Source organism: Cupressus sempervirens, chromosome 2 (assembly GCF_028749045.1).
Source record: "Cupressus sempervirens isolate cs-2001-9-10 chromosome 2, ASM2874904v1, whole genome shotgun sequence".
Lineage (NCBI taxonomy): Eukaryota > Viridiplantae > Streptophyta > Pinopsida > Cupressales > Cupressaceae > Cupressus > Cupressus sempervirens.
The window spans coordinates 652,821,578-652,965,756 of record NC_143119.1 but is presented as its reverse complement, the minus strand read 5'-3'; the positions used below and the strand labels follow the sequence as shown (position 1 = coordinate 652,965,756).

At 34.3% G+C, this 144,179-nt stretch overlaps 1 protein-coding gene across 3 annotated transcripts; it reads left to right on the top strand.

The window, feature by feature from the left end:
- Positions 1 to 34,436: 34,436 nt before the first annotated feature.
- Positions 34,437 to 74,484, top strand: SIG2 (RNApolymerase sigma subunit 2). Of its 3 annotated transcripts, XM_089814946.1 has the most exons (8): positions 34,568 to 34,734; positions 34,846 to 34,927; positions 71,321 to 71,493; positions 71,661 to 72,275; positions 72,420 to 72,650; positions 72,809 to 72,949; positions 73,389 to 73,586; positions 73,831 to 74,484. In XM_089814946.1, the coding sequence occupies exons 4-8, from the start codon at positions 71,667 to 71,669 to the stop codon at positions 74,134 to 74,136; spliced, it is 1,485 nt and encodes a 494-aa protein (XP_089671072.1). In that variant the 5' UTR covers positions 34,568 to 34,734; positions 34,846 to 34,927; positions 71,321 to 71,493; positions 71,661 to 71,666; the 3' UTR covers positions 74,137 to 74,484. The 3 variants fall into 3 exon arrangements, with proteins under 3 accessions (XP_089671070.1, XP_089671071.1, XP_089671072.1); XM_089814944.1 differs by lacking the exon at positions 34,846 to 34,927 and having other exon boundaries at positions 34,437 to 34,734; XM_089814945.1 differs by lacking the exon at positions 34,846 to 34,927 and having other exon boundaries at positions 34,513 to 34,845.
- The last annotated feature ends 69,695 nt before the right edge of the window (positions 74,485 to 144,179 follow it).

The window sequence follows — 144,179 nt, the reverse complement described above, 5'->3', positions numbered from 1 at the left end:
CAAGGATGTGAGAAAACCAAGACAAATGATGAGTGTATCTTTTTGATACTCTCAAAGTTGAGGGGACAGTATCAAATCTTCTCTTCCACTTTTTACTCCACTATGGATGCCTTGGGTGATAGACATAGGATGCCTTCATTTGAGATATTTTGTGATCGATTTAGCTATGAACAGTCCAAGATTACTCAAATGGATTTACTTTTAGGTTCACAGTCATAGGCATTGCTTGCCAAGGATACATAGGAGTAGAAGTCGAAGCAGATATAAGATCCCTCTTCTACTGGTTCATCATCTTCTAAGAAGAAGGAGAAAAAGAAGACCAACACTCCTACCTGTTCCTATTGTGGGAAACGATCTCATGATGAGGCACATTATTTTCAGAAGAGTGATTTGATGGCTATGAGAAACAAATTGCAGATTTGCAAGCTCTTCTTTAGAAGAAAATCATTTTTTCTCCATCCTCTTCTACCTCACAAGGGTCTACCTTTTAGTCTTCTTCCACATCTTCACCATCTACATAAGATCTTGGAAAGGGTCATGCATTATAGGCTACCATTGCATCTCCTTCATAGGTTCCTTGGATACTGGATTTAGGTGCTTCTCACCATATGACATCTTCTCAAGGTGTCTTCTCTACTCTTGACGCTTCTCCTATTCCTCATATTCGCATGGGGAATAACACTACCCTACTATTCTGTGGGAAAGGTTCAGTTCACATCTATGTTCCATCTTTGTCTGTGAACCTTCTCTTGATTGTTCAGATTACATGTAGTGGATCAGGGAAGACAGTTGATTTCACTGCTGATTCAGTCTTCATTCAAGATCATGCTACAAGAGGTCTTATTGCTATAGGGGTAGTTGATCCTTCCACTCATCTCTACACCTTCTCGCACTTTGGTCCACCATCTCCATTGTTGGTACACAACTATTCTCTTTAACAGGAGCCTCATGTGGTGCAATCCAGATACTTGAACCTTTGTATTGTTCTAGAGATCCCTGTTTTGACTACCGCACCACATCTAGTTGAGGGATTTTCTCCTCTACAGGATTGTTCTTTCACTCTACCTGATCCTCTAGCTTCATTCATTAAGACTCCATGAGCACTTATTGTAGATACTACAGTGGACATTCATGGCAGTGTCATCACACCTGCCTTGGGGATTCCCTTTCCAATTCCTCATACATTCTCCTCTAGGCATCAGCTAGGCTTTCCAATTTTGCCTCTCATTTAGGGATTCCCTTGTTATGTACCCTTGTTTCTTCCACATTGGATTTGCATTGGTTTGATCCCTCCTTCAGTGAAAGTAAGAATGTAGTGACCATGGCTAACTAAAGTCACTACAAAAGGACCTGCTAAAACCATGTAAACCAACTGAAGAACAACTAGTGCTCTTGAAGACTTCCCTTTATCATACTTCTCCTTGAGATGCATAGCCACCAAACATGATGAACATTCACCTTAGAAAGTTGATGTTAGGTAGACCTTTGACCATATTTTTTGAGCAAAGTTGCTAAAGATAGCATAAGGCAAGCTAACCATACCACTCATGCCATAATTTAGTTTGTGGATGGGATTGAGTCAACAAGGGTTGAGAAGGAGACTTAGGCACAAAGTGGGAGAAGGAATAAAGACTCTTGTCATGATTAACTTTTCCCACTACAACCAATGAATCATCTTTAAGACTGTGCACCATCACTGAATCTAGAAGGAACTAAACTTTGTTGTCATCTTCAAGGTGAGTGATTTGGTAGATTGAGAGGAGATTAGAGTTGAGGTTTGGAACATAGAGAACATCTTTGAATTCCCCATTTTCTATCTCCACATGTTCTTTCCCTTCAACTTCCATTTTTGTATCATCTCCCACAAAGATGTGCGGTACCTATGATGGCTTCAATGAAGAAAAGTCTCCCTTTGAAGAACCCATATGATATGAGGCACCTAAGTTAAAAATCCATTTTGAGAAAGAACTTGTATTTTCCATAAGTGCTTGCCCATTTCCCTTTGAAGTGGTTGGAGTTAAATCCTTGGAAGCATTTGGCACTTGAATTTTTTTCTTCATGAGTAGGTTTTCCAACTCATCAATTCTCTTGGTCTTGAAATGATGGTCATCATGTTTCGGTTTCTTGCAATATGCACAAAATAGTTTGTCCTTCTTTTCATTGCTTCCCTTCTTGTTGGAAGAAGAATTGTCTTGCTATGAGGAGGATTGTTGTGTCTCAGATTGTGAGTTTTGCTTCCACTGCTTTTTCTTGTTGTTGTTAGAACTTCTTCCTCCTTGACTTGAGTGGTTATCATCACTAGACACCAATGCTTTGGTCTTTGATGACATGAGAAGTCCCATATCTATCAAGTAGGATTGTTCAAAAATCAACATTTCTGCAAATGAATCAAAAGTAGGCTTTTGGAAAGCACTTCCCATGGTTGACTTGTGAGTGTTATAACTCAAAACAAAGGAAGCATACTCTGAAGGTAGCCTCTTCAAGATATGATATATCAACTTATCATTCTTCATGGGATTTCCACAATCTTTAAGTAGTGCTCTAAACTCATTGGCTTTGTTGATATAATCCTAAATTGTGTCAAAGTTGTTCGGATCCAATAGAAGTAGATCGTCCTTAATTTGGAATTCATTTTCCTCATCCACCTTACCACACAATGCTTCAAGTTTGTCCCAAGCAGGTTTGGCTTCCTTAAAATTGGAAATGTGGAAGAAGAGATCTCTATGTACACAAGTCCTGATAATTCCTAAAGCCTGTTGGTCTTTAATTTTCCAATCATCAATTGTTGTGGCATCACTAGGTTTTGCAATTGAACCATCAACATAAAGAGTTAGACCTTTTTCCATTAATCTACTCCATACAATATCTTTCCATGCAGAATAATTGTGTGAAGTTAGAAGTGGACCTTTAGGTGAACCCATGATGTAGAAAAGTAAAAGAGCACAAAAGAGAGACACAAAAACACAATACACCCCCCCCTTTCACTCAATCAAAAGACACTCCCCCCCTAGAAAAAAAAATGCTTTTGGCACTTTATATTTAGTGCATGTATAATAGGCCACTTGTCAAAATGTACAAATTGAACTTCTAATTTTGTTGTTTACAACTGCCTTTTGAGGCCTAAATTTGCAACTAAGAACTATAGCTTGGATGTACAACAATTTTGAAAAGTAATCAAAGCAATACAATGTAGAAAATGCCCTAAGTCTGAAAGTGAGATTTTTGTACTTTCTAGATTGCAAATCTAGAAAGTAGACAAAAAATAACACAGTTTCAAAAAAAATGGAACCTAAAAATGTGGCTAGATGAGCCTGTATAGAGCATTTCAAGTTGCAAAATGTAGGATTGGACAGGTATAGTCACCAAAAAAATGCAATTTCTAACAAATCCTTGCACAAAACTAGGAAAAAACACCACCACTAAAATTTTTATAAATTCTACCCAAAATAAAAAAAATTGCACCTGATTTGGAATTTGAATGACTGAGTTATGGTCTCCCAAAGTCAGACTATCAAATCAAAACTACATATGGAGAGGGGTCTGGGTAGAAAACTATGAGCTTAAATTTGACGATCAAACAACCATCATAGTAGTTGAAAAATGGTAGGAGATGATGGTCAAATGACTATCAAATTTAATCCCGTGAAATGCTGACATCAGTGAAAAAAGGTCACCTGGGTGACGTGGCAGGCTGACGAGGCATACAGACTATACAAAAATGACACATGTCTATACAAAATAGATGTTGACATGTTGTATAGCCAAAAATGATGTGTCATACTTCTATACACACGGTAGAATGAGCACAAGCTGCACAGTGGCTTAGGTGGCAGTCTGATTGGCTGAGCTAGTGGGCTACGTCAAACTTGGATAGTGTTGACTGTACGCTAAGTTAGCTAGGACGTGGCAGTCACACGTGGATGACACATGGCTATGAAATGAAAAAATCTGCTAGGTGACAATCCTTACATGGCCCTATCAGCAAAGCGCCATGTGTTTGTGTTGCATGGAGCCTTCTATGGATCACCAGAGATGAGTTTCATGACTGCTAAAAGATTTACACGGTCGGTGGTTTGTTTTGGAAATAATCCCACATTGGTGGGGATGTTTGACTTTCCAGTGTTTAAAAAGAAGGCCCTACAAAGAGAAAACAAAGAGCTCTTCTAGAGAATAAGAAGTTGTCAATGTTGAGCTTGTTTGATCGTCGGGTTCTGTTTGGTGCAGTGTTATATTGGTCGCTACAGTGGGTTTAATTTGTTGAACCACAAGTAGCTAGAATTTTTTGCTGCTTGTTGAGCCAAACCAAATAAAATGGAATATGTAGCCTAATCAGAATATTCCTCGGGTGTAGGGTTGGGGTTTCACTGCCCAATGCCTGTACAAAAAAAAATTCCTTCATGCCCAAAGGGTTTTTTTTTTTTTTCGAAAATTGCAAAAATTGTAGAAAAATATAGAGAAAATTAAATAACATATCTGAATTAAATTAAATTGCAGATCTGGTAGATCATACCCAAACTTGGAAGTCGGGCCTTCAAGTGCTGATTTGCAAACAAATTGCCTCAAAATTGACTCTGTCCTAGGGTAGGCAAATTTATAGCCAATTTTTACCAATTCGACATTCTGGACGCAATGGTGAGGTTCGTTTTGGCTCTAGATGCTCCCAATGACTGCGATACTTCGGATCTAGGTTGAGGTGTTGAAACATCAATGGTCTCAAATGGCTATGTGAAGAGAAATTCTCCAAGAGCTTTGATACCATCTAAGAATTTGCCTTAGGGAAAAATTCACCCAAGATCAAAGAACTCAAGCACAAGCACAATAATAGACCAAAAAGAGTATGATTAGAATATTAATATGTATTTGATTCAATGTGAAAGTACACTAGGAGTGCATGTATATAAAGGCCTCTGGTATGCTTCTAGAATGCATAGGAATTAGCAACATGATAAGTCATACAACTAGGCACATGTCCACCAAGTGTGGGTTATCCTGCATTAAGTACATAAGTGCGATGATGAGAGGGTAAGCCTACAAAGGTGTAGTATGCAAAATAATGTTGTAGACACTATGTGCTAAATTAAGAGTGCAAATAATTGTGTTGTCTACATGACAACTCAGTTAATTATGCAAACTCCAGTATTGTAGACACCATGTGCTGAATTAGAGTTGCTTACTTCTGTGTTGTCAACATGACACTCATAAAAGTACACAAACTCCTAAGTGTCTCACCAAATAAATAATAAAATAATACATTAACCTAAGTAAACTTAAGTAAAGTGTAAATAGTAAATATGTATTTACACCAACACATACACATTATTAATGTGACATTGTTAGAGAATTTACACTAAATATCATCTAGACCTTATCACTCCTTAATATGAATGGCCTTCTCTAAAGGGCTTACAAACATCAAAAATGATGTCATCAAACAAATGGATTTAAAATAAGACGGTTATGTCTACTTGATTAAGATATTTTCCACTACAATGATTAGAGAGTAATAGTAAGATTATCTATACTAGATCAGATCTCCATTTTGCTTATTTTTGTACTTAGTTCATCCTCTTTCTACCTCTTTATTTATCCACTCACATACACAACAACTTTGCACTTCACTTGCTAGAACTCACAATGTTGCTCTGCTTGGTTTCTCCTTCTATCTTCTTATTCACACACAACTTGATCATCAACAATGAACATATCGTTCATCCCTTAAAAAGACATCTTATTACTGCTTCATCAGGTTCTTATTTTTTATGTTGCTAAATCATAATCATCTAATCTTCATCTAGCTTAGATTCATTAAATCTTGACACTTAGGTATCACACTTTCATTTTGAACTTGGTGCTTTATTTCAAATTATTAAATCTCCTCCATAAAATCTTCTTTGTAGATCTCATAAATAACTTTGTCATTAATCCATATTTTCATCAAATGTTGGCCTCAAATCAACTTAGCTCCAAATATTTCTTGCTTTTATTTCTCGATTATCGCTTCACTTGCTTAATCAATAATAATATTGATTAACATTTTGATTTCTCAATTAATACTACCCATCCTTCATAGACTTTAAATGCACTCATCAACAACTATAACATATCGGTAACCAATAGTCCTTCATTCACTAACAAAACTGAATAGCTTGGTGCAACTTACTATTTATTTGACTTCTCATTGGTTCATGACTTCATAACTTGCTTATACATGATCTGAACACTTAATCAAATCAAAATTATACTATCAAAGTATAACTCCTTAAGTGTCCATTGAAATCCATGCACTTATCAACACTTACTTCATCACTATACTTTCTTCAAATCCTCTTCATTAATCAAATGATATGGAACTCTATTGAATTAGCATAATGTCTTACCAATCAGGCTTGACATCAATGACAACATAACAACTAATATGACTCTATCACAAACATTATCAACATTATCAATTGGGGATAATAATCCTCCCCTTTGGTATTGATGGCAATACATTATTACATATCATTGCATTTTGAAACAAACCATTATGCCAACATAGACATCTGTAGCTTTGACTTCATCTTTCACTCACTTCTCTTTACCAAGTTCATTTCTCTACACCAAGGTCTCTTTTCTTCATTAGGTACTCTTGCTCAGTTTGCAACTTATAATTCAATATGCTCCCCCTTAAAATATAGTTTACTATTTAGCAACTTCTTCACATTCTTAGCAACTTCTTCATATTCCCCCCTTTGGGTATACATCATTTTGTAGCCCCCTTTGAAAATAGTAATCATCTTCATGCATCCTTTACCAATTCCTCAATTTATTTCATGTTAGTTTGTAGTGATTGATCAGGGAAGTACTGTACATACAATTTTGGGCCAACATGTTATAGTTAATTATAACCTTAAAGGAGCAAAAATACTTGTATAAAAGGGCTTAGGGTTAGGGATTTTTATATGGTGTGATGCAAAAATTGCTTCTTGCAATAGTATTGAGCTGTACGAGATTACAAACTGTAATTAGGTTGCAATCACTTGATCATAATAATATTGGACTTATTGTTTGGTGGGCGTAGCCCAGGGTTTGGGTGAACCACGTTAAAACTTGGTGTCTTGTGTTCTCTTGTGTACAATTTATTTGTTGATATTGGTTATATTTGCATGTAATTTTTATTTTTGTCTATGGTTAATCCTAACATTTCATACACACACATCACTCTTATATAATACTTCTTCCCCTTTACTAATTCTCTCCCCCTTTGACAAAAATTCCAAAGGTAACTACAAGCTTCAGTTAGAAACTTATAAAACCTTGTAGTTATACCTTGTATCTTTCATGTATTGATTACATTTTTTGCATTACATTCATTTTCACAACTCTAAGACTGACCCTATAGAGTGAACTCCTAAATCAACTCCATAAATATATGTTAATCATCCATGATTTGATGCAAAATGCATCTTCACTTAGTGAAAAATGGATAGGGGAAGGACATGTAATTTACCTCTTAGATACTCAAAAGCATCCTCAGGAAATGACTTTGTGAATGTATCTCCTATCTTGTCCTTGGACTTCACATACTCTAATCTAACTTGTTTTTCTTTAACTTTCTCTCTCAAGTAGTAATACTTGATAGATATGTGATTTGTTTTTGCATGCATTACCAAATTACTTGATATGTTTGCTTGGCCAAATAATGATATCAAAAACCTACAACAATGTACTTCCTATTCAGGATTGGACACCCTAATTGGTTTCTAAATGAACTATTCATTCTCATTTAATTATCAACTAGGGACATAAACTTGGAATGGTATTTGCAAAGTATATGCTTTAAACTTTCTCAATCTAAGTCTAACCTACAAAATTCAAATGCTTGAGCTTTAGGAAAACTAAATTAGAACTCGTAAATGAAATTACTCTAACAAAGAAGGTAATCATGGAGAGAGGCTACTTTAACCACCTATGTTGTAGGAATAGTTCACCAATTCTGTTATCAATGGCTGCAGAAGCAACAAAGTATACCTTACTTAGAAATAAACAAGGAAATAAAATCTACTCTAACAGAACAATTCACTCACCAAGTGGGCCCCCTTGGATGAGTGAATAGGAAATACAATCAAGATAAGAGATATGAACTTGAACAGTGTATTCTATTCATTCATGGAGAAATATTACACTTGATTGAAAAATAATATCACAATAGTGCTACTATGAAAATCAACTCATTCTACTTCTTTGACTTCCCTCAAAGTTAGAACAGTCATTATTTTAAAGGAAACTACAAGTACTTCCTAAATCTAAGATCACTCCATTAATGAGGATCAATTACAGACTCATAAAGTTTAAAACAAAAACAACATTAACCACAAATAAATCCTCCAAGAATATAGCAAGTTGTGGGAAGCTACATCTATGTGTTGTAACAACAGAAGGCAATAAATGATTTGCCTTGCTTGCGAAGGTGTAGCAATCCATGATTGGCTTTGACCACTCCAATGCTAAAATGTTGATCCTTGAATACCTGTAGCAAACACCTGCAAAATAATCAATGCACACACAACCTTCCATATTATATTATATATATATATATATATATATATATATATATATTCTCGTCATCAATATTAGAGAAAAGGTGTAAAGTTCTAATTAACACTCTTGCAAATCCTATGGCTATAGGAGGAAAACTACCCAAAACATAGCATGGATGGGGAAACATTTTTCAACATGTATAACTACTTCATTATACCATTTTTGTCCATGAATTCAAGAAAATATAACATCTTTAAACTATCCATATTTCAACTTCATGTCTTCAAAGTTTGTATTTTGGAAACCATAAAGTCATGACTGTTTGTACGATAACTGTTTGTAAGATAACTGTTTGAAAGTAAGATAAAAAGAACTCAAAAAGATGGTCTTTTGGAGGCCCATCAATGTTAATAACAATAGTATTGTCACAATAAACAATAACATGTTTTGTAACTTCCTCTTGCATACCTTCCAATAGTTGTTTGATCCACATAATATTTGAACAATTAAATGCAACAACTACATAGTCAACTTCAATAGTTGACTGAGAGATTCTACCATGTTTCTTTATTATCCATGTTACTAGTCTTCCTCCAAAAAAGAATGCTCCACCACTAGTACGCTTTCTATCATCAACATTTCCTACGAAATCAACATCAATATATACTCTTAGCTCAAAAATATGCTTCTTTCTTCAACCATAAATTGTTTTATTTTGTTCCCTTCAATTATATGAATATATTTTTTACTACAATCATATGTGTCTCCATAGGATTGGCTGAAAATCTTGCTACTATTACAACTGCATGTATAGTACCTAGCATGTTATGAACTACATATTGCAACTTTTCAATCATATATCTGTGAAAAGTCACATTCACTCCTGTCTAGTTTCCTTCTTAGATAATTTACATCTAGTGGCCATAGGGGTACCAACTGTCCTTGACTTATATCTCCTTGATGTATTTGGACTGAGTAACATATATTCCTCCTTTTGTTTGATGAACTTGTAAACCAATTGAGAACTTTAGCACACCAAACATTGACATCTCAAAATCTTTACTCATATGATCAATAAATGACTTGCATAACACTTCATTTCCTCCAAATATAATGTCATCCAAAAATATTTCTACTATTTATACTTTATTATCAACTTCACTTTTCAAGTACAACTTACTATTATCATTAGTTTTGATAACTCCAATTCTAATCAAATAGGAATCTAATCTTTCATACCATGCTCTCGGTGCTTGCTTTCACCCATACAAATATTTGTGTAGTTTATATACCATGTTCTTGTTTTCTTTCTCTAAAAATCCTTTTGGTTGATCAATGTAGACTTCTTCCTTTAGAAATGTAGATAAGAAATGTAGAATTGACATCCATTTGGTAGACCTTGGATCTTTTATATGAAGCATATGAAATTAGGGTTCTTATACCTTCCAATATTGCAATAGGGTAAACCACTTCTCCATAGTCAATTCCTTCTTCTTGTGTATAACCCTTACATACAGACATGGCCTTGTTTCTTACAATTTCTCCTTTCTCACTCAACATGTTTCTAAAAATCCACTTTGTTCTAATCACATGATTGTCTTTGGGTCTCAGTACCAATGTTCATTTGTTATTCTCCTCAATGTGATCTATCTCTTCATTCATTGCATTAATCTAGCCTTCATCTTCAAGATCATATTTTACACTTCCAACTCAAATTCATAAATCAAGCATGTATTCTCTCTAAACTTACTTCTTGTCATGAATCCAACACTTTTATCTCCAATTATTTGATTATATGAATGATGCATTTCGACATATTTTTCTAAAATAGGATTAGTTCTTCATTATTTAGTATTATTAGTACTTGATTGGGGCTTAACATTCTGCTCAGCGTGTTTTTATCTATAGCTTGAGTGCTACTAGATGCTTCTCAATTCCTCTTTGTTATGGCTTAATTTGGTGCTCAAGTAAGGTGTTAGGTAATCCTTCTTGTACATAGACAAATTTATTGTAACCTTTAGGTTCTTTCTTGCTTTCCTCATCATTCTTATCTGTAAACTCACCAATTCTTACATTTGCACTTTCAACCATAATATCATTCACTTTATTCAAAGAATTATATGATTTAATCCTAGTAGAGTAACCTAGGAATGTCCCTTCATCTTTTTTTGAATTTAACTTTCTATTTCTATCATCCTTATGAATATAAAACCTACTTCTAATGATTTTGAAATAACTTACATTCGGTGTGTGTTCACACTAGAGTTCATACAATGCCTTGTTTGTACCTTTCTTCAACTGAACTTGGTTGAGGGTGTAAACATCATGCTTATAGTTTCTTTCCAAAACATTTTTTCAACTCCTTTCTCAATAAATAGTGTTCTAGTACAATCAACAATGTATCTATTTCTTCTCTCTATAATACTATTTTACTGTGGTGTTCTAAGTGTGTATACTTTCCTTTTATTTCCATGCTTAATATAGAAGTTTGTAAATTCATCAAAAATGAACTCACCACCTCTATTAGATCTTTAAACATTTCAATTTATTACCAATTTCCTTCTCTATTCTTGCTTTGTACCATTTGAACATTTGAAATGCATTAGATTTCACTTTAAGATAAATCACAATCATTATCCTCGAATCATCATCAACAAATATAATAAAGTATCTATGACCATAGTAACTTTCAACTTACATAGGGCTACACAAATTAGTATGAAGAAATTCCAATATGTCATTAGATGAGTGTGACTTTCTTAAGAAACTTTACTTAATCATCTTACCAAGTCGACATTCTTTACACATAGCATTATCAGGTTTATGCAAGTTCAGTAAAACTCTCACTTTATTCTTCCTACTCGCTTTAATCATATTATCAAAATTCACATGACATAGTCTCTTATGCCATAACCACACATATTTAACTTTAGCATATAGACATGTACTTATAGTAGGATCTAGGTAAAATAGATTACCTCTTATTTGTTCACTAGTTCCAATCAATTCTCCATCACGATCAAGATTTTCACCTTTTATTCAGAAACTCTAGTCTATGACTTGTATTATTCAACTGTGAAAAACTCAACAAGTTGTATTTCAGATCTTGAACCAAATAAACATTGTCACATCTAATCTTTTCATTCAACATCAATGAACCTCTACCTTTCATAGGACATGGAACATCATTTCCAACCTTGCCAAATCCACCATCATACTCTTTTAACTTATCAAACTTATCAATATCACCAATCATATGATACGAAAAACCATTATCAATAATCAAAGTATCGTCTTTACTAACATGAGATATAATGGTTTTTTCTTCTTCATAAGTTTCCTCCTCTGAATCTTCTTTCACAAAAACATACACAATTTCCTTACCTCCATTTCCATCATCTGATCCTAACTTGGTGTGTTCTTCCTCGACAATAACACAACTTCTTTCCTTTATCTTTGTAATATTTTTTCCTTTAATACTTGTTCTCTTTTGTCAATCTTTTCATTCCTTCTCTTGCTAGGACATCTAGATGCAATATGACTTACTTCATTACATTTGAGACATATAAGGGGTAATTTACCTTTGAACTTTCCTTTCCTCTTGTTAGCCTCCTTTATAGTAGTGCTTCAAGCTCATCTCACTAATTTTCATCTACGTACGAATCACTCCAATCTCTACTACACTGATCTTTCCATGAACTTCCAATAGTTAGTGATGTCTTGAAATAATTTTCAACCTTAGATACAAACTTTAATCAAAGTTACTCAATTAAAAAGTAGCCAATCTACCAACCAAATCATCAAGGTAAGCACATTAGCAGAAATAGCTCTAAATTCTTGAATAGTTGATACTATAATAGTATAAATAGGCAATGAGGTTCTTGTAATTACCAAAAAATGGTCATCTAGACCATGAGTCCCCTTTCTAACAACTATTCATTACTTATTAATCACGCATCTTTGATCAAATCCTCAAAAATCTATTTATTCAATTACAACCTATGGTTTGACCACTATATCCTAAGTTCTTATTTAATTAAAAGAACACACTCCATTTCAATTAAATAAAAAGCCCCACTTCCCACTTATCATAAGTGTGCACACATAATGCATTATTCCTATTTTAAAAATAAAATAAAAGACACGAATGCACAATTTTCTATGTGAGAGGAATCTTCTATTTTTGAAATAACTTTAATTCTCCTCCACACATTTCTTTCCCTCTCAAAAGTCAATTGTTTATTGTGATTGATGGAGATTCTTGTGCACATGGATCACTCAAGATGCATTCTCTTCCCTTGATTATGCCTCTTTTGCTTGTTAATCCCTACCATCCATTTATCTTTAAAAGGAGAGCTCTCTCCTCATTCTCTAATCTTAGACTCTTGTACTAACATTATGCTACAAGTTTTCTTGGTGACTTTGGAGCTTTGAAAGACTTGGAGCACTCCTGCATTTTCATTTCATATTTGATTTCTCATTCTTGCACTAAGGCATTTTAGTTTAGATTTCCTTTTGACCTCTAGAATAACTCACCTAGTCTAAATAGGGGTTTTGTAATCTTTCATACTTGTTAGCTTGCATCTTGCATCTCATTTAGTTTATCTTTCATCTTGCATTTCATTTTCATGGTGATTCTTATATGCTATCTTCTTTCTCCCATCTTTGAAAATCTCTCATTCTATGTTGCACCTTGCGAGGGTTGCATAACTTGGTTCATTTGAGAGCCACCATACTTCTATTTGCACCTTTGCACATCATAGATAGAGAGCTATAAGACACCTCTTGAGATGCTCTCTTTCATGGGTATTCTCAAGTATAAGAGTTTATAGACATGTGCCACATTTTTGACACACATTTTTTGGCTGCAACCATGGGGCTCAAATCAAGTTTCTAGCTTCATTTTCTTGCATCTTTTTTGAGTTTAGTAGTTTAACTTGCTAGTAGTTTAGTTTCATTTCTCATTTCTAGTTTTTCCAAAAGCTTATTGGATTTGATCAAGTGGTTTTCTAGGGTTCTCACATTGGTTTTTAAGGCTAACCCTTGTGTAGATTGACTTGAAGGCAAAAACCCTTCATTTTCAAAGATTTGATCATATCTTCTAAACAACTTAGTATTTGGATTTGAAAGTTTTTAGTAGGTTGGTGATGGATCAAAGATGACTCAACCCAAAATTCAGATTTTTTGGAGTTGATTTGTGTGAGTTATAATTTTTTCTTTGTTTTTAATGAAAAATCATTTTTGGTCTCAAATCATTGATTTTTTTGGAAATATTTGAATTTTTGGAAAATTCTAATAATTATAAATGGGTTTTGTTCTTTTTTTTTGAATTTGGATGTCATATTAGGGCTTAATAACTTGATTTACAAAAATTGATTTGTTTTGGGAAAATAGGCCCCTAGGGCACAAATTAAGAGATACTACTGAAATTCTTGCATTTTTTGGAATGATATTTGAGTTTTACAATAGGTCTCTTCTTTGTACTTCTATTTTTAGGTTGAAATCATGGCATAAAGATCACTCATTTTTACTAGGTCAAAAACAAACAAACAAAAAAACATTTATGTGATTAGCCTGCACTTTATTTGCACATGGTTCAATGCATGATATGAGTTGTCATCTTGTATGGAATAAACTAGTTCAATGTATCTCATTTGAATTTTCCTATTTCTTCATGATTTCATGCACTGTGAAGGCAACTTGGAGGTAAAACGAGCAAAAAATGGAAAAAAAAATGGAAAGCATGAAATCAAGGTGCACATTGCAAACTTTCTTATTTGAATTTTGAAAAGTGATCACTTTTTATTTTTCATTGTAAATAATTTCTTTCTTTTTCTTAACTTTTTTGGTGTGTCTTCCCCAACATTGAAAAAATGGCTTAAAAATGAATCATTCACACTTGGATTTGGGCTTAAAATGAACTCCTTTGTCTTTTAATCCCCAAGCTTTTCTTATTGATGTTTTCTTCTTACATCCTTGGTAAGGAGTTTGAGGGAACATAATAAGGTATCTTTATTTTATTTTTAGGTGCTCTTCCTAGAGAAGTGATCACTCTAGGGGACAACCTAAACTCTCATGTTCCAACAGAGTATAAACAGTATGGTGTGAATCTAAAGACTTGCCTCTTGGAAGTAGAATATTGGCATTCCTGGCTTAGCCCCAAATAAATTTATATTCTTGGGAAGTGAAGGTGGAGATTGGGTTAATGTTTACTCTTGATTGTTTGGTAGTATTCTCTATCATATATGAATTTAAGCCTCACATACCTTGCATATATCAAGGACATCCCCTAGTTGAGCTTGTGCATCCTTGTAGAAACCCAAATAGGTTGTTGGTGTGTTTGATGTGCTTAAATGTTTAAAACCATCCCCACTTGGAACAAAAGGGGACACATCCATCAAATTGAGCGTTAGGATTTTCTTTCCTTTTTGCATGCTTCCATTATGTATTTTTATTTAGAAAATCCAAAAAAAATAAAATCACATTATCTCGAAAAACAAAACATCATAAAACATAGAAACACAAAAAAACTCAAAAAAAAAACTTCTAAAAAGTCCAAAATATTTTCCTCCAAGTTAAAACATTTTTCTTGTGTTACTTGCTAAGGGGAGTTTCATCATTTGATTTTGCTTTGTTATGTCTTCAGTGCTTAAACATGCTTAAAGTGGCTCTTTGGTGTTGTTGCTCTTGGTATTTTCCACATTTGTGGTCTATGTTAGCTTGCTAGGACCTTCTTTTTGCTAAAATGGTTACCTTGATCTCTTGACTGTACTACTTGATTGGAAGAGGTTGTTCACTTGTCATCTCACTTGCTCTATTTACTAGATTGATTGGTTATTGGGATTATTGCTTAGCTCTTGAATTTAATTGCTAGTGTAATAAGTTTCTTGGACACTTTTCTTGACAATTCATTCTCTCATTGCTACCTATCTTGGCAAGTGAACACTTTACTTCTCTAATTTGGACATAAACTTATCTTGTGTCACCTTATTAGCTTCTAGTCTCCTTCATGTTTGACTTTTCATATCTTACCATGGGCTTCAAACCTTATGCTACCAAGCATTAACCACCTCTAGATGATCCTAAGATGATTGATCTCTCTAGGAAATGGAAATGCATATACACTTAATACAAGAACTAGAAGAGAGTAATGACCCCACTTGCTTTAGCCTCAGTAAGGATATCATAGAATCATACTCTCGGTTTGCAAAAAAATGATAGAAGAAACAATGATATCATCACATGAATCTTCTTTAATATTTTTACATACACATTGGCCATCATCTTCTTAAAGGTCTACATATTCTACTCCAATAAATCAATTGCCTTCATCTTCTTGATCCAAAGGACTCTTTAGAGAGTAAGCAAGTGATACCTCCTTTAAGCCTATGACAAGATTTCATGATGGACCTATCTTTGATCACTATGATGAAGCCATGGATGCATGTTATGCACTTGACAAGCAAAAAATAGAGCCTATGCATACTTTTGAGGGAACTTTTAGCCCTTTGGAAGACTCATATGATATGGTGATTAAGACTTTAGTTGCAAACAAGATCATCACTTTACCATACAAATCTATACCTTATGAACCTAAGGTAAAAGATCCATGGTTGAATGATGATCACTATTGAAATTACCATAGAAGCAAAGGTCATAAAACTAAATATTGCATAGAGTTGAAAGATAAAATCCAAGATCTTATAAATTATGGGATTTTTGATGTTGGAACCTCTAATGACTCATGTGATAAGGATATTTCTCTTGAGTAAAGATCATATTGATGAACCTATGTCTAGTGATGGTCTTCTTGACATCTCTCCTTATTCCAACACTCGTGCATCTCCCAAAACTTCAAAGCTCTCCAACGTGCCTCCATGAAACAAAGAACCTAACGCTTTCCACACTAACTATGTGTACCCTCAAGGGATACCTCTAAAATAAACTCAAGCTAACCTTCACATTGGTTGAAAACCTTTTCCATGCTTTTGAGCCTAAAGATCCTCAACCTTCATGCGATGCTATACTTACTATGCTCACTTTAGCTAGTCCTTCACTATCTCTTCATGATCCTACCATGCAAAACCTAGATTCTCATTCGTCCTTAGAAGTGGCTCCATCCAATTCCACTACCAATACCTTTAATGAGCTTATTAAAAATCATGAGAAAGTCACTATGCCTATGTTATCCAAAGAAACTTGTCAAGATCAAAGTATTCCCTCATCCTCTTGTTCTACCATGCAAAACCTAGATTCTCATTCATCCTTAGAAGTGGCTCCATCCAATTCCACTACCAATACCTTTAATGAGCTTATTAAAAATCATGAGAAAGTCACTATGCCTATGTTATCCAAAGAAACTTGTCAAGATCAAAGTATTCCCTCATCCTCTTGTTCTACTTCTCTATATCCACTTCAAAACTATGTTCAAGCTTCAAATGATCCCATAAAAAATGTTGCTCATATCAAAGATACCCATGAGTCTATTGATGACCTTGGTCATGTTGCTCACTCTAAAGATGTTGAAGTCCCTATCCATTGTTGTAAGAATTTGGCTTAGGGCAGAATTCACCCAAGATCAAGGAGCACAAGCACAAGCATACAGTAGACCAAAGAGTATGATCAATATGAAAATGCTTACTATGATCAAAAGCATGTACATACACACTAGGAGAGCTTCTATACAAAGGCCTCTAAGATGCATCTAGAATGTGTCTTGAAAGAACTAGGAGATAAGCATGACAATTAAGCACATATCCTCCACAATAAGAGGATAAGCACGATGAGGTGTCTAGAATGTTGTAGACACCATGTGCTCAAATAATGTGCTAATTCCTAAGTGTAGACAAAATGTGAATAATTAGAGTGAAAACTCCTATATTGTCAAAATGACAACTCACAAGAGTACGCATACTCCTATGTGAGTAACAAATAAATAATAAAATATATGCATTAACCTAAGTAAACTTAAGTAAGTGTAAATAGTAAATACTTATTTATACCAACACCCCCCCTTAAGTGCAACTTAGGGGAATGCCCTTAAGCTTACATAATCTAGGATGAAATGCATGATGGGTTCTAGCTACTAGGCCATGTTAGGTACACATGTACATAATACAATACAAATTCAATCCCTCATAAAGTGAAGAAAGAGGGAAAACCTCATGGGAAAAACCTTCCCCCAAAAAGAGAGATGAAAAACACACACTATGTATGGATGGATGGAGTAATCAAGTCCCCCCCCCCATTACGACATACATCAAATATATACAATAGAGAATTAGGAGAAGGACAAAAACCTAAAGAGGAAAAAGTCCCCCCAAAAAAGAAGAAGAAGGAGACAAGGTAGTCCCCCCCCCCTAAAGGTAGTGTGTCGATCAGTGAAAAATGGGTCAATGTAGAAGTCAATCCATGACCATTGTATAATGTTCCTCCTCTTTGGAAGAAACAATGGCAAAGGTACAAGTGAGATGCTTCTCCTATGTGTAGAAAGAATCTCAATGATGAACGGTATCTCTAAACCCTGCTTAAGTGTCCTTGTGTCGATGTCGATGGTTGCTCCCTCCAAGACTACTAAAAAGAACATGTGCACATCAAGCAAGGATCCATGTAGAACCTGTCTCAAAGAACCAATAGTCTCCTCAACTGATAAAGAGACCTCTTGCAACTACTGTACATAAGTGTCCATAATCATGCCAACCTGTGAACATTGATCATGTAGAGAATGGACACGAGGGTCAGAGTAAGCCCTCATAACAACTGTAGAAGGATCTTTCTCATCATAGAGAAGATGCAAATCATCAATACTATCTCCCAAGGCTACGATGTGTGACTCTACGAACAAACATCTAATGTCTTCCAAGAAGTCATCATTTGAAGCTGGAGCTAGAAGACAACATGTACCCTATTGTGTTGGACCTTTCACTATGGCAATATATGAAGAATTCACCTCAGAGAGAAGATGAATATCATCAATAGTGTCTCCCACATCTTCAATGTGAGACTCAATGAATAGGCCTGCAAGGGCAGAAAGGAAGTCATTGCATGAAGGTAAAGTAGGAAGACATGAAGGGTCCTGCTGCACTAAATTCAAAGCATTTGTGGCTAGAACTGGATTAGTAGAATCAACAGGAGAATTAGGAGGTGAGATCTCAACTAGAGTTGAAGGTACCATAACTAGAGTGACTAGATTTAGAATGTCCTCTGGAAATGGAGGAACACATGGATCTCCATATGCTTCCCAAAGAGCCATCCAAACATCATGAGGAAAACTCGCCATAAGAAGAGGAGCAAAGGATTCCTTACTCATACTGTTATACATAAAGCCAAGAAGTTTAGAAAGATATTTGAACGAAGGTGGCATCTTTGAGCAGAGAGAAAGAATCACTTCCTGATGTTCTCTTAGATGATCAAGCATCAAAGCACTCCATATTTATTATTCTTCAATGTCAACTTTGGTCTTATACTAGACTGACATATGTGACAAGACTCCATGAGATCAATGTATGTATGCACCCCCCAAAAATATAGAAATAATTAATCAACCCCCCAATGTATGATTTGGCACTTAACGCAATAGCCACGTGCCAATTTAGGGCCTATATTTGAAAGAAATATTTCTATCCATAGAACCTATATTCTAATTGTAGATCTGGAAAGTAGACAAAAAAAAATGCACTTTCAAAAAAATGGAACCTAATTTGGAGTCTAGATGAGCTCGTACTAAGCATTTGAAGTGGCAAAAATTGGGATTTTCAAGTTGTAGAAAAATTCAAGAATAGAGATCTCAAACCACCTGCACCAATGTGTAGATCATGAAATTCTACCCCAAAACAAAAAAAAGATTGTTCGCAAAAAGGAGTCCATATGAGGGAGATATCGTTGTTTGAAAATCATTGCTGTTATTATTTTTCCTAAATCATCACCGCACCTCCAAAAATCAAATGCTCTAGATTTTGCCTTAGATGTCTGATTTGTATGAAACAAAATCTGATTTGGGGGTTTTTTGACCTTCTGAATGTGATGCAAATATCTGATTTGCACCAGCAAGCTTCAATCTTCACTTGCAAAATATCTCTCCTATAGGCCTGATGGTCAATTTTCTAGAAAAAATAATGCAAATCTGGATTTTTTTTGCAGGGAGGCAAATGAAAAAAATGTAGATCTAAAAATTAAATGTACATATCTAAAATGATCATACCAAATATGCAAATTGGGCCTTTAGGTGTCGGTTTGCAAAAAAAAATTGCCTCAATTTTGACTATTGCCCAACATAGGCGAATTTATAGTTAATTCACCAAATCGACGCACTAGACGCAGTGGTGAGCTCCACTTTGGCTCTAGATGCTCCTAATTTCTATGAATTCTCTAGATCTTTGGATTGAAGGTGTTGAAGCAACAATAGTCTCGAACGACTAGTGACAAGAATCTCCCCAAGCTCTAATACCATGTAAGAATTTGGCTTAGGGTAGAATTCACCCAAGATCAAGGAGCATAAGCACAAGCACATAGTAGACCAAAGAGTATGATAAATATGAAAATGCTTACTATTATCAGAAGCATGTACATACACACTAGGATAGTTTGTATATAAAGGCCTCTAAGATGCATCTAGAATATGTCTAGAAAGAACTAGGAGATAAGCATGACAACTAAGCACATATCCTCTACAATAAGAGGATAAGCATGATGAAGTGTCTAGAATTTTGTAGACACCATGTGCTCAAATAATGTGCTAACTCCTAAGTGTAGAAAACATGTGAATAATTAGAGTGCAAACTCCTATGTTGTCAACATGACAACTCACAAGAGTATGCATACTCCTAGGTGAGTAATAAATAAATAAATAATAAAATATATGCATTAACCTAAGTAAAATTAAGTAAGTGTAAATAGTAAATACTTATTTACAACAACAATTGTCCATTTGCATCTCCTAAGTCTATCCTTGGTCCTTATCCATCAAAGATAAAGCCTTAAAACTTTCCATCTATATTGGGACCTTATGTTTCTCCATCTCCTACTTCCACTCCTAGATCATCTCCTACCTCTCCTATCGTACCTCAAGGTCAACAAAAAAAATCATCCTTGATAAACCTTCATCCACATTTCCATCTAAACCAGTCATATCATCCTTCTTCATCCATAAGTCCCAAGTCTTTTGGAAGCAATTTGTATGATCAACTTAAAAATAAATGAATAATTCATTAAAAAATGAAGATTATTATGTCCTATCAAATCGACATGTGACTACAAATAAAGAAAAAATACTCAAGAGACCACAAAGGTCCACTAACCAAAGCTTAAAATTAAAGAATATACGGGTTCCCAAATCCATCATTGAATAACTAAATACTAAAGCATTCAAAGGAAATGAAAAATCAAAAGCTATATGGATTCCCAAGTTTCTATTAAAAGACTTGAAACTTGAAAATAAATCAAAGTTGACATTCAAGCTTCCAAAGGCTTCCATTCCACCTTCTTCCAAACATCTTCCTCAAAAGATTCCCAAGTCTTCCACTCCATCTTCCTCCAAAATTACTCTACTACCTCGTGCATCCAAACTTCAAACTATTTTCTCCATGATCCCTTCATCACTCCATCACCCTTCAAGGTGTGGGTTGGCATTGATCTTGCCCACTTTCTCACCTATGCTTATGCAATTCTTTCAAGCCTACATTTACTTCCTATCCACCCTCTTTCTATCATTCCAAAACATAAAACCTCATCCTCCATATACACTTTCTACCATCAGCTCCCTTCCATCACCCTATCAGCATCTTTGAGCATACCTTTCTATGGCCTTGGCTTATTATGACCTATTCTTCTAATATGAGAACTATTCATTCCATCTAAAATTTAAAAAAAGAAAAAGAAAAAGAAAAAGAAAAGAACAAAAAAGTGCCTTGGTGAAAACCTAATAAAACTGGCACCTTGGTAGCAAAAGTAAAGAGAAATAAATTTGTCCTATTATGAAAACCACTTCATGTGGCACCTTGGATAAGTACCATGATGAAAACCTAGCAAATAGGCATCGTGCATAATTCTTCTATAATCCATCCATTCCATTTTTCCTCTTTGATCTTGACAATGTTGAGTTGTTCATGCACATTGGCTATCTTATCCATTAACTTTCTATAATGTGTTGGCTTATTCATTCATAGCCTTCATATCTAGTTTCATTCTTATTGCTCCATCATATTGATATCATATCCAATTGACCCCTTGGCCTTGATCACAATAAAAAAAAAACTTGGTTCTCATAGGCCTCTTAATATGTCTAATCTTTTAGACTACATGCTTTCATGCTATCTTTCTTATTGGCTTCTGTTTATCCTATATACTATCTTGCTTATTGGCTTTCACTACTTATCCCATATGTTATCTCTCTTATTAGCTTCCACTACTTATCCCATATGCTATCTAATTGCTTCCATTGCTTATCCCATATGCTATCGCATTGCCTCATTGCTTATCGTATATGTTATCTCACTTATTGGCTTCTACTACTTATCCTATATGCTATCTTGCTTATTGGCTTCCACTACTTATCCTATATGCTATCTCACTATTTGGCTTTAACTTATTATCCTACCTTCTATCTCCTTTCTTCACTTTATTGGCTTGTCCAAAACATGCTTCATATAACTATTTCACCCTTTCACTAGCTTGGGTACTCTTAAGGAGTCAGTCCTTGAGGATCACTTTCACTTGGTTCATTCATCCTAGCTTATCCATCTTATCTATTAGCTTGCTACTCCATCAAATCATGTAATTGTTAGACATTGGGACAAAAAGATGTGATCTTTCTCAAAAGCTAGTCATTCTTACCAAGTGGTGAAAACCTAGAAATAGGTACTACTTGAGACCTTTGCATTTATGTCTATCAATATCTCACTATGCACTCATTAATCATATTTCTTTTGCCTTTCTTAGCTTGGAACTAACTCTTGTCTCGGTCTAGGGGGCACGATCTACATCGCTTATCAAGGTCTCTTTATTGTGTTGGTGTTTCTTTGGTAGCTCGCTAAATAATGTTTTTCAACACTTATCAAATACTTTAGCTACAATCTAGGATGTTGTGACACTTTTTGTTGGTAGACATGAGTCCTAAAGAGATAGTCGTGTGACTTTCACACATGCACTTAAACTAAACACTAGCTGAGGCATGTTGGCTTTATTTTCTTTGTGTGTTGTCTATGATGATTTATTTGCTAAGTGTCCCCTCCCTAATAATCTCTTGAGTATGTCATGAAATAGAGGACTCAGAGCATTGGGCATGTTTTCTTTGCTTTCTACCTATGGATATACCTTGTCAATCTTAGCTATCTCAAGCATTTTTATTGTCCCATTTGACACTTAGGGTCTACAATGTATCATCCTTGCATGTTCTACAAGTGGTTCGTATGGCCATCTCAACATTTTGTTTCTCGATGCAAGCATAATATTGCTACATTAAACTCAAGGAACCTAACTTCACTAGTCATTTTAGGATTTAGGGACAACTTTCAATTATAATAAGGAATAGAGTTATATTGGGGCCATGGTTTTGTTAAGGATTTAATTAAGTTTCCAGGGTTTTATTAGAATTAGGATATAGTATATGTTGGAATACTTTAGAATAACTGGGGGTGAATTAGTTATCCAATGTCCAGATGTATAAATAAAACTTTTCATAGCTTAGTGAATCCATAAAACATTCATACTCATGCATGCATCCATAAGATTATGTAATCACTAAAACTTTTAGGGTATTGTCAAATCAATTTGCAGAAATGTAAAGCATGAAACATAACAGATTCATCAACACACTTGACACAATGATTTACATGGAAACCCAATTTGGGAAAAACCACCAATAACATGCTACTCCTTTTCACTCTTTTAAAGTGATGCCTTGTGAAAGACCAACCCTATTAAAGGTTACAATACACACTATTAAATGTGACCTAGTTAAGAGATTTCAATCACCTTGTTAGAAGTGAGCCTTGTTAGAGGACTTTAGGCCATTCACTTGGAATGCCACTTGGTTGAAGGATTTACAAATGATTATTAGGTCAACCTTAATCCAAAAGATTTACCCTAAATTGATACAATTGTTAGAGAGTAACAATAGAGCTTTGATCTGATACAACTTACAACTTCTCTTGCAGATTACAGATCTCTATTTGGTCCTTAATTCTGCTTGGCCTTCATACTTTGTAGCTATGATAACTTGTTCACCCTTCACGTATTCATCTCCTTAAGCCTTCTTTCTTAACATGCCATTGTAGACTCTTCTCTTAAGTCACTTGATGAAGCAAAACCCTTGACTCCTTATCTCCCTTAGGTTCTCAAACATGACAACATTGCTTCATGACCAAACATTCCTATAAGTAGGAAATTAAGGTATTTTCCCGCTCATTTTCCATTCTCCAAATTTAGTGTTCAAATGGATTAGGCAGGATACAATGTATCTATGACATATTTCATATCTCTTCTAGAAACTTCTCCTAAAATCCATTTGAATTTGCCTAAAAATGGTTTACATCAAATTCTTTGCCACCAACTCATCAACCTTATCTCCACCTGGTTCACAAAATTCAAGGAAACAAACTTGTCAGCTTAAATTCATCAAATCTTTGATCTTTTAAATAATGGAGCAGCTCAACATTATTAATCTTTTGATGCTCGACACATACTACTTTGCTTGACATCTACTATGAAATTTCTTGGCACCTACTATAGTTTACTGATGCTCGACATCAACTAAACATTACTCGACATCAACTGTTTTGCTCAGCATACACTAGAATGAACTTTTACTTGGCTCCAACTAATTTTTTGCTTGACTTGCATTGACTTTTCTCGGCACCTTCTATCCACTTGGTCAAGCTTGGAAGACAAACTTTGTGTAACTTGTTCTTCTAAACTTTCTAAGTGTAACCATTCTTTGTAACCTTAAGTAGATTATCAATGCATCATGTCATCACTATCTTAATTGATCCTTGTACTTCATTACATAATCATAACTCAACCTTTTCTCTAGGTGCTATTGTTACCTCTCATTGATAAAATCCTCTTCATCAATCAACTAAGTATTAGTACTTGAATCTTATAAGCAATTGTCTTACTAGCAAATAGTAGGTTTGACATCAGTGACAAAACAATGATTGAAACACATAGTCTTCTTCACCAATATCCCTCTTTCAATAATCTCTCCCAACAATCTCCCTCTTAGATTAACTTCTTCAATCCATTCTCAACAATCTCCCTCTTTGGCATTGATGGCAAACCAAACTGATCAACTAAGTCAATCAAATGATGAAATCTTGTTCAACCAAACCGACTAGGTTAAAATAGTAAGACAATACTAGAAAGAAAACTTGCATCAAAATTTCTCCCTCTATCAACAACTTTCATCTTCTGACTAGGTTACAAAATTCACTCTTTCTTATAACTCCCTCTGACTAGGTAGATTAGGATTTCTCCCTCTTTCTTGAATTGTTCTCTGTCTCTCTAATCAACAATCTCTTGATATCTCTCTCTTTTTCATTCATCTGTTTGATACTAGCTTCATTTATCTCCCTCTTTGCTTAGTAGAGTATCACCCTATATGTTTTGGTTCTTGATCAGTACAATATCTCCCCCTTTGACAACAATGCCAATGACATATACCAAAAACTTGTCATCTTAAAACATGCAGATATAGGCTTTTGCAATTTCTTCAATGTCTCCCTCTGTCATCTTGCTTGTGACCAATTTGAAGTTTTTAGTTCTGTAATTACTTTAATTAGCTCCTAATGTAAGATCCTTTGCATCAATATGTAACATATGAATATCAACTTGTTTGATGCAAGGCACTCCTCTTGGTACTTGGATAGCTTTTGATAATTTACCTCTTAGATACTCATGAGCATCCTTAGGTAATAGTTTTGTGAAGATATCATCAATTTGCTCCTTTGTATTAACATATTCCATCTTCACCTCTTTATCTTGAACTAACTCTCTCAATTAATGATACCTGATTGCAATGTACTCTGTCTTTGTATGCATCATTGGATTCTTTGATATATTGATAGCACTTGTATTATCACAATAAAGTATTACTGGTTCTATGATCTCTTCCCTCATTCCTTCGAGTAGTTGTTTGATCCATACAATATTTGTGCAATTTACAGTAGTAGCAACATATTCAACTTCAATAGTAAATTGTGAAGTACAACTTTACTTTTTGCTAGTCCATGTAACTAGTCTCTTGCTTAAAAAAAATGCTCCTTCATTGGTGCTCTTTCTATCATCAATGTTTCCAGCCCAATCAACACAGTGTAGGCTCTTAATTTATTTTTTTCATTCTTCTTGTAGTACAGACCAAACTCTTCTATTTCTTTCAAATATCTCATTATTCTCTTCACAGACCTTAAATGATTTTCCTTGGGATTAGCAAAGAATCTTGCAACTATCCCTACAGATAATGCAATATTAGGTTTGCTATGTACTGCATATTGCAATTTTCCAATCATAGACCTACACATTGTTTGGTTCACCTCAGTAAAATCATCATTCCTTGACAAATTGTGTCCTATTACCATAGGTGTGCTTACTAGTTTGGAGTCTTCTAATCCAATTTTTTTAAATATTTCCTTGACATACTTTGACTAAGTAATGTATATACCATATTTCATTTGATATACTTGCAAACCCACAGAAAATTTGATCTCTCCAAACATATACATTTCAAATTCTTGCTTCATCAAATTTGCAAAATCCTTACATAAAGCATCTTGACCTCCAAATATGATGTCATCAACAAATATTTTAGATAACAAAATACCTTTGCCTTACTTTGTCTTTATGTACAAATTGTTGTCATCATCAGTCCTTTCAAATCCAATATTCACAAGATAAGTATGAAGTCTCATACCATGCTCTTGTTGCTTGTTTCAAACCATATAGAGCTTTGTGTAGTCTACATACCATGTTCTTATTGTTAACATCAACAAAATCTTCTGGCTATTCTATGTAAACTTCTTCCTCTAATATGCCATTCAGAAATGCAGATTTAACATCCATCTAATAAACTTTGAAATCTTTGTATGCAACATAAGCAAGTAGAGTTCTAACTCCTTCCAATCTAGCAACATGAGCAAAGGTCTCTCCATAGTCAATTCCTTCTTCTTGTGCATATCCCTTGCAAACTAATGTTGCTTTGTTTAGTGTAACATCACCATTTTCATCTAGCTTTTTTTTGAATATCCACTTGGTATCAATCACATTCTTGTCTTTTGGTCTATGAACTAGACTCCATGTTTTGTTCTTCTCTATTTGTTCAATCTCTTCTTCCATGGCTTTGTACTAGTCGACATCTTCTAGCGCATCTTTTACTATTTTGGGTTCCTTCATGCTCAACAAACATGTTTCACTTCTCAATCTATTTCTTGTCATTGTTCTAGCATATTTATCTCCAATGATTTGAGAAGCAGGATGATGTCTCTTGACATACTTAGACAATCTTGGCTCAACTCTTGTTTCTTCATTTTGCCTTTAAATTTTAGAATCATTGTGTATATCTCTGTTAGGTAATTCAACATCTCTTTCATGTGTACTAATCTCAGAATCAAAATATGCATCCACTTCATTCTGTAACTCGGCATCTAAATGCAACTTAGTTCCTAAATGCAACTTAGTTCCTAAATGCAACTTGACATTCATACGGTGTGACTCGACAGTCACTGTAACTTGCTGTTGATTTAAAACTTGATTTACAAAATCTTCTTCAATAAGCATTCCTTCATAAATGTATACAAATAATTTGTATTCTTCTAATTTTTTCATAGGTTTAGCCTCATGTACTTCTATATATTCATCAAAGTTCACATTTGCACTTTCCACAATTTTTTTAGTGTTAGTATTCAAACACTTATAAGCTTTACTTCTTGTGGAATATACCTTCTTCACTTTTTGCATCAAGCTTCCCTTTCCTAACATCTTTGAGAATGTAACATTTACTTCCAAATACCTTAAAGTATTTTGCGTTGGGTGGATATCCATACCATAGTTCAAAAGGTGTTGAATGAGTACCTTTCTTGATTTGCACATGGTCCAAGGTGTAGACAATTGTACTTACAACTTATCTCCAATATTTTAGAGCAACATTCTTCTCCATCATGAGTTTTCTAACACAATCCTTTGTAGATATGTTCCTTCTTTCAACTATTCCATTTTGTGGAGGGGTTCTAGGAGTAGATGTTTGTCTTTTGATTCCTCTGTCATTACGCAACATCTCAAATTCATCTAATGTGAATTCTCCTCCTCTGTCAGGTCTCGAACATTTTAGACTTTTATCTGTTTCCTTTTCAACTCTTGCTAAGTACCATTTAAACATCTGAAAAACATTAGATTTCTATTTAAAAAACATAACTATCATCATCCTAGAATAGTCATCAACAAATAACATTATGTACTTATCTCCCTTGTAGTTTTGCACTTCAATTGGTCCACGCAAGTCAGTATGAACACTTTAGAGGTATTCGTTTTACTTTTAAAACTTGACTTTGTCATTTTGCCTAGCTGACATTGTTTGCACATTGCATTATTAGGCTTCTTCAACTTAGGCAAACCTCTAACTTTCTTCATGTTATTGATACTAACCAAGTGATCAAAGTTAACATGACATAACCTCTTGTGCCATAACCATACATCATCAAATTTTACAACACGACCAGTAGCATCCTCTATATCAAGATAGAATATATTACTTCTAGTTTGATCACTTTTTCCAATCAATTTCCCATTTGTGTCATATATCTTAGCAATCTTATTTTCAAATTCAACGTTGCATCCAAAATTGTTTAGTTGTGACACACTCAACAAGTTATAGTTTAGTCCTTCAACATAGTAAGCATTGTCACATGAAATCTTATCTATGAGATTGATAGAACCTTTTCCTTTTATCAAACATGGTGCATCATTACCAAATTTTACACTATTTCCATCATAACAATTCAAGGTAATGAACTTACTTTTGTCTCTAGTCATGTGATGTGAACATCCACTAGCAATGATCCGTCTATCATTCTTGTTCATACAAGTCACAAGTGTAGTTGTCTCATCTTCATCAGATTCATCCTTTATTACAACATATACCACCTCATCATCATGCTCATCAAAATCATTCTCTTTAGCAATGTAGGAAAACTTCTTGCCTTTATCTTTGTAATCCTTGCTATCTTTGTCTCTTCTACTCTTGTATTTGTCACTAGCTCTTTAATTCTTCTTTTTTGGACATCTTGCAACAATATGACCAACCTCATTGTAGTTGAAACAAATGATGGGTAACTTACCTTTGAACTTGCTTTTACCTTTATGGAATCTTAGTGCTTCAAGCTATTCAACATCCTCCTCATCTGTATCACTATCACTGAACACATATTTCTTCTTTTTCTTCTTCTTCTTCTCATTAGGTTCCTTCAATGACACTTTAGCTTTGAAAGCAGATTCAATATTTTTAGGCTTGTAATTATCAAAGTTAGATAGCTCAAAAGCAGTGATTCTACCTACCAAACCTTCAAGTGATAGCTTATTCCTTGGAATACATCTTAGTTCTTAAATTGCAAAAACTCTAATAGCATATATAGGCAATATTGTTCTCAAAGCTTTGCTTAAACAATTTCATCATCTATATTACTAGTAGCTTCTCCTATTTCATTGACAACTTCTTTTATCCTTTCATTATATTAAGCAATATATTCCCACCTTCTTCCATTCTCATGTCATCAAACCGATCTCTAAGACTTTCAACTTTAGCTCTTAGAACATTTGCATCTCCTCCATAGATAGTGGCTAGGGCATCCCACGTCTTCTTTACACTGTCAAGTCCTTTGATATCATCAAACTCGACATAACTTAGGGTAGAGGCAATCTCCAGCATTCCTTGGTTGTGTTCTTTCTTCTTCCTCATATCTTTAGTAGTTGGGGGACCAATAGGATCAACATGTTCCACATATATGGTAGATTGTGCATGATCTCCAAGTCCTCCAATGTGTAGCTTCATAAAACTTTGCCATGCAAGAAAGTTATCTCTATTGAACTTGGGTACTTCTCTTTTCGGCATCTTGATCTTTGTGCTTCTAGTACCTTTAAACTAGTTTTGTTCAAGCAGATGGCTATGATACCAATTGTTGGAATACTTTAGAATAACTAAGAGGGGTAGGGTGAATTAGTTATCCAAGGTCTAGATGTATAAATGAAACTTTTCACAGCTTAGTGAACCCATAAGTCATTCATACTCATGCATGCATCCATAAGATTATGTAATCACTAAAACTTGTAGGTTATTGTCAAATTAATTTGCAAAAATTTAAAGTATGAAACATAACAGATTCATCAACACACTTGAAACAATGATTTATGTTGAAACCTAATTTGAAAAAAACCACCAGTAACATGCTACTCCTTTACACTCTTCTGAAGTGATGCCCTGTGAAAGGCCAACCCTATTAAAGGTTACAATACACACTATTAAATGTGACTTGGTTAAGGGATTTTAATCACCCTATTAGAAGTGAGCCTTGTTAGAGGACTTTAGGACATTCACTTGGAATGCCACCCAATTAAAAGATTTACAAATGATTGTTAGGTCAACCTTAATCTAAAGGATTTACCCTAAACCGATACAATTGTTAGAGAGTAACAACAGAGCTTTGATCTAATACAACTTACAACTTCTCTTGTAGATTGCAAATCTCTATACAGTCCTCAATTCTGCTTAGTCTTCATACTTTGTAGCTCTGATAGCTTGTTTACCCTTTAAGCATTCATCTCCTTAAGCCTTCTTGCTTAACATGCCATTGCAGACTCTTCTCTTAGGTCACTGAATGAAGCAAAACCCTTGACTCCTTATCTCCCTCAGGTTCTTGAACATGACAATATTGCTTCATGACCAAACATTCTTATAAGTAAAAAATTAAGGTATTTTCTTGCTCATTTTCCATTCTCAAATTTAGGGTTCGGATGGATTAGGTAGGATACAATGTATCTACCCCATATTTCATATCTCTTCTAGAAACTTCTCTTATAATCCATTTAAATTCCCCTCAAAATAGTTTACATCAAATTATGTGCCACCAACTCATCAACTTTATCTTCCACTTGGTTCACAAAATTCAAGAAAACAAACTTGTTAGCTTAAATTCATCAAATCTTTGATCTTTTAAATAATGCAGCAGCTTCGCATTATCAATGTTCTAATGCTCGACACATACTGCATTGCTTGGCATCTACTATGAAATTTCTCAGCACCCACTAAAGTTTACTAATGCTCGACATCAACTAAACTTTACTCAACATCAACTGTTTTGCTCAGCATACACTAGAATAAACTTTTACTGGACTCCAACTAATTTTTTGCTCGACTTGCACGGATTTTGCTCGACACCTTCTATCCACTCGGTCAAGCTTGACATACAAACTTTGTGTAACTTCTTGTAAACTTTCTAAGTGTAACTAGCCTTTGTAACCTTAAGTAGATTATCAATGTATCATGTCATCATTGTCTTAACTAATCCTTGTACTTCATTATATAATCATAACTCAACCTTTCCTCTAGGTGCTACTGTTACCTCTTATTGATCAAATCCTCTTCATCAATCAACTAAGTAATAGTACTTGAATCTTATAAGCAATTGTCTTACCAACAAATAATAGGTTTGACATCAGTGACAAAACAATGATTGAAACACATAGTCTTCTTCAACAATCTCCCTCTTTCAATAATCTCTCTCAACAATCTCCCTCTTTGATTAACTTCTTCAATCCATTCTCAATAGTATAATTAGGATAAATATTCACTCACAACAATAATAATCCAAACAAGATCAGTGTTAGAGTTTAATAGGTTAGTATTACGATGAAAATTTAGTTAAGATTAAGAGTTAATAATATATTTTTATTATATTTAGTGTCTTACATATTACCAAACAATAACTACTAACATATATATCTTTACTTCTAACCTATATAAAATACATTAAAATGAATTGAATCATTTAATTTTTTTATCATTTACCTTTAAAATGTAATGGGCACCCCTAAATGCCCAAAAAAAAAAATTAAACCAAATTGCTGAAAGGAATTATGTCAAACAGTTTGCATTCAACCTCTTATTTCTTCATTTAATATTTTAAACCCCTTATAACTCTGAAAATCAACGTTTATTTGTTTGTTGTGTTTTGTGCATGGAATTGGTATCATAGAACATAAACAAGAAAGAAACTACAATAATATGCAAAGTGGAAATGAACTGCTGCCAATAAAATGTTATTTTTAGAATTCATAAAACCAAATACATCATAGATTTATCAACTCATTGATTACTTCAGCATTATTGACATAATACTTTAGCCCATGCTTTCGAACTTGCTGCTACAGTGCTTTGTCCTTCAATCAGTCCACTACCTTCATAATATCATTCCCTCAAAGCAGCATAAGCATCGAACAAGTAGTGAAGAGGATATGAGCAAAATACCAAATCTGCCTGTAGCCGGAAATGCAACTAAACTGCTTGATAATGAAGCCGATAACAAAGAATTTCAAAGGCCAAACCCCAAGGGAATGACGTCTAGAATGTTATAAGAGAGGATAAACGTCCTCAAATGCCAAGAACGGAGCTGCAACTTACACACCAATTTCTTCTCATATTCAACCTGGCTAATGAAGCCACAAATGCTTCCTTTTTATTCTATTTCCAAGGGTCTGCTCAACTCATATGGGTAATGTGGGATAAAAGATGTGTAATATATAAAACATATATTAAAATACCCCTGATGTCTCCCTTGGGTACACATCCCCATAAAATAAATATTAAAGTAACACTTTAATATTTTACAATTAAATTAGACATTACTTTAATAAAACTTCAGGCATTAAAATGTATTAGCAATCGAACTCTGAATAATGCGAGTGATAGCTCATCGAAAAGCTCTCACTGAGGAGTATCAAATCCAATCAGCAAAATTGACCTACATTGTGTCCTGCCAACTTACTAAAAATAGTAAGTATGCTTGAAACTGAGTAAATCAACTTCGTTTTAGCCCAAACTGGAAATGACTAGGCCAAAACACTCCAGGATCCCATTAAACTCTTCGTTAGCCCTCGGGACCATGTAGAACAAGGCTAACACACACACACTTGGTCAACTGCTAAAATGGGGACATTACATAAAATATATATTCGATTTTAAATAATACATATATAATTATATAAAATATTTAAATTATCATTCAATTTATTTATTTACATTATAAAATACTATAAATATTATAAGGATTAGTTTCTATATGTTTGAGATATTAAATTCAAACTACAAAATAAAAATAATAGAAAAAACTAAATTAAAACAATTAAAGTTAAATATAAATTTAATAGTTTAATGCTTCTTGTGTGCTAAAAAATATGACCTATTAAGAGCATGGGTTAACAAACAAACATTAGTTAAAAACCTTGAAAGTATAGCAAAGATTCATCAACATGAAAAGAACAAACATTAACTAATGCTTGCTTGGGTTTTGCAACCCTAAGCAGCTAACAAACTCAATCTTCCAGCCACCTCTACAGCTCAACAAAGACACCCATAAGAAGCCTTGTTGGTGTGTTAAGATGCGAGGGTATGTTTGGTGTGCTCTCCCAAACACAACAAAAGTATGAATCTCTTGAATGATTATGCAAATGTGAGTGCAAATGCAATATGAACCTAGGCTAAATGAGATGAGGAATACCTCAAGAAATGGCTATGGAAAAAGCCATACTTGAGGGTATTCAATGATGAAATGTGAAATGCAACCAAGAAACTAATGAAATGTGCAAGCTAAACTAAGATGGAGATGCTAATGCATGAAGAAACTAGATTAAAAATGCATGAAGCAAACTAAATCAGCTACCAAATTGTTAGTATGATTCTAAGAATCTCCATAAAAATCAAACTACAATGCAAACTCTTAGCATGAGAACTCAAAACTCAAAACTCAAAACTCAAAATGGCATGGTAACAATACAAAAATGGGAGATGCAAATGCTTGAGACAAACCCTCTATTTATAGGCTTGAGGGAGGGCTTGGTGAGGTGGCATCCATGTAGATGCCACATAAGGTGACATGCAAGCCATACAAATGGTCAAGAATTCAAAGTTTGCTCACACATGTGTGAGCAAACTTGAGAAGAAGAGTGGGAGACAAGAGTGTGTAGGCATGCCATCTCACACATGTGTGAGCACACTCTTAGGCTAATGAGGGGGATTAAGGAGATGATTATGAATGATTAAGTGGGATTAGAGAAGAAATAGGCTTAAGAGGATGAAAATGATGGGTATAGGCTAGGCTCTAGGTTAGGCTTAAGATTAAATTAAATGAAATTTAATTTAATCATGGATTTAGAGAAATTAATGGGATGTGAAGGTTTAAATAAATAAAATTTATTTAAAAAGAGGAATATGGAGGGTCATGTGTTAAATTAATTTAACACATTAAGGCTAGGAGTATTTAAATTAGATTTAAATACTTAAGAGAATGAACTCATTTAATTAAAATAATTTAATTAAATAAGTAGAGGAATGTGACCAATATAATTAATTAATAAATAATTAATTACAATGTCATGGGCAATATTAAAATTAATTAATATATTGTTTAGGGACGATTTTAAGGGTCTACACTTCCATTATTAGTCTAAGATATAATAGTAGGAGCAAATTGTTTTAACCAATCAAATAATCATAAACTATTTTCATTATTTCAAAATTCAAAATATACATCTACAATTAAAAAAATAAAATTAATAATCATAATAATAAAATAATAAATTTCTAAAACAATTTTTCTTTTCTTTTTAATCCTTCCTCCAAACGACACATTGTCCAAACCCCTTGAAAACCCATTACATATTAGACTAGCTTTCGTTTATTTTCTTATCCCAAACGTGTATGGTTTTCCTTCAACCAATGACATTTTTTTAACTCAATGTTTAAACGTTAGTTCTCCCTTCCGCCTTATACCCTATCCTCTCCAAAGCCTTCGGATTGCCCAACCGTTTGTTTGAGGCTTCGTTTATGGTTCATCCTGCTGTTAACCATGGCCTGGATGTTGCCTCAGACAGGAGCACCGGCATTTCGATTGATATCTACTTCCGAGGCCAATTTAACGTGCATTGGATTGAAATCGATATATAGAAACCATCATTACCCTTGTTAGTATCCTCTTCTCATCAATTTGACTTCCAATTTATTTAGTACATTCAGTTATGTTATTCGTGTTATGGACATTCTGCCCCCTGTTGCTTAGCTCTCATTTTCACCAGGTGGGAACTGTCTCGAAGTTCAGAGTCTCTTCGCTTATTAATTCAGATTTTCTTAGCTCTCATTTTCAATGCGTGTTGTCATGTACTTCCGATTTCCTTAGCTCCTTTGTTTTGGCCATGATGATTTTGTTTGAAAGCTAGATTTATTATTTTAGCATGGTGATATTACTATCGATTCAACTGTGTTGGTTTTTTATGAGATAAATGTTTTATAACGCACAACACTTTCTGAAGGTTTTTGCAAATGGAGTAGCGAGCTAGGTGAACTTAACCTTAGAGGAAGCTCTATAGTTAAGTAAGTTTGAGTTGGAGAAATACTGAGTCGGTGACCTGCAGGGAAGGTCTAATGTTTTATTCTATGAAAATCACCTAGATGCAATGAGTGCTAAGTTTTTATTTATTTTCATGAGGAAATGAGTTCTTTTGAACCACCACTCATGAAATATGGATCAATAAGTTTGACTCAAAAGACTACATAGTTGAATGCAATTTGACTGACTTGAAGTATAACTATCTCCTACTTATATATTAGCACCATTCCTATTTTAGGTCATTCTCATAAGTTCCATCTGTTCAAAGTTCAAACTTTTGATTATATACATCTGTATGCAGGGCCTATAAATGGCCCTACCCTAGCCCAGAAGCCTGTTTCCCATTCTAGGCTTCTTGCTTTCTGTATGTATCAACCCAAGCTCTGTTCTTGCTACTTAGGGCTTTTCACTATATATCTCCTCACACTACATGAATCTTATAATTCATTTGCAAAGTTTTTTGCTATTAGCAAGGAATTAAAATGCATTACTTACTTAAGCCTAAAAGTTTGTGTTCTTTATTTACCTCTTTTTTTTCTGACTAAATCTACCTAAACTTGGTACTTCAGTATAGAGTTTATTATTATATTTCTAATCAAGAGCCCAGTTTTAGTTTGCACAACTGTCAAGTACTTAGCTAGTTTCTGAAATTGACAATGACACTAAAGTTGTGTTCCCAAGCTCTTCTGAGTGGGTTGATGTTGGAGATTCTGTGCTTCAATTAGGGAGGGGAAGGTTTGAATCCAGATTGGGGTAAGTTTTGTCTGAGTGCAGTCAGGTGCATGGGGTGGTCTCGTATGCTGTGAAAGTCATTCTATATTGAAACATAGTTAAGTGTATGGATTCATGAACTTTAAAGAACTTTTACTCTACTTTCTAATTAGCTCGGAAACTTTAGGAATACACCTAGTAAATTTTTGCGGCAGCATGCTACAATTCTTAGTCGAAGCAAGATCAGCTTCCTTTGACCTGGGATTTTTGTTCGCTGCATTAAACAGTATATGACGCCCGATTATAATGCATCCGTACCTAGTATAGCAGATTATCAAGTTCAAAGTCAAGGAAAACTATTAAAGGAATTTCAATCTGGTGCATAGGCTAACAGCACTCCAGGATGAACAATTTTTATATCTGATTCTGATTTTATATTGAAATTCTAATGCATGCCCTATTTAAAAGCTCTGGTATGAAAACTTCCTCCAGTAGGAGTATGCAGCACTTGGCTGGAAAGCAGGCAATGCTGGTTATCTGTGATTACACTTAGTTTTGGGAGGAATGACCCCGAGTCCTGCAATGATAGAATCTCAAAAGTATTAACTGTGCATACCTGACAAGAGAGCTTGCTTTCACCTACTATGCTAGTATAATTTATAAACAGTACTTCCTTCCATAAGACATTTACCTCTCTTTTTTTGCTCTTTTTAAAGCTGATTATGGATAGATGCAGAAATGAGCAAACCCTTAGGTCGTGGCGATCCTTTACATTATCATGCATCAGGACTTTCATTGTTCTTGAATCTGATACAATAGAAAGCTACTTTTCAATCTATGTCTACATATGTGTTTGCATTATGACGTGGTATATGTTTTTAAAATTTTTATTTCATGATTGCTGGTTGGAATTTACTTGCAGGTAGACATTAGTTATATCCAACAATTTGATAGATCCTAACAATAAAGGTTACTTTGTGTAAGAACCCTGTTTGTTCTACCCCTGAAGACTCAGTTTTGACATTTTGACATTTCGTCAAATGGCTGGCATGCAATGCCTAAGTTATGTTTTCTGAGTGTATATATGTTTGCTTTGTTTGTATTAGAATGATTTTGCAATTCCAAAACATATGCCAATGCATGAAATTCAAATTGTCTAGCAGGCTATTTACAAATATGTCGTCTTATTTCAATTCAAGAAGGTCAATGTTATACAATGATAAAAGTACCCCAAAATAAAACTTTATTTGCAATGCATAAAAATCTAGAGCTGATCGCATGTATTGCTGATCATCAAATATGAAATGCAGTCCACTGAAGATGCATATATACTCTACGTCAATGGCTGCAACTTAGAATGGAGGCACCGTCTAGCCAAACGCTGCCCTTTTATTGAATGCTGTGGCCTCTAGAAGACCTGTGGCTACCTAGAAACACCGAAAGAAAAACCCTTTTGTATCTGCAATTTTCATTTAACAAAGTCTTCAGCCATCTGCAAACAATTCTGAGATGGAATTGGAGCTGCTAGACATCAATCTCTGCAACAATGAAATCAATTTTGGCCTCAGGATGAAGCCAATGCATGGCACAATTTAATGGACGTTTAACCCCCTCAAGGTGCTGATGAAATTAAGTTGAACTGACAATTCTCTAAGCTTGAAACTCAAAACCTTGACCCAATCTCCTTCAATTTTTTTAATAAAGGGAAATGCATAAGAAGAATAGGTTGATTTCCTCTCATGATGGCTTTTATAATTCCTAAGTAGAGATTGACCATGTAGCTTCACTCTTGCATTTTTCATAACTTAAAACATTACTTAGCTTTTGTTTATATTTTCTTTTTGATGTTTTGAAATATAGTATTTAATTATATTTCCCTCCAAGACTTAGGTGCCAAAGTATCACTTTATTAAATAATCATACAATGAACTTGATACTATATAATAAACTTAACTTAATTAATAATCATTTATAAAATCAATAGCTTATTAATTCCCCTGAATGAACAACTCAAAATCCAGATACTCACTGCCCGAGTTTGATGCTCAAGTGTCCTGCCAAAAATAGCAACTGGCTAAAAATGACTTGCAATAAATAGTAAGCCCCTCAGACTGAGCCAAAGGACGAAAGAGTCAATCATTGTGCACACCATGAGTACGGGTGCCCCTGCTAGATATAGAAATTCCCTCAACAAAGATTTATTGTAAATTATAAGTCTCTAAATAACTGCTCCAGTCAACTATACTGAATCTCAACACTACTACCAAGCTGTTCAGCTGCCCTGCTAAGATAGAAACCCTGACTTTCCTAAAATGGATACTTACCATTTGCCAAACTGATCCAAACAAAGAGCAATCCTGAACATTGACCTCTCAAGTGGGTATTGGCCCCTGGCTCTGCCAACTGAGACTCTCCATCCATCTGATTTAGCCTATGAGGGAACCAATAGGCTAATCCACACTACAACCTAAGGTGAACTAAAAAGGTAACATCACAGTAATGCAGTTAAATGAGGATTTCATGAATACCTTACACTCTTAGGGAGATTTCTGCAACTTACATCCTTCACTTGTACGTTGCATCGTTGAAGGGCAGGAATTGAATGACACATTTTGGAGCTTTTCTGATAATTAACAATTATTATATTTTCTTTCCTGGTGCTTACTAGATCTAGTCAAATTGGTTTTCTAGAGAAAAAAATAAATTAAATTTGAAGTTATAACTTATGACATGGTTTGAATATTCTAACCTAATTACCATACAAATCTTTAAAATTTCATATACATAATGTTGCCCTCAGCATATATCACCACATGCCTTTTAAATGCATTGTTCTAAAAGGACAATCTGTGATCTAATCATAGAAGCCCGTTCAGGATACAACTTTTTGTCAACTAAATAATGGTCACGTTGTCAGCCCAGAAGTTTAGTGCAATTGTGTTTGAACTTTAAGTAATTTCTCTGTAACCATTCAAGAAATTTAATTAGATTGGATTGGTTGTATTAGTATCCATGTTGCCTTCTGAAGTAGTGGCAATATTTTCAGTCCTGAAGTCTTTGAGGTGAAATCTTCTTAGCTATTTTGACATGGAATGTGTAATGTGTTGAAGCTTTCATATGAAAAAGAATACAACAGGGTTAAAAATGTGACAAATGCGATTACATATATTGACATCCAATAGACATCCAAATGTGACAAATAAAAATACATATATGTATATGTATGTATTTGATGATAAATGTCAGCTATTTTCAAACCAAAATACATAGAAATGAACTGAAACTCACAATACTAAAAAATATAGGACACAATAACTTATCCTAGCAAAACCCTCCACTCGACAATGAAAAACCTTACCCCATAAAAGATAATTTCTTTAATGACTTCTCAAAACAAAATATAATGTTCTCAAGTTTATGACTATAACCTCGTAATAGTTAAATTGTTGTTTTTCTAGGGTTGCTTGATTATTCATGGGCAATAACTCTTATTTGAATTTCCCTTCAGCCCTAGACGATATATTCATCTCCCTTGAGCACTATGTCATATCAATGTGCATGTTTATTTAATTGGTGTATATATATACATATAAGGGCAATAGTCTTCCAACTGGCACCAATTAATATATTATTATTATTATTTTTTTTAAAAAATGCGCCTGGTAAACTTTTTAATGTGACCGGTAGCGCTGGCGCGACACACCCACCGGTACCACGGGGACAGGGGAGACTAGAACCCGTGACCAACCCCGTGCAACAGGGAAACCAATTAATATATTATTAATATAATATAATATAATAATTATTATATCATATAATATAATTATATTATCATAGAATATAATAATATTATCTCACCGTAATAGTAGTAAATATAATCGCAACCTTTGTGATATTTATGTTGGCTTGTGGATTCCGACCACAACTACAATAAAATCAACACTCCCTCTTAGCAAGAGAGGACTCTTGCTTATCATTTATAGGTTACATCCTATGCTCCATGGAGTTTTCAGGATGGGGACGTTTTAGGGGACAGGGATGTGTTTCTGGTATGGGGATGGGTCAAAGCCAAAATTTAGGGGATGAGACCTTAGGGGACGACGATTAAAAATATAGGGGATTTTTTTATATAGAGAGACAAAATTCAAGTATGCATATCATAACATTGATAAACCATTCACCATAGACATTTTAGAAGATCAATTCATGGAAAATTATCAAATGACAAATATTAAGTACCTCCATTATAACATATCACATACATATGTAGTAAAGTCAAAATGCCTAAAGTCTCCAAGTATTATGCATGCAATCAGAATAGAATAAAGAGAAGTGCAACTAAAATAGTAAGTAGTACATAGAAATGCTAAATGCAATCTTTCCTCACTGCTGCTACTGCTGTTGCTCTATGTTTTTTTTCCCTCTTAGCAAGTACATCATATCTTAAAATGATAAGAAGAGTTAGTGTTTTAGTGTTTTAATGGACAAATATGGTTTGCACATTTTTATTATGTCTTTACGACAACTACGGACCCGCACAAAAAGTAAAATTTACTGTTTTGCCTTTACTCGACTAGCTGGAAAAAAGGGGACAACTAGAAGTTTCGGGGATGGCTAGGGGACGGCAAAGCTGTCCCTGGTATTGCTGGCCGTCCCCAAGTTTCTTGCCCAAATTTTTTTGCCGTTTCGGGGACGTTTCTGAATTTGGCAAAAGAGGGACAAAAAAAATCCATTCCCGCATCCTCGTTTCGTCCCCAGGATGGGTACGAGCCAAAAAGCATAGGGGACACGTCCCCGTGGAAAACTGGTTACATCACCTTATTGCTATGTTTGATCACAATGGCTACATCTATATGTGAAAGATATCATCGCTTGTGATATCAACCATTATGACTTATCTATAAATATCACTTCACGTGATATTCACCATTATGCCCTATAGATATCTACATACATAATATCCACCATTATAGCTATCCATAAATATTACTCCATGAGATGTCAACCATCATTTTGAGATTGTCACCTTACAATGATATTAACCATGGCTCATGTAGAGGGTGAACACACAAATACAAGAAGTCACCATGAATTCTCTCATGTGGTGTTGTAATGGTGTCAGAACCATATTAGAGGGTGGTAATAAGGGCTTACACCTCAATTTCTTCATCTCAGAGAAATTCACCAAGAGGGTTGACACCTCAATTTCTTTGTCTCAGAGAAATGCAACATGAGGGCTGACTCCTCAATCTCTCTGTCTCAGAGAAAATGCACTATGAGGAATGGCACCTCAATTTCTCCGTCTTAGAGAAATGTACTACAAGGGTTGACACCTCAATTTCTCCGTCCCTGAGAAATGCACTACGAGGGTTGACATCTCAATTTGTTTGTCCTAAAAGAAATGCAATACGATGGTTGATGCCTCAATTTCTCTGTGTTAGAGAAATGCACTACAAGGGCTGATATCTCATTTTTTTGTCTCAAAAAATGCACTACGAGGGTTGATACCTCAATTTCTCCATTTCAAAAAAATGCATTAATGAGATCTTCATGATGACGTGGCTCCCTTTGAAATAGGTATCAAGCTTCTGATGTCCTCGTCCAAGGTTGCTTGAGATGAAATATCAGACTCCCACTGAGTCTGATATCAACTTTTTGATCTCCTCGTCCAAGGTTGCCTCTGTTGGATTGTCACTCCTTTGCATGTGAATTCCTTATTTTCGAAGAAACATCTTCAACCAGTCTCATAGTAGCAATGATCAATTTCTTCCTTCCTTGAATGTAGTCTCTTATGCTTTTGTTGTTGTTTTGAGTCCATACAAATTGCAACTATGCTTGACATGCCCAACAATATCTAGCAGCTTTTTAATCCAATATTCCCTTTTTGAGCAAATATTTCACATATTGCAATCTTTTAAACAAATGCATAACATCCCTCTATAGAGTGCTTCTTTCTTTAGGGATGCTAGCTTATCCAATAAGGTGAAGTCACATTAATACCTTATAGGAATAATCAGAATTATCATCTTTTGCAAATCATTATCAAAGATTGAGATCATTGGCAAATTTCAAGATCAGATCCCAACGATTCATCATCAACCCTCAAATTCATACATGTGGCTATATACTGTAAGATCATACTAGATGTCCATGATAGCATCATCGTCGATGTAGATTTCATACAGAGCAGCGACTTTTGTATCACAAATTCTCCAATAGCATTGAGCCGATCCTTCAATTCTATAACCTTCATGAAGAAAGATACAACAGATTCTCTTCTAGCCATTTTAATATGTAGGAGTTGACGTCTCAAGGCTAGAGCTCTACTAGTGTCATTGAATTTGTACGGACTTTGAAGACAATCAAACGTCACTTTGGCTGAATTCAACTTTGATATAACTGGTACCAAATGATCCTTGACATAATCAATTGGTATCTTTCTTGCCATGATATTGTTCTTTCTCCATTGAACTTTCTCAGTGTCATCAAAAGGTTCAGGTTCATTAGACTTCACGTAGTTGAGTAGATCACCTCTTCAAGAGCAATGAAGACCCTGAATATCCATGACGTAAAGTTGGATGGACCATCCAGCCAGTCTTTAACTTTGAGTCCATTCACCATTGTTGGAAGCTGAAACAAGCAAACTGAAAGTAGAGCAAGGAATAATTCAAACTTAAGAATTCTGGATCTGGACTGTTTCCTTAGTCCTGCTTTGATGTCATGTTAAATTTTTGAATTAGAATACATAGAAATGCAATAAACTGAAACTCACAATACAAAAGAACCGAGGACACAATAACTTATTTTTGGGACAAGTCTTCACTTGAGGGCGAAAAACCCAGCCCCACAAAAGATAGTTTCTTTATTGTCTTCTCAAAACAAAATACAATGTTCTCGAGTTTATGATTGTTAACTCTTAACAGTTAAACAACCATCCTTATTCACAGTTGGATAATTTTTATGCAATTATAGAATATAAATTACTCCAACTATCTCCTAGATACTTTCAACAGATAGAATGTCTTATACACACAAAATGATCATGCATTGATCAATAGAAAAATGATCCTGTAGCATAAAAAGAACGCCCTCGTACATAAGATCAAAACATGTTAGATACACATATTAGAACTTTTTATTTGCTGAGATCTCTCCTTTTAATTCTCTGAATGGACACTGTACAATAATCAATTCATCACATATACATGCCATCAATGCTCCAACATACATGAAAAGGCTTTCCCGTGAAATGCAAAGAGACAACTGTTACTTTCAATGAAACGTCGACAATTATCACCACTGAACATGAGCACAATCCACACAGAATAGGAAGTATTACGATGCTAGGTCATCCTATACCCGATTTTAAGAAGCAACAATTAATATGAACAATAAATGATAATAAGGCAAAGTTCACAAAGACAAATAGACAATACTAACAATTAGGGTTTCCAGCTTGATAACTATTATACACCGTGTTGTGCAGTTTTCAGATCATCGCCCCATTGCAAATTGGGACCCCCTCTTTTTGCTTTAGCAAGTAGGAGTTGTTGTCTTAGGTGGTTTTAGTAGGCAACATTTTCAAGTGTCTAAGTTTGAGGATGAGCTTGAGCAATCTTGGCTTGCTGGGAAGTAATTTTTTGTTTGGGGGTATCCGGGATTTGGTGTCCTTTCGTGGTGTTTTCTTAGCCTAAGTCCTAGTGTGGGGTAGAATTAGTAGTCCAAATGGTAAAGGTTTATATGCTTGGGAGAAGAATTGTGAGCAAAATTGATATTGGTGGAAATCCTTTAGGTTTAGGATTTCCCTCAGTGAAAATCCTTAATGCTAAGGATTCCCACTAGCTATCATTTCTCCCCAAAATCTTATGATTTCCCCTTTGGGCATGGTGATGTGCGAGTGTTGCAAAGGGTTCTTATTACGATGGCAAATTGATCAATGCAATGTTAAAATGATGAAGAGAGGGAAAACAATAATTTTCTTAAGGATAACTGTCATAGTTAGGTTCAGTGGCTTAGCACTAAGGATTTCCACCAGTGAAAATCCTTAAAGTTTAGGATTTGCACCCTTCTTCTCATCAACCCAAAAGATATGCAAGGTCATGCTAAGGCATAAAAAATCAAAATTTAGTAAATAATTTGCATAAGGGTGTGGAATGGCAATTTTTGGGAGTCTAAGTGACAAAAGGGGATTTGGTAGAAATCCTTAACGCTAAAGATTCCAACCGGTGGAAATCCTTAACGCTAAGAATTTCCACCACATGAATCCTCCCAAATCCCACCACCCTCTAAGGCATTTAAATCCAATTTATGGCATGAAGGCAACATCATGAGCAAAAATAGAATAGGCAATGTCGAAATGGGGTAAATTTTGAGAAAACCATACTTGGTGGAAATCTTTAATGCTAAGGATTTCGACCACATTTTCCCCTTTTCGCTTTGCACCAAATTGCATTTCAAGCTAATGTTAGAGGTAAGGAGATGTTGAGCAAGAATAAAGTTGGTTGGCAAAGACGAAGTTTGGAAGATTTTAAGGTAAAGGAGGGCTACACCACATTTGGTGGAAATCCTTAGCTGTAAGAATTTCCACCGATGGAAATCGTTAACGCTAAGGATTTCCACCAGCCAACTCTTTTCCTCTATAATCACCAAAATTGCCTGCCACGAATTATTTCCGAAGCCCAAGGATGGAAGGAAATGAAGTGCCAAGTGAATTTGGTGGAAATCCTTAGCACTAAGGATTTCCACCATGTTAATCCTCTTGACATGGAATTTCCCCCTTTCCCTTTAGCCTTAATTTCCTCATGTAAAATGAAAGACAAATCAAATGAGCAGATTGGAGAGTTGTGAGAGAAATGAATTTTAATGCTAAGTGGGATGAATTATGTTCATTATTAATTTGAATTTGTTCTCAGATTTTCTTTTGCAAACGTAATGCTTTTGTCCTTTGTTTTGCAAGTTGAATTCAACAGTGAGGGCTGAATTGAAATTCATTCTTGAAAAATCTTAGAAAATCAGAGCGTTGTTTGTGCACATACTCTCCATCATCACATCAACTGAAATTGGTGCAAGAAGGAGAAGCTAGAGGGAAGGTGATGATCAAGGCCTCAAAACTTAAAGTGGATACTGCAAGAAGATGGCTCAAGCCCAAGGACTCAAGTAAGAAGGAAAGATTCATGTTTAAGCTACTACCCCACAAATTCAGATTGAACTGAAGAGGAAACTCAGGAAATCACATAAGATCCAACTACATGAGGAGGACAAGGAGAATCAAGATAGATCAAGTTCACAAAAATGCAAGTGATTCAAGTCAATTTTATGAGGAAATTTCAAAGGATGGAGAAAATCTCAAATGACGAGAAATATTTTCAATTTTAACAAACACCTTCTACAAGTCAAGGCTCCAACCACAAGATAAAGATGATGATATGGCAATTGTTTGTCTCCTCCAATTGGAAAATTTCAATTTCAAGCACAATTAATCACAACATGCCAAGTGTCCTATTTTCTCATTGGTTGGAAGAATAAATTTTCTTATTGGCCCATGAATTGGTGCCTTCATGTAATTGGTTGTAAATTTGGCAACTCCAACTAGGGTTTGTGGGAAGAAATCTCAGCCCTTGATCTCGAATCAATCTTGGCCCTTCGTTGTAATGGAACTACAGGCCAAGTCCTCATTTGTAACTAATTAGTTTAGGAGGTGAGATTAGAGAGCTAGGTAGAGTAGGATAGCTAAGGGAGAGACTTGAAGTTGTTGCTATAATGTTTGTCAAAGTATTGATAATTCATTGTTCGTTCTTTATGATGGATTACTTAATATTGCTTTGTAGTATTGCATGGTTTCCTCAATCTTTCACTTGGAATAGATTTATTTTCATGTTGAATTAGTTTAGTTGAATGGAAGTTGTTGCAGATGTTTACTTGTTTGACTCGAACAAATCCGTGCCACTAGCCTCTTGCTGATGCTAAGGGTGCCTTGTGTGGTAAGCCGATGATTGAATGCACTTAACTTCGATTGATATTCTATCTTTAATTTGTATCCATTTGATGGGATTGGAGAGGAAATATTGTTTTGAAAACCATTTAAGTGTTCCCTAGAAGCTTGCACTAGGTGGGTGGAGCCGTTGGTGAGACCACATCTAGTAGAGTCCAAGTACATCCATCATTCATTCCATTTATAGTTAGAAGTGGAAATAGAAGTTATAAGTTCAATTTTAAGTTGAACTCGAGAATTGGAAAGTTAGAACCTATATTTTCTTTGCGCATTGTGAAGTGAAATCTTTGGAAGTGCAAGAGTTGATATCTAGTGAATGAATAACATAAATCTCTTTGGGATAACCAACATATCACATCATAAAACTAAGTGAAGCCCATGATTGAGAAGGAACCTTGAAGTCATTTCACGATATTATTTTGCAAGCTTATCATGAGAGACGACCTTAGATCAAGAGAGGATTGAGTGTTTGGTGTTTCTCCTTGAAACATTAAGCATTTGATTCTGCATGTTGTTGTGGAACTAAACTCACATCAACACACTGTTACCATAAAGCTAGGTGGTGACTAATAATGAATGAACTTGATTCACCTTTACCATGGTGGAAGAAGCAGTTGAAATAGATGGCCTTAATGAATTGCCCCCAATTGTACTACCATTAGAGGAACTTGAGTTTGAGAGTTACGATTTTCTGCACAGCATCGTAGCTGAAGACCTTGAGGTGGATGATCACAGCCTTGTGGAGTAGATGATACTGGATAGATTTCTGATTCATGTTTACAATTCTGAGTTTTTTGTTTGTATATCAGCGATTTAGCATAAAACTATATATTTTTGAATTTCAAATTTCAGTATGTAATGGTAATCTCAGCAGTTATTAATCTGCTATGATGATTGATCATATGAGATATTCAGAAATCAGATATAACTACGAGATATGCAAGTGAATTTTGAACTATTCAACTCTATGTTGATATGACATTACTATTTAGTATAGTCTTTGACTCTTTAAATGTTAATGATCATACTTATATAACTTTCCATTGCTCTTGTTTTCAAAGCGCTATGTTATGGATCTATGGCATTTCTTAGAAATTAGTAAATTATATTAAAAAAGGGAATTTACTGTCTCGAAGTACTCCTGTCTCCTATTTTTGAAAAATAGTCGTATTGGTACCAGAGTCCTCCATGTCTTCCTGTCTTCAGGTAACCTTGATTGAAATACATTGCACAGGAAAAGGCTGTGAGTTGTAGATGGCCAACAGGAAGTAAAACAAGGTTCCGCACTGAACAGATTCTCTTGCGATAGATGAGATCATTAGAATCACCATCAAAGTAAATGAGAAGCACAATGCAGGTATGATTTCTCCTGCAGCTACCAGAACATTAACAAGTCAACCAGGTCTAGAGAAAACTATTAATTAAATTTGATTTTATAAATTTATGACATGGTTTGAATATTCTTACCTATTACCATACAATTTTTTAAAATTTCATACACAAAATTGCCTCCAGCATAGATCAGCATGCACCTTTTAAACACATTGTTAAAAAAGGACAGCCTAATATCCATCATAGAAGCCCATTCAGATATACAAATCTTGCTCAACTAAACAATGGCCATGTTGAAGCCCAAAAGTTCAGTGCAATTGTATTTGAACTTAAAAGTAATTTCTCTCTTACCTTTTAAGAAATTTTATTAGATTGGATTGGTTGTATTAGCATCCATCTTGTCTTCTGAAGCAGTGACAATATTTTCAGCTCTGTAGTCTTCGTGGTGAAATCGCTTCAGCTATATTGGCATGGAATGTGTAATATGCTGAAGCTTTCATATGAAAAAGAATATAATAAGGTTAAAAATGTGAAATAAGAATATATATATATATATATATTTGTCAGCCACTTACCCGTTTATGATAAGATTTTGGGGTCCATCCTTTAATGGGCATCTTATCCGGTGAGTTGGCTTCTCTCTTTAGTGATAAGGTAGAAACTTTCTAGAAGAGACACGTGCCATTCATCCTGTGAAGGATAAGGCACCGACTCTCTCAAGGAAGTCTATAAATAAGGATTCTCTCTCCACTTTGAGGCATCAAGTGTTTAGAGTGTGAGTCTTGTGTAAGAGTCCTAGTCCAGTGTGAAAGAAGGTAGAGAGTATGCTCTAGTCCCTACAGGACTATCAGAAATCAGACCTTTCTTTTTGGAGTCAGTTATAAGCTATATAAAGTTTCTGTTGTAAGCGAGCAATGCATGAGTAAACAGTCTATCCGCTGTATCTAAATATATTAAATATATCTAAAATCTGTTTGCTCTTGCAGCTATCTAAAATCTGTTTGCTTTCGCAGCTATCTAAAATCTGGTATCAGAGCCAGTCAATCTGTTTATAAAGACCCTTGAAGGAATATAAGTTCTCTTTTGTTGAAAAAAGTCTGTACTTGAAATCCTGCTCCATTTTGCTTCTTTATGTTAATCCTATATAACTCTGATAACATAACTGATCTGGACTGCAGATTGTACGGATCTAGCAAAGCATTGATATCCTTAGAAAGGATTTAGCCTATTAAATACCTTATAGTATTAACGTAATCGGCATCTTTCTTGGAGCATTTAATAATGTTCTAAATGGCATAATTATTGTTATTATATTTACTAACTAATTTGTTTATCCTTGAGATGCCGATCTGGGCAATATACTCATTGGTTTGTGTGTAGGACCGACCTAGAAAGAGTCATGTCCTTTCTAAGGACATGCCTCTTGGGTGCCTTATAAGTAAGAGGGAGGAATGTGGATAAAGGACACATGAATACAATAAGTCTGCTCCTTTATAGCATTCACTGCCTCATTCGACTTACTAGCAGAATTAGGTATATAGTTGCAGAACTATACATCAGTCAAAGGATACTGTACATACTGTCTAGTATTGATAAAGACCATCTTCAGCAAAGTATAAAGGCTTTATATCAGATTTGGTTGTTTAGAATTTGTAGAATCTTTACATGGTATCAGAGCTCTAGTAGTCGAACCTAGGCTCTGCAAATTGACAATCAGATTTAAATATCTAGCAACAACCTTCTACCTTCAATGGCTAGCACAATCAGACCTGAAGATAGGTTTGATGGAAAAGAACACTGCGTTGCTTGGAAGTTCAGAATTATGATGATTCTTGAAGACAATGATGTGAAACAGTTTGTTGATAAAGAATCCAAGCAACCTAATGCTGATCCTTATAAAACTATTTGGAGTAAAGGAAACAAGAAAGCCATGCAAATCATATTAGATGGAGTTAAAAATGAAATAGTACCTATGCTCATGAACCATCAGACAACATTTCATATGATGAATGCATTATTGAATGCATACGAGGTTAACAATGCAACTAGAACCCTTGCACTAAAATGGCAACTAAATCATATACAGATAAAGAAGGGATAATTTATGAACTCATACTTCCTAAGGGTGGCTAGTCTAAGAGATGAACTTGCAAGTATAGGGATCATAATTGAAGACAAAGAGCTAACACTTATGGCTGTAGATGAGTTACCGAATTCATGGGAAACATTCTCACAAGGAGTAAGTGCTAGAGACAATCTTATTGTCTTCAAGAAGAATCTAGGAAACTAAAGAAATGAGGAAAATTGAAACTAAAGATGAAGAACTTCATGTTCTCAACACAAATTCCTATAAAGGCAAGAAGAAGCACTTCTAGAAGAAGAAGGGTAATCAAGAAATGACAAACCTAAGAAAGATTTATCCAAAATAAAATGTTACAAATGTGAAAAAATTGGATACTATAGATCTAATTGCCCTGAGAATTCAAAACAACAAGTAAACTGTACAAACGTTTCTAGGAAAGAAGAAAACTATGATCCTAAGAAACACATATTGTATTCTACCTTATCAAATGAAGTATCAAGCACAACATGGGTAATTGATAGTGGATCATCTCAACACATTACAGAATACAAAGAAATACTAGACTCAATATCAGAAGAAGTTAATAGCGAACTCACCATAGGTGATAATTCTAATCATTTTGTCAAAGGAATTGGGAATTGTGCCTTGAAACTGAAGTTGGGTATTTCTCTCCATCTCAAAAGAGTACTCTATGTACCAGGAATAAGAGGAATCTCATCTCTATTATAGCACTTGAAGGTGATGGACATAATGTTGCATTCATAGACGATAAAGTGATAACCTAGTCTAAGAACTCTAAGAAATCAAAATTAATTGGTTAAAGAAAGGGATACTTGTATGAATTAAACATAGAACCTATTCAAGCCTTAATTCATGAAGCTGTTGATATAAACGAAATATGGCATAGAAGGTTAGGACATCTAAACTTCAAAACCTTATCAACTATGGAGAAGATGGTTACTGGTTTACCTAAGTTGAATAAAGATCATTCAAGCATATGCAAAGGATGCGCTTTGGGTGAGAACACCAAAAGTCCATTTCATGATAGCACTAGAAAAACCAACAATGTTTTGGAATTAGTCCACTTAGATTTATGTGGACTTATGTTTGTTCGTTCTCTTGGAGGATTTTGGTACTATATACTTTTTATAGAGGATTTCTCTAGGAAAATATGGATTTATTTCTTAAAATGTAAAGAATCAAAATAAATCCTTAAAAGATTTAAAGAATTCAAAACCTTAACTGAAAACTTATCAAGACACAAAATTAAAACTCTTAGGGTTGATAATAGAGGGGAATATACTTCAGACTCGTTTAAAGATTTTTGTAAAGAAGCAAGAATTAAGAGGTAGTATACTGTTCCTTATAACCCACAACAAAACGGGGTAGCAGAAAGGAAGAATAGAACAATTGTATAAGTAGCAAGAGCTATGATATTTGATCAAAATTTAGAATATTATCTTTGGGTAGAAGCCTCTTGTACTACTGTCTATATCCAAAACAAAAGTGCTTACTCCCACCTTAGAGATAAAACTCCTGAAGAAGTCTTTTCTAAGGTTAAATCAAATATAAGCCATCTTAGGATATTTGGGTGCCCAGTATGCATACATGTTCCAAAAAAAAAGAGAACTAAGTTGGAACCCTCTGAGAGGAAAGGTATTTTTTGTCGGGTATAGTAAACATCTAAGGCATATAGAATTCCTAGTAAGAAAAACACTAAACTTAGTAGGGATGTAATATTTAAAGAAGATTTAACATTCAAAAGAGCCCTTAGTTCTGAAGATCCTACATATATACCTATTTCTAAAGAAAATCATGAATTTGAGTTTAGAGGGACAACATTGAAGAAATTGAAGATGAAATTCAAAATCTTAATCTTGAGGAAACTCGAAATCCTAAGAAAAGACCACTTTGGGCTATCAAGACTATAGAGGAAGCACAAGACTTCACTGCACCGTCTGGAACCTTCAGAGAAAGCAAAAGACCCAAAAGATTTTCTAGTTATGCAACAAACATGAGTGATTTATCTAAATTAGAACCAACCAATGTTTCAAATGCTATTAAACAAACAACTTGGAAGGATGCTACGTCGGAAGAATACCAATCCATTATTAAGAATGATGTTTGGGAAATCGTTCCAAGGCCTGGAGGAAAATCTGTTGTTTCTTCTAAGTGGATATTTAAAATTAAGCATGTTGCTAATGGTAGCATTGAAAAATTAAAGCCAGATTTGTAGCTAGGGGATTCTCTCAGAAAGAGGGAATTGATTATGAAGAAATTTTGCTTCAGTTGCCAGATACACCTTTGTAAGGGCAGTCCTAGCTATTGCAGCATCGAAGGGATGGAAAGTACATCAGATGGATGTGAGAACATTTCTGAATGGACAGATTATAGAAGAGGTATATTTGGAACAACCTGAGGGATTTGAAACTCATAACCCTAAAGTCTTTTGCAGGTTCAAAAAAACTCTCTATGGGCATAAACAGGCTCCAAGGGCATGGTATGAAAGAATTGATAAGTATCTCTTTAGTTTAGGATTCTCCAAGAATGAAGTTGATCCAAATCTCTGTTATAAAAAAGATAAAGGTGATATGATAATTTTGATACTATATGTTGATGATTTACTAATAACAGGTGATGATCATCTTATAGATCAATGCAAGAAAGATCCAATTAGAGAATTTGAAATGAAAGATTGAGGACACTTGCATTACTTCCTAGGATTGGAAGTGTGGCAGAACTCTGACAGCATCATACTTAATCAAGGAAAGTATACACTAGACATCTTGAAGAGATTTGGAATGTGGAACTGTAGACCTATGTCTTCTCCTATGGAGACTAATCTACATAAACTTAAGGAAGCAACAACAGAATCACCCTTCATAGATTCTACTCTTTACAGACAGATGATTGGGTCTCTTATGTACTTGGTAAATGCAAGACTTGATATTTGCTATGTTGTTAATGCATTAAGTTAGTTTATGTGTGAGCCAAAGTAGATTCACCTAGTTGCAGTCAAACACATTATGAGATACTTACAAGGCACTCTTAACCTTGGGCTCAAGTATGAGAAAGTTGACTTGGACTTACATGGGTACAAAAACTCAGATTGGGCTGGAAGTGTTACTGATAGGGAAAACACTTTAGGATGCTATTTCAGTTTAGGCTCATAGATGGATTTGCAGAAAGCAGGCATCAGTAGCACAGACTTCCACAAAAGCTGAATACATTGCTGCAGCAATGGCCTCTTGAGAGGCAATTTGGCTTAGAAAGTTACTTGTGGGATTATTTGGTCAACCCATGAATCCTACTATTATTCATTGTGATAATTAGAGTTCCAACAAGCTTTCTGTGAATCCTGTTTTTCATGATCGGTCCAAGCATATTGAAATTCCTTATCATTATATAAGAGATATGATAGACAAGAATACTGTAAAATTAAAATACATTTGCACTGCAGATCAGACAATAGACATTCTTACCAAACCTCTCTCTCGAGCGAAGATAGATCACTTCAAGAAAAGATTTGGTATGGTTGAATTATAATACATTTGTATGTTATAATTATTAATGAAATAATTTTGAGTTAAAATTATTATTGTCAGGCTATTGACTATTATGGGCTCCACCATTTGTATTCATTATTTTAGAGGTGATGATCTCTGAGATAATGAACACTTGTATAAAAGACATTATGAGAGATGGCAATCTCTTAGATAATGTATTGAACAATAGAGAACTACTGTCAGATCTGGATGAATTCAAGATCACGTTGTGATGTAGACATTTCTATGCCTATGAGTCACAAATTGGATAAAGGAAGAATTTAATCATTCTCCAGATTTTATCTTGTGTACTGGTAGATCTTAACTTAGGATCATATTGTGATATAAAACTGCCGGTACCTTTGAGTCACAACTTAGATAAAATAAGAATTTAATCATTTTCCGGATCTTATCCTGTATATTGCATTCCATGCAATACTGTTATCACAAGTATAAGTGATAAGTCATATCACAAGTATAGGAATATGACATAGTATCATGTGTTCAATGATACCACATGCTTAGAAGATTCAAATAGATATAAGTATCAATCTATGCTTATTCATCTTAATTGATGTTGCTAGATATGATTATCTCTCAGTATGATTGTTAAGAGGGAGTGTTAATCCTATATACCTCTGATAACATAACTGATTTGATCGTAGGGATTTAGCAAAGCATTGATATCCTAAAGGATTTGGCCTATTATATACCTTATATTATTAACCTAATCGGCGTCTTTCTTGGAGCATTTAATAATGTTTTAAATGGCATAGTTATTGTTAGTATATTTACTAACTAATTTGTTTATCCTTGAGACGCCGCTTTGGGCAATATACTCATTGGTTTGTGTGTAGGGCCGACTCTAGAAAGAGTCATGTCCTTTCTAAGGACATGCCTCTTGGGTGCCTTAGTAATAGGTAGGAATGTGGATAAAGGACACATGAATACAATAAGTCTTCTCCTTTAGCATTCATTGCCTCATTTGACTTACTAGCAGAAATAATTATATACTTGCAGAACTATACATTAGTCAAAGGATACTGTACATACCGTCTGGTATTGATAAAGACCATCTTCAGCAAAGTATAAAGGCTTTATATCAGATTTGGTTGTTCAGAATTTGCAGAATCGTTACACTTTAAACTGTGGTCCTGACAATAAATCCCATATAAAGCCAGAGAGAGTGTAAGGGTGTAAGTCCGTTGGTCAGTGGAGAAGTTTAAAGCTAATGGAGGCCAGGACATCCAGTGCAGCTCAAGCAAATTTTACAGAAGACAGACAAGTAAGTCTTCAAGATTACCTTGTGCAACAGGATGTTACAGTTAATGATGTTAATATTTCAGTTAAGGAAGATAAATCTACTATGATTGAAGACCCTAAGCATAGATTTAGAGTTTCAAAAAAATCACCTGGAGACATATCTAGAGATCTGTCTGGTATTAAGGGTATTAGAAATTACTCTGAGAAAGAATTGTGTAAGGTACTGGAATTGGAACATTCGGTCTGAGATGGGGCCCGTGGCAAATCACAATTATTCTCTTCTTTTGAAACTCAGAAATTAAGGCAGATGGCTAGGAGCAATAGAAATGCTTTTTAGTATATCCACCTATTACATGTCATAATGGGAGTAGAAGGACATTATAGGGCCGGTTTTTTCTTGTTATTTTTTATGGCTTTGTTTGATAATTGTTATGTTAGAAAATGTGATGCTATACTGGGTAGTGCTTTTGACACAATGGCCTACGTTCCTGTAATGTTTGATTCAGTTCTAAATTACTATGTCAGCCTTTTAAATGATAATCTTGATGATGTCTTAATCTTTGAATTCAGAACTTGATATTTCAATTTTCAAACTTCATAAGGGATCAATAGATCATACCTTACATTTTGTTATTCACTACTGGTTGTTTAATACACCCATACCTATCATGAAAGACCCTAGGGCACACTTTCGTCCTGGGCAAGAGCAATATAGTGTTGTCTGGAAAACAGAGTCCCAAACAGGAAAATTTCTGGTACCCACCATTGTTCCATTTAGTCAGATCAAGATCCCAGAAACTTGGGCTATTTCTGTATTCACTCAGCCTGAAGAAAAACCAGAACAACTTCGCACCTTAAGAGTCACTGAACAAGGCAATCAGGTTTTGTTTGAGTTTGGTGAAAGTAGTGAGCCAGTTATGCCTTCCATCCTTAGAAAATCTAGTGCACAATCCACGCCTATGTCCTTAACTATTACTAAATTATCAAAACCTCAATGCTATCTGGATTCTGGACCCATGATTCCTAATTCCTCTGTGTCACACAGATGTGATATTTGTCAACAAGTATTGGCACTACCATCATCAATTTGCTCCCATGCAGATTTTGCAGAGATTGATGATCATGGGATACTTAGTGTAACAACTGTTCTTATCAGTTCAAAACTGGACACAATAGAATCATCAAATGTATGCAAGACCTCCCTTATGGTACAGAAGATAAAGAAAATGAAATAGAAATTGCTGGACATAAGATAAAAAGTCTTACAGTCGTAACAATCCCTCTGTTCCGAGACTTCTTTTATGCAGATCTTGATTCCGACACAAAGATCCAATACTGAGCACAACATGTTCTCAAAATTTCTGATACCAGATTTTACATAGCTGCGAGAGCAAACAGATTATATATATATATATATATCCACTTCCAATAGACAGATGAAAAATATCATGAATTTGGAACGTAAATAAATATTTGCCTCTATATGTATGTGTTTGATTATAAAATACCCAAATATAATGTATTGTTTATCTTTTCAATACTCCTTTGCAACTCACCTTTATTTTAAAGTTCAAACTTTTATTTTGATGGCTGCTCCAAAATGGAGCACAGAGGTAACAAACCCCATTACATTATAGTAATCCCAAAGCAATTACAGACCCATTACATATTATTAGGCACAAAAAGGATCGGAATGTGTTCTTATATGCCAAACAACCAAAACTATAAACTAGCCTTGATTATGACAGGCAATAGCAGCACTACTATGCATGGATGTCAACCAAAATTGCTTTAATTAATCTCTTCACTTTCTTTTTCAAATTTTTTTCTGAGAAGGGCAAATGTTCAGTTTATATTAATTGTGGGAACAACTTTGGATGCACATTTGAGCACGCTAATGCTGAGCTGTGCCATTGTCTTTCGTTGCTTCTCTTGTTGTTGTTTGTATTTATTTTCGGACACCTTTGTGGTCTCCTGCTGCTGTCAGCCTCATTGATGTAATCCTCCAGTCCCATAGACCTTTTTAAGTCTTTTGTTGGACATTAATATCATTATCTTAGCTTATCTTATCTTATCTAGTTAGCCCCAACTGCTGGAATAATGAAAGGAAGTCATGGACCAGTCACCACATTATTGTGTCATGCCCCAAATCATAGGGGAAACCCTTTCCAACAATAGCAGTGCCAAGACAGATTTCAGCCTCTCTCTATTGCAGCCTAATTAGAGAGATTGTTGGAGCTCAAATCATTTCCTTCGATTCACTTGCCTCTAGGAAGGCCACCACAAAATCAACAATATGTCTGTAGTGGCTCCATAATGATGCTTAGTGATCATGAATTGCTCCTCGAGTTTTTTTAATGGCATAAATTATGATGCCAGCATTGGTTTTGAAAACTTCCTCAGCCTTATATCTGAAATCCCCCCAATGAAGGAAATTTTCCTTTTCTCTGCCAAGAGCCTAACACCAGTATCCATTGTAGGGAATATCTTTATGAGTCGACAGAGCCAAGTAAATAGTGGACGAGATGAAGAGCCTGTAGAAGTTGCCAAAAACCCACCCTTACCATAATTAACAAGCAACCTCTAGGACATGGAATGAATTGAGAACATGAAATTTTGCATGCATTGAATTTATATCGACTCATTCAAGATTCAACATTAATGTAAAAGCAAAGCCACACATAAAAGGTGGTATAAGGTAGTCAAGTTAGGATATGAGGGGAAGAAACTTCGAACATGTAGGAAAGAAAGTGAGCTATGAATCAATAAAAAATTCCAAGGAATTTCATTTCCCCATTGAATTGCTAATATAAAATCTTCATGCTTGTCAATGACATAATTCACGAGGTAGTCTGCTACCTGATTGATTTCTTGATAGTTAGGATTTATGGCAAAGGTAGGCAGTGAATCTGAAAGCTTCCATATTTGCGTCATAATGTTATATATCTTCCTAGTTGTTGATCCCATTTGATGGATGTTGTTAACAATCATCACCGAGTCTCATTCTATCTCGATGTTCTTGGCAGCATAGATAGTGCAAACCTGTAACATAAGAAACAGTGCTCAAGCTTCAACTTACTCATTGGGAGCCGTCTTTGAGTTTTTTAGAAGCTGCTCTGCCCAGCCTTGAATTGTGATCTCGATCCAAACAACTACTTCGAAGGGGCCAGGATTTCCTCTTGAGGTGCTACTGAGGTTTAGTTTTAGCTAGCTGTTGGTGATGGAATCCATTTTAATCCTGTCATGGGGTTGAGAGAAGTGTTAACACTTGCATCCTCAGTAACTAGGGCAAATAACCTTTTTAAATTTAAATAGGTTGGCTAAAAGTTTTGAAAAATATAGTAGAAATGCAAATGGTTGTTATACATTTGGGTACTTGGTCTATTAGAATAACACCTTGTTATACTCAAAAGTTGATCAAGTGTCCAAAACTGTTCTTTATACATTGAAAATGCCCTTGCTATCCCAAAGATAGGATCCAAGGTGTTTAGAACTTTATCCAATGGGACTGCATATTGCAACAACATATTTACAAGTTTCGCCTTGCACAGAGTTTAATTTATCTTTTGTATATTTCAACCTTTTTAGACAACAGTGAGTTGAGCTTTTCTCAGGTCACCAGAGAACCTTTGGCTCTTAAAATGATTATCTTTATTCCAGGTCTGTGCCACCTCTGATGAGTCAGCATCTACCACATGTGTATAACTACTATTAGTAATTATTGTTGCATATGATAGAGTTCGGTTTTATGTTTCGATTTTGTGCATTTAAGTTGTTTAGAGTTTAATACTTGTTGATGTTTGGTAGCTTCAGTTGGATTAACTATGAAGACTAAAGTGCAGATATATATATGTTATTATATTAATTAGATAATAATGGATAGACATGTCTCATGAGGAGACATGTCTCTCCATGTCTCTTCCTTAATATAAATGAGTGAAATCACTGCCATTGGAACATATATACGAAGAAGGAAAGTGATCCTCAGAAAACTCAACATGGTATCAAAGTCAGGCTGCAAATGAAATAGAAAAGGCAGCAGTGCTTTCTATTTTTTAAGAATATTTCTTTGACATTACGGAGAACATAATGAAGTAACATCATAATATTTGATATTGTACATATATACAATCACTGTGATTTTAGAGCAGTGAAAAGGAAGGGTAGCAATGGATAGACATATAAGAACTTTAATTGCTGATCAGAAGGAAACTCAGATTTGAAGACATTTATTGACAAAGATGAGAGGGGATTGGGATAGTCACATTGTAATATGCTACTTGCACAACGAGGGGCACGGTTTATGGGCATTCAACGACAAAGTGCATGTGCAGCCAAAGACTCCACAAAGGGTGTGGTGAATAGGATCCCCATTGTAGAGGAAAGTTGACCAAATTGGGAGGCTCATGTCAGCGGTAAACAGTGAGTATCAACGACAGTGGACACACATTGTCAGTATACAAGAAGCACAAAGGAGAGAAAAGTTAAAAGGAAATTGACTTCTAGGTGGCCTACATGGAGAAGACTTGCATGAGTGGGCACGAGAGAGAAGGAAAAGCATACGAGGAGTATATAATGTGCAATCTAATTGAGACAAAGGAGTACAATCTACTGCTAATCAATCACATGGAAGAAACATTTTCCCTAATTGATCAAGCAAAATGTATAGTTGGACTTCGAAAAGCTAAGACACATGTGCTGAACACACCAAAGGGAATTTATAGAAGACGCCGGTAATAAAAGGGATAACTGAGACCTATGATCGATCACCTCCTAAGAAGCATATGGAAGGGGCACAATATAATAAGATAAAATATATATTGCAGGTGATAAAGCCAAGACACACGGTCATTAAAAGATAAGGTCTTGAGAACCAATCCAAATAAGTAAAATACTAAGGTAGGTTTTATGGGTAAGGTTTATTTCAAATTCATTAGTATTAGAAATACATTTGTATATATATACACATGAATATAAAGATATAAATAATGCTTGTCAAAGAGATAATTAGGATCAGTTATATATATACTTTTAAAATGATTTATATAATTAATGTTTATGTAAGAAATGATCAATATTTTATGAGATTGATATAATATCTTCGAAGAACGGTGAAAGAAATTCAGTGTTATATGTATAATTACCACATCAGCAATGATGAGGACAATCAAGGATGTTGGTGTATAGAGAAGTTTTTATTTATTTTTATTTGAGTATTACAATTATCTATTTGTCGCAGTCTTTCTTTTATTTTAATATGTACTATAAGAGCTATGTGCCTTGATATTTTCCTCTGAGAATGTTCTTGCAGGAAAACGAGGATTGATGTCAATTTCAGAGGGAGTCTGACACTTCTTCAAAAGGTGAAGGAGCTTAGAAGATTGATGTTTAGAGGGAGTCTAACACCTCCGTCTAAAGGAGTGGATAGAGGATATGTTTCAGTTGATCTTTGAAGATCTTGGTCATATCAAAATCAGAGGGAGTTTTGACCTCGTGTAAACCGCTGGTATCATGTGTGTGACTGCGTGACTTAATGGGCCTACCCCCTGTGTACATCATGAGGAAGTGACGACTTCCAAATGATTATCACTTGTATTTGCAAAAGTTATTGAAAGGTGATGATCTTACAGTAAATTTTCTATTATGATGGATATCTTACAATGTCTATGTAGATCATGATAACTTATACCTTGCACGGTGGATGTTTATAAGGTAAGCATTATGAGAATGTGTGTGCACATACCTTATAAATATTTTTGAGTACATGGTGAATGTTATGGAAATTGATGTTCTGGAGGCCATTACACAAAGAATTTGGTGAAATGCCATGCAACATGATGTTCTGGAGGCCATTACTCATAGTACTTGGTGAATATCTTGCATCTCGACATTTTGAAGACCATTACTCAAAGAGTATTTGGTGAATATCATATGTTGATATTTTGGAGACTAATACTCATGATACGAGATGTGATATCAAACCTTATTGAGTATATGGTGAATATCATAGGTTTATATTTTGCTGGCCATTACTTAGAGTTTTTGGTGAATATCATATGTTGATATTTTGGAGGCCAATACTCGTGATTACAAAATGTTGAATATCACGTGTTGATATTTTGCAGACCATTATAGTATTTGGTGAATATTATATGCTAATATTCTTGAGGCCAATATTCATGATATCAAAATGTTGAATATCTTTTGATCAAAGATATATTACATTGAGGTAATATATGGTCATTTGTTAATCCTCCCTAGCCAAGAGGCAATGTTGATGTTTGGTAGCTTCAATTGGATAAAATATGAAGACTGAAGTGCAGATGTGTGTGTGTGTGTGTGTGTAAAATATATATACTACATAGTTAAATAATCATTTGTTATTATATTAATTATATTAATTAGATATATTTCATGAGGAGACATGTCTCTCCATGTCTCTTCCTTAATATAAATGAGGGAAATCACTGCCATTGGAACATACATATACCAAGAAGGCGATGCAATTACATTTGTAGTGATCCTCAAAAAACTCAACAATACTAATAACTTCATTGCATTTAATAGAGATATTTACTACTACTATTACAATAGTGCGGAACCAAATTAAAATTGCAATGTTTCAAATCTGAAGAACTTTTCTAAATAACTAATAATATAGTTAAGATTTTTATCATTTTATTTGATAATAGTGTGAGCCCAAATTATAGCATATGGTGATAGATAGAAGCCAAATCAACTCTAAACTCTAGACTTCATCAAAGAATGAAAGTATGGTATACAACTAACTAATGTGTATACTGTCACTACTCTCTAATTTCTAATTTTCACACATTGCTCTTCAGAAATTTCTGCACAGCTTGTTAGTTTTTTTGAAGATCACCGCAAATATAATTGCATTGCCTGATTGGTATGTGTATTCCAAGGGCAGCGATCTCTTTTTTTTATATTGTGGATGATACATGGAGAGACATATCCCTTGAAGGTGCATGTCTTTTCATTTAATATAATTAATATAAAAATTAATTATTTAACCACACACACACACACACACACACACACACACACACATCACATAGATATATCACACATATATAACTTAAGTTTATTCTCATGAGTTTGTCCAACTGAAGATACCAAACATTAATGCTCCCTCTTAGCTAGGGAGGATAAACACAAGACAAATATTATACTATTGGTAATATTAGGAATGACAAATTTTAAGGATATATTTGATCAGAAGATATCCACCATTTTGATATATGAGTATCAGTCTCCATAATATTAACATATAAAATTTACCACACACTCTGAATAATGGCTTGCAGAATATCAACACATGATATTTACCATTTTGATATCATGAGTACTGGCCTCCACAATATCAACATATGATAATCATCAAATACTCTGAGTAATGTTTTGATATCATGAGTATTAGCCTCCAGAATATCCAAGATATCAACATATGATATTCACCAACTACCTATTATATATCTATACAAACAACTCATAGACTGTCAAGTGAATGACATCTAACACTTGTTGATTTACAAGATATAGTTCATCATGATCATTTTCAACATTTGTATAAAATGGATATCATGTCCTAAGTTATTGTAAGATTATCACCTTCCAATAACTTCTACAAATACAAGTGATTATCATTGGAAGTTGTCACTTCCTCATGATGTGCACAGAGGGTAGGCTCATTAAATCATGCAATCACACATGATACCAAAAGTTTACATGAAGTCAAAGCTCTCTCTGATTCTGATATGATCAAGATCTTCAAATATCAACTAAAACATATCCTCTATCTGCTCCTTTACATGGATGTCTCAGACTCCCTTTGAATCTGCTATCAATCCTCCTTTTCTTGCAAGAATATTCTCGGAAATGATCAAGGCAAATAGCTCTAATAGTATATATAGAAATACAAATGGGAGATATTTACTTTATTAAAATATGATACTTAAAATTGTACTAAAAAAAATACTTATCTCATGTAGTCAGAGAATGATGCCATAACAGTGAATCCCTTAGGGTTTGAGACTGATTTTAGTGTAAGAGAGTTCCTCCTCATTAGGACTCTGCTTCACATACTTTAATATTTCTCACTTTCTTTTAATTCACCTATATTTTTATATCTTTATTCTAACTTTTTAAATTATGGCGACGACTTTTCAAAAATCATGTCTCTTAATGATTAAATTATATCTATAATAAACATTATTTACATAATGTGATGTGAATATCTATTTCATGTTGAATCACTACTCATGAAACATGGGTCATCGAGTTTGACTCAAAAATCACACAGTTAAATCCTGATATTCACATCACAATTTGACTAGCTGTGGAAAACATCTCCTACTTATCAATTGATGAGCTTAAGGGGCTTTCTAATGAATGGTTCATAAGGCACAACACTTGGTGAAGGTTTTGCAAATGGGGTTGCAAGCTTTGGGTTAACTGTGGAGGAAACTCCGTAGTTAAGCGCGCTCAGGCTGGAGTAGTACTGGGATGGGTGACCTCCCGGGAAGTCCCGGTGCTTCACCCCTGTGAGCATCACCTAGATCCAATGAGTGCTAAGTGTTCCATTTATTCTCATGAGAGATGGATTCATGTTGAATCACTACTCATGAAACATGGGTCATCGAGTTTGACTCAAAAATCACACAGTTAAATCCTGATATTCACATCACAATTTGACTAGCTGTGGAAAACATCTCCTACTTATCAATTATTTACATAAGTTATTTATTCTGAAAAATTCATAATATTCTATACATGTGCGCACACACACACACACATATTACAATTTATATCTTTCAATTATACCTTATAATATCAAATATGGAAAGGAACATTTATGAAATAAATATTATGAATAAAACATACCTTTATTATACTTATCTTATGCCTTTTCCTCCTTGCATTTTTGATTGACTTTTCTTATGTTATAAATACGAAGGGGGAAATAAGTTTTTCTTGCTGCCACCTAACTATGTAGTCTCCTTCATTCAATGCATGATGCTGGGTTATGCTATTCCCACATGGATGAATGGCTATTAAATAATATATAATTTTCTTTTGTAGTCCCTCTTTTTCGCTAATATTATTAACTTCATTCACATCACCAAGCCAATACATAGCATAAGGTACACATGTGTAGTGGTCTGCTGGTTTGTACAGACCATGCATGACTTTTACTGGCAGTACATTACAAGATATTAGGCGGCAATTTGGAAAGTCCTTAATTAAAATGTTATCCTCCATGTTATATAAGTTGGTGAGTCTGTCAAGGAGATGTCGTCCTCGTTTCTTGTTTATATGCCTTTGTAGTAATGGGGTTGAGCCAATAATGGCTGCCCTTTCAAACATCATTAATCTTCATCCCGTAACTCCCAACATGAGTATCTTGAGTTTGACTCCCTCTAATTAATGATAAATCTCCAATGTTATGTCTTGAACCACAACACTTTGCATCTCGTCGGTACACTGTAGGAAAGTGTATTGAAATAAAGATATCAATAGGATAAACAAAAATGTGTTGTTGAAATTCTCCACAGTTTTATGTAATGTGGTAAAATCACAACCGAAATCGAAAATATGGATTAGATAATTGCTCGCAAATTCATGCCTCTCATTCAACATAAAGAGCATATTTTGGTCGTTAGAAAATAACATGAGATGACCAGAGGATTCCTTCCATGGTGGTCTTGAAGGATATTTAGTATCTACATGTTTTCTCCAATCATCACCAATATTTGTGTTGTCGTGATAAGTGATCCATTGGGTCGAGGCTTTTAATGATAAAGCTTAGAGCTCGTTTGAGTATGACTTTTTTTTTTTTTGGCATATCCAGAATTGCTTTTTGATCCACCGATGCTTGAAACCTAACAGAACAGGACCCTAAATTCACCTTATTGTTCTCTATTATACTTTTGTGGAGCTTTGATGTGTACTTGGACTATAAAATCAGAGAAATTTCCTGAAGCTATCTCCTCGACTTTTCTAGGACCGAACCTACTCTGATACCATGTTAGTTTTTCCAAGGATCGTTGCAAATGTAATTGCACTACTTGATTGGTATGTGTGTTCCAAGGGCAGCGATCTCTCTCTCTCTTTATATTGTGGATGATACATGGAGAGACATGTCCCTTCTAGGGACATGTCTATTTATTTAATTTAATTAATATAAAAATTAATTATTTAACCACACACAAATATATATATATATATATATATATATATATATATATATATATATATATATATATCACATATATATAACTTCACTTTAGTCACATGAGTCTATCCAATAGAAGCTACCAAACATTAACACAACTTCCCCTGTTTCTTCTTATTGGGACAAAGATGAAATAAGAGTGGAGAGAGCAAGAAAGAGGCTGGTTTGGTTTGTATGCTTGTTTTCCTTTCTCTTTTTTTTGTCATACCAACAAACTCTTAAGAGTTCCTATATGGTTCAAGTTTACTTGGTTTTCTTTCCCTTGTTGCCCATTCCTCAATTGTATTGGCTCCTCCCTACGAAAAGTGTTTTGGGTTGACTTTGATAAGATTTATTCAACTTGATTGCAACATTGAGTGTGTAAAGGTAGACCTTTTCAAGTTTAAAAGGTAAAAGGAAACTCCTGATATACAAATAACTTAATACGCATTGTTACAAGAGTTGTAGATTCTTGCCTAGACTCGGCGAGTCTAAGGTTGAGTCAGCTTTGCCAAGTATATAGAGCTTGAGACTTGGACTCACCCAAGTCTTAACTGAGTTTGGGCAGACACCAATTACCCAGCCTGAGACTTTGCCACAAGTGCAAGTAAACAAAGGTGGACAAAATATAAATTGTTTTGATTTGTTCATTGTGTGTTTATCTTGGGTCCAATGTTTGTCTTGGGTTTTTCAATTTGCCGAGTCTTTGCAAAGTCTAGGTGCCAAGTCCAAGTCCAAGTCACAAATTAGCTTGCCAATTCCGTGTCGAACCATAGAATGTTTTGTATATCATTATGTCTAACACTTGTTTTTGGTGCCAAGCATTTGATAATAAACTAATAGACAATCCCTTAGTTACCCACAAGCTTAAACTAACCTCCAAACTTGTTATTGATAAAAGGAAGAGTGAAAAAGGTTGCATCAAAGTAGATTACTGTAAAAACGATTGTGGAATGCTCTACTTTACAAAAATTATGCAGACAACAAATTTAGCTCATATCTCATTCCAAAATTCACATGCAGTTGATTCTTTCAAATTAAATTGAAACACCCACAGAGATTAAACAATATTATTTCAATCTATGCACTTATTTTTTGGTGATCTGACCATCAAATCAAACATGCAAGTAAATAACATAGAGTAATATCATATGTATGACACAAGGCTTCTATGAATCATAAATTTAACATTCCTTATCTTCCAACAGAAATCTGCACGCAAAACTATTGAATTTTAGTTCATCCGATAAGCCCAAAATGCATGAAAACTTCTCAAAACCCTTCCAAACTTTTTTGAGATCAAAATATGAGTTTTTTTTCAAATTTTTTATTGCAGATTGGAGTTTGATATAAATCAATAAACATACATAAGATTCCTCTAATCAGGTGTCGTGGCTGCTGCAACAAGCATAGAGTGCAAATCACCCAAAAACACAACAAAACTCATTGAAGCTTTATCAAACTTGCATAGTTTGATCCCTAGAACTAATGTATAATATGGACAGGAAAAGAACAGCAAAACCATGGCCTTGTACACCAAAAACTTATGCAAATCACAAAACTCAAAACCCCTAAATTGTCAAAAGCCCTGCTTACAAACCAAAACTCAAACAACTCAAATTGTCAGAACTGTAAGGAAGAGAAGGGGGTGGAACAACTTTCTACACTAACCTTGAGAGGAGGATTATGCAAAAACTCTCACATCTTTACAACAGTGACAAAAACTTAATGTAAATAAACATAAATAGCACACACACTGCAACACAATGAATTTTTGGGAAAAGGGACATGACAAATTGCAATGTGCCCAAAAAAGGCTCTCAGCCCAACAACAGTGGACCAATAACAGTTTGGATGTGATTGCCATAATGGTAATAACTTCTAAGAATAAGTCAATGATAAAGCCACAACATCAATAGGCCTTCTTGGCCACAAGCCATTAACAAAGCCAAGAAAATAATTATTGTTAGGTCAGATTACTTCTCAACCAAAGTGATGCAGACATTCATATCCCCGCACCCATCCCCCCAAGAGATAGATTAAGGGTAGTATGCTCATAAAAAAAAAGCAAATGAAGTTTGATTCTTTTATCTCGTGGAAACCGATGTCAATTTATGCAAAGCAAATGTCCTAGACCCTCTTTCTTCATGAATTGCATCTCATGGAATGTGAAATATAAAACATGATGGACCCGAATACAAATTCACACTATGAGATTTTCAATTGAGATTTACCCCTTAGACATTCTTTGTTGTCAAGAGATAAAGTTTGTTGGGTTTCTACTCCCAATTTGTGCCATGTCATTTGGATGGATAGTATCTGTTTCAATGCCAATCATGAGCAAGGTCAAGATGGGTTGTAACCTTTGTTGATGCCAAATGATGTTCCTGATATATTACCCATAGTTGTGCCTTGTCTTACAAAGCTTTGTGGGCCCTTTGAACATAGATAATAGGGCCTTTGGCTTTGTCAATATTTATGCCTCAACTGATGTAGCTAAAAGAATTTTGCTTTTGTTGTGGCTTGAAAATGGATAGTCATTGGCTCAATATGTCTTTTGTGGCAGGGAAATATGGTTAAAGCTATATTTGATAGGATCACTCATGCATGAGATGGATAACTAGCAAAAGAAAGACACCGTTCTACATGCACAATAAATTGAACCTTTATGACTCCACTTTTGGCTGCCAAAACACATTTCCCATGTGGTACACTTGGTCCAACATGCAGTGGTTTTGAAAGAATTATCAAGTGACTTGGTTATTCTATGATCTTAGAACATATTTCTCTTTTGCCCTCTATTACTCAATTTCTATGGACCTGTATTAGATTGGGTTTCTTTTTGAACACTTGTTAACCCGCTTAAAATTCAATGGATCATTCAAACACCAAAAGTTGAAAAGACTCAATTTGAATGTGTCATTGCTTAATCATAAAAACATCTACTCCCATATCCAATGCATTTGGAACTTGGTGACATGAAGGGAATATTGGATGGACTGTACTATGGTCCAGTGCAATTAACCATACCACCCGTTTCTTGAGAATGTTTGATTGACAATTGGTAATGATAAACTACAAGTCCTATTTGGTCGTGGCCTCAAAGTTCAACCAATTAACCTTTTATCTTTAAGCAATGTCTTTTCACAAACCTTTCCATGTTCAAGTTGTTTAGTTTCACCACCTAGTGCAAATTGTAGATGCTTGTGTTGCTTGGGAGCTTAGATCAAAGCTAGACTTCATTGATTAAAAAGATACTAATTGTGTTGCCTTAGAATATTTTTCAAGCTCAGTGGCCAAAAAACTCAGATAAAAAAGTCAAAGCCTATCGGCATCAAATCAGTTACAGAATGCTTCTTCACACTTCCTCATGTCTTACATGCCTTTGTTCAACACTATACAAAAGTCTTCCAAGCACACGGCTCTTCGCTAGAATTTATTTTGGAGCAACACTTAAGGCCTATTTGGATGTGATTTCTTGTTGGCTTAACCATAGTTCAATGTGTAGTTTATGGCAAACTCCTACCTTAGGAGGAGCTTCTTTTAGGTGCATTTGGCATGGCTAATGACGAAACTCCTGGTTGCAATATTTTTACATATGAATTCTGCAAAATCCCTTGAGATGGTTTTGGCAACGATTTATTTGGGTTCTATCTAGTGGCTTATTATTCAATATTCCTGGATCTTGTCATCAACAAACGAAATATCAAATTCATATCTAAAGCTAGGGCTTTAAAATTGTTGTACAATAAAAGACCCATCACTCTCTTAAATATCTCTACAAATTTTTTCCCGAGGGCTTATCCATGTGAATTAGACATCTCTTACTGCTTGTGGTTCATCTTGAATAAATTGGGTTTATTTTGACAATGCCATTGTAGTGTAGGAAGGTATTGAATGGGCATATAAATCAAATTAGTTGGCGCTTTTCAACAAAATTGACTTTGAAAAGGCGTATGATTACATTGAATGACATGTCATACATACCATGCTTAGGGCTTTTGTTTTTGGAGCAGCTTTCATCTAGTCACTTCAAATACTTTTTGCAAAGGATTTTTCTTCCCTTACCATTAACAATGTTTGATTTAAGCAAATAGGTCTCTTCAAGCTACAAGGCAAGTTTGGCATTTTGTGCCCATGCTCTATGTGTTATTGATTGCAAAGTTTTGTTAACTTCTTGTTAATGCCATTTTGATGGATCTTGTCAAAAATTGTTCACTAGACACTCTGTAGATGATTCCTTCCTTATGCTTCTTGAAGATAAAGACACCATCAAATTAACTTTCAAGCGTCTTGACACATTCTATTTAGCCTTGAGCTCTAGTATTCATGGAATAAGATATGATACTATAGCATTCCTTTTCCAAGCCTCTTAGTTTGCTCCATTGGTTTGCCTAGAAATCCACTTACCATGGGATATTTTTATTTTTGAATTCTATCTGTTTCAAGCATTTCAACCCAAGTTACAACAAGGGGTAGTTGATAGAATGGAGAAGAAGCTTGTGTATTGGATTGTACTTATTCTGGTAGGAAAATTCCAAATTTTCTCTATAAATCTTATGCATCTTTATTACTCTTCATTTTAGAATCCTTCCAAATTATCATATCATAGAATCTCTATGGGCAAATTGAGACCACAGTAAAGGCTTCCATCATGTTGGTTGGGACTGCTGTTGTCTACCAAGAGAATCAAGTGGGCTAGGGCTTATTGATGACAACATACAAGGTATTGCATTATGTGCTAAGCAGATTGTTTGAGATATGGTGGTAATAAATATTAAATAAATTATTGGAAAATTGCATTGTTTCTTGTTTGCATATCGACAACTAGCCTAGAATGACCTTGGTTTCCATTCCCTTGCAAATATCCAATTTCTATTAGAAACAAAGGGCGCTTTTGTAGCGAAAAGCATTTGGAAGGCATGAGAAACCCTTAAGCCTTAGCTGCAATGGTTGTTAGTGGACTTGCAATGGTTCATCCATCATTGGACATTTTATTTATTAGTTAGTCTTCTGTAATTTTGTTTCAAGACAAGTCACTAGTGGCTACTTCCTTGATGGATGCACTCCCTTAAAGTTCTTCAAAAGAGAAACTAGGCATATATAAAATCTCTACTCCAAAGTTAATTCCACTCGGCTTTTTTGGCCTCAAGCCAAAGTAAAGTTCAATTTAAGATATGTTGACCAAGAAACCTTCCACATTGATTGAGGTTGTGCCTTCTTAGCATTGGCAAAAAAAATCTATCCACTCCATAAAACCATAGTGGAAGGATTAGAAACAGTATGTTGATACTCTTTCCCAGAAATGCACTCATAAGAAAGGATACAAGTGCTGTCACTCATCTTTACATGGTTCAAAGTTGAATACTAGTCAGTCTCTTCAATCACCTAAGCATATGCAAATTGTATGGGAGGTGCCCAAAGTTGCTCACTTGCATAGTATTTACCTTACTCCTACCTATAAATGTGCTCATAAGAAAGGATATAAGGGATGGTACTCATCTTTACATGGTTCAAAGTTAAGTACCTGTCGGTCTCTTCAATCACCTAAACATATTCAAATAGTATGGAAAGTGCCTAAAGTTGCTCACTTCACATGGTTCTTTTCCTTGGCACATGTTTGATAAACTTGGTTTATCTAGTCTAAGATGTTCATTTGTGGGCACTAAAAACTCTCAAATCTTTTTTGATTTCATCCTCATGCTTGAATTGCTTGGACATGAATCCATGATTCTTTCTGGTCTACAAAGCCCAAACCCTTTATTGACATAATGTCCAACTTTGCTAAGTATTTTGCGAAGTTCTCCCAACTATGGCATGCTTTTAAAGTGGAAATTCTTTTTTGCATCTAAAAAGATTGAAATTTTACTATTTTTGCCCATTTTATCATGAACACAAACATTGTTGTTCATTTCAAATCATTGTTAATTTTTAGATTGTCCACTATACTCCACTGCCCCCATGGACTAGGCAGCATTCTAGCTAGACTCCGGCACCACCTTAACCTTCCACATGCCAAAGGCAGTGGTCTCTGCCTCTGCGTCACTCTCCTACTCCCAACTGTATGGGTTGGTCCTCTGGATTAGTGGAAATTCCCTCAGTTTGTGTTTACCATATCTCCACCAAGGGCTATTCAAAATCAGCAACAGGAGGAAGCAAGGGAAAAAGAGAATGTTGTTCTTATTGTCTAGGAACCCATGGAAAACAATGAGGATTTCCTGGATAGAAGTGGGATAGCCTTGACGGGCAAGACAAATCCCCTCCTCCAAATGTTCAAAATCAGGCATAAGAGGTTCTAGAGGAAGGAGAGAATATTGTTCCTATTTCAAATACTAGAGTTGCACTTGCAGTATGATTGTAATGATTCTTTTAATTTCTAGTGAACTAATGACATGATAGCCGTTTCCATTAAGAGTCTTGCTCTTGTTTTCTATGGTTTTTTCCAGTTGTTTTGGGCCATGTCGTTTTTTTCTTTTTCCTTTGATATTTTGACTTTATGCCTGCCACCAATATATTTTGACTATTGGTTTTAAATTTTTAATATATGGTTGTTTCCTCAAAAACAAAAAAATAAAATTCTTATTGTATTTGAATTTTGAAACCTGGTTCCTTCAATTATTCTCCAGGTCTACTCCTCCTTTAAGAAATTGGCATCCACCACATGCATGCAATTGCTGTTATTGTTGCTTTATGATAGAGTTTGGGGTTTTAATTTCCATTATCTGCATTAAGTGGCTTGGAGTTTAATACTAGAAATTTTATCATTTTTACATCTTTTCAACAGTTTTCTTTCAGCTGTCTGGAATTGTAAGCTTCTTTACTGGCATTTAACTTTCTTGCAGTTTAATTAGTGGAATGCCACTTAAGCTTACAAAAACAAAATGTTATTTGTTTCTTATGGTCTGTTCTTTAATCATAGTAAATTAAAACTTTTCAACAGTAGCCTCCAGCCATTGTTGGATAAAAATGATGATTGATATTGAAGTTTTTGTGGCAATGACCCAGTGCGAATCAGAGAAACTCTTTGCTATGAGACAGCCACAGTTCTAACAGTTACTGCTATTCCTGATTATGCTGGAAATGTTAACGTGCCTGCTCTAAGAGCTCACTCTACCTCTCTGACAACCTTTGAAAATGTGAAAGTCAGCACACAGCCTGTTGATCACCACCCCACTAAGGTTGACATCATCACTCTTGCTAATATTTCAGTTCATTGCAAAAGTTCCGATAGTTCTAGGAATGCGTGTATCCTCTAGTCAGGAATCTGTTGTCATTTTGTTGAACAATTTTGATTTACCCTAAATATTCTGCAATTTTGATTTTTATGTTTTTTCGAACCTCTCAGTCTACCATGGATGCAACTATGGCCACAGAGACATTATTACAGAATGAGATGGCTGGCTTAGCTGCTGCAGCAGCAGAAGCTGTGGCTCTTGCGAAGGCAGCTGTAGAGGCTGCCAGAGATGCAGTTGCTTTGTCAGAAGGTCGCACACTGCCAGCAAGAGGGTACTTGAAAGATTTCCCTTCCGAGGCTGACCTGCTAAGACTTGAAAGGGCTAGGCTCACTGAAATGGAAACGCTGGGAATTATGAAGTCCTTAGATGATTTCAAATCAGAGCACTTGCTAGAGGATTGCAAACATAAATTTTCAAGCTTCTCTCATCCAGCCAATCCACTGAAAAGAGATTGCAATATCTCAGAGGGAAACTTGACCAACTCCTCTAAATGCTCTCTGCAAAAGACTTCTGAAATAACTGTGAAATCTATTCGGAAAAACGAAAGAAGAACTAGAAGGGTAGGTGCATCTAATAATGCTGAAAGTGCCAGAATTGTGCCAGACAAGCCTGCTCGGAAAAGAAAAAGATCCGTTTCATCTGTAGGTTATGGATTGATACGAAAAGCAACCTATTCAAGGCTATTAACTGCTGAGGAGGAAGTAGTTCTATCACAAGGAGTACAGGTATTCTCTTTCAGAAATTTTCCTATTGTATTCTTACTTTTAATGCTTAATCTTGTATTAGTTGTTGGAGGAAGTCTGGAAAAATCAATTCCATTCCTTGACCATACAAGCAGCTCTTAGATGTTTCTTGTTGCTTGCTTAAAGGACTTCATCAAGTTAGATAAAGTCAGGGAAAGCTGTAAAGAGAAAAATGGAAGAGAGCCTTCCTTGGCTGAATGGGCAAAAGCTGCTGATATAGAGCTGAAGGATTTTGGAAGGCGTTTACAAGTGGGCAGATATTCAAAACAGAAAATGGTTAGAAGCAACATACGCTTGGTCATATCTATTGCAAGAAGATATCAGATTCGAGGAGTAAGCATGGAAGATCTCGTTCAGGTAGGATTCTGTGTTTGATTCTCAGTGCCTCGAGGTCAATTTAGGTAGATTTTTCTTTGCAACAAAATGTGATACTGTTTTTTCTTATGGGTTACTGCAAAGCATCTATAACCATCGAGCTCAACAGTTGACTCCACTTAAACTAAATGTGAATGCAGGGAGGAATCACTGGGCTCACGCGAGCTGCTGAAAAATTTGATTGGTCAATGGGCTTTAAATTTTCTACCTATGCTCATTGGTGGATCAGACAAGCCATTATCAAGACACTTACAAACAGGACGAGGGCAATCCGGTTGCCTGTACGAATTATCATCATTAAATGTTGCATTTTTTTGTAGTCTTTTATTTGAATAACAATTGATGACTATCTATAGAGCTTGTGTGGCACTTAAGACATATATTTTTTAAACATGTGCTTGAATACAAATGTCTGTAGTCCAATTTATTTTACTGGTATTTTGGATTAAACTTGCAGAATTCTCTTTAATGACATCTACAATCTAATTTGTCCCTGAAGAGGGATCCAGAAGTTTAGACTCAAAATATTGGTAAAATAAGGTGGATTGAATGTTGTATCCAGATAAATGTTTTAAAAGGAAATCCTGTGGAAAGAATCTCAAACATCTAGAATGGTATATTGGTCTGTCCTGAAAGTTTTGTATGAATTCAATATCATTAGAAGGAATGTTTGGGAACAAATTACATTGCTTATGTCATCATTAATTCCTAAGTTTGCAGGCGCACATTTATGAGCTGTTATCTCGAATCAGAAAGACAAGGAGGCTATTGTCTGAGCAAGGAAGGCAGCCTACAAATGCACAAGTTGCCAAGGCAGTGGGAATACCTGTAACAAAATTGATAGCCGTTCTCATGTCTTCGAGATCTCCAACATCCTTGGATAGATGCATTGGAGAAGAAAAGAACGGAAGGCTTTCAGTATGCAATCTTGCTCCCTTTCTTTCTACTCTAAAATTCCACAACTCTCACACTTCTGATAATGAAATAATTCAGGCTTCTGCAGGATCTACGTTTTTCAACTTCTAGCATTACCATGTGAAAGTGGTGAAATCTCATAGTAATCCCAAAAGCACACAATCAAACATTTTAATTAGTATATTTGTATTTAATTATTGTTCCATGACCAATATCATATAATCAATCAAAGTCATATTACACGCAGGAAATCATTACAGATCCAACTGATGGGGATCCCGAGTCTGCATTTTGGAAGGACGAAATAAAAAAAGATTTTGATAATTTTCTTCTCAAGTCTCTTTCTGAGAAAGAGAGAAAAGTAATGGAATTGCGCTATGGGTTGAATTATGGCAGAAGGAGAACTCTTCAAGAGATTGGACAATTTTTCTGTATTAGCAGGGAGAGAGCCAGACAAATACAATTGACAGCAATGAGAAAGATCAAGAAGGGCTGTAGAAATATATATTTACAAGATTATTTAAACAACGCAGAAGCAGAAGCAAAAATCTGAAGCTCTTCAGTACAAGATGTATGGAGCATGCTCTGGCATGAATTTATCTTGGGGCAAACTGTTTGTCCTGGAAAGAAGTTAGAGGCTAGAAGTTGTAATTTTCTTCATCCCAATGATCAGGTCATTGTAGCTTGTATCATTTCAAGTGTATAAGTTAGATAGAAATTTCCCATTGCTTATATCATTTCTATTTGCATTTGAAACTTCTAAGTTATTATTTCTCTTCATACAATGTAAATCCTGTATGTCACTATTGTTTGCAACTTTGTATAAGAGAAAAATATTATCATGGACAGTGAACTTCAATGAAATTTTACTGCTAAATATAAAAGTCAAAGATTTAGCCTAGGGCAGTCCATGAATAGAGGAAATATCAGTTCCCAGTTTTCCAACTTAGGGGAGCTTAATGCATTTGTTTAGTGCAACTCATCTTCTCCATATGTATTCGTGTTTATGGTAGATCAGATGCATTCCCAGGAAATAGACTACTCAGCTTTGAATTCATTATTCTGTGGCCCCATACAAGGCTGCAATTAAGAGACATATATGCAATACAAGTTTTCTCTCAAGAAACTTGGTTGAAATAAACATGACAAAATATGCAACTGTGATCATGGAAAAGAGAAAATGTCTGCAAAAGATAACAGATTACAGAAATATTAGTTTGACAAGTACCGTTTACAATTTGCAAATACTGATGACCTCAACAATTAATATAACTATTAACATCCGAAAGTATTTTCCTTATGTGCTAAAATCATGGTTGGAATTGTAAACAATCTGGGAGACAGGTCCGTGAGACATGAAGTGATACAGCACATTTTTTTCCTTTTTTTTAATCATCTTGCTCTGGGTTTGCAATGTCTACCAGTTTTGCTATGGTACTTTTTCCCCCCCATTTTGTGTTGGCTTTGTGATTTCAATACCATTTTTACTGTGGTTCTTCATTTTCTTTGTTTTTTAGCAATTTTGTTCTGTCTCTGTAATTTGAATACCATTTTTACTATGGTTCTTCAGTTTCTGCGTCAATCTGGGCTCAGCTCTGCTAAATTTCTTGTAGATATGCTCAAGTTGGGATGCTTCTAAAATTTCTTTGCAAGGAAAAGTAGGTAACAATTCCATGGAGGGGCTTCTTAAAATAGTTTAGTTCTGAGAGTTCAAAAATTTAGAGTTTCAATGGCTATATGAACAGGTCATGGAAAAAATCAGAACTATGGATGGGATGTCAGAGTGCTTTGGCAGTAGGTGTCAAACAGGGATGTTCCCTTTTCCCAATCTTGTTTGGGTTATATATCGACAAGTTAGAAAAATGTTTAGACAAGAACAATGGAGACGGGGTTCAACTGGCTAGTTATGCGATAAATCTACTCCTATATGCAGATGACCTCATTTTAATTACTGAAACTGCTGAGGGTTTGAAGGAATTCTTGAAGGCACTTGATACCTTCTGTCATTTTGCTGGGATGCAAGTGAACACTAGCAAAACCAAAGTGATATTCTCTTTGAAAAGAAACAAGAAGCAACAAAACAATTTCCTTTTTGATGGCAGCCCATTGGAGATTGTGAAGGAGTACAAGTATCTTGGAATTGACTTCCATAACAAACTCAGCTGGGAAATGTGTAGAGCAAAAAGAATTCCAGAGAGGGGGGCGGAAAAACACTTTATTCTTACAAAATAGATGCAAGACTACAAAATTATGGGATTGGAAAACCAAAAAGATGCTCTTTTGTTTGTTGGTTACCTTGGTGATCTTTTATGGATGTGAGATTGGGGCAGCATCATATTGGACAAGAAATGAAGACAAATAGAAAGAATTCAAAAGTATTTAATTATCTGCAATCTTTCCTTACGGGATCTTCTTGGCAGAAACAAGTATATTTCTGTTATAGGTTGCAACCATGGTCCAGTTATAATGTTATTTAAAGAAAACCCAACGAGTGGAGGATCAACATTGGCCTAAATTGGTTAGAGAGGAAAAACATGACACAAGAAGGAACATGTGGAAGAAACAAAATGTCAAATGGATGGAAAAATAGAGTATTAGTATCCATGAATGCCTAGATAATAATGAGGGAATAAAAATGTTTGTGAATGAAAAATTCCGGAATATCATATGGATAAAACAAAAAAGGTGCAAAAAAGAATATTATATCTAAGAATTTAACTCAATGAGTGATCATGTGGAGAAAGCTTACATAGGAGCAAATATCAATTGGAAAACTAAAATGTGCATAGTACAGCTTAGAATAGGTTCTCATCACTCGAGGAGTGAAACAGGTAGATGGACTATACCAAAGGAGGAATGTGAGGAGATAATATATTTATTTTGCTATATGGGAGTGGTGGAGATAGAGAGACATTTTATCATGAAATGCCTAATGTACATTGACATCTGCTCAAGCTACAAGGATATCCTAGCAACTGACAATTTAGATACTCTTATCGAGGAAACATAGCTAGGCAAGGCAACAAATTTAATGATCAACTTCCATTGTCGAAGAGCATAACTAAATAAATAGTTTTAAAAGGTTTAATATTCTCCCACCCTTTTCAGGGAGTTTGCTTTTCTAGGTGGTCCCATAGGTTGCTATAGCTTGGTGGATGTTATTCAAATCTTTCATTTCATGAGTAGGCTGCGACATGCGGAAAAGTTCAAAATTTAAAGACACATTCAACCAACTAAAACTTATGGTCAAGGAGACACTTAAATGATGCAAGGAGACAATATATCCTAGTTAAATAATTTTTATTTGGTTGCATGAGTTGGTCTAGTGGTGGAAAACATGTCCACTTAAAGAGAGGTCACAAGTTCAAATCCCACAAGGGAGTAGGGTACATAAATATATTTGTTGTACAATTAGATGCCTCCTGGAAGGATCACGAGAGCATGTGTTGGTCTAGTGGTGGAAAACTTATACACTTGAAAGAGAGGTCACAAGTTCAAATCCCACAAGGGGGTAGGGTATGCACATCTTATTTGTAGTACAATTAGGTACCTCATGGAAGAATTATGAGAGATTCTCATATCACTACATGTAGACCAAATATAAATGACAGGTGTCGTGGAATTTAAAAGTATCTTTCTTTTTCTTTTTAGACACATGGTAGGAGAGGGGTTGACATACTAAAATCTAAATCTTACCAATGGGATATGATTTCTTTTCTTCAAACTCCCTTTATATATTATACATTTTAGTTTGCTATTTAGCCACTCCCCTGATATAGGGTCTTATACAAGTTTGATAGGATTGGGGATGTTAGAGGCCACAATGGTGCAGTTAAACACCTATTAAGAGACATGTTTTTAATTCAAAATATAGATATAATTAATAACTTATTTGATATTAAATGCTCACATTTTGGAAAATATTGACTTTGTCTATCAAAAGACAAAGTGTTCAACAAGTGAGAGTGATAAAATTTAGTACTAGTCATATCACAGACACAATCACATATGTTCTTTACTAAGCCCTTTGATTAAAATACAAGCACCCATGTAAAGTTTCTGCCCTAGAATTATAAAATGAAAAGGTTAGATTCAAGTGTGGGAGATGGACTAACGTTCCTAAAATTCAATGAGATGTATCATGGTCCAAGAGGAAACTTTCGAATTCAATAAAATATTATAGCCCAAACCAAATCAAGTAGATAATATGTTATGAGGTTAACTATCGAGAAGTGGAGTTGATTAAAAATGTTGCTCTAGATTCTTTTAGGAATCATGACAATTAAGGAAGTATAGGATATGACATAATATTTTTGTCAGAGTGAAGGTATTCATCGAGAAAGAAAGGGTAGATTAGAAGGCCTTTTGCATTGCTCGCTTACTGTAGATTAAATAAATCTTATTTAATCTATTTGAGCACATGGCTCATGATTTAACACTACTTATTGTCCGACCATCTAACTCATGGTTCAACTCAACCCAACCCAATTGCATATACCTACCCACTTAGTTAAATACCCTTGCTTGGTAAAATGATTGCATTGGAAACTAAGCTTTGTGCATATGGATTATGCATCCATCATAGCATCCAAAAACTACGTAAACTTGAAATAATGTCCACAAAGTATATGCTTTAAACCTCTTTAACTGCCATTTTCTATCTTATTTAATTAAGAATAGGAACACTTAATCTATATGCGAATGTAAGAAACCTTAACTAAATGACAAAAATGAAATACAAACATTACACTGTTTGCCTTCGCTATAGGAACAACTATTGGTTTTGATACTAGTGGTTGCAGGAACAACATAGATCTTACTAAATTCTATCACAAGAGAAGCTGATTCTACCAACAAGGTTCACTTACCAAGTGGCCCCCCCTTGGATAAGTGAACAACTAGAGTTATAAACTTCAAAGATTATAGCACAACAGTAACAACTTGTATTGATATCAACTCATGGAATATTACAAATTGGAAATGATAGTTTATATTTGAAAGAGAAAATGCGCTCGCAATTACAATCTTTGCTGAACTGACTTAGAGCCTTATTCAATAGCTTATTTAAAGCAACTACATAAAACCAACTTCCTAAGATCTAGCTTCAACATTGAGAATTTAGCAATGCAATTATTACATCATGGTACATATCTTCAACCTAATGAGTCTTAAACACATGATATAATTACTTTTGGATTTGCACACCAGTTGGAAGTTAGGTTGACTTGATCTTCAACAACTCATAAATGTTAAGTAACCGTATAATTGTACAATAATGTTTCTGTATGCATTCCTTCCCTTGAATTATTCTTGCAAAAGATTATTACACATGCAATAATTCACAACACAAATTTACTTCATTAATCCATGATAAACATTCAATATGCATATCAATCCTTGCTCACAATGCCTAGCTATAGGAACCCACCCACTAAAAGTAAGAAATGAAGAGAGATATGCACATCCATAGATAATACATATACAATCCCATTCTTTTATATAAGTTCTAACCATAGCAATATATTCAAGAAATCATATAGTATAATGAAACTTATGGAAAAGCAAGGCAGTTATAAGTTTATACATAACATTATAGTTAAAAGTCTTTCAACTTAAACATAACACATCACATAAAAACTATAAAAACCCAAGGACTCATGACATTCCTTCAGCCCATCATTCCCCCCAACTTAGAAGTTGGTTGGTCCTCCAGACAAAATGTAGTTCTTGACCCTAGCCTTCAACTTGAAATCTCTTGCAATATTGGATCCAGTTCCTCTATGCTACTAACTCCAATAATAACCTTTAGAATCCTTAAGCCTTTCTCAGGCTTGTACCTTAGCAACCATGTTGTGTGCATCAACATCCTCATTGATTCCAAACAGTGGATGCATAAACAAAGGAAGCTGAAACTTAAGTGGAATCCAAAAACTACCTCTAGTCTGCCCCAACATTACATACCATGGTGCATGCCTCCTTGCCATAACAAAGTTCTATGGAGAATGTGGCTCCTTAACTTGCAAGTCTCTAGGAAGTCTTATCCATCGTTGAATGATTGATCTTTCTACTTCCTATAACTCATTAGCTTGCATTTCATTGAACTCTGAGTAAGCAGTTGCCCTTAGATTTTATGTGTTTCTCTCCTTTCTCAGAATTTGCAACTTGTAGAAAATATAATAATATGTTTGTGGATCTTTCGCTTCAAGCCTTGAGTACAACAAATTTGATTCTATTGCTTCTCTATATGGTTTAGCTCGACCTTCTCTTATAATTTCATTACAAGCATAGGACATAAAATGCTCTTAATTGGATATCCCTCACATACATCAAAGGATTCCATTCCCTATCATTAGGGACAACTAAATTGTGCATATATAGTTCACACAACAAATTCTTAATGGCTAAAGGAGATTACTGGATTGCATGATAAAATTCATGTGGAGTATTTAGGGAAAAATTAAGACCTTCCACAATTCGAATCAATTGATAGTTCAACATCTACTCCTTTAGGAACAGAGTGTAAACTTGAGTTGGTGGCATGCATTGGAGAAGTTCAGGAACCAAATTAATCAACCGTGTGAGTACATTCCTCTAAAATCATAATTTTGTCTTCTTGATCCACCAATTCTCTCTATTGATTATTTATAATTTTCTCCATTCCCTTCTTTTCCTCTAACCACATTGCTTTCTCTTTTAAAAATTGTTGGTATAAACTCATTCTTGCTGCTAAAGGTGTAGAGAGGTTAGGTGGGCACATAGGTCCTTGATTATTAACATCATCCTACTCATAATTATTATTTCCATTAATTCCTTCAACATGGGTTTTAGTAGTAGATTTTCCCTTCCATACTACAATGTCCCTTTCAAAGTTTTCAGAAGGTAGTTGTTGTGAAGAAGATCCTTCTTCCATTTGTTTGCAACTTGAACTAGGGTTTCCAACCCTTCACTAGCCATTTCCCTAAGAACTTGCTCAACAATATTTATATTGATTGCAGAAATTTTTTCATCTAGGTCTTGAGGATCATTAATTTCAAGTTCTGTAGGTTCATCTCTAGACATAAAAACATCATCATTCTCTGATTCACATACAACCTGATGATGCTTTCCTTTCTTTTTGACCACAAAATTACCATGACTTGAATCACTATCATTGTTGTCATCTCCTACATAAACAACATCTTGGTTTTGGCTAGGAATTTGAAGTGGACTTCTTGAGCCTTTTTTTAACTCTTCTGATTGTGCACATTCATGAACTCCATCATTTTTAAGGGTATTTTCTTGAGCAATGTTATCTACAAGGGTGTCCATGGTAACATAATTCCTAGAAATCCTCTCACTCCTCACATGTGTTTTATCAAGAGCTTTAGATCCCTTTTGTTTCTTTGAAAACCCTTCTTCAACATGAATTGTAGGAGTCACTTTTTGAACTCCCTTTTTGTCAATAGAAGGTAAAGGAGGCAAAATATTATCATAATTAGCCTCTAAATATTGTGTCTGACCTGGGTTAGGTTCTTCTTGTTCTTGAATTGGATCACGTTCAATTCTATGTGCAGAAGACCTAGTTTACACACTATCCTTGAATTGAGGTGGAGTGGGGTTTTCTTGAACAAATTTCCCTTTTCCTTTTTCTTTATTAGGGATTGATGGTGATTTTTCTACTATCTTCTTTTTTTGCCTACGTGAGGGCTCATTAGACACATTATGCTCAACAATTTTTACAGTGCCAGTTGTTGTAGCAACCCTTCTTCCTAAAACCTGAAGCCCTAGGTCCACTAAGTGTTGGAAAGAAATCATCCATTAACAAAAAAACATCCCAAGAGACAGTAGAAACTTGCCTTAATGCCCTTTCTATTATCAATTTAATGAAACAATGATGGGAAATTGAGTTAGGCTCACCTTCTTGCACATATACAACTCTTTTCTGCAGTAAATTAAACAAGAAATGTGGAAGGTTGACAAGTCTATTGTCATGCCTTAAACAACTGAGGAGTTTAAAATGAACACCATGCAACCATTGATACCTTCCTTCACACGTAATGTACTTCATAATATAGAGGGCACAATGATTATAGGGTCATTGTACAAAAATACTCCTTGTTCCATGCTTCCTATTCACTTCCAACGATTTGTTTGTATGCTGGGTGAATTAGGCCCTCACTATTCGTTGGTCCATATCTTCTTAAAAAAATTTCCCTTCCAATGGCAACACTAAAACTTTCGAAATGATCTTTGGATTGCATTTGACCTTGAGCCCTTTTACCATAGCTATTCCATTACTAAATGAGTTCATAAATTGAAAAGTAACTTCATCTTCCCAGGCAACAAGCTACTAAAAATACGAGAGCCAACCACGAGTTCCAAACAAATGACGAAAAATATTATCTTGAAGAATAATGTCATGATCTGTGGGTTCATGCCATATCAAACCACCCGCCATGATTATACTAGTAAAAGGCCGAAAATGCAGATTTCCACCCCCTAAGAAAACAAATGTAGGATAAAGAGACAACTTGAAGATTTGCAGAGTATATGCATTCAAAGACAACAAAGAACAAAAGGTTTTAAATCTTTAGGAAAATAACATGTTATATAATATTGTCATGTCATCATTACATTTGTACCTTCTTGTTGAACTCCCATAAATGCAAGTTATGTTTGTACTTTCCAAATAAAAGGTCAAGTGTGACATCGACTTGATAAATGAAGAGGGAATGATATGGTATATGTTCTCATAATTTCCCAAAATGCAAAATATTGCTTATAATTACAAAATTTATATGCAAAATACAAATGTACACACATAGTTCCACCCCCCCCAACACAACCCCCCGCTCCCCCAAAAGCAGGGGTCCCACCATGAAATGTGAGCAAAGAATGTAACACCATTAAAATGCAAATTCATGAATTGAAAGAAATATGGATGGAAAAAGAAAACGCATGGTACAAACCTGTGCGATTGTTGTGAATGCTTGCATTGTTTTAAACTCGTGTGGAGAAGTAGAAAAGTGAAATGGATGGGTGAGAGAGGAAGAAGATGAGATTAAATTATTATAGAGAAAGTGAAGATTTAATATGAACTTTAATCAAAGTCAAAATAATCATGAATTCTGAGTGGAAGACCTAGGTTCAAGTGCTGCAATAGAATCTGGAAAAGAAAATTGCTATAGGAAGTCCTTTCGATATTAGGGCTTATTGTAAATTTTTAGCCTATGACCATTAACCAAAAGTTTGAATCAAACTAGATTGATTATAGCTAGTTGTATTGCGCCATTATCATAGAGTGCTTCAATCTCATAAGGTCCTAACCATTTGGTTTGAAATTTTCCTTGATGGTGTTGATAGCTTGAATCACGTAGGAGTGCCCAATCACCCAGATTGAATTGCTTTTCTTTAATAAATTTATCATGCCATTTCTTATGTTGCATTTGAATCAATTCAGTATTGTGCAATGTAGATTTCCTAAACTCATCAAGTCCATTTAGTTGTAGGATGTGTTCTTATTGAGCATAATGGATTGTCTATATTGAGTTCCAAGGCAATGTAAAGTGTTCTATGTTCAAATTCTATGGGCATTACTACTGTTTTACCATAGACTAGTTCAAAAGGAGTAAATCTTATTATAGTCTTCCATGTTGTTCTATATGGCCACAATGCTTCCGGGAGCTTGGTTGTGCAATCTTTCTTGTGTATTTGAACAATTTTTGTCAAAATGGTTTCCAATTCTTTGTTTGTTATCATAGCCTGTGCATTAGCTTGTGGATGGTGTTGGGACTCTGATGGAGGTACCCTCTAATACCACTTGATGGAGGGCCACACCACCCTTACCAACTCATAAGCAAGAATGCAACAATATGAAGACCAAGAGAAAATAAAATTATTCTCGAAGAACACTTTTATTATACTTGAAAATCCTTACAATATTCTCCAAATGAGAGAACTCTAAAACCAAGAGCTTCCAACTAGCTTGCACAACAAGAGCTTGACCTTCCAAAGCTTCCAAAGCTTTCCAAGCTTCACCTTCCACAACTTGACCTTCCAAAGCTTTCACACCTTGAAGCCTTCACACCTTCCAACTTGATTTAGAAATGCTCATATGCCTTGCTTAAATAAGCACTTACCACCCAATGCATGACTTATCCACAACCTTCTAGAATTCCTGCTACACAATATCCACAACCTTCTAGAATTACAACTAAGCACCACCATGTGGCCCAATTAGAAAATTACATTTCTTTTGTGGATCAAAACAAATATTAAATGCATGATTTAAGGAACTTTCCACAAACTTCTAAGATGCCACCTACACACTTCGATAAATGAAATGACAACCATTTTTATTTTATTTTTCTATTTGCGCCACCTATGCACCTTGAAAATAGAAATTCCTCTTTTTCTTTTTTTCCATTTTTTATTTTTTATTATTTCTCCTCTAATTTTCATCACTTTCTCTCTCCTCCACAATTTAAAAAAAATAAAAATAAATTTCCCATGCAAGATGCTCCTGCATCAGACTCCCTCGGTAGATGGAAAAGTGTGTCCCACACTTTCACGTCAAAAAGAAAGATCTACAACTATCTTCATCTTCACCAAAGGCTTCCACCTCAATAGGGACAAAAAAATCAACATGAAAATCTTCCACATATGCATCACTTTGTCAAATGCCAGAATCTCAACCATCCAATCAACATGGTTACTCCCAGGAACAAACTGAACGTAATGCTTCATTAGCAAACTCCCATTCACATCAATAACTAGTGAATCCATACCAGTAATAACAAAATTCGCATCAGCAACAACATGTAGATCTCCAAACTCACAACACCATCAGTCTCATTGCTCACAACAAGATGCTTTGCAACATACAAGCCACCACCAACAACAACTGGATCATCCACGACTGAGTGCTCTGCAATCTCCTTGTCATACTCAACCAACTGATCATGAAAAGAAATCTTCATCCCAACATCAACAAGGTTAGGAATATCCTCAACAATAACCTCAAGTTGCTCTGTAGGTTCTGTATCAAGTTCCACAATCTGATCAACAAAATCAACTTCTTCCACCTCAACCTTGCGATGCCATCTTCTCTCTCGAACATCCTTAACTTGATCAGCCAAGCTAGCTTCAAGCCGAGCAGACATCTTAGAAAAATTTCTCTCCAATATATCATGGAGTTTTGCAATCATCTCAGGATCCAATCCTCTCGGAGCCATCTTCCAAGATCTTCGTAAACCCTCTGCAACAAATTTACCATTCTAAAAGGTCAATCAGCCACAAGATCAACCTTCTTTGCAAATCTTGGTGTAAATTGCCTCACATTCGATGATCTGTCCACACACTCAAGAACTCTCACTCTGATAAACTTTACCCAACCAAGTTCTTGGTACAAACTGCCTCACACTTTGGTGATCTGCTTGTACACTCAGGAACTCCTACTCTGATAAACTTCACCCAACCAAGGTTCTGGTACAAACTGCCTCACACTTCGACGATCTACTTGTACACTCAGGAACTGCTACTCTAATACCACTGATGGAGGTATGCTCTGATACCACTTGATGAAGGTACGCTATGATACCACTTGATGGAGGGCCACACCACCCTTACCAACTCATAACCAAGAATGCAACAATATGAAGACCAAGAGAAAATAAAATGCTTCTAAAAGAACACTTTTATTATACTTGAAAATCCTTACTATATTCTTCAAATGAGAAAACTCCAAAACCAAGAGCTTCCAACTAGCTTGCACAACAAGAGCTTGACCTTCCAAAACCTCCAAAGCTTTCCAAGCTTCACCTTCCACAGCTTGACCTTCCAAAGCTCCGACACCTTGAAGCCTTCACACCTTCTAGCTTGATTTAGAAATGCTCATATGCCTTGCTTAAATAGACACTTACCACCCAATGCATGACTTATCCACAACCTTCTAGAATTCCTCCTACACAATATCCACAACCTTCTAGAATTACAACTAAGCACCACCATGTGGCCCAATTAGAAAATTATATTTCTTTTGTGGATCACAACAAATATTAAATGCATGACTTAAGGAACTTTCCACAAACTTCTAAGATGCCACCTACACACTTCGATAAATGAAATGACAACCATTTTTATTTTATTTTTCTATTTACGCCACGTATGCACCTTGAAAATAGAAATTTCTATTTTTCTTTTTTTTTTCTATTTTTTATTTTTTATTATTTCTCCTCTAATTTTCGTCACTTTCTCTCTCCTCCACAATTTTTTTCAAAAAATAAATAAATAATAATTTTACCATGCAAGATGCTCTTGCATCAGACTCAAAATCGCCTTCTTGATTTGAGTACCATTTCAAACAATTAAGCCCTTTAAGCGCTTTTAATGCAAGTGTACCCAACTGTCCTCTTGAGGCCTAAGAGGTGTTTAATGTTTCTAATACCTTTTATTCAACATATTAATGCATTCTATGAAGATAAATTGCCATTCCAAGTCATTTTGTGAAGTTTCATTTTGAGCAATGTTTAAATTTGCATTTTTGCCCAAGTGTCAAACAATGACAGGTGGCCTAATTTGCAATTGAATATCTTGTGCTTGGAAATGTTCATGACTCAGTGCTTTAAGAATATTTTGTACGCATATCAAAGAACTTATGTTTCAGATTTTAGGTTGTTTTGACATAATTTTGACTAGGTTTTGAATCCCTCAAAGTCGGTTGTTTATTGTTGTCATGCTGATGTAAATTGTTCAAAATTCTGGGAGGCCCTATTTGACCAATTATAACTTTGAGCTAGTTGATTGAAATGAGAAAAATATTTTTGCATTGCATTCTAGACGTCAGAGACTTGTTATGTTTCAGTTATGAGCCCTTGACGAATCCATTTGATCAATTTTCGAACATGATTCTGAATGAAATTTCTAAAGTTTTATTGGTGTCAAGAAATGCAGATTGATCGACACCCTTGTTTGGGATGTCATAACTTTGGATCCATGATAGGTAAGATCAAATAGATTGTATTGTTGTACTCTACTCTAAAAATTCTTTAAGTGTTCTAGTTTGCTAGTCTTGATGAATTTGTTTGCACACTTTCCTAGGTCCATTCCATTTGCAAAAATTACTTTCTACCAATATTTCCAGTTCTGTAAATCCAAGTAACCCACTTTGACTGCTTGCCAAATTTGCCAAATTATTCATCATGAGCCCTATTTATAGATTTATACTCTCCATGTGACAATGAACTAATGGCCTAATTTTTGTGCTCTCAAGTGCCAATTTGACTTGTTTTCGAAGCCAAAACCAAATGCATTTTATGGTTTTTTGAAATGTTTGCTTGTAGGCAGTTCTGAGAAGGCAACTTTGACAGTCAATATTTTTTGACTGAGTGATCGTCATGAGGCGAGATTTTGTAGGATGCAAGAATGCATAACAAAGAATCAATATGTCTTTTCAAAGCCTGGTCAGGTGTTTTGGTCATTTTTTAAAACTAGTTAGAGGACCCCTTAGCACAAAGTTGGTAGTCTGCATGAAAAGTCAAAAATGAGATTTAAAGTATTCAAGCAATAATGAATTTTGAATCCAATTAGTATAAGGGCCTGAGTGGACCAATTGTACAGTTCAAGTATTTTAGCTGAAATTTATTTGGCTAGGTCACAAAGCATCATAAGATCTTTATCATTCACATATTGATCATCATATAGAGATTGTATATACAATGAATGTTAAAGTAACACGATGGGTGTAAAAAGAGGTTTATATGAAAAGTTTCATTGAGATTCATGTACATACGACGTTCTTTTGTGAAGTCATTATAAAAAAACTTATGCATAAGATGAAATACTACAAATTTTCCATCAGCCAGGCTGAAATTATAGCCAAAATTTGGAGATGAAGCACATGAGGTTAAGGATGACTGTATAATGATTTGATAGAGAAGAAAATGTTAAAAAATAAAGAATGAAACTAGCAAATTCTTCAATTCCTCAGTCTAAATATTGTGTAGGAATTACATTCTAAATTTACATCATCCATCTACATAGTTCTTCACCGCTCGGGGGTTTATCAGTCACTTAGATGATGAAGAATGAATATGGTGTGTAAGAATTTAGCTTAGGCCAGATTTCACCCAAAACCAAGGAACTCAAACACAAGCACAATAGTAGACCAAAGAGAGAGTATGATCCGAATGACGATATATTCATTCAATATGCCATATGAAAGTACACTAGGAGTGCCTGCATATAAAGGCCTTTGGAGAGCTTCTAGAATGCATAGAAGTCAACATCATGATAAGTCATACAACTAGGCACATGTCCACTAGATATGGGTTATCCTTCATTAAGCACGGAAGTAAGTGCAATGATGAGATGATAAGCCTACAGTGGTGCAACATGCAAATTAGTGGTGTAGACAACATGTGCCAAATTAGGAGTGTGAATAACTATGTTGTCTACATGAAAACTCAGTGAATGATGCAAACTCCAGTGTTGTAGACACCATGTGCTGAATTAGATTTGTGTACTTCTGTGTTGTCAACATGACAACTCAAAAAGGTGCACAAACTCCTAAGTGTTTCAAAAAATAAAATAATACAAAATAATAAAATAATGCATTAATGTAAGTACACTTAAGTAAGTGTAAATAGTAAATACTTATTTCCACCAACACGCCCCCTTAAGTGCAACTTAGGGGAATGCCCTTAAGCTTACAAAATCTAGGATGCAATGCATGATGGGTCCTGGCTACTAGGCCATGTTAGGTACCCATGTACATAATGAAACACAATCTCTCATAAAGTGGAGAAAGAGGGAAAACTTCATGGGAAAAACCCTCCCTCAAAAAGAGAGATAAAAAAAACATAAGATGTATGGATGGATGAAGTAATCAAGACCCCCCCATTACAACATACATCCAGTATATACATAAGAGAATGATGAGAAGAGGAAGAGAGAAAGGATAGGCTCCCCCCATCAAAGAAGAATGTCTGTCAGTGACTGCTCTGATAAAGAAGCTAATCCAAGAATGCAAAATGGTGTTCCTCCCCTTAGGAAGAAACAAGGCCATGGGTACAAATGAGATGCTTTTGTTGTGTGTGGAAAGAATCCCATAGGTAAGTGATGTCTTTGAAACCTGCTCAACTGGCTAAAGAACCTATCTCAAAGAACTATCTATCTGCTCAACTGATGAAGAACCCTTCTGCAACTGTTAATCTTAAATATCCAAAATCACTTCAACTTGAAATGATTGATCATGTAGAGAATGAACAAGAGGGTCGGATGGTGCCCTCATGACAATTGAAGAAGGTGCTGCTGCATCAAGAAGAAGAGGAAAATCATCAATACTGTCCCCCAAATCTATCATTAAAGGTGAACCTAGAAGACTGTATGTACCCTACTGTGTTGGACCTATCACCATGGCTATGTATGCATGTGGACTGAACTGATGTGTTGACCTCTCGTTGCATTTGTCAATATAAGCCCATGTGTTTGAAACTATTGAAGCACTATTGCTGGTGTCACTATTAGTTTCCACACGATATGATGTGTAGAGAGGATTAGAGGACAAGCTTGGTGAAATTTTCTCAAAGTGTACATCCTTCTCCACAAAGATTTGATGTTTCTCTGGATCCAATAGTCTATATGTCTTCACACCATTTTCATAATTTATGAAAGTACAAGGTCAAAGTGACTGTGCCTCGCATCTTCTAGAAGATATCTTTGCCCATGCAAGACAACCAAAGACTCTAAAGTGTGTCACAATAGGTTTTTTGCCACACCATGCCTCAAAAGGAGTCTTGCCATCTAAGGCTAGATGAGGAAACCTATTAAGAATGTGAGTGGCACTACTAATTCCTTCAACTTCTAATGATGGATCTAGAGACTTGGCTTGTATCATGTAACTTGGCCTAGAATCAAGAGTTCAGATCCTCAAAGCTACAACATCTGTCTTATGTGGACTGAATGCTGGTGGAGTCTGAAGATCAATTCCCTTAAGTCTGCAGAAGTCTTTTAGTCTTCTATTCACATACATGCTTCCACTGTCCATTCTTAGAATTTTGATGGCTTTCCTTGATTTCTATTCTACATGAGTCTTGAAGGCTAGAAACTTGTCCAACACTTCATTCTTGTTATGAAGAATATAGACCTAAGTGTATCTTGAAAAGTCATCAACGAAGGTTAATATGTAGCAACCTTGGCTGACTGAAAAAGGACCTGCTAATACCATGTGAACCATCTATAGAACACTTGGTGCTCTTGAAGACTTCCCTTTATGTAACTTCCCCTCTAGATGTATATCCACTATGGGAAAAGTTGATTTGAGGTAGACCTTTGACCATTCTATTTGTGCAAGGTTTTTGAAGGTAGCAGAAGGAAATATGTCCATATCGCTCATGCCATAATTGCATGTTTGAATTTGATTGTGATAACAAGGCCTTTGAAGGAGACTTGGGCACAAAATGGGAGAAAGAGTACAACCTTGTGTCATGATTCACCTTCCCCACTGCAGCCAATGAGTAATCTTTTAGATTGTGCACCTGTACTGAGTCTGGAAGGAACTCAACTCTACGTCCATCTTTGAGGTGAGTAATTTGGTAGATTGATAGGATATTTGAACTTAGGTTTGGAACATAGAGAACATATTTAAACTCTCCATTTTCCATTTCCAGATTTCCTTTCCCTTGAACTTCCACTTTGGTATCATCTCCTACGAAGATGTGTGGTATCTTTGACTACTTCATTGAAGAAAAATCCTCCTTTGAAGAACCCATGTGATATGAGGCACCTAAGTCAAGAATCCATTCTTTTGAAAAATTTGAATTTGCCATGAGTACTTTCCCTTTTCCCTTTGAATTTGAAGAAGACCCTTTATCCTTGTAAGCATTAGATAGTGGAACATTATGTTTCTTCATGATGTTGGTCAACTCATCTATCTTTTTAAGATAAAACATGTTCTTCATGACCCATTTTCTTGCAATAGGCACACTTTTTCTTCTCCTTATTGTTGTCCCCCTTCTTGTTGGAATTTGAGGAAGACTTGCCTTGTTGATTGGATTGTGGTGTTGTCTTTTCTGCATCCTCTAATTTTTTCTTCCACTTCTTATTCTTACCCTTTCCTTTATTTGAAGATTGTCCAGATGAATTTTGAGAACCCTCATTGTTAGCCACCAAAGCTTTAGACTTAGGTGATTTGAGAATCCCCATGGATTTCAACTTCTTTTCTTCTGTATCCAATAGATCAACATATTCATCAAAGGAGACTTTCTTATAGGAAAACCCTAATGTAGTCTTTGAGGTGTTAAAATAAGAAACAAATGTGAAATACTTTGATGGTAGCTTGTTATGTATGAGATAGATTAATTTATCATCTTTGATAGAACTCCCACAATCAGTAAGCTTTGTCCTTAGTTCATTCACCTTAATGATGAAATCCTATATAGAATCAAATGACTTAAGATCTAAGGAGACTAGCTCATCTTCAATTTTGAAAACATCCTCTTCAGACACTTTACCATAAAGGTTTTCGAGGGTATCCCAAGCTTCCTTGGATGTAGAACACTTCTTAACTTGATACATGATCCTATCATCAACCCCCAAACATATATCACCTAGGGCTTTCCTATCCATTGCCACCCAAACTGAAATATTAGTTGTTGATACCTTATCACCTACTAGTTTAGGAAGGGTACCATCTACATATTGTGAAACTCCATTAAATGATACCACATTTTGATGGACCATGTAGCATAGTTATGTGGAGTTAATTTAGTAAACTTAAAATTTTTCATAATGCAAAAAATGAAGGCAAAGTGCAGAAAAGAGAGAACACAACACCAAGAACACCCCCACTTTTCACTAAATCAAGAATCCCCCCCCAAAATAGGTGCTTTTGACACTTTATTAGTAGTGCAATTACAAAGGCCACTTGCCAATTTTTGTCCTTGTGGACTTCTAATTTTTCTTGTTACAACCTCTTAATGGATTACAAGTCTGGAACTTTATAATGTATAACAAATTTGAAGCAATACAAATAAAAGAAAGGCCCTATTGCTGAAAGTGACACTTTTGTCCACACAATCATACAATCTGATTGTGGATCTAAAAGGTAGAAAAAAATAATGCACTTTCAGAAAAAATAGAACTTGTTTTTGAGTCCAGATGTGCCTATATGGAGCATTTGAAGTTGCAAAATGCAAGATTATGTAGGTACAGTCGCCAAAAAATGCAAATTTTGACAAATCCATGTACAAAACTAAAAAAGAGCTACACCACTTAAAAGTATAGGAAATTCTACCCAATTTCAAAAAAAATTGCACCTAATTTAGAGTTCGGATGATTGAGATATGGCCTCCCAAAGTCAGACTGCAAAATCAAAAATCAATCTGGAAATGGTTGCATCAACAAAAGATGGGGTTAAATTTGATGGTCATACAACTGTTGCATCAATTCAAATTGGTCCTAGAATGAAAATTAGATGATCATCAATTTTAGGCTTGTTAAAAGAGAGAGTATGATCAGAATGATGATATATTCATTCAATATGCCATATGAAAGTACATTAGGAGCGCCTATATATAAAGGCCTCTGGAGAGCTTCTATAATGCATAGAAGTCAGCATCATAATAAGTCACACAACTAGGTACATGTCCACTAGATATGGGTTATCCTTCATTAAGTACAGAAGTAAGTGTGATGATGAGAGGATAAGCCTATAATGGTGTAGCATGCAAACCAGTGGTGTAGACAACATGTGCTAAACTAGGAGTGCAAATAACTATGTTTTCTACATGACAACTCAATGAATGATGCAAACTCCAGTGTTGTAGACACCATGTGCTGAATTAGAGTTGCATACTTCTATGTTGTCAACATGACAACTCAAAAAGGTGTGCAAACTCCTAAGTGTCTCACAAAATAAAATAATAAAATAATGCATTAACCTAAGTAAAATTTAGTAAGTGTAAATAGTAAATACTTATTTGCACCAACATGGTGAATGAAGCTTTCTAATTTGCTAAGTTTTCTTGAATGGGAAAAAATGAAAATCTTTATACACATAAGCTTTTGTGTGAATTAAAACATATGCGTATGAAGAATCCATGAGCAATGTGTATAGGCTCGCATAGATTTTCAAACAGAAAAATGACATGAGATGCTCATAACAAATGATACAATATGAGACCAAACTAGTTTTAATGAACTTATGCATAAGCATTTTGGTCCACCTGTTGATATAGAAACTAGTCTTGTTTATGTCTTTTATGGCTCACCTAGTCTTGGCATTCATTTGATTGATAAATGATGACAAATTTCTAAGAGGTGGTTGACAAGCTTATCAACTATATAGCTGTAATTCACATCTACTCCAACCTGCTGAATTGAGAAATGTTACTTGGTGTCTTCATAACACAAGTGTCTCTGAAAATGATCTCCCTTAAGGAAAAATGAGGTGCGACATGACAAGGCTACACTTTCAACTGCCTGCACCCACAAAGGGAGAGATTCAAGCTATTGATGGGAGAAGATCTCAACAAAAGAATTTGAAGTGGTGTGTGAAGGAAGACTTTTTGTTTTGCACACATGGGTTGAGGAGTCCTCACCTACTACTCCTCACATTTTAACTTTGTGGAACCTATATGATAAGTCAACCCATATTTGGTGTCAAATTCCTCACCCCAACCATTACATGGATGCTAGATTGCAATAAATTAAATGGATATCCTTCTTGTTTTCCTCATGCATGAAGTAGATATAACCGAGCAAGTTGGTCTAGGCAATCCCAGGTGATATTCCACCACTCCTCTCTTGCTTCTTCCAGGGTGAATCCCTTTGCCATTCATAGATGAACTAGATATTTAGGGTCTATCACTGTATCATCAGGGAAGAAATAAGGGTAAGAAAAAAAGGGTTTGAGATGTTGAGGCAAACAATTTTAACTCAATTTTGGCTCCATGTTCTCTGTAAAATTTGGAAAAGCGTAAGGATATTTCACCATGTACAAGGGCCATGACTTTGAAGCTCAAAAAAGTTAGTGATGGAGGCCACATGCGATCATAAATGTAGTAAAGTGTGTGGGATGGTTTTGACTAGCATAATATTTATCTTTGCCAGAGATATGCATTTTTTAAGTTTGAACATCTTTTTGCATTTGGTTGAAGTATGAACCAAAGAAGAAGCGTATTGGTTAATCCCACATGCGTTGCACATTGTATGTCTTAGTTGTTTAAAAAAAAGGAATGCTCAACTAATGCAATGTCTAAAAGGTGTGTGCCTTTTGAGACTTGAAACTCATGCCCAAGGGGCCCACCCAACCAAGTTGGAGGAGAAATGTAAGGGAAATTTTGAATGATGTCACTAGATGATGTGGTAGCTCAAGAATGAACTGAAACATGACACATGGAGGTGGTCTTCAAAGCCTGGCACAAAGTTCAAAGTTAGTAGTGACATGACAAATTCAAATTTGATGCTCCAAATTTTGCCACAGGGCGAGATCCTACAGTCGCACTTCCCCACATTGTGAAGTTTCTCAACCATTACACAATGTGGGGAAGTGCCTTGTCAACACATGGCAACAGGCCTAGTTGACAATGATGTGGTAGGGGTAGGCTTCTAGTAAATCAAGAGGTGCCACGTGGTAGGACACCTAGCAGGGGTGATGTGGTACAGTGACTATGTGAAGGGGCCCAATAGGAGACTGCCATGTGGTGGACCTGTTAGGATTAAATTGCAGACATAAATAACAATTACATGCAAATATAAACAATATCAAAAAATAATAGATCACACATAAGAGAACAAAAGACACCAAGATTTAATGTGGTTCACCCAAACCCTAGGCTATGTCCACCAAACAACAAGTCCAATATTATTACAATCCAGTGATTACAACCTAATTACAATTTGTAATCCCTTACAACTCCATATCGTCGCAAGAAGCAATTTCACATCACACATTATAAAACAATCCCTAACCCTAAGCCCTTTTATACAAATATTTTTTCCATTTTAGGGTTAAAATTAGTTACAACATGTCAACCATAAATTGGTGAATAATCAACCATAAAGTAAACCCCATGAATTTATGATGTACAATACTTCCTTGATTAGTCACCACAAACTAATAATCTCCCACTTTGGGACTGATTAGACTCCATGCTAGACAATAATCTCCTGCTTGGAGTCTGATCCTATAGAAATACTGCTACCACATGGGGCTCCCACTGGATCAAACCACCTTGGACCATGCTATTTTTTTATGCTATTTAGTCGAGAAGACCAACCGAAGCTAAAGAGGAGTTCAACTTCTCCCTTGTCATAACTTTTGTAAGCATATCTGCTAGATTGTCATCTGTATGTATCTTGTCTAGCTTTAACTGTCCATTATCCAAAACTGACCAAATGAAATGGTACCACAACTATATGTATTTTTTCTTTGAATGCAGAGCATAATTCTTTGCAAGATGAATGCCACTCTGGCTATTTGTAAACAAATAATTATCCCTCTGAGGGTGTCCCAATTCTTCTAAAAAGAACTGAAGCCATATCATCTCCTTGGCTGCCTCTGTAGTAGCAACATGCTCTACCTCTGTAGTGGATAAAGCATTAACCTTCTACAATTGAGAAACCCAACTCATGGCTGCCCTACCTATAGTAAATAGATAACCTGTAGTACTCCACTTGGTATCAATATCCCCTACCAAATCTGAGTCAACATTTCCCTGTAAATTAGTAGTAGAGCCCCCAAAGTGTAAACACTTATTGGATGTACCTCTCAAATATTTGAGAATCCATTTTACTGCATTCCAATGCTCAATTCCTGGAAGACTCATATACCTACTAACGACTTCCACTGCATGTGCAATATCTAGCCTTGTACATACCATAACATATATCAAGCTTCCTACAACTAAAGCATAAGGTAACTTGGGCATCTTATCCTCCTCTTCTTGTGTCTTTAGACACATCTCCTTAGTCAACTTCAAATGACCAGGTAAAGGTGTGCCGATAACTTTAGCATTTTCCATAGAGAAATGTTGCAACACCTTCATAATATAATCAGTTTGAGATAAAGTTAATTATTTGTTCTTCCTATCTCTACAAATTTTCATACCAAGGATTTGTTTTGCTAGCCCCAAATCCTTCACAGAAAATGCATGTGCTGACTGACATTTTAGCCCCTTAACGTGATCCATGTTAGACCTAGCTACAAACATATCATCAACATATAAACAAAAAATAATGTAGTTGTCATCATCCAACCTCTTAAAATGAACACAATGATCTGAACGACACCTACTATATCCATGCTCATGCATAAAACTATCAAATTTCATATACCAATTCTGAAGGGCTTGTTTCAAGCCAAATAGACTTTTCTTCAATCTGCACATTAAGTTCTCCTTACTGTTGACCTCAAATCCCTGTGGTTGTGCCATTTATATCTCTTCATCCAAATCACCATGAAGGAAGGTTGTTTTAACATCAAACTTCTCCGAATGCAAGTCTTCAGTAGCCATAATACTTAAAACAATACGAATAGAACTCATTTTTGCAACAGGAGAGAATATCTCATCAAAACCAATGCCCTTTTTCTGTGCAAATCCTTTTATAACTAACCTAACCTTAAATATTTTCTTACCTCCATTCTCTTCTTTCAACCTATAAAACCATTTATTATTTAAAGCCCTTTTACCTATAGACAACTTGCATAAATCCCATGTCTTATTTTTTAGCAAAGAGCCCATTTCATCTTTCATTATAGACTCCCACTAAATCTTAGTATTCACCTGCACAACTTCATTATAACATTCAGGTTCACTAGCATCTATTGGTAAAATAGAGTACAAAGAAGGAGAAAATATTTTGAGAGGTCTACTTAGCCTTGTTGACCATCTAACATTCATTGGGGTGTGCAATATTTGTTGTTGCGGTTGTTGTGCATCATGAGGAATTACTAGAACATCATCTTTTGGAGTATCATCCAACACTACATAATAATCTTTTTCCTTCTCATGTTGCTGCAACACATCTTTGTACAACACTTTCTCATTGAATATGACATCCTTGCTTCCTACAATTTTATGATTTTCAAAATCCCAAAGCCTATAACCAAATTCATCAATGCCATATCCAACAAATACACATTTCTTTGACTTAAATTCTAGCTTCGTTCTATTTTCAAAATTTATATGAGTAAATGCTTCACAACTGAAGGTTTTGAGAAAAAAATAACTCACCTTCTTACTAGTCCATACTTCCTTTGAAACACCACAACACAAAGGAATAGAGGGATCTCTATTAATAAAATATACAATAGTATAGCTTCCACCCACATATTTAAGAGCAACCCAACATGTAACCTCATGCTCATTGTACACTCCATTATAGTCCTATTAATGCGTTCAACCACTCCATTTTAATGTAGAGTCTTTGGAATAGTTTTCTATCTATGAATACCATTAGTGGAGCAGTAATCTTCAAATTCATGACTACAATACTCACCACCGTTATCAAATTTGAGACATTTTGATTTCTTACCAGTCTCATTTTCAACCAAGCATTTCCATTTCTTAAAAGTTTAAAATACATCAAAATTTTGTCTAAGAAAATAAACCCATAATTTTCTAGTTGTATCATCAATAAATGTAACATAATAATGAGAGCCACCAAGGGAAGATACCTGAGCTGGTCCCCATTCATCTATATGCACAAGCTCTAATCTCTCACTTTTCTTTTCCTTCCCAGTCTTCACAAAACTTACTCTCTTTTGTTTTCCATATGTACAACTTTCAAAAAATCTATATTAACACATTTAGACCTGGTAAAAATGGCTTTGAATGAAGAACTTTGATACCTTTCTCACTCATGTGCCCAAGTTTGTTGTACCACACCACTATATGAGAGTTTATAACAACAATTTGTTCTCCCTACTCAATTGTAGCAATTGTTTCTAAACATTCATTTTTCTTTAAAAAAATTAAAGTAGAAGGAACAATATGACATGTACAAAGATACAAGGTGCCTAATTTCACATCTTTTTCTACTACAAGGGAACCTTTTAAAATCTTCCAATTTTTATCATTAAAAGTAACCATACAACCCTCATCATCGAGTTGCTCTGCTGAAATGAAATTCTTACTTAGTCTTGGAACATGTCTTACCTCATGTAGTAGCCAATGATTCCCATTCTATAACTTAATCTTAACTTTTCCTTTTCCAACAATTTGACAGGGTTCATTATCCCCCAAATAAACAAGCCCAAAATCCCCTTGGACATAATCAATTAAATAACCTCTATGAGGTGTAGCATGAAATGAAGCACCAGAATCTAAAACCCATGAATCATCAACACTTTTTAAAGATATAAGCAAAGCATCCTCTTCAGATTTATTACTTACCACATTTGTCTCCTTGTTCCCTTTTGGTTTATCTCCTTCATTTTTCTTTCGAGTCCAACAAACTTTCCTTTTATGCCCTATTTTCCCACAGTACTAGCAGTCGTCTATTCCTCTTGATTGAGACTTCTTTCCCTTTAAATTTCCTCTTGATTTTCCATGATTTCTACAATTATTTCCTCTCTTAGTCGTTCTGCCTTTACTTTGTGCGTTCAAAACACTTCCTGATGTAGATCCACCTGAAGTTTTTCTATGAGTATTTTCACTCAAAATAACACTAATCACATCATCATTTTAGGGTATTAGATCTAGAAACATAATTACTCACACCCATTACCAAGCCATTCTAGCTTTTAGACAAAGAACAAAAAATCAAGAGAAGCCTAATTTCTTCATCAAATTTAATACCCATAGAAGATAACTAACTAGTAACAATATTAAACTCATTTAAATGATCTAGAATAGATCCACCTTCTACCATTTTTAAATTAAATAAATGCTTCATGAGAAATACCTTGTTTGAAGCGAAGGGCTTTTCATACAATTTCGCTAGAGTTTCCATCAACTCTTCTATTGTCTTCTCCTTTGTAATGTTAAATGTCACTGAGGGTGCTAGGCATAATCAAATGATTTAAAGTGCCTTTCTATCTAAAATTTCTCAATCCTCATTTGTCATAGTTCCCTAGTTCTTAGTTTTTCCTTCCAATGACTTCCATAAATCCTTCTAATAAAGATAGTCCTCCATTTGCATCTTCCATAACTGATTATTTTTCCCATTAAACTTGTCAACCCTCAGCTTACCCTTGTCTGCCATCACTCCCACTCAACTATGAGACTCCCCTCTAGAGGATAACTGAAAAAAACAACCTCACGCTTATATCACTTGTTAGGATTAAACCACAAACAAAAATAACAATTACATAAAAATATAAACAATATCAAAACACAATAGATCACACATAAGGGAACATAAGACACTGAGATTTAATGTGGTTCACCCAAACCCTAAGCTATGTCCACCAAACAACAAGTCCACTATTTTTACGATCTAGTGATTACAACTTGATTACAATCCTTAATCCCTTACAACTCAATACTGTCGCAAGAAATAATTTCACATCACACATTATAAAACAATCCCTAACCCTAAGCACTTTTATACAAGTATTTTTCTCACTTTAGGTTTAAAATTAGTTACAACATGTTGGCCATAAATTGGCAAATAATCGTCCATAAAGTAACTCCAAAGAATTTATGAAGTATGTATAGGACTTCCTTGATCAATCACCAAAAACTAACAAGACTAGTGGAAAAATTAGAGGGTACCACATGGTACTTGAGTGGTAGATGTGCTTGGTGATAGATGACAGTGTAGAGGTATGACCTATCACAGGCTAACATGTGTTAAGCCCGATCAAAGTAGTTTGTCCCAAAATGCATAAATGGAGGGAAATTTTTGAAGTTAGAAAATAATATATTATTATTATTTTTCTTTTGGTTTCATCTCTAGACATGTTTTAAATAAAATTTGGTTATATTCCAAAGTTTTGACTTGAGAATAATCTCATTTTTTTGGAAAAAGAAATGTAGACTAGAAAGCCATACCAGGAGCTTGTTTTTTAATTTGATCCTCTGAGCATTTCTGATATGTCGACATAGCACTATCATATACTATCAGAACCAAGAGAAAGTGATTTTTTAAATATTTGCAGTTTATTTCTACACAAAAATCCAGTTGTTGGAGTTATTCAAGGTTTTTTACCAAGTGCCTATTTTTCAACCTCATTTAGTTAAAGTAGTTCAAATTTGAGTTCTAACAAAATGGTAAACTGGGTGAATACCAAAGACAATAATAATGCAGTTAGGGGTGAATTTTCTCACCTCCAAATCAGTTTAGTAAAGGTTTTGTCAACATTTTAGATGCACATCTGATGTTTTTGTTAGAATAGGGTTTTTCATCATTAGGAGGAGATATTTCAAGTTTGTTATATAACAATGATGAGAATCATTTCAGATTTTATTTGTAGAAAGATGAGAGTTTCTTTTCAATATGGAATCAAGATTCAACTAGACACATGTCACTTCTAGATCAGATCCAAGATTTCATTCCTTTCTTATATCTTTCTCTTTCTCTCTCATTGTAAGTGTTCTAGTTTTCTTAGACATTTTTCACTACTATGATACCACAAGGATGGTTCTAGTTAGGTTGAAATTTCTATCATCACTGTGATACTATTATCTTCAACATATTTCTTGATTATGAATAATAGTAGTTAAGCTAATATAAATAGTTTTGATCTATTTAGTGGTTTCATGAGTTATTTGTATGCATCTTGAATGTATAGTTTCAAAGAGATGAATACAATAAGTAAGAATCTTCTTAGTTTCATTATGATTCTCATCTCCTATCTATGTAATTTGAAATATGTGGTTTAGGGACAAAGAACTTAGACCCTTTTGCATCCCTTTAAGGTTGTATGTCTTGCATGTTTTGTTGTTGGTAAAAAGAGCCAAGTAAATGCTTGATGTATTTGATAAGGTTGCTAGTTATTTGAGAAGGATATTTCATGAGAATGAGGTCTTTATGAACACCAATGTCTGATTCACAAAGTGATAGGATAGATCTGATATCTTGGTGTATGGAATATGTCAGTGGTATCATAGATGTATGTGTGTGATTTATGGAACTTCCCAATAGATAAGGCATTGATTGACTACAAGATCAACTTGTTCTTACTGTTGCATATTTGGGGATTTGTTGAAATGAAACTTATAATCATCCATTTCCCTTTCTATTTAAGAGCTAAAAGAATGCCCTCACTTAGCTTATCAATTTCTTAGGTCATGTTACTAGCTATTTCATGTCTATGATCTTTTTGTAAGTACAAAAGATATAAGAGTTTTATCTGCTTTGTTTATATTCAGCGTATACTTTTGAATAACTGGTATCATATGAATGAATATGAGTTATACCAACCTAGGTTTTGCAAATCTTGAAGTAGAAGAATGGTCTAGCCTTATAGTTGGCCCAGTGTGTGAAAGAGTATTTTGTAGATAGGAAGTAGCTGCCCCTAGATGTATTCTATTCTCATCAAGATAATTTGAGGCATAATGTTTTAAAACACTAGAAAATGGTAAGGAGAGGACTTACGATGTTGAAGGGTATACTAAGTCACGAGGGCATCAATGAGATTGGATGTAAAGTGGGCTCCTTGATCAATCATCAATTCTCTAGGAACTCCAAATCTCATAAATATGACTTCATATAAGAATTCTGCAACATTATTATCCCTTGCATGTTTGATAGGTTTCACCTCTATCCATTTCGTGACATAGTCAATGCAAACCAAAATATATGACTTACCTTTTGAAGGAGGATCAATTGGTCCAACAAAAACTATCCCCCATTTGTCAAATGGAGTAACAAATACTTGTGGCTGTAGGGGCATTTCATCAAATTTGGTTGGTCATCCCATACATTGACATCTATCACACTTCTTTGTATATTTTACTGCACCCTTGTATAGAGTTGGTCAGTAGTACCCAGTTGTCAGGATCTTGAATGCTGGTCATTTAGTTGCAAAATGTCCTCCACATGGTTCATCATGGCAAGCACATAAGATATCATAAGTTTCATCCTCCCTAAGACATCTACACATTACTTGATCAAGTCTAGTGTAAAACATACAACCAACTATCCAAGGAAAAATGAAACTTTTTTTTCAGCTAGAAGCCTTTTATCCTTAGGAGAGATATGAGTTGGAGTTCTCCCTGTAGTAAGCTAATTGGAAATGTTAGCATACCATGGATTATGTGCTATTAAGGAGAAAATGTGTTTATCTGGAAAAATGTCATCAATAATTGCAAGATCATTAGGGATTTGCAACCTTGAAAGGAAATCAACTACATCATTAACTTTTCCTAGCTTGTCTATGACCTTGATATCAAATTTTTGCATAAGCAATAACCATCGTGCCAGTCATCCTAAAATAGTTGGATTATTGATGAGATACTTGATGTAATCATGGTTAGTGTGCACACATATTTCATATCCAGTGATTTAATGCCTGAACTTGTTGAGAGCATAAATCATAACTAGCAATTCCTTTTCTATGACACTATAGTTATGTTCAACTCCTTGTAGATTTTTACTGATATAATAAATAACATGTTCAAAAATCCCTTATTTTTGGCCTAAGACAACTCCTATAACATAATCTAAAGCATAAATGTGAATATGGAATGGAATGTTCCAATTAGGACCTCTGAGTATAGGTGCTTTAGTTAATACTGCTTTAAGGCATTGAAAGGATTTGTCACATTTTGAATTCCAAAAGAAGTTAGAATCTTTCTTTAAAAAATCATATAGTGGAGTTTCCATTTGGCTGAATTTTTTGATTAATCTCTTGTAATAGCCAACATGACCTAGGAAACTTTTGACATCCTTTTGCTTTGCTGGTCTGGGGAGAGTACTAGTTACTTCTACCTTCTAGGGATTAACTTGAGTGCCATTTGGAGAAATTTAATGACCCAATATATCAGCTTCCTCCATCATCATATAACACTTCTCAGTGTTCAATGAATTTTTTTTTCTTGACATCTTTTCAACACTATCCGAATTCGATTTAGCTTCATCAAAGGTAGATCCATAAATAGTAAAATCGTCCATGTAGATTTCCATACAATCAACAGACATATAAGAGAAAATATGTATTACTACTCTTTGAAAAGTAATAGGAGCATTTCACAATCCAAAGGGTAATATTGAATAGGCAAATGTTCCCCAGGGATAGATAAAATTTGTTTTGTCCTAATCTTCTAGTGTTATTTGTATCTAGTTATACCGATTAAATCCATTTAGAAAAGAAAAATATTTTTTCCTAGCCAAGTTGCCAAGAACTTGATCAATGAAAGGCAATGGGAAATTATCCTTTTTAGTTGCTATAAAAGTTCTCGATAATCCACACATACTTTCCATTTACCTCCTTTCTTAGGGAAAATCACCAAAGGTGAGACCTATTGACTATCAAACATATGGTAGATGAATCCAACATTCATAATTTTTTGTAGTTCAGTTTTTATAATATCATGTAATGTAAGATTCACTCTCCATTGAGGCTTTCTGATAGGCTTACATTATGATGTAATGTAAACTCTATGATTGTAAAGTTTTGGGTCTAATCCTTTCATGTCTACATAATCCCATTCAAATTCTTTTTAGTTTTCATACAACAACTCAACTATACTTTTGAAATTTTCAGGCGTAAGATTATTACTGATATTGAGCTCCTTTCCTAGACCAACTTCAATTCTAATGACTTTATCAACCATAGATAAATCATCAAAGCTGGGGGACTTAATTTCATGAAGTAACAAGGTATGTAGGTAACTAGTAGCTACAAGAAAGTTGGGTGTGTCCTTAAGAGGAGGAATTGTTTGTAACAAACAATTTTGGTCACCACACAAATTGGTGCCTTCACTATATTCATTGAATATGATGGTTGCAAGGATATCATCATCATTTTGAGGAATCATAAAAGGGTTTCTTTCAATCATCATGAGATTATTTAATGATTTTATCTCTAGTTCATCATCTTCTAAATTAGGCCAGACAACTTGGTCATCTTGCAGGAGTGGTTTAGCAAGAGAGAACAAAGTGAATTTTTTAATAGTGGATCCATTAGAAATGGTCATTTTTCATGATCAAAAAGAAATATAAGCATATGTTTTAGCTAATCAAGGTCATCCTAAGATAATAGGATATCCTCCCAAAGTTTCTTTAGGTGATAAAATGACAAAATCGATAGGATATTCCCAAGAATCCAAAGGAAGAATGACATCTTCTATCATGCCATCAAGCTTGACTATGGAATTATCAGTGAGCTAAAGTATGGTAGGAGTTTCTCAAATAATAATGATATTAAGGTGAGGAAGAACCTCCCTAGTCATAACATTAATAGATGCACCTAAGTCTATTAAAGGATTTTGCATTTGTGTTCCATTGATGTGGACTGTGACAATTGGACTCCTTGGATCAAAATATTTTAGAACTATTGATTTATTAAGCATAAGGTCAGATAGTTGTCATATGACATGGAAACTTTGGGGATCCTTTTTCTTTCTAGTAGGTTGTTTTATACATATTTTTTAATAGCTTTGGTATATGCTAGGATTTCCTTGAGGGCATCTAGCAATGATATTGTGATTTCCATTGACTTCAATTAAGTGAGCAATTCTCCTACAATAGGGTTTTTAGGGGGACTTGATTCTTGAGCAAGTCTTTGTGGAAATGGAAATGAGTGCTATAGGAGATTGTGATGGCACATGAAGGGATTCCTCATTCAAGGATTCCTTAGAAGTAACCTATGTTATTATTGTCCTTTTAGGATTTGAAAGAGTGGTTCTATATTGAAGGTTTATATCATTGATTGAATAGGTTTGCTACTGAGTATAATTGGTATAATATACTTATTTTTTAGCAATCGTGTTATTTGGAATTGGTGTGAGTTGAGGAGGTAACTGAGTTTTTTGGGTGGATGATTATTGACTACAAGAGGAGGTGGCATTAGAAATTGTTGCTGAGGTTGTTGTAAGGTATTATATTACTAATTAGGTCGCCACTGAGATGACTATTTCTAGTTATTTTGTGGGGCTTGCCACTGATTGGACTGTTGTTTCCGATTTTGATGTTGTAGAGGAGCTTTCTAGTTGGGTTGTTGCTATTGGTCAAGTAGAGGCTATTTCCACAATTGGTTATTCCACATAGGTTGAAATTGAGGAGGCCAAGAAGGATTCCAATGGTTTGGGTTTGAAAAATTAGGATTCTGTCATTGATTATTAAAATTTCCAAAATTTTGGAGAGCATCTTGAGGCATACCTTGCCTCTGAGCCCACAACCTCCTTTGAGTGACGTACAATATCCCTCTATTGTTATCAATTGTTTTGAACTCCACTAGCATTTGATGCACTTGAGTCTCTAGATTAGCAACCATCTTACACTTGAAATTCCTTTTCTTCTTCCAACTGTAAGAGAAAAACTTAGCTAAAATAGCATCAAATTCTTCATGTTTCCTTCTAGCTTGCATTGTATCTAGCTGGGTTGTAACATTATTGATAATTTATTGCTTGAAATTAGATTAAAAAAATTTAAAGATCCATTTTTGATACACTAGCTCCACCGGTCTTTAAGGAATTAGAAAAAATTTCTCTTCCTCACTACTACATTAAAACTTGGATTATGATGATGGGCCATCACCCTAGTGACAAGACCATGAATTGGGTCCCATCAGATGAGCGTTAAATTTTTGTTGTCATAAATTACAACAAGGAGGAGATCCATCATAATAGCAATGGTTGACACTAAGGTTTAAGCTTCGAGTCAATCATTGCAATTGTGGCATCAATGCAACAACTGTGATGTAGAGCTGACATTCATCCATCAGGATTAGCTATCATAATGGCGATGCTTTTGCGATGTTTGTGCTATGCAAGTGATGGCTAGCCATTGAAACATCCATTGCAATTGCGGCAAATAGTCAAGTTATTAAAAAAATTATTGCTTTTAAAATTATTTTGGATAGTAGGAAGGAAAAACCTATTTTTTCTTATAGAAGGTGATATTTGGTAGAGGATTGAGATATCTCAGCCATGAAACTATAGGATTGTGTTGAGTGAAGAAAATCCATATAGAGAAAGCTACCAAAGGTTGTGGAGCTTGACTTTCTACCTACAAATTGTATTTTCTTTGAAGTTCCTAAAGCCTGCTGAATAGAGTATATACTTTGGAGTCCATGATATCACATTTCATAGTTCAACATTTTTTATAACAATTCATGTTCAATATCAATGATTCCATCTTTTACATACAACTTTATGAGAGTGGTTTCAACTATCACATTAGACCAAATTCATCAATCTTTTTTGATTTGATGAATATTTGTTCCCAATGCCAAAGCTCCCATTTTGGCATAGCCATTTAGGATGACATTTGTTTTTAGGAATTTCATCAAATTGTTCACATGCCCTATTTATGTTTCCACATTTCACATAACTGTCTATAGACATTGTTTCTACTATAAGATTTGACATTAATCACACAACTTGGGATTTGAAACTTTGGGCCAGATTCTCTAAGCTACTAGCCAATTGAATCTAATCCAATATCTATGCAATAGTTTTGCCTACTTTCTTTTCCATTTCAATCAAGATATTCACTGTGGGATCCCTTCCAAACATAATTGTATGAAGTATCATTCTAGTTCTAGGATTATATTAGTACAAAATGTTTTGTCACAAGCATTGTATAGGAGTCAAAAAAATTTGTATTCTATTTGAATCAGCCTAATTAAGACCAATGTTCTAGATGGACAAGTGTGATTTCCTAGATCAAAAAAATTGAGGTAACTAATGATATCTATGCTCTAGATACAATAATGACACATTGGACTACCCCATTTTTCCCAGTCTTTATGCCCAATTTGATGCCTTCCATTACTCTTGGCTTCCCATGCACAATATATCTAGGGGTGACTTGGATCCTCTTATGCAATGCCTATGCTCCATGTGCTTCTTTGCATGATTTGCAAGGTTATGTATTGCTTTACATTAAGAGGCTTTCAGAGGCAAAAAATTCCATGACATTAGTTCTCTTTTACTATGAGGAAATTGTCCTATTTTTTCTTATAGAAGGTGAAATTTGTGAGAGGGAGACAAATGAGAACTAAAATCAAGGTTGTAAAAAATTCATGTCAAACAAAGTATAAAATGCATGTCAAAAAAAGTATCAAAGATAGTGGAAGTAGAGATCTCCATGTGTGTAATGAAATTAATGCCTTTAGTGTTACACTGAGATAATTCAAGTCTAATATCCTCCCCTACTTCTAGAATTTAAGTATTTTTCACAAATAGTTTTCATTTGCCTTAGTGAACTACTCACTTTTAGGATTCTATGCTGAAGAGTTGGTCCTTTTTAAATTCATATATTGATGTTCTTCTATCCATGATAGCATAAGGATTGAAGTGGGTAAATCTTTGAAATTTGTATCCAAAATGATTTGTAACAAAATCTCTCATGGATTTTTATATATACATGTTACTCCAATTTTAACTATGGATAGTAAATAGACATCCACTAATTAAGAAAGAACCAATGAATGTGAATAATTGACACCACAAAATCTATGAGCAGAAGCTAGTACATACTTCAAGAATTTCCCAAAGAGAGAGTTTTGCACAAAGCAAATCAATTGGTATTTCACTGAACTTAAACTTCATGACCAGTTCATGTGCATCTGGCACAGGATGTAGCTCTATCACTTCTAACATCTTTGCTAACATTGCAAGGAGCTCAATAAAGAAATCCTCTTGCATTCCCATTATAGGGAAAGAAGGTTTTAACTTGTGAATGATAGAGCATAGCCAAAAAAATTAGCTCTAAACAATTAACTTTGTGGCTCACCTCTCAAGTTGCATGAAGAGGCCCACACAAAGTATAACAATGTTTGCGCTAGGTCCATGAAACCTGTATATAGCAAGAAGAGTCAAATCAATGTAAAAGGAATTGTTTGAGATTTTACAAGAGAGAATGAAAATTGCAATAGAAGAAAAAGTTACACGAAATAGATTTCTTGCCAAAATAACATGCAACATCTTTAGTAGAGTTTGATGTTTAATAGTTTTTAAGATCACAATTTCAAATCAATTTAAACATTATTTGTGGGACTTAAATTTTTAATGCATGTATAATAAAAATGGTATCTAAAAATGTTGCATGCTATGACATAAATAGTGCAAAGAAAAATCTGCTACATTGGACCGAATGAGACTCCAAAACACAAATTTTGTTGTGCAATTTGGAACTTAAAAATCTTACGTTTAATGGTGATCTTGAATATTGATTGCAATGAATGATGCATACAATTTTAATTTTCAAACACTAAAAACAAAATTTATCAGATGTATTTTATTATCATTTATGATTAAGAACATAATTTGTAGGGCTAAGCATAAATCTCATAAACTAAGAAACTACTGAAGGTTGTTGACATTAAGTAATTTGATTAAATTGTTTCAAATTTCAATATTAAAAGTACATCAACAAAAACCCCCACCTTTAATATCATTAGTATGAGCTTATACATTATCTTAAAGATGTGACAAAAAAATTGGTATACAGGTGGATATTTACCGACTATATTATTATTATATATAACTATAAGCTCAATTGTAGTAAATGATCATATTTCAAAATTATGAAATCATACAAATGTTCATATCTTTGTAAAGCTTATGCTTACTTACACTGTAATGACATACATAATCAAATGTTAGAATATTCTTCTGAGAAGAAAATTCTGAAATCAACACTCAAAGGAAAACAAAAGATAGATCTGCCTTCGTATGAAAAGAAATGAATGACTAACAAGCATAGAGAAGGAATTTAACTTACCCCAAGTTGGTATGACCCAAATGTAAATATTTTTGTATTAGTTTCATGGAAAAGATGCTCATTAAAGTCTTTCACCCTGCATATCTTTTTCACCCATTTCTTAAAAACCTGAAAATTTCTTAATAAGTGATCAAAATACAGGCATGACTTTGAAAATATCTCATGAATTGTATTAAAAAATCCAGCTTACCTGATCCAACCCACCAAGTACTTCTCTATGAATGACTTCTTCTTGACTTTTATACAATCAAGCATTGACAAGGAACTATCATCACATATATACGTGTCAATAGCCACACAATATTTCAAGTGAATATTTTGCACTCCATTTCTAAATTTTAGTAGAACAATAACTGCAACAAAGCTTATATTTTAAATAAGTGACCTAGGCATAATATTCACAGTAAATTTATTTACAAACCTTCTCAAGCTCAGTAGTTTTGGTGGTATCCAGCTCAGTAGGGCCTCCAAGAGATATTGGTTTCGTTACTCCCAGGTGCTGAGCTTTGCTCCATGTCACTATTTGAACAAGACTTGCCATCAACCTTACAATAATTTATCTCTAAACTTTTATTTGGCTATAATTTCCTTAATTTACCATTTTTATTCAATAAACTATTGAAAAATGAATCTCTGATACAATCTAATACAAGAACAATTACAATATTCAGTTTCATTATATCCACAATCAACTTAGTATCCTTCAATTAGACCAAAAAAATGAGTACATATAAAGTGCAAGAATGCCTTATTTGAAGCAACTATTACTTCACACTTGTATGAAAGCACATCAACTTGCAGAAAACAACATGAAGATAAATGGCTTGAGGATAAAATATAAAAGAATTAAAAACTAATGGATCTTCATAAAGCCATTATTTTTTAAATGCACATCAGTAAGAGCTTTCTTGTGCATTTCAATTAAAATGATTATATGGAATTTTTTTTTATCTCATTCTACATTTTGATGCAAAACAATGAACCTATTTTACTATTTCCCTACAAAGAATAAATCTAGTAGCAACTTGCAAAACTTCGAAGTGAGCCACTATAAGGTAATCTAGAAATACATGATCATCTATTTTAACTTGGAATATAAAGAAAACAATGTTCTTAAATGATGTGTGACAAAATATTTATATTCATGTGGATACATGTGACAAAATATAACAAAAAAAGGTTCCAAATCTGCAAAAGTGACATCATTTTCCCATCTTCTGGTGCATGCCATTTTTTTGTTACATCCAAAATAAGATTTTGCAACTCTGAATCAAGAATGCACATGCAAGTGCATTCTATATGCATGTACACAAGTTGGAGCTGAAAAAACAAACTATGTTTACATTTATTTAATAGGTCTATTAAGTGCTTAAAATTATATACCATCATGAACATTAGAACTCTAGCTATAATGGAAAAGTCTTGATTTTCTTGCATGCTGAGGACAATATCCTTGCCTATAAGAGTCAAAGTTATAATGTTCACAATGTTCTATAACTTAAAATACCTAATTAAAGACCTCTAAAAAAAATGTAAACCTGTTGCATTTTTTAGCTCCACTTGATGTGGTATGCATATGAATTGAGATTGTGTTATTGAATAGCATTGGTTAGAGACTGTAGATTGTATATGTATATGAGTGTATATTTTACATTTATTAACATACATATACATATTATAATCATTTGATAATATGTCTTAATATTGACCAAGCACTTCATATCGAACTAATATGAAATTTTATTTATATATATATATATATATTCAATACCAAACCTGATGGTCTTGTAGATCGATCATATATGCCTCTTTATATGAATAAATAACAATCACAATTAGTTAGTACTAACTAACTAATCTGATTATGTAAAAGATCAGACTAATTAGTTAATAATAACAAATCATATATGAAAATTGTGACTCTTGATATTGAAAGATCATGACCTATCTTGCGAGGTGTGTATTGAATATAATATATATGTGCACTGATGATTTTATATTGACATCGAAATCAATAAATGATCAATACCTTTAGCATATTGACATAAAATCATATTTCTTATCATCATCCATTTATCATCTGATTTATATTGCATTTGTAGTCCACATACCACCGTCTTCTTACAAATCGAGACTCAGAATCAAAGATTATTATTGCAGATTGGGCTCTTACATTCAAGGATACTATTAAAGATTGTGCTCTTACATACAGGGTGAGTTATATATATTGGAGGTATTAAAGATTTAAAACATTATTCATCTTTGAAAAGGTACATCTGCTCTTATACCTATGTATAAGAGTGCAAACTTATTAGTAACCAATGATTGAAGTAAAATAAGCATACAGTCTAATAGAAGTTTAATTCATTTACATGATATCAAAGCTATGGTTATAAAAAACTTGAAATTAAACTTGAGAATTCAGATTGCATACCTCTAACATATCAAATTTATCTTTTAAAATGACAAGTGCAATCATATTCAAGGATTGCCTTGAAGGAGAAAATAACTTCATAGCACGGAAGCTATGAATCATGATGGTATTAGATGGAAACAAAGTAGACTCATTTGTTAAAAAAAAAAGTATTGAGCGTAAGAATGAACCAGAAAAATCACAATAGATTGAAGAAAATTAAAAGGCTATGAAATTAATAATGGATTCTGTAAGGAGTCACATTGTGCCTATTCTAGAAAAATAGACAACTGCATATCTCATGCTCAAATCCTTAGAAAGCATATTTGAGGTAAATAATATCAGAAGAAATCTTTCACTAAAAGCACAACTAAATCACATAAGCATGAATAAAGGTGAACATGTGAATGCTTGCTTTATGAGAATTATAGAATTAAAAGATCAATTTTCTAATGTTGGATATGAAATAGAAAGTAAGGAATTATCTCTTACAACACTAGGTAGACTCCCAACTTCAAGGGAACCATTCAAACAAGGCATTAGTGCAAGATCAAAACTCCCTAAACTAGACTGATTAACATTTGATTGTCTACAAGAAGAAGCTAGACTATCACCAAAAGGAATCAAACACAAATCCTTAGATGAAGACATACAAGTTCTTAATACAAATACAAAGAATAAAGGAAAGTAGAAGAACTTCAAAAGAAAGAAGAATTTTCATGGGAAAGGAAAATATAGAAAAGATACTTCACAAGTTCAATGTTTTAGTTGTGACCAATATGGACACTATATTGTAAACTTTCCTGATAAGACAAAGAAACAAACATTGTATGCCCACGTTGGAAAAGTAAACTCACAAGAATAACTTGAAAAGTTTTTATTCTATTCAACACTATCAAATAAAGTATCGAAAAAATTAAGCACCTAGGTAATTGATAGCACATCATCCAGACATATTATAGGATTATGAAACAATATGGAAACTATGATAGAATAAACTGATGAAGAAGTAACCATCAGAGATGATTTTTCACATCTTGTAAAAGGTGTAGGCACCTGTACCATCAAACCTAAAGCAAACATGGAAATTCAACTAAAAGATGTACTTTATGTACTTGAAATCAAAAGAAACTTAATATCTATCTTAGATCTTGAAGATAATAGATACAAAATCACATTCATCAATGGGAGAGTACTGGCTTGGCATAAATCTACCATATTTAAGAAAGCCAAACTTATAGGAATAAGGAAAGGTTATTTATATAAACTATGTAATGAACCTAAAAAATCTCTCACCGTTGAATCTCTTGATATAAATGAAATCTAGCACAAAATATTAGGGCACACACACTTTCATGCCTTAAATTCAATGGATTAATTGGTGACTAGACTACCCAATTTAAAATCTACACATTGTGGAACATGTAAAGGATGTTCTCTAGGAAAAACACCAAATGATCATTCCACATTTGTTCAAGTAAAACCAAAAATATATTGGAACTAATCCACTCTAATCTTTGTGGACCTATGTCAACATCCTACACGTGAGGAGCCCTCTACTATGTAATCTTCATAGATGATTTCTCAAGAAAAACAAGGATATATTTCTTAAAATATAAATAATCTAAGGAAATATTAAATAGGTTCAAAGGGTTCAAAGCTCCAATTGAAAATCTCTCTGGAATGAAAATTAAGACCTTGAAAACTAACAATGGGATAAAATACACTTTAGAATTGTTCAAAGAATATTGTATTAGTTTAGGGATCAAGAGGGAGCTCACTGTTCCCTACAATCCTCAACAAAATGGGGTAGCTAAAAGAAAAATTAGAACTATTGTGGAGGCAACAAAATCCATGATGTTTGATCAAAATCTACATCCCTCTTTCTATGCAGAAGCATCTAGAACAATTGTTTATATTCAAAATAGATATCCACCTTCCCATATTGATAAAAAAACTCTTGAAGATACCTTTATCACACAAAAACATGACATAAGTCATCTAAGGATATTTGGCTACCTGGTGCATGTTCATGTATCCAAAGAGTAGAGAGCAAAACTAGAACCATCCAAAAGAAAAGGAATCTTTGTGGGATATAGTGAAACATCAAAAGCATATAGAATATTCATTCCTAGACAAAGAAAAATATAACTTAGTAGAGATGTTATATTTAAGGAAGATATTGCTGATAATTATAGTAGTATTCTTCAAATATTTGTGTGCTTATGGTCTTGGTTTTTCATTCATATACCTGATGTCCTTTCTTGTTGCACTTTTGGTAGTGACCCACAAACTTCTACTTAGGATTCTAATTTGTAGTCTTTCTTTTGCAAACATTAGCAGTATGTCCTAATTTTCCACAAATATGACAAGTAGGTTTGGAGTTCTTACCATTGACATTCCTTTGTTCACCACTTTTAGATGATTCTCCTTCTTTAGTACTAGTGTAACCCAATATAGTAGTATCACTGTTGGATCTAGGAGATCTCATCAATTGCTCAAAATACTTGATGGCTTCATTAGGTATGTTGAAACTTTTAGCAAATTATTTATCTTTTTTCAAATAATTTCTCAATTGTTCATTCTACAACTTCAGTGTTGTGATCTCAATATCTTTTCTATTCAATTGATGATTTGCAATCATCATTTGATTCAATGTTTCCAGCTGCATGTGAGAAATCCTATTGACCTCCGATGTCTTCTCTTTTAGTCTATAAGTCATTATCCTTTTGTCATCTTCAATAATGACTTTTTCTTCTTCAACTTTCTTTTTTTCCTTGGTCACCTCACATAGAAATATTGATTGGACTTCTTGTTCTATTTTGAGATTTCTAACCTATTTAGTTAGGGTTCCATTCATTTCCATCAAATCTGCAAATGCTGCATCAAATTCGCTTGTGTTTCCATTTGCAAATAATCTAGTAGTGTCAATCTCTTGGTAATGTGTGTCATTCTCTTCAATAGCTATCTCTTTTCTTCTTTTCAATGATCACTTCAACTCATCTCTTGCTTCATTCAATTGATGTAGGGCAAGATGTATTTCAATCATTTGGTTCTCAATAGTCTTTTCCAATTTATAGACTTTCATCTTCAAGATATTTCCTTTCCAGAGAACCTTCACTCTGATACCAATTGTTGGAAATACAATAGGGAAAGTAAACTCTGACAGGGTGGGGGGGTGAATTAGTTCTTCAAAAATTTAACCATAAATTCATTCACAATACATCCATCTCATAATTATGCATGTAAACTGAAATAGCTAGTTAAACATATTCATCCATAGTATCACTAATACATTTGGCATCGTTTTGTGATGACTATGTGTCGCAATTACGATAGCCATGTGCCGCCAGTGTGACAGTAGTAGACGTCGCTTGTTTTTAGTCACAAATTACGATGTCTATCATCACCCGTCATAATTACGACAACTATCCATCGCTATACTGCCACTTTATTTTGGCATCATCTGGCCATAATTCTTATGGAATGCGTCGCAATTGCAACGAGATTTTGGCGTCACCGCTACAGCAACACCGTCGCAATCCCCTTGGTTGACGTCGTAATTGCGATGAATCCCAATGCAATTGCGACGGGCGTTAGGCGTCGCCGCTACAACATCACCATCACAATTCAGGGGGTTGACGTCGCAAATGCGACAGTTACAAGTAAAAAAAATAAAAATTATTTGTTTATTATTCAATATTATTGGTGGGGCTTCAAATAGAACCCTCCAAAATTATTGAAAAAAAAAATAGAAATGGTATGATTATAATAATATATTATAATATTATAATCCTATTAGGGATAGTAATGGTATAATATTAGAGCACTAGTATTCTTAATGTTAGTAACAAACCAAAGGCCTGCACATAGTGGTAGTAATGACTTGCTACAAACTATCATAATGTCGATATTGTCATTAATAATAGGAGAAAAATCTAGTGTAGTAATTTGATTTGCGTCTTGTAATTGTTTATATTTTGTTCAAAATTTTTGGTATGACAATACACCACCACTAATATCTTCATAATGTAATTATTAGAGGGTGAGTATAGTCTAGAAGTCATAGTCAAAATTTATTCCCATTCTTCAGCGACTACTATTTTCGAGAAACCTCTAGCAGCTATCTTTAATTGCTGCTGATTTTCATTCAATTTGTTGATTCAATGGAAGAGTTATTGCTACATGCATAGCAAGGTTGGTTTCTTACACATCATTTTGATAGGAATAGAGACCACTAGGAGGGCTTGGTGATGAGTTATGTTTGATTTATGTTTGTGTCTATTCATTATTGTCATTTAATGAATCTTCTGATCTTGCTTACTTTTCTAATCTATCAAAAATACCCAATTGAATAGGTCTGCAATCTGATGTAATAAATGTGATCCTAATTAAAACTTGTGTGGTTGCTGGCATCTAGTCAAAGCTACATCTTCAGAGTAAAACAATATTGAGCATGCCCACCACCTATATTATCTTACTTCCACTGAACCAATTAGATTGTCCTATGGTACCAGGAGTGCAAGCAATTTTAATTTTAGATTTGTTCTTATTGATTTTCAGTTAAGCCAGATTTGTATTAAGCATTAGTTTGAGAAATAATAGGTATACCTCAAGATACAATATAGAAAGATACATTTACCAAACAATAAAAGCTCAGTGTTGAACCAACTTACACTGGAGAAACTGCATAAGACCTAGAACATAATTTGACAAATCAATTACTTCACCATCAGACAAATTTGTTGACTCATTAAATATCACTTAAAAGACATTTTACTTGTTATATGTTTTCTAGACAACTTCTTGTCTAATTTGATGCTTCTGCTGCACTTGAAATTGTCAATCCCCTTCCAATAAAGTTTTTTCATTGAATCTTGTATTCATTATGTCAATCATAGAAAATAAAGTGTATGCAAAATTGCAAATCATCACAAATTTCTGAAATAAAATTCAGACTATTTTTAAAAATTTCAATTGTTTCTATCAAGTAAAATTTATTGCATGCTCTAAAAAGAAACTCTAGGAGACCGAAATAGCTCAGAATTCAACAATATGACTCTGAGAACAAGTCACACCATCCCAAGCTAAGCAAGGATCATCGCTTGTCCAGTTTGCTTCTCCATTGATTTTTTCTCGTATTACATGAAGAGCATTTCCTAGAACAAGAAAATTAATGTGCAAGTTGTTAGCTTGAGAATATTGTTAGATGTGCTCTCCAAAGTGCAAATAAATGACCAACCAAGTTTGAAGCATCATCTATAGATAAAGGAAATTCTACAAGAGTGTGGCAAACAATTTTTTCATATGCAGATCAATATATGTGTCTCTGCCACATTCTTAAAGAATGATAGTACTTTCTATTATGTAAAACAATTATGAGTAAATAATTCTACAGAACTAGCAACAGACAAGCCTTGTTAGTAAATACAAACCTTCGGGAGTGGCATGGGAGATAATTGAACCAATAACCACCAAAAATAATCTTGCAAAAACCAAAACCCATTTTCTTTTCTCCTGCTGAAGATAAAAGCATAGATGGTAAGAAACCACACAAATTTATCTACTTAAGAGAATAGAACAAAATTCTATGGCCTTGCCCCTCCACAATAAAGAGTGCCAAATTATTTTCCTACAAAAATCAAGACACAACAATCCCATAAACATATTCAATATGATTAAAAGAAGATATCAACAATTGAGTTATTTAAAATGCAGTTATACTGCATGAAAGGAAAAGAGGGTTCGTGATAAAAAATGATCCTAAAGTGCTATATATTTTAGTAGATTGTAGTAAAGCATTTTTTTTCTGAAAGTCGTTTTAAAAACTTGTGCATGTAGCTGAAGAATATAACAATTTAACATGCAACGTAAACACGTGCAATATGCTTTTTCAAGCAGTGGAAACACTTCATTTTCAATTTGCACTTTCCATGTACCAGAATGGCAAAAGAAGATTTGAGTACGTAATCTTCAGGTTATCGTGTTTGTGTTGAAGAGGTGTTGTGATCTTTGTACTTTTTCCACATAGAATGGAAGCATTGGCTCTTACCTTTAAACCTCTGAAACAAAGGGAAGAAAATTCTAGGCTCTTCCAAGCTGGTTTTCTCTCTATGCAATCTACTACAGTCCTCTACCAACCTCGTAGTAAAATTAACAACTTTACATTGATTCAGCACACCTTTGAGGAGTTAAGGCCTACCCTCATTTTCCATTTGCCTTGTTGCTCTAGTCCTCTTTGTAAATGGTAACCTTGAGATTAAATCTTAGACAACAAATAATGATTTCCAAAATGAGAAGGATGTTAAAAATGTTAGTTGACTTCCAAGATCAATCTACCAACCTAGACGAGAAAGTTATGTCAAAGCTAAAATGAACAGCAACCAGGTCTTAGAGCTAGCCATTGGGAATCCAAAAATCTAGTTCTTGGCTTCATTGAGGTTTCCAAAAAGCCAATGTTGTATACTATTCTGGACATAGACCTTGCACCATAACGCCAAAGAGTAGACAATGCTCAAGTGATAAAGCACACTTGACACCACCCATTTGCCAAAGAGGCAAAAGAAAATACCTGTATAATAATTGAAGCTTTAGTTTGAGACCTAAAGCAAAATTCATTGCGAGCAACCATTGCACGTAGACCTACTTGAATGAAAATGGCTGACAATCGCAACTGTTTGTAAGCCTTGTGAGCTTGATATCTTTAGGCATATTTTTGTATTCGAATTGCAGCAACCTCCCTCCTCATGTTTTTAAAGAGCTCACGAGTTTAGAATTTCATGACAGTTCAAAGCATGAAGCCTTAGATGCATAGGAAAACAATCTAAACATAGGACAAAATAGAGAAATATTTAGTATCTTATTGAGCTTCACTTTGTTTTGAGAATAGTTTAATATTCTCTACTAAACAGAGCCAACCACATGAAGGTGGAAGCTCATTTGGCCCCACCCCCCTCCCCCTAACATCACTCTACATTCCCCATTAACATCTAACATTCATTCATTCTTTCAACCATTAATAAAATGTAACATTCAATCATTATCACATGATAACATTCATTAACACATTACATTCGTTAACACACAACATTCATCAATATTCTGCATTAACACATAATTCATGAACATTCATTAGCACACAATTAAATTCATTGAGACATAAAATTCAGTCATTATCAATTAAGGTATGTAGATGACAATCATTTCTTTTTTTTCTTTCTATTTCTTTTTTCTATGTAAGCACTAAGAGGAGCATCAATGCCATCATCAATTCCCCCCTCATTAGTTGTTCTGTTCGCTATTCTTGATGGTCTCAAATTCCTATACTGTTGCAAAGGGGGGTCCTCTGCAATAACAAATAAAAAAGTTAAATTAAAAATAATTTACTATAATTGCTACAAGTATTTACTTATTTTAAATAACATAACTGTGGTACTCTTTACCTGATCTGACCACATCATTTTGTCTGGACTCAACATCAACACGCTCATGAACATCGAACCCTCAATCCTCTACAATTTCTATACAAAATGTTACATTAATCCAAACACCAATTGCAATTACATATAAAAAATTTAATAGAAAATGTATACCTCCACCACTGGGATGCACATCATGCGAACCTTCAGCATCTACAGATTTTGTAGAAGGATTGTCAGGCTACATTCCAACATCCTACGCATTGTTATCATTGCTTGCTTAAAACAAATATACTCACTTTATATTGGAACTTAACATCAAATAGACTAATTGGTAAAGTATTCAATTTGAAATAAATTTCATTTATCTTATTTACCTGTGGCTCAAATGCATCATTATTAGAACCTTCCACACTGATTTCAACTCATAGCCATTTAGCCATGGCTTTATAGCCTAGTTGGAAGCCAATTCTCTTATCCTCTTCTGTGAGGCATCTCTTGAACTCTGAGCCCTACATTTTTGCGTGGTATGGCGAATTTTACTTGCATTGTTTCATCAACTAATGGAGGGTAGTTAAAATATCATAAGGAAATACAAAAGTTTCAAAGTTGCATTAGGTTGGTTGCAGCAGTTTGCATGGTAAATAGTTAGCAGGGTTTCCAACCCTTGTTAAACCTTATTTTGGTCATGTTGGAGTTGTTCTAAACTATCTTTGGTGTTTGGGAGTCCTGGAGGATCCAATTGCACTCTTGGTTGGCTGTGTAGAATAAAGGTCAAGTGCTGCAATCTACCCTATGACTGGTAACAACAAGTTTGCCTTAGACCTTATTTTTTTTGGGTTGTGTTGATGTTTGTTTTGGTTTCCATTTATGTTAGAGGGTTGGAGTTGTGGATCAGGAGCATAGACAAGCTAGTCTATCCTAGCATTTCCCATGACAATATATAAAAAATTTGATACAATTTTTCATTTAATAATACTTACAACTCGTGCTTGAAGTTTTGAAAAACCACCAGAGCCGAGCTTGTGTGTCTCGTGCTTTTCTATTCTTTCCTTTGTTGCCTTTGATGTGTTAGGAAATCTATGAAAATTTTGAAATATGTTAGATAGTATAAATATAGAGGTTAATTAGTACATAATTACATTCTCAACAGTATCACATACCTTGCTGTACTCTGATCTACTGGTGTAATTTTATCTCTCCTATCAGCTTTATACTTTCCATCCAAAATCAGAGCCTGCCACTCAGCCTTAGGAACATAGGGTGGATGATCGTACTTGGGGTTATTCTCTAAAATTTTTCTATACTGGTCCCTAATATACCTCAAACATAAACTAGCTTTTTCAAGGAGCTTGTTTCTCTCGAATGCACGAGGTCCAAAAATTTGTGTCATGCTCTCTATAAGATCATCCTTCAACTTTTTGGTTTGGAGATTCCACCTTTTAAGTAAAAAAAAACATGTTAGACTCATAATTGAAGTGAAGCTACCTTTAATATAGTTCAAGAAATGGATGAAAAGGAAAACTATTCTAGCAATGATATGAAATCAAAATAGTGGTTTGGGGTTTTAGTTAGGATATGATGTTCCACCAGGTACGCAAGGTGGGCCCGAATATTCGCAAACACTCATCAGCAAGTTTTCTCTAAAAAAATCATTCCCTACAAAACAATCATGGGATGATTAGTCAATGAAGAGTGATCAAAAACTAAATTACTATTATATCACTATAGAATAATAATAACTTTAAAGTACCTGGAACTTTGGCTACTTTTAATGGAATGCCTTCATAGTCGCTGATGATCAAAATGACATCCTTCACCGTTCCCATACTAGGAACATAAGAACATCCAGGAAATGATGTTGCAGATCCTATTGCAAAAAGTTTCATAAGTTTCATAAGTCTTTGTCACGAAGTATAAAAGAAAAAATGATAATTGATGTTAAAAAGTTGTAAAAAAAAACTGTGAAGGTGCATTTGCAAGGCACCACATGGTGAATATGATGATCTAAGGGTTGGAGTGACTAAATACTGCTTGAAAAAATCTGAGAGGGTTTGTTTAAAAGTGTTTGAGCCATTAGAAAGATTTTATAAGTTGATTTGAGGTCTTTTCTAGGAAGCCCTAGGCTAGAAACCCTTAAAGGGAGGGTTTGATGGAAAAGTATCTAGAAATGCATGGAGGGTTAAACAAGTTGAGGAATCCTACTATTTATTAGATTCCTTAAGGTTGTGTAAAGGTTTGGGAGGTTGATAATAAGCAAAAAAGGTAGTTGCTTTGTTAGGCAAGGGCTAATTAGGCCTAATTGATTGTAGAGACGGCCATAGAAGGGTTCACCAGTCACAAGTTGAAAGGTTGATATTTGCAGGGGTTGATATATAAATTGAAGATGATGAAAGCATTCATTACTACTAAGGAAGATCAAAGCAAGACAACTCCATTTATCATGAAGTAACTCATACACATTAGAAACAGAATCATTACAAAGGGGGGTCATTACAATCTACATCGTAAACACATAACACTTAAACACATAACGAAAGAGAGAAAAAGAGGGATTTGTGTACCAGTAGATGGTGCAACAATTGATGCCTGTAAGTTACGTGTTGCTGTCTCAGCAGTTGGAAAGAGATTTGTGGTTGTCCTGGATGGAGGGGGTGTCATCATAGGATTTGAAGCTGAAGAATAAAATTGTTAGAGCATGCATAAATATAGAACGTGTAGACTAGCATGGACAAGATTGTTAGAGCATTAAAAAAAAGGATTGTTTGAGCATGTATTGTCAATGATTATGATCATTCCTATATATATTCAGTGGAAAACACAAGTGGGGAATGGAACATGTGATCTACTTGAACCACCTGCAACACCCTCACCATGTGAACGGGGCTCGAAATCACGCAAAAAACCTTGTAAAGACAATGCATCCATATTTTAATTAATACCATAAAAGAGCATAGCATAAAAACCATTATTGAACTCTTGTTATAATTACAAATTTCATTAACACTTACTTTTAAGGACTCAGAGGTGTGCAACAATTCAGATGCCCTATCTTTTATTTGCTGAGTCATAGGATTTATGGTTGCCAAACGTAGAATTTCTCTGCTAATTTTTTTAAAATTAATTTTAATCGAACCGATCGGGTCATCGGTCTCTACTAAATCGATATAGAAAGGGTCCTCCTCAGGGGGGGCCTACTGAGGGACTGCAGGTTCCTTTCCCTCCCTCCGACCACTAGCCCTCTGTGATAACAATAGTATTAGTATTATCAAAATTACTCCAAAACAATGAAGAAAACAACATTAAAAAAATAACATTTTGCTTCTATCTAGTTTGCACAATTACAAATGAGTTTTACTTGCTCATGTGTAGATGAGCCAGGAGCATCGTCAACATCCCCTCCGGGCAGTTGCTCCATATTGTGCCCCTGTGTCAAAGATCAAGTATAAAAATGTTAGCCAAAAATTTATTGACTAAATGGTATGTTGGATTCATTGATTAGAAGTTGGTTTAATAGTATGTACCACCCCCATGATAGTAGCCTCGTTTATATCTATGCGGTTCAAATTGTAATCAATAAGCAGCTCTTCCCCTGCATGTATTGATTTTATCGCACAGATGAATACACGATTTCCCTCACGCACCTCAAATATGCAATTGGGTTGCTTTATAGTTGAACCAAGTCATGTACTGTTTATAAAACCTGCAATATTCCCTGTTGCTTTTGGCCTTCCATCAATGTATATAGCCACACTTTTACTTTGATTATTGTCTTGCTATTGTATATAATTTTTCGAGAGGGCATACCTATGCATACTTTTTTTATATTGAACAATATGCATCCAACTTTTGTAATCATAACATGGTCCAACATACTCCATCAATTCAGAAACTTTTTTGTAAGACACCTTTATGCCGTCCATAGAAAATAGGCCCAAACCATGTAATGATGATGGTGCTATGCGATATATCCTCTCGTTAACACAAAAATCAGTGTTTATTGGAGGAAGTTCCTTGGGTACCCAATATTTTTGTAGATGTTGGTACCTCAAGGGCACCTCAATGTCGCCTTTCGTCTCATCATCATAAGAACATGACCCACCTTGAGCAAGGAAAAATTTCATGCGTTTATTGAATTTCCTTCTAGTCCTTTGACCTCTAGTTAATCTCCCTGTTCTAGATAAACTACATGTCTCACTTTCCTCTTCTATTCCTATATTTCCCTCACTCGAGGAAGACACTTCAGACAAATACCCATTTGCTGGAACTTGCAAATGGGAGAGATCTTAGAAGACATCAATCTTACTATTGATAAGTGTATTAAATAGACTGTCTATAAGGAGTATTGACTTATACTTGTCGATCCATGAGACTGTGCGGGATGCTCCTGAAAGGGGTTCAGTTTCCTGCAAATGTAATTCAATTATTGTGAGCATAATCACATCATAATCATAATCACATCCATCATAAGCATCTCATAAAAATTAAAAACATTAAAAGGTACACAATATAACACTTAAATCAGGCTCACATTATAACACTTATATTATGTTTTCCCTATGAATTATATTCTAGGTACAACTCCCTTTTATAGATATTTGATGAATTTCATTTTCTAAACTAAATTCAGATTAATAGTTTTATTTAATGCTTGAAGTTTTAAACGGTTTTATTTAATTAATTTAGATTAATAGTTAATTTAGATTAGCAATATTCTATTTGTAGTTGAAACTTGTAGCTTTAAAATAGATAATGAATAAACTATGTAACCATATAAGACAAATATATTTCTATCAAGAAATGAATATGAAATAGATTAAGGATTGATGGCATACCTCTAAATTTCATCATCATCATCCTCGTTGTCGTCATCATCATCATCATCCTCCTCCTCCTCGTCATCATCCTCGTCATCATCATCATCATCATCCTCGCCATCATCGTCGTCGTCATCATCAACATCATCATCATCAACATCAACATCAACATCATCATCATCATCATCATCATCATCATCATCATCATCAGTAGTAGCATCATCGTCATCATCATCTTCTTCTTCTTCATGAAAATTTGTATCAGGAACATCATCCAATAACTGTCGATCATGATCACCATCTACATCATCTTCTACTTCTTCGATATCTCCTTCTTCCATCACATTATACTTTATCGGCCTTCCTCTCGATTCATGTCTAACAAAAAATGACCAACCCAATTTATGTGGAACCTCTGAGTAAAATACCTGCTCACATTGGCTTGGAAGAACATAGGGCTCATCCCCAACTGGCTCAAACGACCTTGTATTAACCATTGTAAATTCATTATCATGTTCAATAATAGTTCTATCAGGATCATTTGGATTAAGTCGTAGCCTGTACCATTTGACAACAAAGAGTACTAATTTGAAGGAACCAAAGTCACACTCAAGTATATCATCCAAAATGCCATAGTATCAATTTTTAGACTCTTGAGGATGTAAGTCGTTTCTAGATGAAATATTAGTCACTTGAAAGACTGCAGTTATTCCTGAATCACAAGTTTTCTTCGTGTCATCCAACACTTTGACGCGAAAATCCTGACCATTACAGAACATAGCCTTGTGGTGTTTAACCTGCAATAATATGTGAAATATGTCAAAATTATTGTATCGTGAGTTGATAAACATACGGGTGATTAATAATAAATTTGTACGTACTTGGAAATCTCTTAAAACATGTGCTAAATCTATTTCCCTTTGCGTAACATTGGAATATCCATTATGATGAGCTTCTTTAACCAATGAAGATACACCTTCCCATGTTAATGTGCGACCAGAATGTTGACATTGTTCAATCCATACCGTCATCCAATCAAGATTGTTTGCAATATACAAATGTAGCGCATCCCACTCTCGAGCATCTATACAAAAAAAAAAAAAAGACAACTTACAACATATTTATTTTGAAGATTAAGAAATAATTTATTACAATAACATCTTATAATTTATTACCTCTCACTTTCCTCAATGTACCTTTCCCCATCAAGTACTCCCCTTCTAATTTTTTAAAAGGCTCGAGATCCCAAATGTGATCTACATGGATATTTGATGCAAACTTAGGAAGATATTCAATAATGTACACCATAGTCTGGTATACCATATATCCCTCTACCATAGAACCCTTCGGATGTGCTCTTTGTCAAACCAAAGCCTTCAAAGATTTCAAGTGCCTCTCAACCATCCACATTGACCTAGTGTGTACAGGTCCACACAATTCAATCTCTTCAACTAGGTGTATGAGGTAGTGTTCCTGTGCATTGAAAAAAGTTGGAGGTAGACACTTTTTCATTTCACACAGTAAATGAGGAATTCTTCTCTTCCAATAGTTTATATCTTCTTTATCGATTTCTTTAGATGACAACCACCTACATTAAGAGATTCAAGTCACAAAAAATATATAGATACAAGACTTTACAAAATAATATACAATAGATTACATAGCAAGAAAAATAAATCGCGAAAAAAAAATAGATATATAAATTGAACAGATATTACTGCTTACCTCATGTATTTTCCAAGATTGTATATCACTTGTTTGATGTTATTGTTGAAGTGCTCTGGGAGAGATAGAGGAAGCACACACTGCAGTAATTATAAACCAATCATTTCATTGTTTTCTAACATAAAATAACAAAAAGTACACGTAGTTTATGAATATATTGTAAATACAAAAGAACATAACTTACCTTGATGAAAGTATGCCAATCATGCATTTTGAGCCCTGGCCCAAATTCACTTTTTTTTGATATGAGATTGTTTATGTTCGCAGCAAATCCTATGGGAAATTGAATTTTTTGTATTACTTCTTTTATGGCATCACTTTGCTGCTCCGTTAATAACCAAGGAAGGGCACTTATATTAACCTTCCAAAGGGACTAAATTGTCTGGGATAGCCTTTTAGTCCCTTTGGAAGGTTGTCAGTACTGCCTTGACGACCTTCACGATCATCAATTACACAATTAGTAAACAAAAATCACAATAGAAATATATAAATTACAAACATAAACCATTAGGTGGGATGACATTACCTCGATGATTAATTCTATTATATTCCAACTTCCATAGGCAAGGTGTCATTCTTTGTGGCTTTGATGTAGTCTCTTCTTTCCCATTGAAAAGATGTTTTTCCATACTTCGATACTTATGATTCTTGTGGAGGAAGTGTCTACACTCATCAAACACCTGCTTTCCTAAACTTTTTGAATGACGAGATTTCATCTTTGGACCACAAACTGGACATGCAAATTTTCCCTTTGTTTGAAGACCTACAAGATAATGATATAATTGGATTATTAAATATGTTGATTTTTACAATTAGAATTATCGTGCGCAACTTGAATTCACTATAACATACCAAAAAAATGTGTTAGCCCTGGGGCATCATGTATTGTCCATGCAAGTATTGCATGGAATTGAAATTGTCTTTTTCCTATTGGTCTATACATGTCATACATAGTGACACCGTTCCATAACTCCACCAACTCATCGATAAGAGGCTCAATATATACATTCATATCTTTAACTTGATATTTGCCTGCTTGAATGAACAGTAACATTACATAATTATTGTGACCGTTTTACTGCAAGATTTGTAAGTACATGTAAATTAATAACTATCAAATGATAACATACCTGGAACAACCATTGCCACCATAATGTGCTCCCTCTTTATTGACATCCATGGAGGAATGTTATTGTTGATGAAAAAAATAGGCCACACCAAGTAAACAGATCTCATCTCTCCAAATGGATTGACATCGTCCGCTGCCAATGAAAGCCTGAGATTATAAGGTTCTTCTTTGAAGTGTTGCCACTTTTCCTCTATGTGCATAAATGTTGAACCATCCATAGGGATTCGAATAATGTCATCTCGACTTCTATTGCATGCATGATAATCCATAAATTGAACCAAGCTACTACACCTAAATAATTGTCACAGCAGTGGAATAATGGGGATGTAACGAAGAACCTTTTGAGGCACCTTTTTTGTTAGTCGATCTTTTTGATATCTACTCATATGACATATAGGGCATTGTGTTGCAAATTCATGTTCTTTATAATATATAATATGATCATTGGGACAAGCATGTATTGCTTCATACTCCATTCCAATATCTTTCATAACAGTAGATAATTCTCGATATGAGCGAGGTAGAATATTTGCTAGTGGAAACAGAAACTTGCCTATCAATCTATAGCAAAAAATATAAGTTGTTAATATAAACAATATTAGTGGTACATTATTCACCCTTTGTTAACTATAAAGACATATATGACATACCTTAACATACGTGACATTGTTATGTTCTATAAACCATTCATAACCTTCAAGTTCAACAACAACAATACAACAAAGAGAAGAGTTGTTTGGGAGTCTTTGTATAGGGGCTCATATGCCTTCTCAAGTAGAGGTACATCAAGGCTATCATCATCATCATGATCAGATACGCTTGGACTAAATGTGTCATGGATCAGTGTATTTATATCATCATCTTCAATTGTGTTTTCTGGCGCATGATCGTCATCTTCCATGGGATCATTATCTTCACCTTAGATATTTGCACCTCCATGTTCCTCCACTTTGAAAACCATATTCTTCGAATTGTTGTGGTTCATATCATGTACTTCCCTGGGGAGATCAACCTATATAAAATTGATTAACATAAATAAACCATGATCATCAACTCATCATCAAGTGATTTCATATGTATATCAATTATTAAAATGATATAATGAACAACTTACCAGTGGATGATATTCATGTCCCCCTTCAATGTGACCATTCTCTCTATAATGTCTCTTAACTGTTTTGATTAGCAGTCTTCTACAGATTAAGCCCTTACAAATTTTACAAGGACAAAAACATTTTCCATCACCATTTCTTTTCAAGTTAGACCACAATCTAGTGATTGTCTCCCTATTTTGTTCTTCACTTATATTATCTGACATGATCGTTCTTTGCAGGAAGCAAAAATTGGGCTATGAAAACTTCGGTCTACAACTTTCACAAACTAAGAAAAACTGTCGAAAGTACACAAATCTTCTTAGACCTAGCTAAATACTTTAATATTTTAAAAATACTTTCTTTGACTTTATTCCTAAGACATTTAACCCAATCACCTTTTATAACATTCAGTCAATTGCTCTAGGCAAATTTGTGGATAAGATTATTTTTAAAACTTTGACCAACTACCTAAAGGTCTTATTTCAAGAGACCTTACAAAATTAAGCCACTAAAAGTAATTTCAAAACATATAAGCTAAAAGTCTAGTTAAAATATACATTAGATTAAAAAATATACAATTTTCATACCTGAGCGCGTGGCTATAACTCGTGCAATGGCCTTCTTGCTTAGCTGTAGAAGCTCTCCAACAATCAAATTATAGAAGCTGCAAAGCCTATAAACAACAATTTCAAAACATATAAGCTACAAGGCAAGACATATTACATGGCATGGCAAAAGGAACAAAATTTATGACATATTACGTATAAGCTACAAGGCAAGACACATTCCATTAACCTCTCTTTTTATATTTTAATTTTGAAAACTGGGTGAGGTCAATGAATTGATTAAAAATACATATTTTGAGGAGATTTTTAAGCTTTTAGGTTGATTAATCCAATAGAAAAATGTTAGAAGGGACATATGATTAAGGTCAGATTAATTCTGACTCAAAAGTCAATTTTTGAAAATTCAAAATGTGATATCTAAGCACATTAGTGCATGTTGCAGCAGTATTCCTACAATAAAGTCATGTGGTGGACATGTTGATCCTAAGTGGATTTGTAAGTTCTCTGGCAGACATGTTTGTGGGCCCAAAATTAAACCATCACTAATTAATCAAATATCTATATCTATATATCTATCTCTATATGTACGTATGTATGTACATATGTATGTATATGGACAGATAAATAGGCACACACATAAATATATAAGATAAGGTGCAGGCCTTGATTTGGAAAAAAAGCAGGGATTCTTTGCCATGCTGTCTTGTGTGTCCAATGATGGGGAGAGACCTCTGTGCAAGTAGAAGATCTGCAATGAAACAAAAGAAAAGAAAATTTTGGTCACCTTTCTAATCTCCCCATTCAGATACTGATATTTTGCCTCCCATAATTTAGATATAGCCTCAAATGGAAAACAATGTACGTGTCTGCTTTAAGCATGAGCATGAATGTCTTCTGACCTTAATTCCAATTCCCACTTTACTCCTCATTTCCAATCTAATCATGGCCTTCATAGACACACAAGACAACATAGCAAAGAATCCCACTTATTGAATATTGCAGTTGCTTAGCATTAGAAAGAAAACAACTTTTATGACCCTAACACCAGCACTCCAAATTTTTGAGGAAACATATTATCTTCTTATATTACATAAACAAAAAGATATGTGTTCCTGAAAAATTACTTTTAAGTAAAAAATTATGCAATTCAAATATTGGAGTCAAACATTCAAATTCCTTGCAAATCATGAGACAAGTAGTTATTGCATTGATATCTTACACTTGGGTGATTTGACGGCTCTCAAGATTCCCTCGTAATATTTTAATTCTATCTCTATAACACACTTTTAAGGCAACCAGCAATGAAATAGTCTGAACGGAATAGGACCCACGATCTGTAGCACAAAATGAGAAACAATTTTTAAATTAAGCCTAGATTTGCCTTAGATTATCTGAATTACATATAAAAATTGAAGAGATCAAATGCAATCCGTCCAGAATTGATATGTCTGAGAATATTCAATGTAGTATTTGTCTTCCAAAATTTTATATTTTCATATTCATAATTTACTAAGATCAAACATATTATTTCCAAGATATTAGAGGAAAATGCCAATTCAAAATTCTCTTAAAGAAAATGCAAAACAGTATGAGCAGTTGCAATCCAAAAAAATAAACATAATGTGCCATGAATAGTCAAATGAAAATAACTATTGCTTGGATAGATTTAGAATCTTAATGAACTGAGAACTAAATTCCATTCAAGGATGTAATGTCCCCTATTTGATGTCTTGGTAATTTTAGGACAATGTTATTATAACTCGGATTGTGATGGGTTCCTAATTCAGAGATTTATATGGTTATGACTTATTTGAGCTTTTGACCCTCGCTGTTGTAGAGTGTGGGGTTCCTCTTAATATCAATATATATCTCCAATAGTTACTCTATGTAAATGTTAATGATGTATTTTGATGTAAGAAAATATACTCTTCTTATTGATTGGATATCTATCAATTTGTAATGTCCCCTTGTAGAAATATATATCTATTCCACTTGGCCTATGACATCAACACTATATATGAATGTTATTTCTGAGTCATTTTGATACGGGTCTGCACAACATATTTACACCAGTGATGCCAATGCTAGAGTGAAAAGATATAGTATTCATTTTTCTTGGACTCTTTATTCTATAATCATTCCTCTCAAATATACTTTCCTCAATCATGAACTAAGATATTCATTAGACTCTTCACCACTCTATCTATATTCTCCTTTTCATCTATACTATTCTTGTTGAGTGTGTTTGTTGTGGGTTGCCTATGTAAAAATGCACTAATTCAAATGGTTGTTGTTGACTATGTCTGATCTGCTTTCTCCTTATTCAGTGCATGCACCAGTTGTTTCATATAGGACATAAAGCCTGGTTGCTCTAAACCGAACCCTTTGTCTGAATGTGATCGATCTTACTGGAAATTGTGCCATGGTCTTTTGTTTGCAACGTCTGGCATAGGTATCCTTCCTCTACTCTCGGTGTTGGAAATTCTCTTATCCCGTCTACAATGTAGAGGCCAAGGTTCGATCACTTTCTTCTGCAAATAGTGACCTTCAGATATAATCCACTTGTTGATGCTGTGTACCTCCTTCAAACAGACCCGTCATCCCCTAAATATATTGTAAAGCACAAAGGGTCACGATAGTTAGACTTGGTTGCCATTATTTAAAATATTTTTATATGTATAAATATTTTGTAATGTTTATGTTAGAATCTTTGCTAAGGTTTTGTCACCTAGAGACTTAGTTTATATTATTCATTCTATAATATAACTTGTATATATAAATTATTTCATTTTTATTATATTTATAAATAGATATTTAATAAATATGTTAGTATTAGAATACTTGATGATGTCTATTATGTTTTCCATTTATACATGGAATGATATCATTAATTATAATATAAGAATATTATAATGTATTAACAATCATTCAATAATAGATTATAGTTACATATTTTTATTATTAATAATTATATATTTAATAATAAATATTATTTCTTTCTTTCTTCATTTAATATTTATTTAATGTTTCTTATCTAGAATTTAAATTATTATTTTCATTAAATCTTATCAATTAGAATTAATATCTTTACAATAAAAATATATTTGCAATAGTAATAAGTTTATTATTTAATTTATTGTAAAAGTTATCTTATATTGTATTATTAGAATATATAAATTGATATTATAATATATCTATTTGATAAAGATAATAGAAAATAATAGACTATATTATAATACTTATTATTTATTTATTGTTATTTAATTAATCAATTAATATATTCCAATTATAATCGCTTATCATTTAATTATTCCACCCTTATTATCATTAGATTATGCTCTGGAAGAGGGGACATTACAAAGGACTCAAACAAATCATATTTTGAAAACAAGGGTAAATCTAAAAGCAATGCTGCTTATAACTGCAGAACCTTCCTGCCACATTTTAAGACATAACCTTGTAGAGAGAAGCTTAAATGTAAAATAAGTACATAAAAAGATGGACAAATTTATCATCATTTCCTATCTTGTAAGTTGATTCCACAGCATGCATCACTATGTTCTTGCTCAATGTTAATCTTCTTGCTGAGAAAGATAACCAAAATAATGCATTGAAGAAGTACATATATCACTTACTCTTTGTCTGTAGGATATGACTAGGGAGCCTAGATATATCTATTTTTGTGCCACGGGGTAGCTTGTAATCATCTTTAAATTGAGAAGTGAATCTGCACTCAAATTATGTATTATATTAGGATATAAAACTCAATCGAATCCTGCATAATCCTTACTTTGATCAGTAAAAAAGAAGTCTAATTTCTGTGTCCTTTTTTGGCAATATTTGTACCCATCTGATGATCCATTTGTTGTAGATGATAGAGGGTCAAATCTACTTTATTTTGGTTTATGAAGCACTCAATTTCATTATGTGGATGAAAAGATATTCAACTTTTTGTGTAAGCTGTCCAAACCCTTACTAGGGTAATCTGTAACTTTGTACAAATAAATCTGTAATATAAAATGTGGACCAAGACCCCAAATTCAAATAGATGGTGGGGAAAAAGGTGTATTATATTACCTCTTCTTTGCAGGAACCCATGGACAAGAATCCATGTGTATTTGATCAAACAAAACCATGAAAAGTTGTCTCAGATTGCATAAAATAGAGATATGATAAATCAGTCATGATTTTGCTCACATAGGGAATTTATTGAAGGTATATGGCTATAAGCGCATGCAAGGATGAATCCTAATTGTTTTCTAATGGCTAGGAATCAGAGGGTCTCTGAACCACTTTGTGACTATCTCAATGGAATAATGCATGCCTATCACAATTTGATAGTGAACTGATGTTACGTGTTTCGAGTGGGATCAAAGGATTGGATTGGTTGGTTTGTTGAAGGTTATGAAAGCTAATGAATCAAGTGATATAGGAATGTCCTTTGTGTGGGTGAGAAATTGAGAATCCAATTTGTAAGGATAAATATAAGGTGTCAATTTCATGACACCTTATAGTGTCCTAGGTAACCACTTCACCAGAGGGAAACAAAGACCTCACTATCCTTGTTCTGTTTCATAAATAGAAGGTTTATAAACCTTTCTACTTGGTTTTTCAAACACTTCACTTAATGAAATTAAGTAGACTAGCTAGTACTAGGAACTACAATCGTGGGAAAAGAACTAATTTTGATCAACTAGCAGAAGGGCTCTTGACCTTTTTATCATGGGTCATTTGATAGGATATGTGATATGCTTTTCCTATCTCCCTAGGGATTTCAGTAGTCGTAGTGCTGGAAAGTGACAAAATGAGAATGGATCTCATCTCAGCCATTGTACCTTTGCTGGAGCATTCATTATTTATCTTCTATTTTCAGAATTCCATTGTTTTTTTCCATCATCTTAGTCTTCAATTTAAATGAATTAATGAAATGATTGAATTGTATTCATCCACATGTTTGTTCTATTAAAGAGTCGATTAATCCATGGAACTATTTGAAAGGATAGGATTGTATTATGTACACAAGATGTAAATATGATGTCCTACCTAACATTCTATGTATTCATTGTTAAAATTGATGATAACTTATATAGATATTATTTTACAAACCTAAACATATCCATAAGATCATACTTTCCCCTCTCTTGAGTTTTTTATTCTAGCCTCTACAAAAAGACCAAAAATATCCAAAGCATTTACTGACACATTTGGTTTAATCCTTGTACAAGGAGAGGAAGCTAAATTTTATAAGGGGCCCCTTAACAAATTCATGGTCAACTGACTGCCCAAGTGAATGTGGTATTCCTTTAATGATGTGGTGACATGGTCAAGTTGCTGAAAAGGTATAGTCTAAAATCCCCCTTGTGGCCAAATTAAATTTGTCAAGGACAAATTAAAAGTAACTTGGAAAGTAAATCAAATAAAATTTATCCACTTGAAGAATTGATTTACCTTGCTTCATTGAATTTCTGTTGGATAGAGTGGTGGTGTGATATAGGGAAATAACCCATAGGGTTGATCCTTTGAATAGGCCTAAGTTGAGAAGACATTGGCCAACCTCTATTTTCCATGGAAAGCTTTTGGAGATGACTTGCAGAATATGGTAGTTAGTTACAACTTGACTTAACAAAAGTTGTGTCTGACTATAAAGGTTATAGTTTAAGTAGAAGAAACTAATAGAATATTTGGAATCACTTATGATGAAAGGATCATTGTTATTTCTTTGTGTAAACTTTGCAAATTGGGAAGCAATGTAGTAGGTGATAGATGAATACTCATTTCCACTTTATCAGTGAAGTATGTACAAAACATAATAGAGCATTGAAAAAGAGAAATATTGCTGGCCTTGATATGTTAATGATTGGTTGGGGCCACAAAAGCATTAAACATGCCCATTTTTTATTAAGTACAAGGGTGGCTTAACCTAAGGCATTGCCTATAGATGGTTTGATGTGATGAAAATTAGGTTGAATGATTTTTTCGGGACCATTATACTTTTTTTTTTGATTGGATATGGCCTCTATGTCAATTCTAATGTATTTGGAGTGTATTTTTGAGATCCTACCTAGGACAATTTGGAGTATATAAAAATCCTTGGAATAATTGAGTTTATTGAGTTTGTCATTTATTAGTGAGGGTATTGCTAAGTGACTACTAGCTGACCAATCTCCACTAGGAGTGTTCACTGTGCATAAAAATACAACCAAATCTCCTCCACTTTAAATATGAGAGAAAATACAACTTTTGAGTGTACATTTGATCAACTGGAGGAAAAAGCTTAAAATGTAGCTTATACAAGAAAGTTGATTGCCATATGTAGATGTGTGCGGCTTCCAGAGTCTATACCTCAACTACATTTTTACTAGCTGCTTATAGGTATTGCTTGAAGTGTCTTCATCAAGGGACAACTGCCTTTACTTTTGAATCTTGATTTTATATATAGCTTTCATGTATCTTGTCTTAAGATAGGTTGTGGTATTCATTTATCTTTTCCTATTGTGAGCAATCAATGCATGGATTACTAGTTTCATGTACTTACCAATGATTTCATGGGAGTTCTAAACTAAATCTATGCTCCTTGAAATCTAAGGGACGCAAAAATGTGTAGGCATGGTAATGTTTGGAAGATCTGCAACATGGTAATGTTTGGAAGCTATGATTAGATGAGCATCTAGGGATGCAAAAAAGTGTAGGCACTGTTAATGTTTACAACTAAATCTATTTTTCTACATTCATTCACCCACGAAAAGCTATTTCATTACAAGCTTCAGAATGCAACAATTTTGAAGCGAGTCCTACTTGACCAACCATTTTTGTTGAGGAAATTGGACGATAAGTTTGAAGAGGCCAATGATCTCTAGTTAATGTGTGAAAACATATGAAATGTCCAACCTTGCAGCGCCAAACCCTGCTAACATAGAAAAAATTGAAAGACTTATACTAGATTGACTACTGCTATTGTATTTGTAGGAATCTAATTCTCCTTTGCAATCAGAGATTACCTCTAACGGGGCAGACCATCAAGGTTTTAAAATGATAGCTCACCTTCCTGATCAAACACAACCTACTATTGCACCTCCATTTGTTATTCAATACATCGAATAGGCAGCTAGAGTAGAGGGCAATGAGTCTCCTTTCAATGGCTCTAGCTATATCGTTTCCCTGGTATGGTGAGAACTGCTACTGAGGTTATGGATATTGATGGACTAGATGATGCGGGATGGCGTGCGAACTGATGGCTAGTCTTCTTCTATGCTCCTTTGCCCCAATTCCCGTGCACGAGTATAGACTTGCCTTAGTAGCTTGCTCCCCTGCTATTGGATATATAATTTATAGCAGGGATGCCTTTACACTGGTGCATTCACTAGTTCCTCGATCAGCTGCTAGGTCAATAGATTATGAAACAGTAGGGCACTTCTTTCTCTATTCTTGTGCCTACCCCTACAATGGTTGACTCATCAATCGCTCATTATCCCTCAAACTTTCCCTCAAACTTGCCCTTGCCGTGTCTGGTAGCTATAACAAATGAGCAACATTTTCCTTTTTTTTTTCTCTTATATCCCGCTGATGTCGCAATTGCAATGTTGTTGGGCTATAATTGAAAAAAAAGAGCCAAAAACACATTGCATTTTCCTGCCGTCGCAAATTAACGTTGCAAATTGACCCCTAATGTATTAGTGTATGAAAGAAAATAACATTCAACACATGTATGACACAAGATATCTAGTTATGCAGAAACCCTTCAATGAGAAGGTAAAACTGGGGTGAGGATGATAGCCACAAATATCCACTATTGTAGTAATAAAATGTATCTAATGAAGGTTACAATGTTTGATACCTAATCTACCTTGTGAGAGGTTTTCCATATTAAAGGCTTACAAGATTGTTAGATATTACCCTGTTAAAGGATTTCAACACCCTGTTAGAAGTGTGCCTAATAAAAGGACTTTAACTTAAAATGAAGTAAGCACCCTATTAAAGGATTTACAACATCTTGTTATAACTACTCTATTAAGAGATTTAATTGATTCACCTATTAGAATGTCTTAGCAATGATCCTGCAGTTAGCACTCTCTTGCTAGATAACAAATCACCTCTTTTTTGATGTGTACTTGATCCTTACTGATTAGATGTATCTCTTCTATCCTTTAACCTCCTTTCCATTCTCTTCTAATTGATTTTGTAATGTATCTCAATTCACAATAACTTAGTCACCATGAATGCTCTATTTGTGCATGCAAACTTCTCTCTTTTCTCCTTCTACATTAATAAAAAGTTTAGGGTTTTTCCTCCTTAGGAAGACCTGGGTGACTTAGGGCTAGGTATGAATCAACAATTGTGATTCACCCATATTTCCACTTAATCCTTCCCTTTTTTTGATTGGCTACATGTTGTACATAGGGATTCTTGATTAAGGTTTGTCCTTATCATCTAGGATCACAAAATAGTCCTTAAGTCAACTCCAAAATGGTTAATATAGTAGTTTTTTTGGCACTTGAGTGACTCGACACTTACTAATTACTTGACATATACTATATATCTTTTGGTTAACATATACTATCTGACAACTTACGCTTGACATACATTACTTGTTCAGCATGAACTAAGTAAATGACTTAAGTATATTGTTACTCATATGTCAAAACCAATATGAGATTAAGAGAATATTGATGAACAAATATTTCACTAGAGAACTTCTTATGATAAGATAGGACTTGGATATCTTATTGGAGAGAGATTAGCCAAGAAAGTTGAAATTAGAAGAGAACTAGATCCAGTTATTGAATCTCATAAAGAATATGATCTTAGTAAAGTAAAATCAAGCACATGTACTAAAGTATCAAGAGAAATTGAATTAGTTGATTTGTCAAAGAAACATGATGAACCTAAGAAAATAGAGCAAGTTGATAAATGTAAGCAAGATGAACCACCCAAGGAAGTAAAATCCAAGTTCAAAGGTAGATGCTTCATATGAAATGAAGTTGTTCATATGAAAAGATATTTTACAGGTAAGTCCTTTAAACCTATTACTAATCTCTATTGTTATAATTATCACAGTTATGAATATAAAGCAATAGATTGTAAGAAACCTAAGTTTGATGGTAATAATACAAATACTAGAATGTTTAGGAACACTAACCCTGTAGGTAATGAAAGAGGAAGATCACAAAGCAAATCCAATGATGGAGAGAAATCTAATTGAGAGAGAAAGAATTTTGTGTGTCACTAGTGTAACAATCCTAGACATATTGCAAGGAATTATAGAGCACCTGCAAGTCAGAATGGAACCAATTAGAGAAGAAGTGCACTTGTATGTCAATTATGTAATAACTTTGGACACACAACAAGATATTACAAAATGGATAGAACAAATTTCAATAGCACTAGTACATTATAGGCCAAATTTTGACCTAAATATTTGACCAACTCAGGTAGAGAGTTGTTCAATTCCTTTTTTTGGTTTTTATGCCCAACTTGGTCAAAATGTTGACCAACTTAGAGTTTCCCAAGTCAATCAAAATTTTGACCAGCTCAAGTTCATAATCAAAAAATGAAAATCATGATTCATTATTTCTTATATTTCACAACATTTGTTTTTGACAGTGAAATTTGGGCCATGACAGTCACATATATCAATCATACACATTGTTACCAAGAGTTTGGGCACATATGCATATCATTAGGAGAGTCATCATAATCCTAACACTCTACTTGTATTGATTGTAACAACATATTAATGAATTGTTGATCTCTGATTTCTGCTCTCAATTTTGTGTTATCTTTGTGTTTTTGTGTTATTCAATGCTTGGGACATCTTATATAGAAGAAACTCTTGGAGCTTCACATCGACTCCTATCCTTCTCACACTAGTGTAGTTATTTCATTTTCTCTCTTTTGGAGGGAGTTTTTGTCTTATTGGCTTTCTACTTTTCTCCTATTATAAAAGACTATATGCTTGTCCATGGATATCTCATTAGGCCTTGTAATCAAGACCCATCTGTGCATCTATAATTATGGTTTAGAAATATCCATGCTGGTAACTTCTCTAAAATTTTGTAAACAAATTTTTGATTTCTACCCTAGATTTCTACTCAAAACCCTAAATTCTAGTTTTATTTTCTGCACACGAGAGCTATTTCATGACGATTTGCTTGCAGGAGCTATTAGAGGTGATTTTTTGAAGAGATCTCATACTGAATGATAGGCCTAGCTGGGGATTTTATTATTTATCTACCTTGTAGTGAGGACTAAATAAAATTTAGCTACCAAAGAATTGGAATTCATCATGGAGAGTGTGGGTGGAGGTATTTCTTTCACTTTCTTTTGTTTATCAAATTTCTAAATTTTGTTTCTAGTAGTTTCTAGTATCACGATATTCTCTTACAAAATCCTTTCTTCATTCTGATTATAGAAATGTTTGTGATGAAAATGCTAATATGGCTGACCATAAGAATGTTCTAGTATATGTTGACTTGTTGGGCAGTGATTAATTTATTCTAACAAATATTCTATCAAGTCTTTTGAATTTTTTTAATATCAATGTTTCAGATAAAAATCAATGATTATTAATTTTTTTGATTCAAAATGAAATTGCATTAGTGCTGTGAATTGTGTGAGTGTTTCTGTGTTAAGGTAGATTGAATAGACTGTAAGCCCCATTGGGCACTTATGAAGGAGGTTTGTTATCTAAATATATGGTCAATGGTTTTGTGAACTGTGTGAGTGTTTCTCTATTGAGGTGGGTTGAATAGACTATGAACCTCATAGGGCACTTGTGAAGGAAGTTTTTTTAATCTAAATATATGACTAATGGATTTGAGGTCCATGAGATCATTCAGGAAAATTAGCCTAGCTCGATTCATTAGTCTAGTCGATCTTATGCTTACTAATTTACCCCTTAGACTATCCCATGAAATGAATTAACTCCAAAAAATAAGCTCCTATATATGTAAAACATATTAAAATCTTTGAAAGTGAAAATAGGTTAGTTTGTTAAGAGCTGGTGAAAACAAATAGGAACAAGGAACTAAAAATGCTAGAAAAGAAGTCTTAAAATTACTAAACTGCAACTCAAATTATTGAATGTGAGAGTTGAAAATTATCATAGACACTCAAAAGTGTCCTACCCTTCTCTTGGTAACTTTAAACCTTTTAGTATTGGTTCATAGGATGAAGTTGTTAAACTTTTGGTTTTCAATTATCTTATCTATATTAGGTGTTTCTTCCTTAAACATGGAAAAAATTGAATTTCAATCAAACATTTTTTAGAAAAGATGTGTAATTTCAATGAAAGTTTTATAATCCCTATTCTCCACATAGATTGAAGTCTTCTCTACCTCTTTCACAGATCCAATCTACAAATGGCCTTTCCCTTTACTATTGTCATCAACATTTACAATCATAGTGCTAATTGTCTACTCCATGTTTCTCATGCTGCAAGGAATTTATTGCCTCATCATGTTCTAACTCTCCTTGTGTGTCCCTTTCACCATTACTGTCCTCTATTTTAGATATTCTTTCTACCCTTGGTTCTATTATTTGGTCTATCTCAATGACCATTCCTTTTCCATCTACTTGATCCTCTACCTTAACAAGTTCCTCAACATCTTTATCTTCTTTACTGTCCAATTTATGTTTAGCTTCTTCTTCTACCTGCTGTGTTATTAATACCTCTAGTCTCCATCCTCTTTCTTTATTAAACTCACAAAGATCATAAATCTCACTCAACTCATACATTAAGAAAATACAATCTAATCTTCTGTTGACTCCATATAGTTGATTTTTTTCAAGTTTAATTTAACTAGTAAACAAAGTTATTACGTTTTATCTTTTGTGTTTGTATTGCACTTTGATGATGTAGGTTGAGTTCAATGGTAGTAATGCCGCCCCAATTTACAAGTTCTTGAAATCAATCAAAGTTGGATTTTTTGGTGATAACATAAACTAGAACTTCTCTAAGTTTTTGGTTGACAACGATGGAAATATAGTTGATAGATATGCACCCACAACATCTTTGTTGAAGATTGAGGCACTTGAAAATCATATTTTATTACTTTCTCAAAATTTTCTATGAAAATTGCACTTACAGTCTTTCCAAATTGGTTGTATTTGTTTGATGACACATCTTATAGGAATAATGGCTAATATATTTAACCTTATGTTTGGAGGAAGATATCAAGAAACTGTTGGGTGTTTCCTAATGCATTGAGAAAGTATGTTATAGCTATTCTTCCTATTTACACTGAATGTAAGAAGCAATAATTTGACTAAGACATTGTTCTATTATGCCCATACAAGACAAATCATAGTAAATAATAATATTTTTCAATAATTGGAGAGTTCTCATGGCTCACTTTTTGAGTGTCATCATTTGATATGAGTGTCTGGTTTAGGTTTAGGATGTACATAATGAAAATTAAGCTATTCATGGATATAGATAAGCTAGCCATGGCTATAGATTCTCAATCTATTCTCATTAAAGAATTAGAAGAAAGAAACCCTAAGTTATTTTTCTTACTTAAATTCCTAATGAATATTGTTTATAATAATTTTGAATCCACTTTAGTCCACCATTGTATTTTCTTTTGTATATTCTACATAAAAATTCTTATACCATTAGTTCTTTTTTCAAACTTACCAAGAATGATCACTTCATAATTATTTCAATTTCCTCAATGATATGCTTAACTTTCTTTTTATAGCTATGCTAAATAGTGCCATGATTATTCAATCTATGGTCTTGTTACTTGCAGGTATGGCTTCCCATTGTATGTATAAAGTTTAGAGGAAGTTGGATAAGGTGGAGGTGTACTAACTCTAGACTTATTTGTCAATCACTTCTTCAGCCTGTAGTCACTGCATTCCAAGTTCTCAGTTATTTTCCTTGTTTTGAAAAAAAATTATTTTGTTTAAGATTCCTTATAAGTTTTTTTGGAATTACAGATGGGAAACATACACTTCTGATTCAAACTTTAGCACTTAAAACCCTTTTATACCATTCATTAGATGCATGTAATAAACTAAAATGAAATGTAAAGAAAATGCATCAAAACAAAGAAGAATACACACACTTGACACCTGATATGATTACCCAGAAACCCTCCAAATGAGAAAGTAAAACTAGAGTGGAGACGACACCCACAATTCTTCACTACTGCAACAATAAAGTGTCACTTGTTAAGGTTACAATAAGTTGACCATAAACATGATCAACCCCGTGAAAGGCCTTCCCTATTAAGGGCTTACAAGAGACTATTAAATCCCAACCTATTAGAAGTGTGCTCGGTTAAAGGACTTTAGAACATTCACTTGGAATGTCACTCTATTAAAGGATTTTACAATGACTATTAAGTCAACCTTAGTCCAAAGGATTTCACTCTACTGATATAGTTGTTAGAAAGTAACAGTAGAGTGTTTGATCTAATGACTTACAACTTTAACTTTCTGGTTTTAGATCACCATTCTATCCATCTTTAATCCATTTTGATATGATTTGCCAATGCAATGTCTTCAATCCTTTGTTCTGCTAACTCATTCTACAATTCTTTCACTGTGCTGAGTCACCTTAAATTCTTTATGATCAATTCACCCCTTCTCTTCCTTCCACTCTTCACTTGCATGCATATCTTCATACATAATGAATTATGGGGCTTCATCTTCCTTATAAAGACTTGGGTGGCTTAGGGTTAGGTATGAATCTATGGCTGATATTAATTCATTTTCTTGCTTAATCCCTTCCAATTTTTTGATTGGTTGCATGTTGATTGCATAGGGAATCCAAATAGATTTTTCCTTATCTTCAAAGCTTTGAGAATTATCTATAAGTAGGCATAAAAATGGTTTACATAGTTTTTTGTGCCATCACAAACAAGTAGATCTAATATGTGTTACTCAGCACTTGATAATACTAATGCTCGACACATTCTGTAATTCTGTTTTTGGCTTGACACCTAAATTTCTTGGCATCAACTACTTACTTAGCACATGAGTGACTCGACACATGAGTGACTAGGCACTCATTTCAACTCGATATCTATACATATTATACTTGACATGTATTGCTAGCTTAACATGAACTTAGTAAATATCTTAATTGTGTTGACACTCAATTGTCGAAACCAATTTGAGATCAACAAGTTTAAGATAGTGCAACATATTCTAGAAGTAAACTTCCCCCTATTTCACTTGCCTTAGAAAATTAGTCTTCAAGTCCCTATATCTTTTTTGGTTGGGTAGTATGTAGTAGTGAGTATATATTTGACGTGTGTATGAACAAGAGTAAAATAATAGTAAATAAGTTATTTTTTCCTACAATTTATGTCTTTATGTTAACAAATCAAATAGGGGATGACACAACTAGATTAGGGAAAGGTGCTTTATGATGGATTCAAAATTGGATATGGAAGTTATAGACATAGACTAAATTATCATTAGTTGGTCAACTATGATCAACAATACATACATTTTGGAGATGCAAGTACCAAAATTGTTGAAGAATAGGTTGTGCTATATCATCACTCTCCACAAAAAATTGATGAAGAAATTAAAACTTATCAAGTCAACATGATTGGAGGAAATCAATCACCTCTACTCAAAGTTGCTCCATATGAACCAATATTTTTCATCTTTACACAAGGTTTACCTTGCCTTGGTGACATAACTAACATACTTTGGCTATTCAACATACCAATTGCCAAAAATGATGGCTTCATCCAATTCAACAACTTTAACCTTACTGTTTTCACTTTTTTTTTTGCACTTCAATTGTGTTTATTGTCCATGGATAACTCATTGCCTCCTCATTGAGAAACTCCAATTCTATATTGTCTATGGTCTTGCATTGACCCATCACCATCTTTTTGTCACTATGAACCTCTTATGCAACTTCATTTCTCTGATTGATTGTCAAAATAGTACTTACTGTTTGCACTTAGTTTCCCATCTAAAATTGCTTTATTGATTCAAATTTTGTACATCACAACACCAACAACCTTCCTAGGTTGAAGAACATTCAAGTTATAGGCCAAGCCTCTTGACCTTACGTATTCATCTCTACTTGTTTGATCAAAACACAACTATGACTGTTGACCTTCTAAATTTGAAAGAAAAGTTGCATGATAATTTTTGAAACTTTTCAATATTTCCAAACAAATGACTTCAAATGTCTACCAAAATTTGATAAATCATGCAAGAATTGTAAAAAACATAAAATTGAAGATTTTTGGTCAACTCATAATGTTGACCAATGTTGATTGATCTACAAATTTCCCAAAGGGCTTATTACAACATGCAATAAATTTTCCTAAAATGCATTCTAGGATGCTTGAGATTGACTTATTGCCATGTGTCAACTTGGATACTTATTAATCACCTAATATATCCAAAATTTGATGTTTGACCATCTTGTTTAGGACGTTGGGCCCTTGCACCACTACCCCACTTTGGCTTTTTGTACATCAAACATATAAGTATTCCAATCTTTTGGAACATTTAACAATTTTGAGTTTATTAGAACCTTGTGCAACTCTTCTGCTTCTCCATCTTGCATTTCTACAAATTCTTTCTTTTTATTTATGTGACTGAATTTTGGGAGGTGATACTTGTAATGAAATCTTTGGCTTCTTCTAAATTTTGTTCTTGCTTCCTTGCCAATTTTATTAACAATAAATCTATAACAAAAAATAATGAAATTTTATGTAAGTGGACAACTTTTCATTAATTATAGTATGGGTGACTTTGAGTGAGGTGACCAAATTTTTCTTTCAAAATCATATGTGTAGATATAAACATTAAGTACAACATTTCCAATATTTTTGTAGATATACAGATTAATTAGACCAAAATTTTCTCTCAAAATCATGTGTGTAGATATAAACATTAAGTAAAACATGTCCAATATTTTTGTAAATTGATATTGGAGCATCTTGGGTGTAAGAGCAATATTGCATCACCCAAAAAAAATATTTTCTTTTCAGTCTTTTCTATTTTAACAAGGACTAATAGACAGGGTGGTTACTATTTATGGTTCTTGCTATTTTTAGTAAGTTTGTCATACAAGCTCAAAATGTTCTCATATTCCACATGAAGGTTCATTTTAGGGTTGTAAGCCTACCATAAAAATCTCATTGCTCCAACTTAAGTATCAGAGAAGTTATTGGATTTTTGGTAGAAATTTTTTTTAAAAAAATCTTCAAGCTCACCATTGGAGGCCTTAAAGTTCCCAAATAAGGTCTACAAACTAGATGGAAGGGTACTTGTGATATTTCAAGCCTATAGATTAGGAGCTGGCATTTCTAAAAAGTGGTTATAATAGCCACTTAGAGCAACATTTCATGAGTTATGGCTTTTCAAAGTTGGGTTACTCAAAATATCTAAAATAATTGTCAAAGATGTATTTGGCTAGCTCTATATGTATTGTTAGGGTCTATTGGCCCTAGGTATGAAGCTTCAATGTCTAGAACTTTCTTGGAAGGCATAAAATTTCCTATTTAAGAAAGGCTCAAATATTGTCTAGCACAACTATGGGTGATAGTTCACAGCTTGCCTTAAAAATTACTGTAATGAAGCCACTCATGTGGGTTAGCATATTGTACATGTAAATTTTGTAAATTTCACATTTG

Excerpts from the sequence above, each read along its gene's own strand:
- SIG2 (XM_089814944.1), top strand. The coding sequence starts at position 34,620 with ATGGCCTGGATGTTGCCTCAGACAGGAGCACCGGCATTTCGATTGATA. Across the intron at positions 34,735-71,320 it reads TAGAAACCATCATTACCCTT|TGCGAATCAGAGAAACTCTT; the intron begins GTTAGTATCCTC and ends GCAATGACCCAG. Across the intron at positions 72,950-73,388 it reads CGAGGGCAATCCGGTTGCCT|GCGCACATTTATGAGCTGTT; the intron begins GTACGAATTATC and ends CTAAGTTTGCAG.